This window comes from Nerophis ophidion, linkage group LG02, assembly GCF_033978795.1.
Source record: "Nerophis ophidion isolate RoL-2023_Sa linkage group LG02, RoL_Noph_v1.0, whole genome shotgun sequence".
In the NCBI taxonomy this organism is placed as follows: Eukaryota; Metazoa; Chordata; class Actinopteri; order Syngnathiformes; family Syngnathidae; genus Nerophis; species Nerophis ophidion.
In genome coordinates this window covers 24,904,872-25,049,050 of record NC_084612.1, presented here as the reverse complement: position 1 = coordinate 25,049,050, position 144,179 = coordinate 24,904,872, and the positions used below count along the sequence as shown (strand labels likewise).

Sequence of the window (144,179 nt, the reverse complement as noted above, 5' to 3'; positions counted from 1 at the left end):
CTTTTATTTTTTCTTTTTTTCTTTTTTCTTGTACCAATTGGTCCTTGGACCGGTAGTGGGCCGAGGCCTGGTGTTTGTGGAACACTGCTATAGAGAGCCTACTGACCAACTTTATCTCTGTATGGACTGGAGCCTGCAGTGCCTCAGACTAGAGGTCTCTGCAGAGAGTGGTGAGGACGGCGGAAAAGATCATCAGGACTCCTCTTCCTCTTACCCAGGAGATAGCAAAAAGCCGCTCCCTTACCAGAGATCAGAAAATCTGCAGAGACTCCTCCCACCCCCACCAAGGACTGTTTTCTCTAGAAAGAGGTTCTGCAGCCTCCGTAGCAGAGCCTCCTGGTTCTGTAAGTTTCTTCCCTCTGGCCGTAAGACTCTTGAACACAGCGTAATAATCCCCTCAATTCCCCCCAAAAACGGATTAACTCGCTGGAATAGAAAGACAATATTCCATACATGCATAAACGTGGATGCATAAGCAAAAGTGCAATATATTTATCTGTACAGTAATCTATTTATTTATATCTGCACCTTATTGATTTTTTATCTTGCACTACCATGAGCTAATGAAACAACATTTTTTCTTATCTGTACTGTAAAGTTCAAATGTGAATGACAATAAAAAAAAGGGAAGTCTAAGTCTGTTCACTATCAACATATTGCATTTGAGAACCGACACAGACAATACATGTGCACTACAATGCATTAGCTTTTAGGATATGTTCATATTTGTTTCCTAAAAACTAGTGCTATCAAACAATACGTTGATAATCAGATTAATCACACTTTTGAGTTTTGATTAGTTGTGATTAATTGCAGTTGCTACAAAAGCAGTGCTTAACATATCTCTGGTACTTGCATGTTTGAAATAAACTAATACTCATACTCACTTTTGTTGACAACATTGCTTCGTTAGCCTTGTTTGTCGTGAACTGCTTGTTGTCGTTGTTCTTGTAGCGATCTTGCCTCAAAAATGTGTCCTGTATTTAAAACGTGTTGTACTTCAAATTAATGATTAAAATATATACATATTACCTTGGTTTTACCTAAAGTCCCATTGGGGCATCTTTTAGAGCAAAAGTCGGAGTCTCCTCACTCATCTTTGCACCTAATCAAATCCTTCTCAAATAGTAAATGGTAAATAGGTTATACTTGTATAGCGCTTTTCTACCTTCAAGGTACTCAAAGCGCTCTGACAATATTTCCACATTCACCCATTCACACACATATTCACACACTGATGCTGGGAGCTGCCATACAAGGCGCTAACCGCAACCCATCAGGAGCAAGGGTGAAGTGTCTTGCTCAGGACACAACGGACGTGACTCTGTTGGTAGAAGCTGGGGATCGAACCAGCAACCCACGCAACCCAACAACCCAACAAATAGTGATTTGTTTGGTCAAGCCTGAATGCGGTCATCAAAACCATTCATTTCATTCATTGCCAATCAATATAAAGCTTCTCGCCAAAATGTACTGAGCCCATCAACAGAAAATTAAAAATTATGTATATTTGTCAATGTCATGATCTGTGGTGTAGATCATGTTTTGTTTAGTTATGTTATGTTAGTTTTGGACTCCATTAGTTCCTGTTTTTGTGCACTCTTGTTTGTTTTAGTTTCCATGACGACTCATTAGTTTCACATGCCTCATGTGTTCGGATCACGCACCTGCTTTAATCAGAGTCTATTATTTAAATGATAAATGATAAATGGGTTGTACTTGTATAGCGCTTTTCTACCTTCAAGGTACTCAAAGCGCTTTGACACTACCAAATTTACCCATTCACACACACATTCACACACTGATGGAGGGACCTGCCATGCAAGGCGCTAACCACCACCCATCAGGAGCAAGGGTGAAGTGTCTTGCTCAGGACACAACGGACATGACGAGGTTGGTACTAGGTGGGGATTGAACCAGCGACCCTCGAGTTGCGCACGGCCACTCTCCCACTGCGCCACGCCTGTTTTGCCAGTTAGTCATCCTGGCGACATTGCTCTTTCCATGCTCTGTACTGATTGTTTCATGCTCGTTCCATGCCACAGATTCGTGCGATTGTTCGCTTCAAGCTATGCCAAGTAAGTTTTGTTTATTCATGCCACAGTTAGCAAGTTTTTGTTTCTTGTCCATAGTTATGTCTCAGTGTTAGTTTATTTTGTATCTTTGGGTCTAGTTTAATAAATATTTTCCTACCTTCACGCCTGATCCGGAATAGTCCGTTTGCATCCCGGGAGAACAAACCCCGCAGCAAGCTGCGAAAATCCCGTCATGGTAAATGGTAAATGGGTTGTACTTGTATAGCGCTTTTCTACCCCTTTTTAAGGAACTCAAAGCGCTTTGACACTATTTCCACATTCACCCATTAACACACACATTTACACACTGACAGCTGGAGCTGCCATGCAAGGCGCTCACCAGGACCCATCAGGAGTAAGGGTGAAGTGTTGGATCCGCTTTGGACTGGACTCTTGCGACCTTATGTGGGCCTACCGAGGATGTCGTAGTGGTTTGTGCAGCCCTTTGAGACACTAGTTATTTAGGGCTATATAAGTAAACATTTATTGATTGATTGATTGCCCAAGGACACCATGGACGTGACTAGGATGCTCACTAGGACCCATGAGGAGCAAGGGTGAAGTGTTTTGCCCAATGACACAATGGATGTGACTCGGATGGTAGAAGGTGGGGATTGAACCTGTAACCCTCAGATTGCTGGCACAGCCTCTCTACCAACTTCGCCACGCCGTCATGACAATCTATACCGTATTTTCCTTTAAATTGAAGGACCTCTCTAATTCTGCCAATATTGGCACCTATTTTATAGTTGTGAACTGAAAAATTATGTTTACATGTAAAATTCCACCCAAAAATAGACACAATAGTGATTTTAACTACAGTATCTACAAAATGTGGGCGGCCCTGCATCAGTCTGCTGATGTCACCTCCAGAAGACTGGAGGTAATTTCATATTGCGAAGTATGAGCCTGGTTTACTAAGATCCAAATATTGCGCACTAAACCAGGGGTTGCTCAAATGTTTTGCCTCCAAGGATCAAAGTGAAAATGGGGCGATGGCCCACGGGCCAAACAGCGATTTTCACCATGTAGCACTACTAGTAAAGAATTTAGCCACATAAAGTTGTATATTACCAAAATCATTAGTCATGTGCCTAATTAAGTTAAAATGCAACTCTGCGTCCTTTATGTGCATTTTTAACCTCATAAAATTCAAAAAGGTAATTTTTTGCAGATTTTTGCCATTTCCATGTGTTGTTTTGTAACAAGCTCCTCCTGGATATTTCATCTGATCGCTTTCAAACTTTGCACACACAGGTTGGACACATGGAAGATGTTTATTTATAGGATGTGGGCGAAGCGTGGCGACCAAGATTATCCATTTTCAATAGAGCGTCAACAATTCACAACTTTACTGTAGAGCATGGGTCGTAAATTCAAATTCAACTCGTTAGTCTGTAAAAAAAAAGAAAAAAGAATTGATGTATTTTACAACGAAAAAAAACTGGCAGCTCAGTCACCAGAATTTTACGGGAACATATACAGTGTTTATTTTGCACCAATAACTGAAATGAAAATTGTAGCACTGTTGTCTTTATGTTAAAATTCTGATGACTGAGCTGCTATTTTTTTTAACCCTAAAATCTATAGCCATATTTCACAGTGCCTTACTGTAAATGAAAAAACGGTATTACTGATGGTTTTACGGAAAATTTCTGGCAACTGAGTGCCCAGTTTTTTTACAGTAAAATCTATTGACTTTTTCACAATGCGATCATGCAACCAATGGTTGTGCAGCATGAAAGAGGTCAGTATGAATATGTACAAAAAACGTTTCCATATGAGTTGGGAAATTGTGTTAGATGTAAATATAAACGGAATGCAATGATTTGCAAATCATTTTCAACCCATATTCAGTTGAATATGCTACAAAGACAACATATTTGATGTTCAAACTGATAAAAAAAATGTTTTTTGCAAATAATCATTAACTTTGGAATTTGATGCCATTAACACGTGACAAAGAAGTTGGGAAAGGTGGCAATAAATACTGGTAAAGTTGAGGAATCCTGATTAAACACTTGTTTGGAACATCCCACAGGTGTGCAGGCTAATTGGGAACAGTTGGGTGCCATGATTAAGTATATAAACAGCTTCCCGAAAAATGCTCAGTCTTTCACAAGAAAGGGGTCGTATTTTAGGCTTCATAATGCGCCACACGTTTTCAATGGGGGACAGGTCTGGACTACAGGCAGGCCAGTCTAGTACCCGGACTCTTTTACTATGAAGCCACGCTGTTGTAACACGTGGTTTGGCATTGTCTTGTTGAAATACGCAGGGGCGTCCATGATAACATTGCTTGGATGGCAACATATGTTGCTCCAAAACCTGTATGTACCTTTCAGCATTAATGGTGCCTTCACAGATGTGTAAGTTACCCATGCCTTGGGCACTAATACACCCCCATACCATCACAGATGCTGGCTTTTGAACTTTGCGCCTATAACAATCCGGATGGTTCTTTTCCTCTTTGTTCAGGAGGACACAGTTTCCAAAAACAATTTGAAATGTGGACTCAGAACACTTTTCCACTCTGCATGAGTCCATCTTAGATGATCTCGGACCCAGAGAAGCCGACGGCGTTTCTGGATGTTGTTGATAAATGGCTTTCACTTTGCATTGTAGAGCTTTAACTTGCACTTACAGATGTAGCGACCAACAGCATTTAGTGACAGTGGTTTTATGAAGTATTCCTGAGCCCATGTGGTGATATCCTTTAGAGATTGATGTCGTTTTTTGATACAGTGCCGTCTGAGGGATCGAAGGTCACGGTCATTCAATGTTGGTTTCCGGCCATGCCGCTAACGTGGAGGGATTTCTCCAGATTCTCTGAACCTTTTGATGATATTATGGACTGTAGATGTTGAAATCCCTAAATTTCTTGCAATTGCACTTTGAGAAACGTTGTTCTTAAACTGTTTGACTATTTGCTCATGCAGTTGTGGACAAAGGGGTGTACTTTGCCCCATCCTTTCTTGTGAAAGACTGAGCATTTTTTGGGAAGCTGCTTTTATACACAATCATGGCACCCACCTGTTTCAAATTAGCCTGAATACTTGTGGGATGTTCCAAATAAGTCTTTGATGAGTATTCCTCAACTTTATCAGTATTTATTGCCACCTTTCCCAACATCTTTGTCATTTGTTGCTGGCATCAAATTCTAAAGTTAATGATTATTTGCAAAAAAAAAAAAAGTTTATCAGTTTAAACATCAAAAATGTTGTCTTTGTAGCATATTCAACTGAATATGGGTTGAAAATGATTTGCAAATCATTGCATTCCGTTTATATTCACATCTATCACAATTTCCCAACTTATATGTAAACAGGGTTTGTATTACATTTGCCCGCCACCTTTGGCGGGCCAAACAAAATTTGGCCTGCGGGCCCCATTACGGGCATACCTGCACTAAACAGCTTGTGCAAACAATAAAACAGTGTGTACTATGAGTGGGTGTGTTGTGTGTGATCTACCAAAACAGTGTGTGCAATTGAAATTAAGATTTTGTGCGCATACAGGGATTTTGTTTCCATAGAGATGATCATTTCCTGCACATTCATGTTATGCTCCTATCTGTGTGCGATGTCTTGAATCAGCAGCAACCATCCATAATCTTAAAACCGTTTTTGAATTGCAATCGAGACAACAGAAATATATGCACACTGACACTTATGCTGTGGATTGCATCACCAGCGCGTTTGTGGGTCTGGAATAACTCAAACGCAAGAAAATGCACAATTAAAGACATGTTTTCATGTAGAAGATATATTATAGTAATATACTTCCTAAAAAAACATCAACACACATTTAAAACAAAACTGCAGACAAACACCAAAACACATCAATTGAATGTGTTTTAATTAACCATTCAAGCCATTCACCAGTTATAACATTATAAAATGATATTCCTAAATAGACAATATAGTTTTTTTTGTTTTTTTCTGTCCTTCCAAATATTTTGAAACACACACATAGGACAGAGGATTTTCTGTCCACATTTTTCTCACAGCCGTGTGTGTCTGTGTCGGCTAGCATGTCCTTTGATGAGTGTTAATAAATCACATTGCACGTGCTTTATAATATATTTAAAAAGTCCCAATGATTGTCACACACACACTACGTGTGGCAAAATTATTCTCTGCATTTGACCCATCACCTTTGATCACCCCCTGGGAGGTGAGGGGAGCAGTGAGCAGCAGCAGTGGCCGCAACCCGGGAATTATTTTGGTGATTCAACCCCCAATTCCAACCCTTGATGCCGAGTGCCAAGCAGGGAGGTAATGGGTCCCATTTTTTGTGGGGATCTTCTCCTTCCAGTATTGTGGCCGTTTTGAGGATCAGCATATATTTTGCACAACAATGGATGGATGAACACAGAGACGCAAAATGGATTACACACCTTATTCTGCTCACATACACACCCACTTTGCACATGTTCAGTAGATCAACTTTGCGTGTGCGATCAAGTTTGCACATGTTTTAGTACACACAAACCTTTAGTAAATCAAATCTTATGTGTTTTGGTAGCATCCTCATTCCAAATCATGATATTTGCATGCAGAATTTGAAGGAATTATCAATTATTGTTGTTGTATTGTTGCTGATTGCAATACAACTAAAGTGAAGTGAATTATATTTATATAGCGCTTTTCTCTAGTGACTCAAAGTGCTTTACATAGTGAAACCCAATATCTAAGTTACATTTAAACCAGTGTGGGTGGCACTGGGAGCATTTGGGTAAAGTGTCTTGCCCAAGGACACAACGGCAGTGACTAGGATGGCGGAAGCGGGAATCGAACCTGCAACCCTCACGTTGCTGGCACAGCCGCTCTACCAACCGAGCTATGCCACCCCCAAAGAATGGGTCACCCTGCGTACATTTCCAAATGATCGGACTATGAAGAAAGTTTGGACAGTGATTACCTCAATGATTCCGACGTCAAAGAAGAAGGCTTTTGGTTGTACTTTCAATGAGAAGACTCAAACCAAATGCAATCCAGAAAAATCAGAAGCACCCACAAGGGGAGAAGTCAGAAACAAGAGCAGACCTGGCGCTCAAAAACGAGAAAATGAAGGTAACCCAGCAGGCACAAGACATTAAATCACCGTTGAGAAAATGTTGATTAGGTCCTGGCATTGAGCAACTCAAACATAACGTTAGGACAACATGCTTTTTGACGAAGTTTATTCAATGTCAGGTTGTGATGTTGATTTGACAATTGAAACTTGGTAATTTCCCAAACAACGTGTATCCAAAGTTAGACATTAAGATTGTCTTAATTTACAAATACAACTATTTTGCAACATTGTTTCAAAGTCAGTTTTAAAGGACATGTATGTATAATCCACGTGTATTGTGACTTTTGGGTAAACCGCTGTGTTTCATCCTCTTCTACTGATGCTTTCCTCAAGATGTTTGAGGAAATGCTGAAAGAGCACAAGGAAACACAGGCCAAGGTGTCTATGGAAGAGAAGGGAAGTCCAGAAATTGCACTTCTTTTAGATTTATTTTGTTGCTTATAAAGTTTACCATATCAGTTTTGAAGTAATGATGTACCACAGCCACAAAAACATACAAGTAAGTGATGAAAATTGTCTATCAAAAAAATGGGCTCCAATTGTGTAGATCACGTCGCATCAAGAAGGAGTGATGAAAAGGGGGCATTCCAAGTACGGTTAGTTATCTACAAATTACTCAAAAATGTAATTGATATAATTGGAAATAACTGGCAAATTAATTTACAGTAGCAAAAAATACATTAAGAAAACGTGTTTGTGAAATTTTAGTCATCTAAATGCTACGAGTCCTTTAATCAGTGATGATAATTGTGTGGCGATTCTGCATTTATTTCTTATGCCATTCAATTCAAATAAAGTCGTATGCACATATTAAATCACACCTACAATGCTTACACAATGTAACTATCATAACTGGAACAAACTAGATTTACAAGAGCACTTGAATTGCAAGCGCTATGACGTACGCATTGGAGGAATGGGGAGAGATAGTATGCGGACAATTAGCATTTGGAGAGGACTTAAAATGTGACACTTGACAATGGCTCGCTTACCATGCATACTTGTGTCATGTAAAGAATAAATATAGTGTATAGAATGAAGATAACACAGGATGGAATGCATCAAAATGCTTATATTTTTATTACATTTTAGAACATAAAAATACAGAAATTTACAGAACAACCATTTTTATATATTTGCTTGCATCTGTGGCTTGGAAATAGCAATTACTTTTTGTAACCAATTTTTGTGATTATGTTTTGGTCTATTTCTCAAAACTAGATTGCATCTTTCTGTGCCAACTAAAGAAGGAAATACTGTCCAGTGAGCTACAGTGGAAAGAAAACATGGAATGGTGTGTATTTTTAAGGTTTGACCAAAGTTAATTACAGCCACAAGTCATTGAGACTGCATTTGTAATTAATACATGCATTTTTTTGTTATGTTTTTAATGTTGATTTATGTGAGATGTCTTATTTTATAAATGAGTTGTCACTATTTTTCACACATCTAAAACAAATCCTTCATGTTGCACTGCAACATTGTCATTGTGTTTGCACGTTTGCTGTTTTGTACTCTTGTTAATGAAATGTCTGGGGGGGGTTTCATCTCTATTGTAGCATTGCCGTATTGGGAGGTTATCATGAGTTATGTATATGGTACTGTACTTTTATAATACCAACAACACTGTACTACTCTGTATAGTTTCAAGTAAAATCATATTTCGATAACTTTGTTGCTTGTGACGTGACATCCAGTTACAGACTCGGCCAACACAAGGGGGATTCAGTCGGCCTGCCTCTTGGTAATGTTAAAAAAATGTATGCCAACAAAAAAAGTATGCCCAATAGAAAACACTTGAATGTACAGAAAGGCTCTATGTTTTCAAAATGGGCTCGCTTTAATCTAATTTGCCATAGACAGTAAGAAATCATGCTAAATTAGCAATTTTACATTGCGATTTCAAAACTCCCTAATTTGCTAATTAAAACTACAACGAAGATGCACATAACATCAATCAACATTGTGAATAACAAGTGCAGTAGTAACATTAAACCCATTTAAGGGACAATTAAAGACTACATTCAGCTTAATTGACAAAGACGTGCCTTACTATACTATACTGCTATCTAGTGTCTTGAAATTGCAACTGCATGTAAAGTCTACAAAGCATACTTGCAAATGAGACTCAGAAGCGTACAAAATCAGAATAAAACACCCGGGGAGCACAGTTATCATTTTCAGCTCACTGTTTAAGGTGTAATAAAAATACGTTATTATTAACAAAATGTAAACAAATTAATATTTTGTAACAAATGAACACGGACAAAAGTATTAAAAATTGGTACTGTTGAGTAGGGATCAATATTGATACTTTGGTTTTTGACGTATATTGATATTGGTCTTCTTTTATCCGTATTATATATTAATTTTATATACATGTATTTTACAACTAAAACAAAAACAGACAACATAACAGATAAGACACATGTGATAGCAGTATTTTGTATTAAAAAATGTGATAAGTAAAAAGTAAGTTAGTAGTGATAAACTGTGCTCAATTCTCTTAAGCTGCGCTGCCGCGATTTGACGGCTAACCACCACACTCCGTTGCACACACTTTCCCTTTCTTTCTCTCCTTGGAATGCTTATTGCCGACGGTCTCTTCTTCTACAGAACTTCATTTTTTTGCCACGAATTCCAGTTTTCTTCCTTCTTTCCTGACATCCCTTCTTTCCTTCTTCCACCAGGTTTGTGTGTTTTTGCTAACGCCGCTATTGCACAATAAGCCTCTGGTCCCAACACTCCCAGCGTGCATGGGCTCATTAAAGGGCGTGGTACGTAATTCAATCAAATTAAAATGCGACAGGGATGGACGAACATGAAGAAAATACAAAATATATCTCACACTTTGTGTAAATTGACAATTAGGAGACTTTTATAACATGCAAAGAAGAGCAAGCAGCTGATGATTTCTGTAACATTGAAATTTTCAGCAAGCTTGAAAAAATGTAAGTATACATGAATGATCCCAGAATTAGTTGTGTTTAAATGTTTGCCATATTTATAAATAATATATTTCATATCAATCATACCATTTAGAAAACATTTACCGTATTTCCTTGAATTGCCAGAGGGCATATAGTATGCACCTGCCTTGAATTACTGCCGGGTCAAACTCGCTTCGCAAAATAATTAGCGCATGCTTAGTATTACCGCCTGGTCAAACTTGTGACGTCAAGAGTGACACTTCCCCTGTCATCATTTTCAAAATGGAGGAGGCTGATTTCAATACCGGTAATTTGAAATCGCATAAAGGGAAGAAGATTAAGAGCTTTTCAGTAGGAGTTAAGGTCCAAGCTTACATCACACTCAAAGTTTTACTGCATGCCTTTGGTAAGTGCTGGAGTGAGAAGAGGTTTTAAAATAATCAGTGCATGCTTACTTTTACCGCATGCTTTTGGCAAGCGCAGGAGTGAGAAGAGATTTTAAATTTATTAGCGCCCCGGCGGCAATTCAATGAAATACGGTATATAAATTGTGTTACAAATTGAGACATTGACGTGAATATTCATCCATCCATCCATCCATTTTCTATCGCCTATCCCCTTTGGGGTTGCGGGGGGCGCTGGTGCCCATCTCAGCTACAATCGGGGGAAGGCGGGCTACACCCTGGACAAGTCGCCACCTCATCACAAATGACGTGAACATATGTGTCAGTAATTGCTATGAAGTGGAAAATGGGTAGGATTGAATAATCTTTGTTTTTTCCTGCTCCTTAAAAATATGTATAAAACGTGAAACTATATACTGTACATGTTTGAAATAAACATCAACCTACCAACCATCCATCCATTTTCTACCGCTTGTCCCTTTCGGGCTCGTTGTGGTTCGCTGGAGCCTATCTCAGCTGCGTTTCGGGCGGAAGGAAGTGTACACCCTGGACAAGTCGCCACTTCATCACAGTGCCAACACAGATAGACAGACAACATTCACACACTAGGGCCAATTTAGTGTTGCCAATCAACCTATCCCCAGGTGCATGTTTTTGGCAGTGGGACGAAGCCGTAGTACCCACGCAGTCATGGGGAGAACATGCAAATGCTGCACAGAAAGATCCCAAGCCCGGGATTGAAGTCAGGACCTTCGTACTGTGAGGCAGAGGCACTAACCCCTCTTACACCGTGCTACCAACCAACCAATAAAGGCTCCTCATGAGGAATGCTAACAATGTATTAATGAAATCCATAAACTGCTTTAAAATTGATTAGCTTGCTAGTTATTGCAATGAAGGAACATTTTTACTGTAAAAGGAATATTGGCTCCAAATACCGGTTATCAGCCTCCTTGATTACTAATAATCGGTATAGACTACAAAAAAAACATGTCAGTCGAATATTATCAGTATCGACTCCCAGTTATCGCAAATTGGTACCACATCAATTTAAATGGGAAAGGTACCCATTTCTAGCAATGCATTGCAAATTGTATCGTACTTAGATCCCAAGACCAAATTTAAAGAACCATCAATACATCCCATCCCGGGAGTTTTAATTTAAAATTGCACTGGCATCTTTTCTGTAAATATACAGCTGTAGTTATTCTTAACTTATGAGTCCATAAGGTCCTAATTATTGCTGAGCACAGAACAATTCAGTGAGCCTGAAACCGAAGCAGACAGAGCTACCTTGTTACTGACTTTCCTGTGGATATGGGCTGTGTAAGAACCACGCCATCAGTGGCATTGCCTTTGTGATGTGAACATTCCACAGACTGTCAAAGTGACCCCAAATTGTGGTCAACTCTTGTCAGACACTTTGAGTATTCATTAGCAATTATCTTTCAAATCTTCCTACAACAAATTATGGATGGGTCTATCTGAATTTAATTAGATATGTTATATAATTACTATAATTATAATATAACATTTTACTCCCCTGAAGCAAGAAATTCAGTTGCCAGCAACACAATTGAAGTTATGCAATACTTCTATGGATTTTATTAAAAAAATCTTTAAGCACAAATCATGAAATACCACTTGAATTGGTCACCTGACCCAGCAGCACCTTAACTTTCTTCTGAAGGACTTATAAATGCAGTGTACAATGAAATACAGTGGTCCCACAACTGAAGAGTGCCCCAACTAGAGTGCTTTGAGATCAGAGTTGTCTCTAAACTAATTGTTGTGCTTTAAGTTACAAGCAAAGATTTGAGTTACAAGCATCCCCGCCAAATGTCACGGTGAAACTTGTAAGATCCAACCAAAACATCTGGTCTTATTGACTAGCATTAGCTTTTAGCTAAAGACTGACATGATTTTGTTTTTCCAACCATGGGAAAGAAAATAATGAGAATAATATATTGACAAAATAAATGAAAGGAATCAAAAACATGACCTAGCGTATAGCTAGTCAACTTAGCGAATCAGTTGGAGTACATCACTGCTAGTCTGCATTTGCACCATACTGAGGCAATCCTAAGGATGTTAAAATAATATCTAAATGGCGGACAGGTATCCATAAAAATATCGAAAAGCTGCTGATGGTGTGTTTAATGGAGAAGCAGCTGGAAGGACATACTTTAGAACAGTGATTTTCAAATGGGGGTAAGCGTACCCCTGGGGGTACTTGAAGCTATGCCAAGGAGTACGTGAGATTTTTTAAATATTAAAAATTGCTTCAATTAAAAAATCCTTTATAAATATATTTTTTGAATAATACTTCAATACAATATGAATATAAGTTTATAAACTGTGAAAAGAAATGCAACATTGCATTATTCAGTGTTGACAGCTAGATTTTTTGTGGACATGTTCCATAAAATATTTCTTCAAAATCTTTTGTGAAGAAATGTTAAAATTAAGTTCATGGATCCAGATGGATCTCTATTACAATCCAAAAGAGAGCACTTTTTGTTGATGATTACTTCTATGTGTAGAAATCTTTATTTATAATTGAATCATTTGTTTATTTTTCAACAAGTTTTTAGTTATTTTTATATTATTTTCTCCAAATAGTTCAAGAAAGACCACTACAAATGAGCATTATTTTACACTGTTATACAATTTTATAAATCAGAAACTGATGACATAGTGCTGTATTTGACTTCTTTATCTTTTTTTTTCAACCAAAAATTTTTTGCTCTGATTAGGGGGTACTTGAATTAAAAAAAATGTTCACAGGGGGTACATCACTGAAAAAAGGTTGCGAACTACTGCTTTAGAAATCCACTATCCAAGTTAAATGTTGTATATTATTATTACATTACTTCATAAAACTACTGTATGTTTTACTACAAACCCCGTTTCCATATGAGTTGGGAAATTGTGTTAGATGTAAATATAAATGGAATACAATGATTTGCAAATCCTTTTCAACCCAAATGCAATTGAATGCACTACAAAGACAAGATATTTGATGTTCGTACTCATAAACTTTTCTTTTTTTTTTTTGCAAATAATAATTAACTTAGAATTTCATGGCTGCAACACGTTCCAAAGTATTTGGGAAAGGGCATGTTCACCACTGTGTTACATCACCTTTTCTTTTTAACAACACTCAATAAACGTTTGGGAACTGAGGAAACTAATTGTTGAAGCTTTGAAAGTGGAATTCTTTCCCATTCTTGTTTTATGTAGAGCTTCAGTCGTTCAACAAACCGGGGTCTCCGCTGTCGTATTTTACGCTTCGTAATGCGCCACACATTTCCGATGGGAGACAGGTCTGGACTGCAGGCCAGGAAAGTACCCACACTCTTTTTTTACGAAGCCATGCTGTTGTAACACTTGTCTTGCTGAAATAAGCAGCGGCGTCCATGATAACGTTGCTTGGATGACAACATACTGTATGTTGCTCCGAAACCTGTATGGACCTTTCAGCATTAACGGTGCCTTCACAGATGTGTAACTTATCCATGCCTTGGGCACTAATGCACCCCCATACCATCACAGATGCTGGCTTTTGAACTTTGCGCCTATAACAATCCGAATGGTTATTTTCCTCTTTGTTCTGGAGGACGCCACGTCCTCTGATTCCAAATATAATTTGAAATGTGGACTCGTCAGACCACAGAACACCTTTCCACTTTGCATCAGTCCATCTTAGGTGAGCTCGGGCCCAGCCAAGCCGGCGGCGTTTCAGGATATTGTTGATAAATGGGTTTGGCTTTGCGTAGTAGAGTTTTAACTTGCACTTACAGATGTAGTGACCAACTGTAGTTACTGACAGTGGTTTTATGAAGTGTTCCTGAGCCCATGTGGTGATATCCTTTACACACTGATGTCGGTTTTTGATGCAGTACTGCCTGAGGGATCAAAAGTCCGTAATATCATCGCTTACGTGCAGTTATTTCTCCAGATTCTCTGAACTTTTACATTTACTTTTACGGACCGTAGATGGTAAAATCCCTAAATTCCTTGCAATAGCTCGTTGAGAAATGTTGTTTTAAAACTGTTCGACAATTTGCTTACAAAGTGGTGACCCACACCCCATCCTTTATTGTGAATTGTTTAGCATTTCATGGAAGCTGCTTTTATACCCAATCATGGCACCCAACTGTTAAAAAATTAGCCAGCAGACCTGTGGGATGTTCCATGTAAGTGTTTGATGAGCATTCCTTAACTTTATCAGTATTTATTGCCACCTTTCCCAACTTCTTTGTCACGTGTTGCTGGCATCAAATTCTAAAGTTAATGATTATTTGCAACAAAAATAAAAATGTTTATCAGTTTGAACATCAAATATGTTGTCTTTGTAGATTATTCAACTGAATATGGGTTGAAAATGATTTGCAAATCATTAAATTCCATTTATATTTACATCCAACACAATTTCCCAACTCATATGGAAACGGGGTTTGTATTACATTCTATTGTATTGTTTCTTATCTAAAAGTTTGTTTATCTTTTTAAATGGTATGTTGTATGTTAAAATTTGTCTGTCTTGGCGGGCTAAGCAAACATTTTAATGATTTATATTCATATTTGAGATACAAGTTTTGCGTTAAGAGCTCTGTCCAGGAAACCAATTAAACTTGTAAGTTGAGTTGCTACTGTAGTGTTAAGAGAGTTTTTATTGGTACTTTATTCATTAATAAAGAATAAACAAATAAATGTGTAAAAAAAAAAAGGACAAAATCATTGAACAGTATAGAATAAGCATAGGATATATTAAACAACAAGGTAATAATAACAATAGTTTTAAAAAGTACTGGGGTTAAAACTGACAGAAGCAGTGAAGCAATACATACAGAATTAATATAATAACAAATAACAAAAACAGTAACGAAAAGGTAAATACATAACAGATAATGCCTTGTTAGTAATAAATGATGAATTCAGAATAAATAATAACAGACGTTGTGGTTTTCAGAATTACAAGTACAGATTTCATGTTTTAAGCTAATGATGGCAAAAACAGTGGTATTTACACAGCTAAATATTTCAGAGGTAGTACTTGGAGTAAAAACTAGAAGCACATGAACCAACGGTATAGGTAGTTTATTATCTAAGTTAAGGGCAAGATACCACCACTATGCCGACCATATGGCCGACTGATTATCATGCACCAGCTGTGCAACCTAATGAGGGTCCACATCTGACAGAGACATTATTTTTGGTCCACACTGACAGACGTGCACTGCAGAATGAATACTTCTAGTGCACCTATGGCTTCATGCATTCAATCAAATGCACACTACTTGACTAGAAGCACCAAAGTTACATTTACAACCACACATTTTGCAGAAAGTTCAACACACTTATCAGTGAAAAACAAAGTGTAAAACAGCTGCAGCCACAGCTCGGTACTGACACCTAGTGGTAACACAATAACTCTAAACATGGTTTACAAGGTCTCGGCTTGGGAACATTTTATCCTCCTTGGACCTTGGTTCAGGTTCCTTTGATACAAAGCCAAAGCGTTCTGTTTACAGAATTGAGTTCAAATGGTAAGGGTAAAATCTGTCAAATGATAACATCAGAAAGCAAACAAGCAACCTGGGATCAAAGCTGCCATTTGTCACAAGCTTGCCCCCCCAAAAAATCACATTTTTGTTCAACCAACATATAAGAACACCACCATACAAGTAACAAATAATGAGTTGAAAAAACAAATTGTGCAAAAAATATATATATTTATCATAGATATGGAACAAACATTGTTGTAAAAAATTAATTAGTGACTTAATTTGGTTAAAACAACCTTTAAAAAAAAATGCAGCATGCAGCTTGTAATGAATGTCTCCAAGATTGTGTATGCAATACACTTAATTAAGGTTCTTGAATTTTTAAATATGGAATTTTTAATGCACCAGAATTTTAATGCACAGAATAGGACACATAACAAGTACACTATCTGGAGTACAGGGCAGGCGAGTGGGGGATCTTATGTTCGTGGATAACTCCTCTGGCAGGGGGCTCCCCTCGTCTCTTTTAATGCACAGCATAGGACACATAGCAAGAGTGGTCCTCAGGTCCTGTTGATCAGGGGCAGTAGCTCCACAGCCACAGATCCACTTTTAACCACTAATATCACAGTCGAAATGAAAGCTTGTTCCCATAGGCACCAAAAACTGTTAATAATGTTTAGACAAAAGTGTATATTATTTATACTATTATATATATATAGGGATGTATGTGTGTGTGTGTGTGTGTGTGTGTGTGTGTGTGTGTGTGTGTGTGTGTGTGTGTGTGTGTGTGTGTGTGTGTGTGTGTGTGTGTGTGTGCGTGCGTGTGTGTGTATGATGGATATGTGTGTATTTTGGGTATATGCATGTGTGTATGTATGTGATTATGTGTGTATATGTATGTATTGTATGTATGTATATGTATGTATATATATATAAATTGTATATATGTGTGTGTATATATGTATATATGTAAGTGTGTGTGAATTTAAATGTATTATATATAGATAATATATAGCATCTATGCAGCAACCACCGAATTTAATTATATTATATATATTATTGTATTATATATTGTGTATGTATATATTGTATATGTATAGGGGTGGGACCTAATAAGTTTACTTCTTCCCACTCCCTTTTGAGCCAATCTTGACATCTACAAAAGATTAGTCACATGTAATGTTTTCAATGTAGGTTTAAAAATAATGTATACATATATATCTCTTTTGTATTTCATGTCATTCTTTTGTTTTGTTTGCATGGCTCAAAATAAACCATTCATTCATTCAATTAACATATTAGAATCTACAAAACCAAAAACCAGTGAAGTTGGCACGTTGTGTAATTCATAGATAAAAACAGAATACAATGATTTGCAAATCCTTTTCAACTTATATTCAATTGAATAGACTGCAAAGACACTATATTTTTTTGCAAATAATCATTGGCTTAGAATTTAATTGCAGCAACACATTGCAAAAAAGGTAACACGGGGGCATTTTTACCACTGTGTTACATGGCCTTTCCTTTGAACAACACTCAGTAAATGTTTTTGAAGCAATTATTTCCCATTCTTGCTTGATGTACAGCTTAAGTTATTCAACAGTCTGGGGTCTCAATTGTCGTATTTTAGGCAACATATTGCGCCACACATTTTCAACGGGAGACAGGTTTGGACTACAGGCAGGCCAGTCTAGTACCCGCACTCCTTTACTAAGAAGCCACGCTGTTGTAACACGTGTAGAATGTGGCTTGGCATTGTCTTGCTGAAATAAGCAGGCGCGTCCATGATAACGTTACACACCCCGCCTCGCTGCAGGTCCGCAGGCCACGCCCCCTCACAGTGGCGAACTGTAGTTACTGACAGTGTTTTTCTGAAGTGTTCCTTAGCCCATGTGGTGATATCCTTTACACAGTGATGTTGGTTTTTGATGCAGTACCGCCTGAGGGATTGAAGGTCCATAATATCATCGCATATGTGCAGGGATTTCTCCAGATTCTCTGAAACTTTTAATAATATTACACACCATAGATGGTGAAATCCCCAAATTCCTTCCAATAGCTCATTGAGAAATGTTGTTCTTAAACTGTTCAACAATTTGCTCACGCATTTGTTCAAAAAGTGGTGACCCTCGCCCCATCCTTGAGCATTTCATTGAAGCTGCTTTTATACCCAATTATGGCACCCACGTGTTCCCAATCAGCCTGTTGACCTGTGGGATGTTCCAAATAAGTGTTTGAGGAGCATTCCCCTACTTTCTCATTCTTTTTTGCCACTTGTGCCAGCTTTTTTGAAACCTGTTGCAGGCATCAAATTCCAAATGAGCAAATATTTGCAAAATATAACAACGTTTTCCAATTCGAACGTTAAGTATCTTGTCTTTGCCGTCTATTCAGTGCAATATAAGTTGAAAAGGATTTGCAAATCATTGTATTCAGTTTTTATTTACGATTTACACAACGTGCCAACTTTACTGGTTTTGGGTTTGGTACATTAACGTCTGGTTGTACGGTGCTAATAAAGTGTAGGGGAACAAATCAATTGAAAACGGTACTATACTACTTTTGAAAAATACCAGTACCGTTTATGCTGCTGTGTTGCGGTGACTATAAAGCCAAGGCACATGATGTTGAGTGCGCCATAACGCACACACAAAGTTCATACAAGCAATAACATCGTGGAGTGGAATGGCAAAAAACGGAAATTCTGATGGTTAATAAAGAGGGTGGTGAAGCGCAATATAGAGGCATTTGGGCTTCAAATCTAATAATGAAGGTGACGCTTTAAACAGGGAAGCGCCGCGCTGCAAGTGTTGCTTTAAAACACGCCTCGCCAAATGTGACCATTAGAATTACCACATTTTCTTCAAACTTCGGTAAACATTTCAATAACAAGTATTGAGATCTGAGAGACAGGTAACACCCATTACTTTGGATCTGCTAAGCTGACAATGACAATTGTTTCATTATTAGTTATGCAGGACAAAACCAGACCTGTTCATCACTCTAGTGTGCAGAACACACGCTACTGCTCTCTCTCTTTACTCGCCCATTCACTCACTGACATCACTCAGTCAATATTTTACCATATGCTACTTTCATAACATAGTTAACCAGCTCCCTTGCTGTGCACATGTAGATACGTAGACACGCACACAGCTGCTTGGCTTGATGCAAATTATTAACGGAGTTAAAACCGCCCAATTAGTGCCAACTAATGCAAATAAAATGACTGAATTTCATGAAACACAAATTCCTACAATTTGCGTTTTATGTTTGCTAATGTGTGTTTTATCCATCTACATGGCTTACACTGGGGCAAAAAAGTTTTAAGTCAGCCACCGATTGTGCAAGTTCTCCCACTTAAAATGATGACAGAGGTCTGTAATTTTCATCAAAGGTACTCTTCAACTGTGAGAGACAGAATGTGATTAAAAAAAATCCAGGAATTCACATTGTAGGAATTGTAAATAATTTATTTGTAAATTATGGCGGAAAATAAGTATTTGGTCAACCATTCAAAGCCCTCACTGATGGAAGGAGGTTTTGGCTCAAAATCTCACGATACATGGCCCCATTCATTCTTTCCTTAACATGGATCAATCGTCCTGTTCCCATAGCGGGAAAAAAGCCCCAAAGCATGATGTTTCAATCCCCATGCTTCACAGTAGGTTTGATGTTCTTGGGATGCAACTCAGTATTCTTTTTCTTCCAAACACGGCGAGTTGAGTTTATACCAAAATGGATACATGGATGATACAGCAGAGGATTGGAAGAATGTCATGTGGTCAGATGAAACCAAAATAGAACTTTTTGGTATAAACTCAACTCGTCGTGTTTGGAGGAAGAGTGCTGCCGACGTAAGCTGACGGATGTTTTGGATCGGTGGAAGGAATACTCCGGAGACCTCTTCAATCCCACCTACACGTCTTCCAATGAGGAAGGACTGCCTGGGAACTCTGCGGTGGGCTCTCCTATTTCTGGGGCTGAGGTTGCCAATGTAGTTAAGAAGCTCCTCGTCGGTTGGGCCCTGGAGGTGAATTAGATCATCCCCGAGTTCTTTAAGACTGTGGATGCTGTGGGGCTGTCGTAGCTGACAATGCTCTACAGCATTTCGTGGACATTGGGGGCAATGCCTCTGGATTGTCAGACTGGGGTAGTGGTTCCTCTCTAAAAAAAGGACGTGTTCCAACTATCGTGGGATCACACTCCTCAGCCTTCCCGGTAAAGTCCGTTTAGGTTTACTGGAAAGGAGGCTATGCCGGATAGTTAAACCTCGGATTCAGGAGGAGCAGTGTGGTTTTTGTCCTTGTCGTGGAACAGTGGACCAACTCATTACTCTTGGCAGGATCCTTGAGCGTGCACTGGAGTTTGCCCAACCAGTCTACATGTGTTTTGTGGACTTGGAGAAGGCATTCGACCGTGTCCCTTGGGAAGTCCTGTGGAGAGTGCTCAAAGAGTATAAGCTATCGGACCGCCTGATCGTGGCAGAGCTTGGTCCACCTTGCCGGCAGTTGGTTGGGCCCGTTTCCAGTGAGGGTTGGACTCCGCCAGAGCTGCCCTTTGTCACTGATTATGTTTGGAACTTTTATGGACAGAATTCCTAAGCGCAGTCGGGGTGTATAGGGGATTCGGTTTGGTAGCTGCAGTATTAGGTCACTGCATTTTGCGTATTATTATTATAAATATTATATTGTTTTGCGGATTATGCGGATTAAATTTGGCTTCATCTGACCAGGATTTTCAGCTCTGACTGGATCGGTTGAGTGTGAAGCGATTGGGATAGATATCAGCACTTCCAAGTCCGAGTCAAAAAAACTGTATTGAATTTGCCTTAATCAGCCCCTTAAGTCCTCTTGCAGCTATAACATAAAAATAATGTTGCTGAATAGAAAATATGTCTAATATTTTATTTCTGAGCATAGGACGGAGGATTGTGAAGCAGTGTCAAATTGCACGTCCTTTCCAGACGTACTAAATAAAACAGAAAGGTCTAGCTGCAGCCGCAGATTTTTTAAGTTGCACGCACCCTAAGTCGCGCCCACTCTAAGTTCTGCCCGCAGGGGTGACGACAACAGAAGTAAACTGTGTCTTAAAGAAATGACCACAGTTGCTCTGACAACCTGAGAGCGCACATTTAATTTGTAACGTGATCCAAGATGGTTAATACAATGCATCATGTTTGTTATTATTCCGGGTGTTGAATGTTGAACGTTGAACCCTAACTTATTTTCAGCACTATTTTCTTATTCATATCTGATTTCAATCTTACGCATTGTCTCTTCAGCTTCACTTTTGTATAAGACACACTTCCGTTGTCGTCACTCATGTGGGCAAGTCTTTAAGGGGGCAGGGCTTAGAGCTGAGCCTTGAAGTAGGCGTGACTTGAACTTAAAGTGGGAGAAACTCTGAGTGTCTGCGGCCGCAGCTTGTTGTACTTGAAATTAAACGCAAAATAGTGTTCGCAAAACAGTAATGAGTGTTGATAAATCACATTGCGTGTGCTAAATAATTAGCATCTTCTCCTCCCAGTATTGAGGCCGTTTTGATGATCAGCATATATTTTGCATGTTAATGAAGACAGAGACGCAAAATGAATTGAGGTGGTACTTGTTGAAAAAAGTTTGAGAACCACTGCCTTAAAGCTCAATTGAATGAATATCAAATTTAAAGGTATGAAAAGTTCTCCACAAATGAAGTTTTGATTGATAGTAGCTAAACTTGGCCAAATTGCTATCATAAGCTAACAATAAAAATAAGTAATGTTTGTGTGTATTACATACATAGTTACATGTTCCTAGCAGGATAAGGGGTGGGATATACATCCATCCATCCATCCATTTCCTACCGCTTATTCCATTTGGGGTCACGCGGGGCGCTGTTGCCTATCTCAGCTACAATCGGGCGGAAGGCGGTGTACACCCTGGACAAGTCGCCACCTCATCACAGAGCCAACACAGATAGACAGACAACATTCACACTCACATTCACACACTAGGGCCAACTTACTGTTGCCAATCAACCTATCCCCAGGTGCATGTCTTTGGAAGTGGGAGGAAGCTGGAGTACCCGGAGGGAACCCATGCATTCACGGGGAGGACATGCAAACTCCACACAGAAAGATCCCGAGCCCGGGATTGAACCCTGACTACTCAGGACCTTCGTATTGTTAGGCAGACGCACTAACCCCTCTTCCACCGTGAAGCCGGGATATACATACATTATAATTAAACTTAGTGACATCTAGACAGCCCTTTATCCATGACATGTACCAGCCTTACATGTGAGAGAATAACATGAGTTAACCAAACATCCTGTTTTCACATCCTGTCATGGCCGGTTTTTGATGAAATTGTCCTGGTTTTCAACAAAAATGAACATAACTTGAATGTATGAATAGGTTTTTGTTCGGATCACACCTGTCACTAATCATCCATCCATCCATCCATCCATCCATCATCTTCCGCTTATCTGAAGTTGGGTCGCGGGGGCAGCAGCCTAAGCAGGGAAGCCCAGACTTCCCTCTCCCCAGCCACTTCGTCTAGCTCTTCCCGGGGGATCCCGAGGCGTTCCCAGGCCAGCCGGGAGACATAGTCTTCCCAACGTGTCCTGGGTCTTCCCCGTGGCCTCCTACCGGTTGGACGTGCCCTAAACACCTCCCTAGGGAGGCGTTCGGGTGGCATCCTGACCAGATGCCCGAGCCACCTCATCAGGCTCCTCTCGATGTGGAGGAGCAGCGGCTTTACTTTGAGCTCCTCCCGGATAGCAGAGCTTCTCACCCTATCTCTAAGGGAGAGCCCCGCCACCCGGTGGAGGAAACTCATTTCGGCCGCTTGTATTGTACCCGTGATCTTTCGATCTTTCGGTCATGACCCAAAGCTCAGAACCATAGGTGAGGATGGGAGCGTAGATCGACCGGTAAATTGAGAGCTTTGCCTTCCGGCTCAGCTCCTTCTTCACCACAACGGATCGATACAACATCCGCATTACTGAAGACGCCGCACCGATCCGCCTGTCGATCTCACGATCCACTCTTCCCCCACTCGTGAACAAGACTCCTAGGTACTTGAACTCCTCTACTTGGGGCAGGGTCTCCTCCCCAACCCGGAGATGGCACTCCACCCTTTTCCGGGCGAGAACCATGGACTCGGACTTGGAGGTGCTGATTCTCATTCCGGTCGCTTCACACTCGGCTGCGAACCGATCCAGTGAGAGCTGAAGATCCCGGCCAGATGAAGCCATCAGGACCACATCATCCGCAAAAAGCAGAGACCTAATACCACTGCCACCAAACCGGAACCCCTCAACGCATTGACTGCGCCTAGAAATTCTGTCCATAAAAGTTATGAACAGAATCGGTGACAAAGGACAGCCTTGGCGGGGTCCAACCCTCACTGGATACGTGTCCGACTTACTGCCAGCAATGCGGACCAAGCTCTGACACTGATCATACAGGGAGCGGACCGCCACAATAAGACAGTCCGGTACCCCATAATCTCGGAGCACTCCCCACAGGACTTCCCGAGGGACACGGTCGAATGCCTTCTCCAAGTCCACAAAGCACATGTAGACTGGTTGGGCAAACTCCCATGCACCCTCAAGAACCGTGCCGAGAGTATGGAGCTGGTCCACAGTTCCACGACCAGGACGAAAACCACACCATTCCTCCTGAATCCGAGGTTCGACTATCCGGCGTAGCCTCCTCTCCAGTACACCTGAATAAACCTTACCGGGAAGGCTGAGGAGTCTGATCCCACGATAGTTGCCTCCGCGACCGCTAAAGCTACACACCGCTTGGTCCGTCGGTACCCGTCCACTGCCTCCGGAGTCCTATGAGCCAAAAGAACCCGATAGGGCTCCTTTTTCAGCTTGACGGCATCCCTCACTGCTGGTGTCCACCAACAGGTTCTGGGATTACCGCCACGACAGGCACCAACAACCTTGCGGCCACAGCTCCAATCAGCCGCCTCGACAATAGAGGTTCGGAACATGGTCCACTCGGACTCAATGTCCAGCACCTCCCTCGTGACATGTTCGAAGTTCTTCCGGAGGTGGGAATTGAAACTCTCTCTGACAAGAGACTCTGCCAGACGTTCCCAGCAGACCCTCACAATGCGCTTGGGCCTGCCAGGTCTGTCCGGCATCCTCCCCCACCATCGCAGCCAACTTATCACCAGATGGTGATCGGTAGAAAGCTCCGCCCCTCTCTTCACCCGAGTGTCCAAAACATGAGGCCGCAAATCCGATGACACAACTATAAAGTCGATCATGGAACTGCGGCCTAAGGTGTCCTGGTGCCAAGTGCACATATAAATAAATGATAAATGGGTTGTACTTGTATAGCGCTTTTCTACCTTCAAGGTACTCAAAGCGCTTTGACACTACTTCCACATTTACCCATTCACACACACATTCACACACTGATGGAGGGAGCTGCCATGCAAGGCGCCAACCAGCACCCATCAGGAGCAAGGGTGAAGTGTCTTGCTCAGGACACAACGGACGTGACGAGGTTGGTACTAGGTGGGATTTGAACCAGGGACCTTCGGGTTGCGCACGGCCACCCCCTCACCGCGCCACGCCGTCCCTATGGAAACCCTTATGTTTGAACATGGTGTTTGTTATGGACAATCCGTGACGAGCACAAAAGTTCAATAACAAAACACCACTCGGGTTTAGATCCGGGCGGCCATTCTTCCCAATCACACCTCTCCAGGTTTCACTGTCGTTGCCAACATGAGCGTTGAAGGCCCCCCCAGTAGGACAAGGGAATCACCTGGGGGAGCACTTTCCAGTACTCCCTCGAGTGTACCCAAAAAGGGTGGGTACTCTGAACTGATGTTTGGTGCGTAAGCACAAACAACAGTCAGGACCCGTCCCCCCACCCGAAGGCGGAGGGAAACTACCCTCTCGTCCACTGGGTTGAACTCTAACGTGCAGTCTTTCAGCCGGGGGGCAACGAGAATTGTCACCCCAGCACGTCGCCTCTCACTGCCCTTAAACGCCAGAGTGGTAGAGAGTCCAGAACTGGTTCCAGAGCCCTTGCTGTGCGTCGAGGTGAGTCCGACTATATCCAGCCAGAACTTCTCTACCTCGCGCACTAGCTCAGGCTCCTTCCCCCCCAGTGAGGTGACATTCCACGTCCCAAGAGCTAGCTTCTGTAGCCGAGGATCGGACCGCCAAGTGCCCTGCCTTCGGCTGCCGCCCAGTTCACATTGCACCCGACCTCTATGGCCCCTCCTATGAGTGGTGAGCCCATTGGAGGGATGACCCACGTTGCCTCTTCGGGCTGTGCCCGGTCGGGCCCCATGGGGACAGGCCCGGCCACCAGGCGCTCGCAATCGTGCCCCAACTCCGGGCCTGGCTCCAGAGCGGAGCCCCGGTGACCCGCGTCCGAGCAAGGGAAATCTGAGTCCATTTTGTTGTAATTCCATAGAAGTCTTTGAGCTGCTCTTTGTCTGATCACTCACCTAGGACCTGTTTGTCTAGGGAGACCCTACCAGGGGGCATGAAAGCCCCAAGACAACATAGCTCCTAGGATCATTGGGACACGCAAACTCCTCTACCACGGTAAGGTAGCAGCTCAGAGAGGAGCTGAGATTATTATTTAAGCCTGTCTTTGTCAGTTAGTCTGCCAGGTGACATTGTTATTTTCTTGCTGCGTTCATGCTAGTATTCTTGCTATTGCTCTTCTCATACTTGGTGCCATGCAAAGTAAGTTTTTGTTTATTCATGCCCCAGTTAGCAACTTTTTGTTTCATGTCCATAGTTCAGTCTAAGAGTTAGTTTTTGTTTCCTGCGTTAAGTTGTGCTTTCGCCTTGTGCGCCTTTTTGTTTTCACATTTGAGATTCAAGATTGAATCATGTTTTTACCTGCACGCCATGTCCGGAGTTGTCCATTTGCTTCCTGGGAAAACAATCCTCGCAGTAAGCTGCGAAAACCCCCAGGTCATGACAATAGCACTGATTTCAATAAAGATATATATATTTTTTTTCTGGCAAATTGTTACACTTTAAATAGTTTCTGTTCCAATGTTAATAAAGTTATTGTTTGTTGTAAGTTGAGCTGTAGTTTTCTGTTTTTTCTTAAATGTTGTTAAGGATACAATGTAGTAGAGGTGTGCTTATAGATAAATCATACTATTTATAGTCGCGGTATAGAGTGAGGGGGCACAAAATATTTTCTTCTTCCTGGTGGGGTGTAATAGAAAATAATTCAGATGCACTCACTGCCTTACAATGACATGGCTATTAAATAAATTCATAACAGTATGATTCCATGGTGCTTGTGGGAATTAAGGTGTGCCTTTTGCTTTATAGCCACACTGCTAGATAAAGAATGAATGAAACTATGACACAGCATATTCCTTAAGACATAAACCTTAACATGTCCAAAATATCCTTTTTTGTTTACAGTTTGAAACAATTGTTCTTTGAGAAAAATGTAAAACTTTGATATTGTAGAACGTTTGTCAACATTTTAAAATCTTGCAACAAGTGTAAAATGAAGTTGACAGGATACAAACATGGCAAAATAAAACTAAAACCAAACGATAAAAGATTTCATTCATACGGTGTCTTTTAGAATTCTTGGCTGTCATAGCATGAAAATAAGTCAACTGCTATCTAGTAAAACTTTAAAACAACATTACCACATAATGCATAAAAAAAAAAACATAAAAATGAGAGAAGTCACAAACACTCAAAACCTGTTCTATAGTCATCACAAACATACCAAAACAGATATTCCTACAGGGGTATTAAGATCGGAGGTCAATGCGACCCTATACTGCATGGGCTGTTGGGACATTATTGTTTAATACCTTTTTTTTTATCAATCATTTTATGGTCCCTTGGCATTTTTTCACATGTTTAAATACCAATAAACCTTGATTCAAATACTGTAGTGCAGTGTTTCTTAACCATAGGGCCTCGGCCCATTTGGCCAGCGATGGCCCTCTAAAGGGCCACCAAAAAACTTCTATATCCAAGCTGTGGTCTGTATGGGCCGCAACGACTCAGTTTTAATACACTTTTCCACCACTTGTGGCAGTAATGACATTATCGTACAAACAGAAGAGGTCAGCAGCTAAAGTCCTAGAGAAGTTTCTTGAGGGCATAAATTATGATTAAATTGGTGAAGGTGTAATTTAACATGCACAATTTTATTCAAGAACATATTCCTTGTTAAATTAATGTATTTATTTTAGCACAATATACTATGTACATTTTTTTGTCAGTTATTTATGAGTCTCTTTTTATGCAGCATATTTGTTTAGTATTTATTTTTGTAATCAGCCTTACCCAAGCCTAAGATGTATGTGTTTGATAAAGAATAATCATCATATCATTTGACAAGGGTGTAAAGTGTAAGTAAGTTCAAAAAAATCATTGAGTAGCATTAACATTAAGTGTTAATATTTGAGTGGGTCCTGGGCCCCTTTGCACTGGAAAAGTTGTGTCTCCAAGACAAAAAGGTTAAGGACTTCTGCTGTAGTGAACAGATAACACCGCTATTTCCTGGAAGTTACTCATGTCTCTGAACACGTCCACCCATTGTAAATGAGGCAAAAAAAAAAAAGGCGTGCTCATTGCTAATGAGGCGGACTTTGCTCTGTCACCTTTTTTTCTTGGTTGTGGGAAAATTGTGGAACACAGAGTTTTACTAACGCTCCATGAAATCCATGAAAAAGACAACACTTCAATCCAGGAAGTGCTTGTTATATAAATGTTTGTTGCCATGGTGATTTAGTGTGTGTGTATACATGCTACAACAGCTACTTCTTCCTGGCTGGATGTGTAAAATAATCCGTGGCTCAAACTTCCTTTACTTGTTGTTATATACACCCTGATGTTATTTCTGATGTTCTAAGGGAACTGCACTTTTAATTTTTTAGAATTCATCAGTCACAATACCTATGTGAGACAAGAACACAGGTTTTTCTTTTTTTTTCATGCATTTGATATAAATACAATTAAAAATCCGCTTACAATAGAGCCAGATTAAGTCACTTTATTTTATATTCTGCCAATAAAAACCCTTAAAAAATACATCCAAACACCTCCATTAAGGTTGTATAGACACATTGTATATACAATATATATTTGTAATTTAGTAACAGGCACATTTATTATAAGATGGAATATTTACGTATTTAACTCGTTTTAAGCATACACATTAGCAATGATAACAAAAAAAACGTATCACATTGTTTTCAGTGATTACTACTCACTGCAAACATTATGAGAGCCAACATGTTGCGATCCGCTGCTCGGATCTACACAAATTATTTATTTTTCCATTTTGTATATCTCTCCATCTGACTCCTTATTTCCTGTTTGCTTTGTCACCATGGTCACTCATCAGTCCACCTGCTAGTCTCGCCCCGCACACCTGCTACTAATTATCACCCTCCTATTTAAGCCAGCCTTTTCTGTTCATTCGGTCTGGGTCCATAATTTGCTCTCATGCAACAGGTGACGACTGCTACTTTTCTACGTTTATTCTCGCTAGCTCATATGCTAAGCCACCTGCCTTTTCTTAGCTCACATGCTAATTGTTTTTGTTTTTACATTTTTGTGCTTTCATGCTAAGTCTAGTTTTCTGTTTGTATTTCCTAGTTTTCATACTAGCGTTTTTAGTTTGCCTTTTTATTAGCTCCAGTATTTCTGTTCAGAGCTCTCTTTTTGGTAAATAAATCTTTTAAGATCTTACCTTTGTTGTGTTCACGTCAACGCATCCTCGAGGGAATTGAACCCGGCACCTCGATGCCCACCAGTCATTACACAACAAACATAATAAAACATCACTTATTGTACAAGGTCTGCTGTCATTACGATGCCGACTAATAGAATGGTTATTTCCTGTTTCGATGAAGAATGCCACCTAATCCTTGCGAAGAAAAGAGGGGTGGAACCAAGCGCCTTTTCCTGCCTTTTTGCCATTTTCGGGCTTAGATTGGCTGTCAAAGTGTACCAACTTGTCAGATTATGGATTCATCCTTCGACTATCAAGGTGAGAGGCATATAGCCATCCATTTTCTACCGCAGTGGCAGGGGGTGCTGTGGAGCCTATCTCAGCTGGATTTGGGCGGAAGGCGGGATACACCCTGGACAAGTTGCTACCTCATCAGAGTGCCAACACAGATAGGCAGACAACATTCACACTCACATTCACACACTAGGGCCAATTTAGTGTTGCCAATCAACCTATCCCCAGGTGCATGTCTTTGGAAGTGGGAGGAAGCCGTAGTACCCGGAGGGAACCCACGCATTCACGGGGAAGACATGCAAACTCAACACAGAAAGATCTTGAGCCCGGGATTGAACCCAGGACTACTCAGGACCTTATTATGAGACACATGCACTAACTCCTGTCCCACCGTGCTGCCCGGCACTATTTATGATCTGGAATAAACTTCCACGAGTTCCGATGCGAGAAAGCTGTTAGCGCTTATAATAACGATTTCACTAGGACTTAAAGGCCTACTGAAATGAGATTTTCTTATTCAAACTGGGATAGCAGGTCCATTCTATGTGTCATACTTGATCATTTCGCGATATTGCCATATTTTTGCTGAAAGGATTTCGTAGAGAACATCCACGATAAAGTTCACAACTTTCGGTGCTAAGACAAAAGCCCCGCCTCTACCGGAAGTCGCAGACGATGAGGTCACACGTGTGGGGGCTCCTCACATATTCACATTGTTTATAATGGGAGCCTCCAACAAAAAGTGCTATTCGGACCGAGAGAACGATAATTTCTCAATTAATTTGAGCGAGGATGAAAGATTTGTGTTTTAGGATATTGACTAGAAAAAGAAAAAACAAACGCGATTGCATTGGGACGGATTCCAATGTTTTTAGACACATTTAGTAGGATAATTCTGGGAAATCCCTTATCTTTCTATTGTGTTGCTAGTGTTTTAGTGAGTTAAATAATACCTGATACTCGGAGGTGTACGTCCACGGGTGTCTTGACGCGCAGTGTCTCAGGGGAGTCGACGGCAGCTATGGACGGGGCAAGCTGAGCTTTTCTCCGCTAAGAAGCGACTTTTTAACCACAATTTTCTCACCAATAACTGCTGGTTGACATGTGGTCGTGTTTCATGTTGGCTTGACCGCGCTCTGATCCATAGTAAATTTTCACCTCAAGGAATTTTAAACAAGGAATCACCGTGTGTTTGTGTGGCTAAATGCTAAAGCTTCCCAACTAAATCTTTCTACTGTGACTTCTTCAATATTAATTGAAAAAATTGCAAAAGATTCAGCAACACAGATCTCCAAAATACTGTATATTTAAACCGTTAAAGCAGAGAACATTTAGCTGTGTGTGTGTGCAGCGCTCATATTTCCTAAAAACCCATGACGTCTTGCGTACACGTCATCATTACACAACGTTTTCAAGACGAAACTCCCGGGAAATGTAAAATTGCATTTAGTAAACTAAAAAGGCCGTATTGGCATGTGTTGCAATGCTAATATTTCATCATTGATATATAAACTATCAGACTGCGTGGTGGGTAGTAGTGGGTTTCAGGAGGCCTTTAACTAAAATACATATTGCAAAAAGTAAATTGAGTATTGATGGCTGTTTTTGAATGGTTACTTATTGGGCGGAATAGAGGACCTCCTATTGCCTCCATGGGAAGCAGACTTTTATTTACGTTAATTTTATGAGCTAGTATGCTTCTTTTTTTTAAATACAACCCTTGTGACATGTCTTTTATAATGATTGTGAATGATAGCCAAAATTACCCAAAAAAAGAGCAGTTGTCTTTTAAAAGTTCTGTTTAGTACAATTGTTTGTGAAGCCGTGATGCATCAGAGGGGTTTGATAGATGCTGTTTGTGTGTTTGATTATGTGGTGGAGTGTGACGGTTTGATATTAAATTTCAAAAAAATGAATGGAGTTAACTTTCTATTAAATAGTCACATCACTTCAATGACCATTGTCCATGTGTGTTGAAAGTTAGTTAGCCAGGTCCACGTTGTGCATTCATATCTTTCATAGTTATTACAAAGTGGCACCATTGTGCTTTTTCCTCATCTCATCTCGACGGATGTTTTCATGTCTTTCAGTTGAGGCAATCAGAATAGATTTGATAGTTTTCTGGAAGTTTATTTTCTCATTTTATTTTGTGTGATGCACATTGTATTCAAATTTTTAATGCAGTATAATGTTTCACCTTCTTGGAGCTCTGGAGTTATAATCGCCTCAGAGGTGCGTAAGAACAAAAGTACTTTTAGGTTTTGCTCCACCCGCAGTGTGCATCTTAGATGAAGGTGCGTATTGGTATACTTAAGTTGAGTGTTGAGAAGTCTGCACAACCAGAACCCACGCAGTTGTGCACCTTTTTTCACATGAGCATGTTGGCGAATGGGGCCCTATGTTTGTAAGGCAGCCAGCTGATGCTTACAGACTTAATTTTGTCTCCCATGCTGTAGTGTGACATTGAAGTGAAAATGAACACCATAAAAAGCTCAGAGCGGATAAAGCGGCCACCAATATAAGATCCGCATTGGTCCTTATTTTTTGACTGTTGAAATCACCCCTTTGTTGAAACTGAAGCATATTAAAGGCCTACTGAAATGAGATGTTCTTATTTAAACGGGAATAGCAGGTCCATTCTATGTGTCATACTTGATCATTTCGCTATATTGCCATATTTTTGCTGAAAGGATTTAGTAGAGAACATCCACGATAAAGTTCGCAACTTTTGAGCACTAATAGAAAAGCCCTGCCTTTACCGGAAGTATGTGCGCGTGACGTCACAAGTTGCAGGTGTCCACACATATTCACATTGTTTATAATGGGAGCCACCAGCAGTAAGCGACAATTTTCCCATTAATTTGAGCGAGGATGAAAGATTTGTGAATTATGATATTGATAGTAAAGGACGAGAAAAAAAGAAAAGAAAAAAAAAGCGACGGCTCCGAGCGGCGGCAAAGTGAGCCTTTCAGATGTAATTAGACACATTTACTAGGATAATTCTGGAAAATCCCTTATCTGCTTATTGTTTTAATAGTGTTTTAGTGAGATTTTAAAGATAGTAAAGACATACCTCTAGCTCGGACGGCTGCTGTGAACACGCAGTGTCTCAGAGAGAAGCCGAGGAGCCGAGGAGCCAAGCTCACAGCTGCCTTTTTTAACAGCTGCTGCAGGACGACGAATAATCCACTGATGTTTCCGGTATAATACATATCACAATTTCCCCATCCAAAAACATGCTCGTTGACGTAGAGAAACATTTTCTCTTGACCGCTCCGCTTCACAACAAACAAAGAAACACCGGCTGTGTCTCGTTGCTAAAGACAGCTGCAATCCATCGCTTTCCACCAACAGCATTGTTTTTTATAGTCTCCATTATTAAATGAACAAATTGCAAAAGATTCAGAAACACAGATGTCCAAAATACTGTGTAATTATGCAGTTAAAGCAGACGACTTTTAGCTGCGAGTGGTGCAGCGCTAGTATTTCCTAACAGTCCGTGACGTCACGCGTACGCGTCATCATTCCGGAACGTTTTCAACAAAAAAACTCGCGGGAAATTTAAAATTGCAATTTAGCAAACTAAAAAGGCCGTATTGGCATGTTTTGCAATGTTAATATTTCATCATTGATATATAAACTATCAGACTGCGTGGTCGGTAGTAGTGGGTTTCAGTAGGCCTTTAATGCTCATAATATATTACAAGATCTTGGAGGAAAGAGGATGGTAACTTTCTGTCTAGCCTGGGACAATATTTTAAGAAGGTAGAAACACCTAAAGACAAGCCAAAGGGCTGCAAGACAATTACGGGGATAAAAGTAAGTGTAACCGAGGGTACTCTCATTTCTTTACTATATCTGTACATCTTTATACAAAAGGGTTGTACAGTATACCAGTATTAGTATAGTACCGCGATACTAGTGAATCATATTCGGTACTATACCGCCTCTGAAAAGTAACTGGAACCATTGGTGGATCTACACCTAACATCCACTGTAATTATACCAAGTACAGTAGCGTATCTAGTTGATACTACTATGATTATGTCGATATTTTTTGGCATCACAACATTTTTAGGATTTTTTAAATGTATATTATGTTTATAAACTCAGGAAACACTGGACTTTAAATATGACCAATGTATCACCCTGTAACTACTTGGTATCAGATTGATGCCCAAATTTGTGGTATCATCCAAAACTAATATGAAGTATCCAAACAACAGAAGAATATGTGATTATTACATTTTTCCAGAAGTGTAGGTAGAGCATGTTAAAGCAGATATTAACAGTAAATGAACAAGTAGATTAATAATTAATTTTGTACCTCTTTTCCCTAATAATGTTGGCAAAATAATAGAATGGAAAATGACACAACACATTACTGCATACATCAGCAGCTAAAATAGGAGCCTTTGTTTGCTTACTTACCACTAAAAGACAAGTTGTCTTGTTTGTTCACTGTGTTATTTAAGGACAAACTTGCAAAAAGAAACATTTGCTTAATGTACCCTAAGATTTTTTGTTAAAAAGAAGCCAATAGTGGAATTATTTGTGGTCCCCTTTATGTAGAAAAATACCGAAAAGTATCAAAATAATATTATCGGGACAACACTGTTATACAATAATATTATTATTGAGTTCAATGCAGTCAGGCAGGATGCTTCGTCCAGCGTATTTATTGTGAAACTTGTGTGGTTGGTTTTGGAGCGCTTGACAAATGTAATGTGTGACGCGATGGAGAGACACAAAGTTGGATGTAAACAATTATCTCAGAAAAGTAGTTCACATAAGGAGTTATTCTCTTTTATTATTGCTCCATTTAATTTTTGTATCCTATTGTGTATCTGGATATTCTAGATGTATTTCATGTGTTCTGTGTGGACTGTGAGTAACTTAGCAGTTAATTTGTGCATATTTTGGGCATTAATCCAATTTACACTAAAACACAACTTACATTGCTGTCTAGGAACGGAACCCTTTCATAACCCAAAGACCACCTGTATTTGCTTTAACAAAGTGAGTTGCACAATTATTTTTTTATTAATTGTTTAAATAATTATCAATTAATTTGCACTTTTAGAACCTGTTTAATTCAAAACCAACAACAATTACCACATTAATTATGTATAGATGCAGATTAATCACGCAATTTATTATGACCGCACATGCTCCTTTACCTTAAGCATAGATGGTTAGCTGCAAGCAGTGGACGACAAACAACACTAGGGAAGCATACCCTCAGAAATGTTGTCAACAAAAAAGCCAGAGATAAGTTGAACACTTTTATCAAAGTTTGAGTGTGATTAATTATTTGACAGCATTAATTTTAACTAGGGATGTGCCAACTAATCGGCCACTAATCAGTATCGGACGATTTTCGTGAAAAAGTAGGTGTTTGCTGTTACCTTTAAATGCGGTTTGCAAACATTGTGGTTAATTCCTTGTGGCTAACATTGTGTTTATTTTAATGGTGTGTTCCAGGTGTACTGGGAAGTCCGAATTTCTGAATCCTCACCACACCTGAGTTGGCTTTAAAGATGACTGCTCCGAATGTAAACAATAATCAAAGAATCTGTAATATCCGTTATTTTCACTTAAATTTTTTGTCGCACTAACTTAGCCATATGAATGTATTGTTTAACACTTGTACTGTATAAAGTTGTGTTACTCTATGGTGAATTACTTTTTTAAGTGTTTAATATGTTCTACAAACCCCGTTTCCATATGAGTTGTAAAATTGTGTTAGATGTAAATATAAACGGAATACAATGATTTGCTAATCCTTTTCAACCCATATTCAATTGAATGCACTACAAAGACAAGATATTTGATGTTCAAACTCATAAACTTTATTTATTTTTTTTGCAAATAATAATTAACTTAGATTTCATAGCTGCAACACGTGTCATAGTAGTTGGGAAAGGGCATCTTCACCACTGTGTTGCATCACCTTTTCTTTTAACAACACTCAATAAATGTTTGGGAACTGAGGAAACTAATATTTGAAGCTTTGAAAGTGGAATTCTTTCTCATTCTTGTTTTATGTAGAGCTTCAGCCGTTCAACAGTCCAGGGTCTCCGCTGTCGTATTTTACGCTTCATAATGCGCCACACATTTTCGATGGGAGACAGGTCTGGACTGCAGGCGGGCCAGGAATGTACCCGCACTCTTTTACTACGAAGCTACGCTGTTGTAATACGTGGCTTTGCATTTTCTTGCTGAAATAAGCAGGGGCGTCCATGATAACATTGCTTGGATGACAACATATATTGCTCCAAAACCTGTATGGACCATTCACCATTGATGGTGCCTTCACAGATGTGTGCCCATGCCTTGAGCACTAATACACCCCCATACCATCACAGATGCAGGCTTTTGAACTTTGCGCCTATAACAATCCGAATGGTTATTTTCCTCTTTGTTCTGGAGGACACCACGTCCTCCGTTTCCAAATATAATTTGAAATGTGGACTGATCAGACCACAGAACACTTTTCCACTTTGCACCAGTCCATCTTAGGTGAGCTCGGGCCCAGCCAAGCCGGTTGCGTTTCAGGGTGTTGTTGATAAATGGGTTTGGCTTTCCATAGTATAGTTTTAACTTGCACTTACAGATGTAGCGACCAACTGTAGTTACTGACAGTGGTTTTATGAAGTGTTCCTGAGCCCATGTGGTGATATCCTTTACACACTGATGTCGGTTTTTGATGCAGCAGGGCCTGAGGGATCAAAGGTCCGTAATATCATCGATTACGTGCAGTGATTTCTCCAGATTTTCTGAACCTTTTGATGATTTTACGGACCGTAGATGGTAAAATCCCTAAATTCCTTGCAATAGCTGGTTGAGAAATGTTGTTCTAAAACTGTTCGACAATTTTCTAACAAAGTGGTGACCCTCGCCCCATCCTTTCTTGTGAATTACTTAGCATTTCATGGAAAATGCTTTTATACCCAATCACGGCATCCAACTGTTCCCAATTAGCCTGCACACCTGTGGGATATTCCATATAAGTGTTTGATGAGCATTCCTCAACTTTATCAGTATTTATTGCCACTTTTCCCAACTTCTTTGTCACGTGTTGCTGGCATCAAATTCTAAAGTTAATGATTATTTGCAAAAAAAAATGTTTATCAGTTTGAATACCAAATATGTTGTCTTTGTAGCATATTCAACTGAATATGGGTTGAAAATGATTTGCAAATCATTGTATTCCGTTTATATTTACATCCAACACAAGTTCCCAACTCATATGGAAACAGGGTTTGTACATCGCTATCAATGTCAATCTTCATCTATTGTGTTCAAAGGTTGCAGAAACAGTGCATATACTGTGTTTCCATAAGTCGTTTGTTCTCAGGTAAGGCATGAATTGCCTCCATGGATGTGGCCATCTACTTTTTCAACCTCATAACTGGTACGCTTATAACTCCGGCTTTGACTTCATTCCTCGCTCTGACTTCCAATTTCCGATATCAATGGAACACACCATCCGTCCTGACAAGCTGGCAGCTAAGTGTGTGTCTCCATACACAGTGTGGAGCCACATCTCTGAGTTTTTAATAATCAAGTATCATTATCATGTAGCAGTATCACTGGAGGCCGAGGCTAAACATGTTACACCCGAGTAAGCCAGGACCAGGAATGCCAAGAGCTAAACAAACCGCTAAGATAGCTTCAAACAACACCAATAAATAAGTGCCCTGTCAACTTTAAGAAGTTTTTTAAAGGGAATTATAAATAAAGTTGGCAGGGTATATAGATGGAAGGACATTACAGCAGATGGTAAATGGCAAGTAAATAAATAAATGATAAATGGGTTGTACTTGTATAGCGCTTTTCTACCTTCAAGGTACTCAAAGCGCTTTGACATTACTTCCACATTTACCCATTCACACACACATTCACACACTGATGGAGGGAGCTGCCATGCAAGGCGCCAACCAGCACTCATCAGGAGCAAGGGTGAAGTGTCTTGCTCAGGACACAACGGACGTGACGAGGTTGGTACTAGGTGGGATTTGAACCAGGGACCCTCGGGTTGCGCACGGCCACTCTCCCACTGCGCCACGCCGTCCCTGTAACAAATAACAAGTAGATTAAGAGTCTACAGACAGGATAATATAACAACAGCATTGTCACAGTCAGTACTAGGTACTAACTCAGTTTTTTGGACGGCAGATCAATTCATAAATTAGTGATGTTGATATCAAGGGTTGTATCAGTGTATGACACAAGGGTGATTATGTCCATGTTTTTCTTTTCCCCAAATCCTTTTTTTTAATTTTGTTTATCCTTACAAACTCAGAGAATCATTTCCTAGACACAGGAGGACTTTGAGATAAAGTTCACAGTAGGGCCGGGCGATATGACATTTTATTACTATCTCAATATGTTTAGGCCATCTCGCGATACACGATATGTATCTGGATATTTTGCATTAGCCTTGAATTAACACTTGATGTATATAATCACAGCAGTATGATGATTCTGTGTGTCTACATTAAAACATTAGTGTTCATACTGTACGTGTAGAAACACTATAGACGGCTAGAAGAAAAAATGGCACTTGTACTTATGGTTGAAAGCTCATCCTAAAAAAATAAAGTTAAAATTAAAGTTAAAGTACCAATGATTGTCACACACACAACCCTCGCTACTCTACCCGGCCAAGCTCCGCATCACAAAGACGGACGGCATCCGCGTTTGGCTCGGATCAGTAGCCGAAGCTGACAGCTACATCCAGGCGTATAAAGACTCTCCATAACAATCCCATCAACAAACTGTGTTTGTGAGTAACAGTGAGTTTAAGACCTGAAGTATATGATCATATTATGTGTGTGTGTTTGTATGCACATGTTTCACTGGAGGCGGATACAAATGTGCCATTTGTACAAAGAAAAATAAACTAGAATAAAATGGAATGTGAATTGAAAAATATCTTTACCAATATTGGTAATAAGGAAATTGAACGTAGAAGTACTGATAATATTTATAGTAGTGAATTGTGTAATAATTATAATTTTACCCAACTAGACTTTTATGACAATATCATTTATAACTGTAATTTAAATGAGTTTGGCAGTGATATAGATCCCGATTGCAATCTTTACAATAATATTACCAGAAATTGTGAGTACTACACAGATGAACAATTTAAATGTGTGAATACGGACAAATCATTTACTGTAATACACTTCAATAGCCGAAGCTTGTTTAAAAATCTTGACAATAGTACTGAATATTTGAGCCAGTTCAAAAAATGTAGTGTTGTTGCATTCTCAGAGACTTGGCTTGACGATAACAAGTGCTGTGAAATGAGATTGGATGGTTATGAATTATTCACCACAAACAGAGTTGAAAAAAGGGGAGGAGGAGTTGCACTTTTTGTAAATCAAGATTTAAAATGTTGGAAGATTGACAGCAAATCTACTGCTATTGCTGGACTATTTGAATGTATATCTGTAGAAATCGAAGTAGAAAAAAAATAAATAAATAAACGTCAGTTGTGTCTATAGAACACCTGGATCATGTCTGGATACATTCAATGAAAAACTTGATTATTTATTTAGTAAGTCAAATAAAATCCATATTGTGTGCGGTGATTTTAATATTAATCTTATGAATCCCATGGACAGTACCAAAACAACAGATTTTATAACAGGATAGTACAGTAATAATTTTTTTCCCCTTATAACAAAACCAACCCGAATAACCGTAGACTTTGCCACACTGATCGATAACATTTTCACCAATCAACCGGAGAATCAAATAACAGCAGGATTATTATTTAATGACATAAGTGATCATCTACCTGTATTCAGTATTTTCCAATATAGATTTATTAGACATCAAACACACAAAACTATGGCAGCATTCAAGTCTGAGTTATGTGCCCAAGACTGGAGGGAGGTTTATACCTCCACAGAACCGGATGAGGCACATGAAACTTTTCTTAATATTTTCATAAAACTGTACGATAAGCACTGTCCAATTAAAAAACATGTCATTAAAGACAGCACCGTTAAAGACAAACCGTGGATCACAAGAGGAATACTGAAGTCTTGCAAAAAGAAAAAATATCTTTACAGAAGACATTTAAAGTACAGAACCAAAGAAACTGAACACAAATATAAAACGTACAAAAATAAGTTAACACAAATAATAAAGCACTGCAAGCGAACATATTACTGTAACCTATTAGAACAACATAAAAATAGCATCCAGGGTACGTGGAGAGTTTTAAATGGTATCATTAAAAAAAAAAAACATGACACATAAGGAACATCCTAGCTTTTTTATAGAAAATAATCTAACTATAAATGACCCTACAGGGATAACTGATGCTTTTAACAACTTTTTTGTAAATGTTGGACCTAATCTAGCAAATGAAATTGTACAACCTGAAAACAGTGCAAAATTTAATGAACAAACCATTCAAAACAATTTAGAATCGTTTTTTATTCCCCCCGTTAATGAAAGTGAAATCAAAACAATTGTAAATTCTCAGGAAAACAATAAGTCAACAGACTGCTGTGACTTGGACTTTTCTCTGATTAAGGAAGTGGTTGATTTTATAGCTGTTCCCTTCACTTATATTTGCAATGTTTATTTTATAAAAGGTGTCTTCCCGAAGAAAATGAAAACGGCAAAAGTCATTCCCATCTTCAAAAGTGGAGATAAGCATCAGTTGACAAACTATAGGCCTATTTCTTTACTCTCACAATTTTCGAAAGTCCTTGAAAAATTATTTGTGTCAAGACTTGACAGTTTTACTGATAAGCATCACTTTCTAAGTGAACACCAATACGGTTTTCGATCTAACAGGTCCACTTCCATGGCAGTGATGGAACTAGTTGAGGAGGTAACCACCGCAATTGATAAGAGGGAGTTTGCTGTTGGTGTTTTTATTGACCTGAGCAAGGCCTTTGACACCATTGATCACATATTACTTTTAAACAAAATGCAGAGGTATGGTGTCAGAGGTCTTGCTCATGATTGGTTGAAAAGTTATCTTGGTGGCAGAGAGCAGTATGTGCATATGAACAATGTAGATTCAGACAAAAAGATCGTAACACATGGAGTACCCCAAGGTTCTGTACTGGGACCCATCCATCCATCCATTTTCTGCCGCTTATTCCCGTTCGGGGTCGCGGAGGGCGCTGGCGCCTATCTCAGCTACAATCGGGCGGAAGGCGGGGTACACCCTGGACAAGTCGCCACCTCATCGCAGGGCCAACACAGATAGACAGACAACATTCACACTCACATTCACACACTAGGGCCAATTTTAGTGTTGCCAATCAACCTATCCCCAGGTGCATGTCTTTGGAAGTGGGAGGAAGCCGGAGTACCCGGAGGGAACCCACGCATTCACGGGGAGAACATGCAAACTCCACACAGAAAGATCCCGAGCCTGGATTTGAACCCAGGACTGCAGGACCTTCGTATTGTGAGGCAGACGGACTAACCCCTCTGCCACCGTGAAGCCCTGTACTGGGACCAAAATTGTTTTTACTGTATATTAATGATATTTCTAAAATCCTTAAAAAACTCAACTGTATTCTTTTTGCTGATGATACAAGTCTGTACTGTTCCGGGCAAGACCTTGACCAACTCCTAGAGAGTGTAGAGATCGAACTCCACATACTAAAGCAATGGTTTGATGCCAATAAACTATCAATCAACCTAAATAAAACTAAATATATACTTTTTGGAAATAGGAAAAATAACATACAGCGTCATATAAGAATTGATGATATGGAGATAGAAAGGCTGTATTCAATAACATTTTTGGGAATCTATTTCGATGATAAATTAAATTGGAAACTGTACATAAATATACTTAAGACAAAGATGGCAAAAAATATTGCTATGTTACATAAAATTAAAAACTCTGTGAATCAAAAGGCTCTTATCATGTTATATAATTCTTTCATACTCCCATATCTTAATTATTGTGTTGAAATCTGGGGAAACAATTACAAATCAAACATCAACTCTATATTTTTACTTCAAAAGAAAGCGATTACAATTTTAACTTATGCAAATTATCATGACCATACCAATGCTCTGTTCATTAAATTAAAAACATTAAAATTGCACGATCTTGTTGATCTCAATACTACTATTGTGGCTTTCAAAGCTCATAACCACATGCTGCGTGGGTGTTTACAAGTGAGATTTAAACCCAGGGAGAATCCCTATGACCTCAGAGGTTCAGCTTTCTTTCAGAAAGCAAAAATAAGAACAAGCTTAAAAAGTAGATGTGTTTCTGTTAGAGGAGTTCAACTATGGAACAGCTTGGATGATTCCTTAAAATGTTCCAGTTCCATTCACACATTTAAAAAACACTTTAAGACCAATGTCTTGAAAAAATATATCATTCTTGAATTAACATTGTAGTTAATACTATGATTAATGTTAATTAAAAATTAAACATGAGATATAAATAATAATAGAAGTACAATTGTTTGTATATATTGTATATATAATTAGTGCAAAGGTCTATATGTACACAGGGATATTTCACATGCCTGTACTGTGTATAAAATTGAACTACGTTCATGTTGTTTATAATGTTGTTTATAATGTGTATTTATAATAAGTTGTGCAAAGGACATTTTATAATTTTCGGAAGTTTATTTTGTACTTGAAATTGTTTATAGGGTTAGGCGCAATAAGTGTTTAACTTCAGCCTAAACCCTTTCGGTCTGTAACATTTTTTATTTTCAATCTATGAATGTACAACTTTTCAATCTATGAATGTACAACTTTTTATTTTCAATCTATGAATGTCCAACTGTTTGTTTTGCTTTGTTGACCATTGACCGAAGAACAATAAACTTGTATAAACTTGTAAACTTGTATTAGATGTGGCGAAATTATTCTCTGCATTTGACCCATCACCCTAGATCACCCCCTGGGAGGTGAAGGGAGCAGTGGGCAGCAGCAATTCCAACCCTTAATGCAGAGAGCCAAGCAGGGAGATAATGTGTCCCATTTTTATAGTCTCTGGTATGACTCGGCCGGGATTTGAACTCACAACCTACCGATCTCAGGGCGGACACTCTAACCACTAGGCCTCTTAATAGGTCAATAACACACATTTTCAGTGTTTTTGACTGTTTTTGGGTTTATTTTTTAGTATTTGCATTACGGCCGTCAGCAAGGCAAAATCCGTAAATTAGCCACACCGTTCTATCAGCATGGCAACATCCATAAATTAGCCACACCGTTCTATAAGCCGCATGGTCTATAGCGTAGGAAAAAAGTCAATTGATGGTACTTGTTAAATAAAACCTCTGCCTTGTTTTTAATGTATATTCAGGCCTACAATACTACTATATTTTAATGTTGTCCATTTGGTGGTACTTGGAGATGTTTTCCGAGGTGGTACTTGGTGAAAAAAGTTTGGGAACCATTGGAGTAGGAGATACAGTAATAATTAGAGTTTAGTTATTGTTCACTATTGACATAGTATCGATCAAACACTTGCATGTAATTAAAGAGAATTAAAGAACAAGTCAAAATATTTTGTTAATAATGATAAACTTTCAACATCTATTGATTAAATATTTAACCACAGTGTTACTGTGTGTAATAAATTGAAACATTTAAAGTTAATACATGTGATTGGTATTAGGCCAGTAATGGATAAGAAAAAATGTCATTTATCCAGATCTGGGGTTGAGAGCACTTCAGTAGGCGTTGGCTCAGTTGATTAAAAACCCCAGTCAGAAAAAGGACACGTGTCGCCATGAATATGACCCTTGTACCTCTTTATGGTAAGGAGAGATTACAGTAACACTGAGATTTTGTTTGTTTATTAGTCATTCAAAGTTAAGTCATGTTGGGTGGTTACAGAACAACCTTTTACAACAACCCTCACCTGCTTATCTTACAGTATCTGTCCAAGACACATGCATACTTCCTTGTGTATTCAGGGAGAGCTTGCACACATTGCTGGCAGCTATAAGGAAATATATGTGTTTTTTTTTCGTTGCTGTTGTTTTTTTTCTTTTTCAAAAAGTAGTGACAACCAATATTATATTGGAAGTGAATTAGAATTCCGTGTACACATCTGCAGATCAAGCTCAAATTAGTTTTAGTTTTAGTTCACATTGGCTAAGGACAACAAAAAAACAACAAGCAGAAGAACCAACAAAAGAAGGTAAGCTTTTTTTCCCACCCCCTACTCCACTAATTGCTTGTGTCGCTGTAATAAATATATTACGATTTCATTCCACAGCTAAATTCCTTTTACCACTGGATGCAGGGTCTTCATATATACTGTTTGTCCATGGCCAGACAAGACTAGACAAGCATAATGGAGGACATTAAAACCAGAGGAAAACTCAGAGAGGAACGACACAAGTAAGAAATAACATGGAGTACCCGTGTTTAATTCCTTTAGTGAGCCAACAAATTAACATGTTTAATTTACACACAAGTTCAGCAATTTTGGGGACGGGATCATTCAAGTTTAATTAAAAAACTCAATTAAATTCATACAAAAGGAGGAAGAAAATTGGTCGAGCTGACATTTTCCTCTTGGCAGCAGAAATCCATCTTTTTCTCATGGGCTTGATTCTTGTTACCCGCTAGTCTTTTCGCCGTGCAATTTATTTAACAAATTGGCTCCATGGATGGAGAAGGAATATCTTCTTCAAATCTGCTTTTTGTGTACAGTCATCTGTCATTTACAGTTGCACTGGACATTATTCAACAACCTATTGTAAATGACATCTGTTGGCAAAATGTACAAACTATTCAAAAGAAAAATAGAGATCGTAATATTGTAATATTAATAACCTGAGCTTTGTTAAATATTTAGTTTAGTTTTTTAATGAAACCTTAACAGAATTTAAATTGAGGGCAGAATAATTTTGAGTGCATCTATCCTATATTATACTTTAAAATACCAACATCATTTATTATTAAGTTAGAAATTCTAAATTCTGAAATATTTTTTTAATCATTTTACATGTATTTAAAATAAATATATAAATACCTATGTTTTTCTTAATCAATCCTTCCATGATTTTGCAGGCTTTTTTTGTGATTTTTGCGGTCTTAAAACCCTGAATTTGTGGCAGTTTTTTACAAAAGTTACAGCATTCAATGTTTTAAGCTGCTTTTTCTTTTAATATTATTAAATCAACGTGTGATTTTTTCTTTTTTTTCTTCTTTTAAATGTGTGTTTCTTGTAACCTTAACATTAAAAAGGACAGCATTTCAGCAAAAAGTTGAAAGCACATACTGTATTGATGTTTTACTTATTTTGTACTATGCAGACTTTAAAGTAGACACTAGTCAAATTAATTTACTGTTTTAGTTAATTATTACTAATAATCATATTAAATTATTTGATTACTTGCTTCTTTCTGTAATGATAAGTAATGCAGTTTGCAGACAGCTCTGTTGTCTATGAATTGCAGGCATTCTCCATGTTTATTTTACACTTGAAATGTGTTTGTCTATCATTAAGCCCCATTTCAGAACTTTCAGTTTTGGTTGATTCTGGCGGCACCAGTGGACCAAAGCAGCAGTGTTTTGCCTGAAGGAAGACCATAGCATAGTGATCTAAATCGTCAGAAACTAGTTTTACATACAAACACAAACTGAAACAATAATACCTCAGTGTTTCAGTATGACTTATATTTCCAATGTAGGAACCTACATATTTTACTCAAACTTCGAATTTGCGGTTTGCAGTTATTACTTTGTTTTTTTCTTCATACAATCCTTTTGAGTTTGTTCCGTGGCTTATCAGGGAACTGCAAACCTCAAGCTAGTGGCTATTTATTGCTATCACGCACATTTCAGATTGCTAACAGTAGCATTATCATTTTGATTTGAGCATCAAAAATCACTTAGCGGGCAGCATCCCTCTTTCTTATTGAGCTCACGCCAGCGAGTGAAAACCAAGACAATGTTGATCCATGACTGTCCTTTTATGCGGGTAGGCTCTCTTTAACTTTTTTTTTTGTCTCCTCGGGCAAAACTTTTCATTTCTTCAGTTGTTTTGTAGCGTCTACCATGTTGCATTACATTTACCTACCTACTCAGTGGCCTTGTGGTTAGAGTGTCCGCCCTGAGATGGGTAGATGGTGAGTTCAAACCCCGGCCGAGTCATACCAAAGACTATGAAAATGGGACCCATTGCCTCCCTGCTTGGCACTCAGCATCAAGGGTTGGAATTGGGGGTTAAATCACCGCTGCTGCTCACTGCTCCCCTCACCTCCCAGGGCCCAGGGGGTGATTAAGGGTGATGGGTCAAATGCAGAGGACAAATTTCACCACACCTTGTGTGTGTGTGACAATCATTGGTACTTTGAATTTAACTTAACTGCGTTCCATTTACCTTGGAAGTGGGAAGTCGAAGATGGGAATGACGTCACAGTTGAGTTAAGAACGTTCCAGTTGCGATGTCTGAAATCAAGATTGCCACATCCACAAAAGTTATTTTTGCGCTTGCTTTGTCTGAATAAAACTTATGGGAAAATATGCACTCGTACAACGTATACACCACATGAATTAAATGTAGTTTGCACTTCAGTGACGTGACCATATGTAAACGTACAACAATACATTGTTTATGGCTGATTCACTGCGACAAAAGCTTAACAGAAGTGCAAATAACAAATATTACTGAAGCGAATGTAGTTTTTTACATCCATAGCAGCAATCTTTGAAACAAATTCGGGGGAGGTGAGAATGCTCTGACTTTCTGAGTCGTAAATCCAACCAAGAGGGGAGTTTCAGTTGAAATTCAAAATGGAAATGGAACGTTTGCAGGTCGGTTTTCGCATCGACTTCCTTCTTATTTGTAGTTTTTTGTGTGGTAGGATGGATTCCTGCCACCCTTCTTAATGTGGCTAGGTGCTAAAATGATACAGACCCACTCAGATCATGACAGAGGTGCCATTCAACTAGTTGTAAGTCCTTGTATCACCCCAAACGCTATGAAAATATTTTATAAAAGTTGTCACGTGAGGGTCGCATCTTTATGCGGGGTCGTTCTCCCGGGATGCAGACAGACAACTCCGGAAAAAGCTTGAAGGTAAGAGATGATTTATTCTCTATAAATCATACATAGTCAATGCAAATAGGAACCAAACAAAGGAAATGCGTGCCTATCGCACAAGAGGCTTAGAGAAAGTGCACAGGAATCAGCCAGGAAACAAGACATGAATTGACTAACGTGGACCCCGACTTAAAGAAGTTGAAAAACTTATTCGGGTGTTACCATTTAGTGGTCAATTGTACGCAATGTGTACTGTACTGTGCAATCTACTAATAAGAGTTTCATTCAATCAATCAAAAACATGAACCTACGGGAATGTTGCATATAGCAAACAACGAAGCCAGACAGAGTGTAGCGAGCAACGTGAACAAATAGCTCTCTGATTTGTGCCCGGCAGCAGGTGAACATGCCGAACACTAACCAGAGGCAGGTGAAACCATGGTGACCAAAACAAAGCCATGAGTGCACAAAACAGGAACTGAGAGAGTCTAAAAATAACAGAACATGACTAAACAAAACATGATCCGGGTCACGGCTCATGACAGTACCCCCCCTCCCCCCACCCCCCCTACCTAGTGCTGCTTTAAACATTCGTTTATGTTACTACACAGTTATCCCCACCTTTTAGGAGCATTTGTGAACTGTTGAGAACAATCTGTTATGGTCATTTGCAGAGGTGGGACCAAGTCATTGTTTTGCAAGTCACAAGTAAGTCCCAAGTCTTTGCCCTCAAGTCTCGAGTCAAGTCCCGAGTCAAGACAGGCAAGTCCGAGTCAAGTCCAAAGTCAATACTGGAAAGTCTCAAGTCAAGTCCCAAGTCCTGCATTTTGGGTTTCGAGTCATTTCAAGTCTTTTCAACCACAGACTAATATATGTACACAGATTGTGTATGCTTTTAAAACGCTGTATGTATTTATTATTAAAAAAAACAGTGCTGATATTGCACTTCATAATAGCACTATTAACCAGTTATTCTAAACATTTAACTCATTCCTTTACAGTATAAAAACATTTGAAAAAACAAGTGCAACTGTACTTATTTGCACAAAAGTGTTAACATTCTATTTCCATGGAATATTGCATTGTAACTAGTTCATCAGCAGTTTATGTCATGTTGTTACCTTATCTCATTGATCTCATCTCATACTGTATGTGCTTATGTGTGCGTACACATGAAAAACAACAAATACATGAACATAACAATGAACAGTGCTGTACTTGTTAGATGTCAGGGCTCTATGGAATATGTACACATATTCTTAATATAGTATACATTTTAACTGAACTTTATTTGACTATGTTTGTCTTTTTGTAGGTGGCTAAAATACACGGTGCTGCTGACCGCCGTCTAACGTTACGATACTGTGTGTGATACATTCATTAACGTATCGTTATCTGTAGGTACCTCATGCAACCCTGCTTAAAAAAAAAATCACTTGACAATAAGTATGAATAAGGTAGCATCTGCAGTGGACGCAACAGATTGCCATGTTTGCAATGACGTTATAACCACAGACATCTTATAAGTAGACGCAGAATTGGCTGCTGTGACGCAAGCAATTTGGTTGCCATCTTGAAGTGGTGATGAGGAGCCGGCAAGCAGCCTAAACTAACATTTGACAGGTAGAAAACAAAGATGCTGGGCTGGTATTCAGCGTTTTCCTGCTCAATTGAGCGGACTGTTGAAAATAGGAATTGGAGGATTACTTTTCACAAGTAAGAATTTACATTAACATACTATTGGTTGTATTTTGTGAAAAGAATATTACCACAGAGTTAAGCAGGAGCAAAGAACTACAATATTTGTATGTGAAAATCACAAAGAAATCTTCTGGGGGAGGATGACCCCCCTACAGGTATTTGGTTTACAAACTTTCAGGCCCACCTAAAACAAAATTCACCAGCCGCCGCTGACTATGATGCATTTTCATTTTATTGTAACCACAGATAAGTCTTCAAGTAACAATATTCAAATACTAACTTTGTTGAGAAAGACAGAATTTGGTTTTATTCTGAATCCAGTGAAACAGATTGGTGGTTTTAGCTGAGATAAAGACTTTCAGGTGTTTATATATGTTTAAGTATTTGGCAGACATTTTTATCCAAAGCAACATACATGAAAAATACATATAAAACAATCACTGTAAACATGATCAATTAAAGGAAGAATGTAATAGAAAATATCAACACAAAGTGTCAAGACAGAATAAACTCTCTGCTGTTGCAGCAACAGAGATAAAGTCTATAACAGTGGTTCTCAACCTTTTTTCAGTGATGTACCCACTGTGAACATGTTTTTAATTCAAGTACCCCCTAATCAGAGCAAAGTATTTTTGGTTGAAAAAAGAGATAAAGAAGTAAAATACAGCACTATGTCATCAGTTTCTGATTTATTAAAATGTATAACAGTGCAAAATATTGCACAATTGTAGTGGTCTTTCTTTAACTATTTATTAAAAAAAAGATGTAAATATAACTAAAAACTTGTTGAAAAATAAACAAGTGATTCAATTATAAATAAAGATTTCTACACATAGAAGTGATCATCAACTTAAAGTGCCCTCTTTGGGGATTGTAATAGAGATCCATCTGGATTCATCAACTTCATTCTAAACATTTCTTCACAAAAAAGAAATCTTTAACATCAATATTTATGGAACATGTCCACAAAAAAATCTAGCTGTCAACACTGAATATTGCATTGTTGCATTTGTTTTCACAGTTAATGAATTTACATTCATATTTTGTTGAAGTATTTTTCAATAAATATATTTATAAAGGATTTTGAATTGGGAGTTTGCATGTTCTCCCCGTGAATGTGTGGGTTCCCTCCGGGGACTCCGGCTTCCTCCCACCTCCAAAGACATGCACCTGGGGATAGGTTGATTGGCAACACTAAATTGGCCCTATTGTGTGAATGTGAGTGTGAAAGCTGTCTGTCTATCTGTGTTGGCCCTGTGATGAGGTGCCGACTTGTCCAGGGTGTACCCCGCCTTCCGCCCGATTGTAGCTGAGATAGGCGCCAGCTCCCCCCACGACCCCAAAAGGGAATAAGCGGTAGAAAATGGATGGATGGAAGGATTTTGAATTGTTGCTATTTTTCCAATATTAAAAAAAATATCATGTACCCCTTGGCATACCTTCAAGTACCCCCATTTGAGAACATCTGGTCTATAGGTCCGTAAGATATATATATATCTAATGTATTCATACATTGTTTATGTAGGATATATGCATGTATATATAACCTAATCATATTGTTTCTTCAACTTCAAAATAGCTGACTGTTTTTTTCCCCTTCTCTGGGATTATATTCACAGTTTTGATCTCAGACGTCTGGTCACTTATAGCATATAAGAATATTTTATTTCTGTTAAGCAAATTATGAACACGCCAAGACATGTGTCTTTTATCATAGTTACACGTATGACAAAAAAGCGCGTGAATATAAGTGGTATTCAGTGAGTTAATATGAATTAAATGCACTGACAGTTCATCGCACCTGCCAAATGAATTGCACTGAGTGGAGCGGATCACCACTCCAAGATGGCGGCCCCGCGTCTCGTCTGCGGCAATAGGCAGTAGCGCTCCATGCTGCCTCCCCTTAGAAGATATCATGGTTATAACGTTAGCAGTGAGTTTACAGCCTCACTGATTTAACTACACAGCAAATAAAAGTCACGTTACTCAGCCAATAAACGCTAGCTTACATTCAAAACTTACCCTTCTTTGTGCGACTTCAAATGTCGAACGAAGTTGTAAATTGATGCGTCTCCGTCTGTAATCTTCCAACCGCATGTTTTGCTTACGGCAATTCCTGTTTTGTTGACCAAGTCGTACTTTTAATCCCCGAACGAAACACTTTATGGCATAATTTTCTTCACTTATTCTTCTGTTGTTTGAAAGCTCTTCTTCATTGGTTTTCCTGCAATTTGATTGGATGAATGCGGTGTGACGAAAACAACGTGGATGTAATTTGATTGGCTGTTGTGCTGACAGGTAGCGCACACGCTGTCATCGCACACATGTTGACAAACACGCGTACAAAATGAAAGATAGGGAGCGCTCCTGAATAACTTTATAATGGTTGGGTTTCGGAGAAAGTAGCAAGTCATGTCAAGTCAAAAGGCTCAAGTCCAAGTCAAGTCACAAGTCATTGATGTTAAAGTCTAAGTCGAGTTGCAAGTCTTTTTACATTTTGTCAAGTCGAGTCTAAAGTCATCAAATTCATGACTCGAGTCTGACTCGAGTCCAAGTCATGTGACTCGAGTCCACACCTCTGGTCATTTGTGTCAGTAAATGAGAGATCATCATCACACTTCAACATCTCTGGTATTGCAAATGACAATCTGTTCTTCATTGCCTTACTGAGATAAATAATGGTTAAATAAATATATAAGTACATGTAAACTAAGAAATCAGGACACCAGTGTGTTGCTAAATATTTATACACTACATTACACAGAAGGCTCAGTGCCATAGACAGAGGAAGAAGTACTGTAAGTCCAAAGTACGCGGAAGGTCAGCAATTATTTGCGCAATAAAAGCTTATATATTTTTACATGTTGTCGTTCCTGCTTGGTCTACACAAGATAAGAAAATATGTTTTGTGTAGACAATAGACGTACGTATCATATGGATGGGAGCACTTAAAACAAGGAAACAGAACATAACAATTATAGCCAACATGAAAGCCTAGAAACCACAGTGCTTATCGGTAAATTCATAAAACTATATGAAACTTTTTTTTTTTTAAAGATAAGTGACACACGGTTCACATCATTTATATCAGGTGTGTCAAACAAATTTTCATTGTTCACTGATACAAATAAAGTGCTTAAACTACTTAAGAAGAGTAAGGCAGCTTTTTGCATAATTTTATCCTGTAGATCAAACAATAGTAGTCTTTGTATGTGCAACATTCATTTTGCAGTCAACTAGGGCTGGGCGATATATTGATATACGAGATATATCGCGGGTTTGTCTCTTTGCGATATAGAAAAGATATTCGAGTATATGTTCGCACGCAGTTGCTTTTAGCTGCGGGAATTACACTACAGGCTCTTCCCATTCCTTCTCGTGTCTCCTTCTCACAGACAGCAAGCGCACAAACTTACACACATCATAAACTGTCACGTCATACGTCACATACGTATGCGCCCTCACGGAGCAGAGAGATAGCAGCATGGGTAACGTTAGCTGTGATGCTAGCAAAGCCGTGCGACTGCTAATACGAGAGAAAGATGGTGCTAATGAAGGAAATATTAATTCCCAAGAAAAACAGCAGGAGGTCTATCGTCTGGCGGTGGTTTGGCTTCAAGCGGGCAGATATCGAATAGACAACTTTAATTTGTCAAGTGTGGGGCACAAGCGTTGCTACCGAAAGTAGCATTACTCCTAATATGTAGCATCATTTGAAAAGTCACCTGCAAATAACGTTAATAAATACAGTTTTGGTCAATTGACTAAGTTGTGATTTTCTTCTTTGCATGAAAGTATAAAATGAGCATATATTATTGCAGAATGAACAAGAAAGTTTTAATGTAGACACATAGAATCATCATACTGCTGTGATTGTATGTGTCAAGTGTTAATTCAAGGCTGAGGCAAAATACCAAGATATATATCGTGTATCGCGATATGGCCTAAAAATATCGAGATATTAAAAAAAGGCCATATCGCCCAGCCCTACGGTCAACTTACTTTTGCAGGTGATGTCAACGCAATACCATTAAGTTGATTTTATTTGCAAAAGTAAGTAGACATAACCTGCAAAAAGTAAGTTGACTGTACTTGCAAAATGAATGTTGCACATACAAAGATTAATATTGTTTGATATACAGGATAAAATGATGCAAAAAGTTGCTTTACTTTCTTTAGGTTGGTCAGGCACTTTATTTTTATAATAGTTGGATAGTAGCCAAGTGATTCTACGAATTAGTCAAGTAACACCAAATTAGTAACTGTGCAAAAATAGATGCAAAAAAGGTGAACCTAGGCAGTTTTACAGATGTTTTAACACAGACGACCCCAAACAAGCAATAGAAAATGGATGGATGTCCAGGTGGAATTTGACCTTTTTCCAGGTACCAGACTGGAAAACTAACTATAAAACATTTCAGACCAACTAGCTAGCTAGATAACTAGCAGTGTGTGGAGAGACGAAGCCGACAGGCCGACAACGGGACGTGACGCTCTTTTGCCAGCTCAAGCTTGAGTCAAGGAAGCGGAAGATGTGGCGGAACGGAGAGGCGGGGCGTGCCTGGTGCAATGCCACCGTAATCAGAGTCAGGTGCGTAATACACACACGGGGTCTCAATCTGTCCATCTCTTGACAGCATTTAAGAGAGGAGAAGGAGGAAGGAGTGAGAGAGAGAGTTGGAGTATCCACAGCGGAGTGGAAGCAAGACAACACGACCGCGAACGAGCGAACGATGAGCCCCCGAGGAAGACGGCGTCACCGGCTGCCGAAAGGCCAGCTGAGAGGAGCAGAAGAGAAGGAGGCGCTGGGAAGCGGTGCGATCGACTCTGACGCGGATGCGATATTTGAAAAAATAAAAGAGTCAAACCTGCTCGACGTGATGTCCTCCTTGAGTGATCCATGTAACCCACTCGGGGACGGCTGGAGTCGTTCACATTTGGCGCCCAGCACAGGTGGATCTTGGGAGACGGGGGAGGAGGACTTCCTCTGGACGCTCATCGCGAAGTTCAGAAGACTGACGGAGGAAAAGCGTCAGTATAACCAGCTTCTGCAGACAATGGTGGACCAAATGGGGGAAGGCGGTGAGGGCCCCACTAAAGACGGAATCGAGGAGAATGCCAGGGAAGTCTGGGCTGAATCCTCCTACCTGCAGACCAGCAGGGCGAGTTGTCGGCCAAGGAGAGGGAGGATGAGTTCGCCTGGCTAAATGATGATGACGATGATGAAGACTGCGGTGCAGAGAAGGCGCCCTCTGCTAAAGACACAGATGCACAACCAGTGGAGCGGGCAGCTGGAAAAGTTGAAGAGTAAGAAGATGAATTAAATGAGGAAAAAGATGAATCGGATGATGAAGAAGGCGGTGCTGAGGAGGCGTCCTCTGCTTAAGAGACAGATGCACAGCCAGGGGAGTGTGAAGCTGAAAAAGGTAAAGAAGAAAAAGTGGAGGAAACTCAAGAAATTGAGAAAGAGGAAGAAATACAGGTAATTGAAGGAATTCTGGAAGAAGATGATGAAGATGAAGAAGAAATCGAGGATGAAGACAAAGTTGAAGAAACTCAAGAAATTGAGAAAGAAGAAGAAATAATTGAAGAAATTCTGGAAGATTATGAAGATGAAGAAGAAGTTAAAGATAAAGAAGGAGGTAAAGATGAAAAAGTTAAAACTCAAGAAATTGAGGAAAAAGAAGAAATACTTGAAGAAATTCAGGAAAATGATGAGGATAAAGAAGTTGAAGATGAAAAAGAAATTGAAGAAACTCAAAAAATTGAGAAAGAAGAGAGCAAGAAAGTCAAAGAAGAAGTCAAAGAGGACAAAGAATAAGGTAAAGAGGACAAAGAAGAAGCCAAAGAAATTGGGGCTTGAAAGGACAAAGAAAAAGGAAAAAACAAAGAAGGAAAAGGCAAAGACAAAGAATAAAAAGGAAAAGACAAAGAAAAAAGAAGAGACAAAGGAAAAGACAAAAAAGGCAAGGAGAAGGCAGGTGGCCGGGGCAGTTTTTTCCCCCCGCTCCTTCAGAAAAGGGAGGGGGGAGTAAGCTCAGCCGGACTGAAGCCCAGCTTCGAACTGGCGGTGGAGGACTGTGGAGGGACGAAGCCGACGGGCCGACAACGAGACGTGACGCTTTTTTGCCGGCTCAAGATGGAGGCCAGGAGGCTGAGGATGTGGCGGAATGGTGAGGCGGGGCGTGCCTGGGGCAACGCCACCGTAATCAGAGTCAGGTGCGTAATACACACACCGGGTTTCAATATGTCCATCTCTTGACAGCATTTAAGAGAGGAGAAGGAGGAAGGCGAGAGAGAGAGAGTTGGAGTATCCACAGCAGAGCGGAAGCAAGACAACACGACCACGAACAAGCGAACGATGAGCCCCCGAGGAAGACGGCGTCACCGGCTGCCGAAAGGCCAGCTGAGAGGAACAGAAGAGAAGGAGGCGCTGGGAAGCGGCGCGATCGACTCTAACGCAGATGCGATATTTGAAAAAATAAAAGAGTCAAACCTGCTCGACGTGATGTCCTCCTTGAGTGATCCATGTAACCCACACGGGGACGGCTGGAGTCGTTCACACAGTGTTTTTCGATTTTGAATGTATTCTTTGTGTTTCGTTAGGGTGGCACTGCTTGGTAAAGGTATTTAGCTGAGGTTGTCCTCGTCATTTTGGTATGCTCGGCTACATGTTATGACTGGTGAGGGGGGCTTGGCGCCACCTGCGGCTGTGCCCGCTGCGTTTCAGCGGCTGACAAGCAGTGCTAACTGCCTACAGCCACCGCTGCGGCCAAAAACTTCCACAACTCACACACAGACACAAAGAGGTGTCTATTTGCGGTCGACTTGCATCCTAAACCCCTCGCTAATGGCTAACTCAACACAGGTATATTCTAACTTTATTCTTACCGTAAACGTCAGTCTCCAGTCTCACGTTCTGTAACTTCTCCTATGCGGTCCTGATGGTTTGAACGAGTTTGCTACCCAGAATGCACCACACAGGGCGAAGTCGGAGGCTTGTAAACACCACAACCAGCATTTTTTTTTCTTTTGTGAGTCTGCATAACAAGACTTGTTGAGACACATACATAAATCTTTTTAAGAACAAAAATCAAATTGACTCGTCTTTTGAACAAATTTAGAGTAATTCACAACTTCATACTAACTTTGTTTTTTTTGTTAATATAACAGACTTAATGATGTTACAATTACATACTCCCAGATTTACTTTCATCAGTGTTGTCTACATCCTAGTCACTTCATGATATTAGGTCCTTTCCAGGATTTTGGGATGTTGCGATCGTGCCAATTATGCACAGCCTCGCATTTGTCCAACCCCTGCAATTTCCCGGCACAATTTGTCCAGCCATCGACATCTTTGGCAATCAAATTTGTCCTAGCAGCACCCCTGTCAGACCAATCAAATGTCTCCCTGTATAACTTTGATTGATTGATTGGAACTTTTATTAGTAGATTGCACAGTATAGTACATATTCTGTACAATTTTCCACTAAATTGTGAAACTTTTAATTTTCCTGAGGGAACAGTCCTGAAGGACTCAATAAAGTACTATCTATCTATCTATCTGTCTATCTATCTACCGTATTTTTCGGAGTATTAGTCGCTCCGCACTTGCCGAAAATGCATAATAAACAAGGAAAAAAACATATATAAGTCACACTGGAGTATAAGTCGCATTTTTGGGGGGAAATTTATTTGATAAAATCCAACAACAAGAATAGACATTTGAAAGGCAATTTAAAATAAAAAAAGAATAGTGAACAACAGGCTGAATAAGTGTACATTATATGACGCATAAATAACCAACTGAGAAGGTGCCTGGTATGTTAACGTAACATATTATGGTAAGAGTCATTCAAATAACTATAACATATAGAACATGCTATACGTTTACCAAACAATCTGTCACTCCTAATCTGTCTATCTATCTATCTATCTATCTATCTATCTATCTATCTATCTATCTATCTATCTATCTATCTATCTATCTATCTATCTATCTATCTATCTATCTATCTATCTATCTATCTATCTATCTATCTAAATGGTAACACCCAAATAAGTTTTTCAACCACGTCCACGTCCAACTGGGGTCTGCAGCAATATCTGGCATTTTAGGCCCCAATAATAAAAAAATAAGGGACAGATTATTGCATTACTGCCCCTTCATTTTATTATTATTGTTGTTTACCAACACACTCATGGAAAACTTGCTTTGTCAAACTCAAAGTAATAAACCCATATTTTGGTTGTGTAGAAAATGGATTGATGGATAGTATAGAATTTAATTTGAAAAGTGTTTTAATGACAAAAAAATTAATATAGCCTGTTTGTTCAGTTCAGTTCAGTTCAGTTTCAGTTTATTTCGGACATGCATACGACACAATTTAATTCAGCACATATTCCCAGTTGTTTCATTACAGCACGTCCGAAAATGAGTAGGAAGAAGCTGAGCTTATTTAATTCTACCCCTTTTCATACCATAGCATTTTTTTCCTATTTCCTTGTTCTCTGTAACAGAATAGTGAACAAATAAATAATAAACAAATAATATACCATAGTAAGTAAACATACATACATAAATAATCTTTGTCTCAATAAAAAAAAAAATCTAATTCTAATTTAAAAAATAAATCAAAAAAGGGATCAAGAGGTTCATTATAATTCTTGTTCTGTGTACTTTGTGAACACTTGTAATTTGAACAGTTTCATAAACTGAATCATATCGGTGCTTTGTTTGATTTCTTTGGTTAATCCATTCCATAATTGAATTCCACATACATATATACTTAAGGTATTAAGTGTTGTACGAGCATACAAATGTTTTAAATTAGATTATCCTCCAAGGTTAAATTTATCCTCTTTAGTTGAGAAGAATTGTCTTGGGTAGCAGGTAATAGTTTGCTTTGTACATAATTTTAGATGTCTCCAAATGCACCAAATTGCTGAATTTCAATATTTGTCATTCAATAAATAAAGGGTTTGTATGTTTACTATATCCAACATCATGTATTATTCTAGTGCAGTGGTTCTCAAATGGGGGTACGCGTACCCCTGGGGGTACTTGAAGGTATGCCAAGGGGTACGTGAGATTTTTTAAAAATATTCTAAAAAATAACAACAATTCAAAAATCCCTTATAAATATATTTATTGAATAATATTTCAACAAAATATGAATGTAAGTTCATAAAATGCAAAAATGCAATATTCAGTGGTGACGGATAGATTTTTTGTGGAAATGTTCCATAAATATTGATATTTTTTTGTGAAGAAATGTTTAGAATTAACTTCATGAATCCAGATGGATCTCTATTACAATCCCCAAAGAGGGCACTTTAAGTTGATGATTACTTCTATGTCTAGAAATGTTTATTTATAATTGAATTACAAGTTTGTTTTTCAACAACTTTTTAGATATTTTTATATCTTTTTTTCCAAATAGTTCAAGAAAGACCACTAGAAATGAGCAATATTTTGCACTGTTATCCAATTTAATAAATCAGAAACTGATGAGATAGTGCTGTATTTTACTTCTTTATCTCTTTTATTTCAACCAAAAATGCTTTGCTCTGATTAAGGTACTTGAATAAAAAAAATACTCACAGGAGAGAGGTACATCACTGAAAAAAGGTTGAGAACCACTGTTATAATGCATCTTTTTTGTAACACCGTTAGTAAATGAAACGCACATTTGTAGTTGTTTCCCCATAACTCAGATATGGTAACACTAGCGAGCAGTAAAGAATGTGACGTGATTTTTGTTCCAGAACATGTTTTGCAATATTCATTATTGATGTGTTTCTTGCTACTTTATGTTGTATAGTTTTTACATCATGAGATTTCCAATACATTTCATCATTTGTGACCCAGGGAAAGATGGGATCCATTTCAGCTCAACCCAATAGGAGCCGAGAAGGAACAAAAAAGAAGATGCTTCCATCTGGCCCAGTACCTAGTGGCTATTATTGTAGGATTATGCGTCCTGACCAGTGCTATCATTGCCAAGGTATGATTCATAATTTACATACAATCATCCGTGGAGCATGTTAGGTTCCTCTTTAAATTAAAAATATATTTTGCTGTGCACTATCAGGGCTCTCTCTTGGTGCTGTCAACGTTGTCCAGTCCGACCTCCATGCGCAGCCCCAAGGAAAAACAGTTCTACATGCTGATGTTGGTGTTCTGTCTCGTTTGGCCAAATTTCCTGGTGTTTATCAAATCACTGTGGAGATGTGCGTTCAAGAACATCTTCGTGCAACCCAACTTCAAGATCATGGCATTTGTACGTGACATGTATTACATGACCCAGGCTTAAGTCTATTTATCCAAAATCTCTTCCTGACAAAATGCCGGTTTCTTTCTTTTGCAGATCTGCGCCATTGAGTGCACCGTGTCGCTTGGTACCGCAGTGCTTGTGCTTGTGGTCATGCCTCAGTTTGACGTCCTGACAAATCTGTTCATCAGCGGCGGTGTATGCGTCACACATGCTTTGCTTCAGATTTGTTTCACGCTGCAGACACACACTTGGAAAATTTTATTTCCAATCTGCTCCATCATTCTAACAAGCGCTGGTAAGTGGAATATCTACTGGTCTGTGTATGTTTGGGTCATTCAATTTTTATTTCATTAGAAAAAAAAAGATTGGTATTTTAGAAACAAAAAGTGAAATTAAAAAACAAACTGTCTTTTTCAGTGTCAGAGACCAATAACTTGATCTAAACAGTGGTTTTATGTTATTTTTATATATATTATATAAATATATAATATAAATACTTTTTTTTATATTACAACACCGGAACTGAAATCTGCTATATAAAGGCAAGACAGTAAATCGGCCTGTAGGGCGGAAAAAATAACTATTACATGTAAATAAAGGGGTTTTTTGGATGTCGTTTCAGTCGTCCCTCGCCAGATAGTTCAGTTTCCCAACATTGTTGTTTATTTTATTTTTGTATTATTTAAGTCTAATCTACAACAATTTTACCCTAAACTGAGCATTTTCAAGCATAAAAATGGCTAAATTAACTGAAAATTATCAGTAATACAGTACTATTGGCCAATACATGAGACCAAACCAATCTGCTCCGTATTGTAGACACTGATTGGCTCAGCCTGAGGCAGAATACCATCCATCCATCCATTTTCTACCGCTTATTCCCTTTCGGGATCACGGGGGGCGCTGGCGCCTATCTCAGCTACAGGCAGAATTATTAGATTTTAAAAAAGTATAAAAGTGACTGAAGGTTGTTAATTCATGTCTTTAAGGGTCTCATAATGTTGAAAATGTATTTAGAAGGTAGGAAATAGTTTGCTTGAACTATGAATATATTTGATTGATAATTATTGATTCCTACTTTGCGGAAATTTATTATTTGCTACTTCACAACAAAAGATTTATGTATTGCTTTTCGACACAACTTCCGACAAAAGGAAATTTCCAAGTAAAATTCAAATAAATCAGAGTTTTTACATTTCCATTCATTAAACTAAAATTCAATGACCAAAAGATACACTGACATATATATATGTACTGTATATCACTTGAGTCAATCATAAAAACATATAGATGTATCACAGACTATTACCATCAACAAAGAAATACAATTCAATGATTACGTTTTGGAAACAATACATATAAAGAGAGGTGTGTGATATATCCCCCAACTCTGTTCAATATTTATTTATTTTCTTAAGGGAGACAAAACTTGATAACACAAGAAAAATATCCAGAATGAAAATTAATATACAAAAAAAAAAAATCATCAAGACCGTCGCTTGATACAAGGAAACATCAATACAGGGAAAAGGAAAAACAGTATACAAATAGACCGCTAATTGTCTTTGTGGCGCATATCAGCTGATGGCGTGACCCCAGGTTGCAGAGACAGCTTGCAGGTCAAAAAATAGAATTTTTTACATCGGCAGCCCGTAGCGGCAGCAAAATAACTCATGCACATGGACAAAAGGCAATAATCCAGCAGTGCCAAGTAGAAATCCATCCATCCATCCATCCATCCATTTTCTACCGCTTATTCCCTTTCGGGGTCGCGGGGGGCGCTGGCGCCTATCTCAGCTCCAATCGGGCGGAAGGCAGGGTACACCCTGGACAAGTCGCCACCTCATCGCAGGGCCAACACAGATAGACAGACAACATTCACACTCATATTCACACACTAGGGCCAATTTAAGTAGAAATCCGTAAACCTAAATAGACTCGATTAACCAATAGAAAACAAGTGCACTGGCAGGAAATAAAGCAGAAGGTGAAGGTGCAGAAAAACAAAGAGTCCAACAGAGAGTACTACTAAAACAAGAGTAGTAATACAAAACAGGAAAATAAAGAACCTAATCCCCATTGTCATGTGGGATCATGACAGGTTACATCACCACTAAAAATCTATCAGGACTGCAAAAGCATGTGCCACTGGCAAACCATGAACTCCGACAATTAGTGAGTAGATGGAACAAAATGATAATGGCTTTATATTTGTTTTTAAATAAACTTACACTGTTCTAGAAACCTATTAGTTGTACAAACCCCGTTTCCATATGAGTTGGAAAATTGTGTTAGATGTAATTATAAAGGGAATACAATGATTTGTAAATCCTTTTCAACAGATATTCAATTGAATATGCTACAAAGACATATTTAATGTTCATACTCATAAACTTTATTATTATTTTGCAAATAATAATTAACTTACAATTTCATGGCTGCAACACGTGCCAAAGTAGTTGGGAAAGGGCATGTTCACCACTGTGTTACATCACCTTTTATTTTGACAACACTCAATAAACGTTTGGGAACTGAGGAAACTAATTGTTGGAGCTTTGAAATTAGAATTCGTTCCCATTCTTGTTTTATGTAGAGCTTCAGTCGTTCAACAGTCCGGGGTCTCCGCTGTCGTATTTTACCCTTCATAATGCGCTACACATTTTCGATGGGAGACAGGTCTGGACTGCAGGCGGGCCAGGAAAGTACCGGCACTCTTTTTTTACGAAGCCACGCTGTTGTAACACGTGCTAAATGTGGCTTGGCATTGTCTTGCTGAAATAAGCAGGGGCGTCCATGAAAAAGACGGCGCTTAGATGGCAGCATATGTTGTTCCAAAACCTGTATGTACCTTTCAGCATTAATGGTGCCTTCACAGATGTGTAAGTTACCCATGCCTTGGGCACAAATACACCCCCATACCATCACAGATCCTGGCTTATGAACTTTGCGTCAATAACAGTCTGGATGGTTCGCTTCCCCTTTGGTCCGGATGACACGATGTCGAATATTTCCAAAAACAATTTGAAATGTGGACTCGTCAGACCACAGAACATTTTTCCACTTTGCATCAGTCCATCTTAGATGATCTTGGACCCAAAAGAAGCCGGCGGCGTTTCTGGATGTTGTTGGTAAATGGCTTTCGCTTTGCATAGTAGAGCTTTAACTTGCACTTACAGATGTAGCGACGAACTGTATTTAGTGACAGTGGTTATCTGAAGTGTTCATGACCCCATGTGGTGATATCCTTTAGAGATTAATATTGTTTTTTTTATACAGTGCCATCTGAGGGATCGAAAGTCACGGCCATTCAATGCCGCTCATGTGGAGTGATTTCTCCAGATTTTTTTAACCTTTTGATGATATTATGGACCGTAGATGTTGAATTCCCTAAATTTCTTATAATTGCACTTTGACAAATGTTTTTCTCAAACTGTTTGACTATTTGCTCACGCAGTTGTGGACAAAGGGGTGTACCTCGCCCCATCCTTTCGTGTGAAAGACTGAGCATATTTTGGGAAGCTGTTTTTATACCCAATCATGGCACCCACCTGTTCCCAATTAGCCTGCACCCCTGTAGGATGTTCCAAATAAGTGTTTGATGAGCATTCCTCACCTTCATCAGTATTTATTTCCTAACGACTTTGTCACGTGTTGCTGGCATCAAATTCTAAAGTTAATGATTATTTGCAAAAAATATATATATATATATTTATGAGTTTGAACATCAAATATGTTGTCTTTGTAGCATATTCAACTGAATATGGGTTGAAAAAGATTTGCAAATCATTGTATTCCGTTTATAATTACATCTAACACAATTTCCCAACTCATATGGAAACGGGGTTTGTACATTCCAAGGCCATAGATATATTGTGCACAGTTTATAAAATATGTTTGAATACTGAACAACAAGATTGTTTTTCACTTTCATTCAGGATACTGCCTGCTTGGAGTTGACTATTACGTCCGGGTATCGTCATTTGTGGATGGACAAAGCTCCGATTGCTTTCTCTTTGTAGCGGTCGGAATTGTCTCCTCAGTCCTCATTTCCTTCTGCTGGTGGGAGAATCCAATGCAAGCGACAACTCACTTCCAGGTAAAATCTGTTTCCAAGTCTATTTACAACTAGCAGTTTATTTGCAATTATTACAGCGATTTGTGGGAATGTTTTGGCCATGTTCATTTGTTTTGTGAAAATATAAACTGAGACTGTTTTGCATCTCTTCACAGGGCAAGTTGGCAGAACTAGACAGTTTCAGGGACTTTGTGTTTGTCATCAGCAGCATTCTGAGGATAATTGTCATAGGTAATTGTCTGTCTGGATCCATAATGTAAAAATACAATTAATTTGAACCCTTGTGCACTCCTACAGTAGGGCCAAAAACCGGTTACTTATGTGATAAGTTTGTTCAGTTTGATGGTTCGCAATCTGAATTTTTGCCAAGAAGCTTTTCATAAGTTAATTGTATTCTTTTTTTTTTTTTATCCTGCCCAGCTACTCAGGCAAATCATATAGTTGATGTAAATGCCCATTTCGGCTGTTCAGATTTACTTTACAAAAGAGAAGTGTAGGAAGTTAATTTTATTCAATTGCAAAGTGTTTTTGATTGATAGTTGTTAGACTAGGATACAAACATTAAGTTCAAACATATTCTCTTAAGAACTATTTCGGTTCCATTGAATGCAGCTGAGATAGGCTCCAGCACCCCCCGCGACCTACATGGGACTAGCGGTAGAAAATGGATGGATGGATGGATGGATGGATGGATGGATGACTCCCATTATAACTGATGTGTTTTAAAAGAGAGTAATCCTGGCATATCACTTGGATTTTTCCCTGAATACCAAATGAATATCATTCTTGCCATTTGAGAGACAAGAAAATGTAGTTTAAGAGTAATTGTGAAAGCACAATTTTAAGAGCTTTGATGAGCATAAATTAGTTAGACTGCCATTAACCCGCTAAAATGCATCGAAAAGGATTTTGGGCAATTATATGTGTATATCACAGCAGATATATATAAAATGCTTCTGTTAACTCAATAAATTTAACCAAGTCCTGCCTGTTTCTCTCTGCACTGCAAAAAATATAGTTTTTGTCTACTTATCTACTGTATAAAATTCAATGTTTTAACGAATAATTGACCTAATCAAGGACAAATATTCCATTCTGCAACTTATTTTTAAAAATATTCTATATTTTGCATTGTCCCTTCATTAAAAAAAACGGTTGCTATATATGACAAAAAGGCCATTAAAATAAGTTGTTGGAGTTGTTCAAATATTGCAAGTGTTGAAAATATAAAAAAAGATATTGAGCAGTCCTGGGTTCAATCCCGGGCTTGGGATCTTTCTGTGTGGAGTTTGCATGTTCTCCCCGTGACTGCGTGGGTTCCCTCTGGGTACTCCGGCTTACTCCCACCTCCAAAGACATGCACCTGGGGATAGGTTGATTGGCAACACTGTATTGGCTCTAGTGTGTGAATGTGAGTGTGAATGTTGTCGGTCTATTTCTGTTGGCCCTGTGATGAGGTTGCGACTTGTCCAGGGTATACGCCGCCTTGCGACCCCCCGCGAGCCCAAAAGTGACAAACAGTAGAAGATGGATGGATGGATACATATATATATATATATATATATATATATATATATATATATCAATTTTGGCATTTTTGTGAGCTTATCTCTTTTGTATCCTAAGAGTAAGTGTGTGTAGTGAGTCCTAAGGGTGCACAAGGGTTAACATGTGTGTCATGCCACACTTTGTGCTTGAGATCAAATATCTGAATGAAGTGAACTGTGAAGTGGCATTTTAGAGGTTACAAAATAGCTGTGTACTGTGGTATACAATGAGGGATTCTGTCATGTTTAAAAATGTATAAATCTGTTTTCATTTGTAGGGGCTGTGTACTTGATCTACTACGTCCTCATTGAAAACTCCATCGTCTGGACGGACTTCAATTTACAGAGTTTTGACTGGGAATTATTGCAAATAGGACTGGTGCTGTTTTTCTTACAGGTAGGCAGACATTGAAAATTGGCAGACATTCATACTTGGTTGTCAAAGTATTGACTGACTATACTCGATTGACGATTCTGCTACGTTTTATTATTGACATGGGTATTGTCTCCTGCTTTAAGGCATTTTGCTCAGCAGCGTGCCACTGGTTTGGGGTGGTGGCCTGTAAGATTCATGCGGTCAGGATGAGTTTTGCCCTGCCCTTGTGTAGCACGGGGCCTTTTGTGCTACTACTGGGACTGATCCTTTTCATTACCCAAGCACAAGAACTGAATGGCGCGCACCAGGGCAGCATCACAGGTGAGTTTTTTATTACAGCGCACAACTTCTTGGGAATTTTGCCCATCATCCACAATCCCGATGTCAGACAAGAACACACGTCTTTCCCTTTTCTGTGCATTCTAAATAATGAAAAACTGCAAGTACGAGGTGGACAACAATGAAGGTAAATTGTGAATTGTGACGTGAATTATATTTATATAGCGCTTTTCTCTAGTGACTCAAAGCGCTTTACATAGTGAAACCCAATATCTAAGTTACATTTAAACCAGTGTGGGTGGCACTGGGAGCAGGTGGGTAAAGTGTCTTGCCCAAGGACACAACGGCAGTGACTAGGATGGCGGAAGCGGGAATCGAACCTGCAACCCTCAAGTTGCTGGCACGGCCACTCTACCAATCGAGCTATACCGCCCCACTAGATTTGGAATATGATTTATTCTGCGTAGAAAGCACACCCATCCAAAAATCTCCAACACAGTTTTATACACATGCTGTAAGTATGTATGTAATGTAATAACAGGCACATTCATGTTTACTTAGACGTAGACTTAGACCTTCTTTTATTGTCATTCAAATTTGAACTTTACAACACAGATAAGAACAAAATTTAGTTGCATTAGCTCGTTGTAGTGCAGGATAAAAGAGCAATAAATTGCAGATATAAATGAACATATTACTGTACAGATAAATATATTGCACTTTTGCATACACATCCACGTTTATGGATGTCTGTTGTATTGTCTTTTTTTTTTCCAGCGAGTTAATCCGTTTTGGGCGGATTATGATGCTTAATATGTATTACTTAGAGTATTTTGCTAATTTTAAGATCACATTTTCTTACCTGGGTACATTGATTTTACAGAGGTCTGTGAAATCAAACGGCCTTTTTCCACGTCAGGAACCTTTACAGGAACAATCGGTGAAAATACCAGGGGTTACTTTATTTTCCCAGGTAGATTATCCGGGTAAATAAACCCCCCACCCCTGTGTGGGCACCAAAAACTACCGGGGTAGATTCAGTTCTAGCAAGGTGGAGCTTTTCAAAGATCTCCAAGAACTTTTTTGGGGCAGGCTGTGCTGTCGACTGCTGATTGGTTAAACACGGATGGGGCATCATAAAAACTTTGTATTCGAACACAAACACCACTCTTACACTATTGTTTATCTCTTATTTCTTGCGTATTTCAATTACAACAACCTTGACGATGGAGAGAAAGCAAAACAAAATAAAATGTTGACTTGTAGAAACTTTTGTGGGGCATCTTTGTGCTGAAGAACGCCGAGTAGTGGAACAATCTCGCAGTGTTTTTACTCAGCCGAATTATTTAAACGGGTATGCAGTTTAATGTTGTTTATAAATTTTTGCAAACTTTATTTCGATACGCCAATCTACGAGAGGTGGATGGGCTCTTTTAAACGTATTTACAGAGGAATAAGCCGGACTTTGAAGCAGTGAGGCAAGCTGCTCACTGGGACTCCGACTTTGTTGTTTTGGGCTAAATATGAAATAAAGGAAGAGTGGAACGAAGACAAATCACATCAAATATTAACTTTTTACTTTGTTGCATGCTGTAAAAGTAATCGGTGACACGCCATTTGTGTAGTTATTTGTTACAAACCGAAGAAACCAAATGCTAATGCTAACAGGTTAACACTAAAATCGGATGCGCGTATGTTGTCACCATGAGATAAACAATAAAAAGTATTCTTTGTTCATTGTTTTTTTTTTACAGCTGAAATGGAACATAGGAAATCGTATGACCCTCATGAATTTATAACTTACTGAGGGGACAACTTTTTGATTGTTGGACACTTTGGGCAAAAGCCTGAATTTCTACGTAAAATTTGGTTCACTTTCTTTTTAAATCATATCAATTTGTATGTTATTGTCTTGTATTTCCTGCAATAAGGTGGCGACTTGTCCAGGGTGTACGCCGCCTTCCACCCGATTGTAGCTGAGATAGGCACCAGCGCCCCCCACGGCCCCAAAAGGGAATAACTGGTAGAAAATAGATGACTGGATGGATGGATGTCTTGTATTTCATTCACTTAAACTTTAGTAAAAGAAATATGACTTAATATTGTCTGTTTATTTACATGGTAGCGGAGGGGGTGAGGGGGGGGGGGGTGTTGAATATTGAAGCTTCCCGGAAGAGCTAGTGCTGCAAGGGGTTCTATGTATTTGTTCTGTTGTGTTTATGTTGTGCTACGGTGCAGATCTTTTCCCGAAATGTGTTTGTCATTCTTGTTTGGCGTGGGTTCACAGTGTGGCGCATATTTGTAACAGTGTTAAAGTTGTTGACACGGCCACCCTCAGTGTGACCTGTTTGGCTGTTGACCAAGTATGCTTTGCATTCACTTGAGTGTGCGAAAAGCCGGAGATATTATGTGATTACTCTCTGAAGGCACTGCCTTTACGTCCGTGTACACAGCAGCGTTTTAACAAGTTATAAATGTTGTCTTTTGAAACCGATACCAATAATTCTGAAACCGATACCGATAATTTCTGATTTTACATTTTAAAGCATTTCTCGGCCGATAATATCAGCAGTCTGATATTATTGGACATCTCTAGTCATAATGCCAGAAAAGTATTTGCTTGTACAATGACAATGCAGGGGCGTCACTAGACCTAATACTGTACTGGGGCACACCTGGGGCACAAATAATTCATGTGAGCGTGCAAAGCGCGCAAGCAAAAACATTTTTAGCACTTATTTATCATAAAAAAATACATAAATAGTGCTTTAAACTATGAAATCGTATCAGATTATGTTGTATGGATCTTTGATTAACCACCTGAAATTAACTAATGCATTCGACCTACTTGTGCACTTTTTTAGTCCAGACTTCTAAACTGCTACTGGTAAAAGCAAAAAGGAAGAGCAATGAATATTTTTGAAATATATATTGCAGTAATCATCTGCAAATTTAACATCTACAAAAGTAAAACAAAAAATAAAGCACCCCTACATCTCTGGGTTCTTTTATATTATTTAATTTCCATTTATGGCAATGTGGCTAATCCTATTTCAGATACACAAAACTATAAAATATACACAAAACAATAAAGCCACAGTAGTAGAATAAATGAACAACTGTTGTGTGTCTGTTCAGGGAATCATTTTCTGAGAAGTAAACTGTAACGTCTCGTTTTCATTTTTGCAAAGTGGTCAATCACTCTGGACAGACATGGAAATATTACAGTAACTGTTATACAGTTGACCTGTGGTTCCCAACTGCTGGGTCGTGACATAAAAGTGGATTGTGTGTCATTTTCAGTGAGTCGCAGTCAAATGTGTGCATGAAAAAAAAAAAGTTTAGGGAGAAAAAAATCAAATTGTGGCAACAAACCAGATTATTTTAGCCTTTTTTCTAGTGACTATTAGTGAGTATTTTAGCAAAAGGCAAACCGACTAACAAGTTGGAGGAGGACTCAGGACAGACATGGAAATATATTTAAAAAAAATCTAAATGGGGCAACAAAACCCGATATTTTCAGCCATCTTTCTGAAAACAAATACAGAAATGTTACTATTTTTTCTGGAAACAAAACCAGATGCTTTAGCCGTAGCCATTTTTCTGCTGACAAAACAAGATTATTTTAGTCAAAGTCACACCGATTAACAAGACAAGTCTACTGTGCTATTTTTCTGTGAAATAAACTTGAACGATTTAAAAATTTGGCTCACGACTTGATGATATGGAAAAATGTTTTTCTTCCTGAAGATAAACCATTTGAGAAGCACTCAACTCACACATGCTTACTCCAAATCATCATTGATGCAGAACCAGCAGACAATAACCAACATTATGTTTCATGTTCATTGGAAATTCCCCCGACAGCTCGTACAGCAAATGAATATGTTTGTCTTGATACAAGGAATAACGTTAGCTAACTTAGCATCAACTTAAGACAATGATGTTGCCTAGCTAGCTAGGACTTCACTTACATCTCTCATTCCTCGCTTCTTCTCTGCTGCGGGCGAATAACTTTCTTAAATCCATCTAGGAGTTACAGTTTGAGTCAAATCAAAATATTGTAATTAACAAATTGTTGTTGGCTAACGTAACCTACCTCACGCAGTGATTCGAACCCCCCCACCCCGCCTCTCTCTCTCTCTCTCTCTCTCTCTCTCTCTCTCTTTCAGCCAAAGTCTCGATCCACACGTGAATAAATCACCACATTAAGTAGCCATGTGCTCACTGTTTCGTGGAGTGAATACAGTAGCAATCAATTACCATACTAAGTAGTATGTGCGCTGTTGTCTATGTTATGTAGACTTAAAACTCTGAAGCGTTTTTTTTTATTGGTGAAATTTTTACTGGGGCACTGCAGATCAACAGTGGGGCACGTGCCCCAGTGAAATATGTCTGGCGACGCCCCTGTGACAATGTTGCTGTACCTTGGTTGTAAAGTAAGTGTTTTTGGAAGTTTTGGGGTGCTTTTAGAGGTATTTATAGGGGGAATAGATCGCTCCCCATTAACCACATTTTTAGCCGCCTTGTACAAGCGTACAAGCAGAGTTTTGCCATGTAGAACGCATGTAAAAGAGAAACACCTTTGTTCTTCTTTCACACCGTGCATAAGGATGACATTTAAAACAAAAGTGCAGTTCTCCTTTAAGTTCACAGGTTCAGTTCGATTAAAATCCACTCATGTAATTGCGCCCACAACTTGAACAATATTTTTTTCATTTCAGAGTTTTGTGAAAGCTTGGTCTTCTTGAGCCACAAGAACACAACTCCTGTGGTGTTACTAGAAATCACCAGGAGCATTTGCCGGACGTCACTTAACAGGTATCAAGACGTTAACTACTGTCTGTATTATCATCAAGTAGGCATCTCAAGTAGTAAATATTGTACGGTGAATATCAATTTGATTGACAGCTACTACTTACAATGGCCTTTTTCAATGCTGGCACTCGAGGGAGTATGCATGTGGTCGGGTTTTGTCGCCTGCACATACTACGTATGGAAGATCAAGGTAGATACAGCGACACACACATTGCGATTGATATGTAAATCGAAATAAATGATACATGGTGTTTACTTCCACATAGGTCCAGCGAATAGAAAGGACCTCTCAGCTATTTGTTCGGCGTTTGTACGAATCTGCTTTCATTGACTTGTCTTTGTTACTCAACACCAAGATGAAGGTAGCTAAGACCCAAAACCAAGAAAGGTAAGATAGGTTTCATAACAATGTTTTTTTTTTTCTTTGTTGGCTGGACGGGAGAAAGACAGCCAAGAGAGACTAATACTGATAACAAGGAAAAGCCTTGTCAATCAGTTGCAAATGATAACCTAACAGTTATTTCCCTCAATGCTTCAGCCAAGAAAACATCCAGAAATGTGTCATCTACCTATGTGCCACCATGTGGCATGAAACCTACGACGAAATGCTAAAGATTCTCACCTCCATGTTCAGGTTTGCATAACAACAACACACATGAAACCACTAACAACATCAAATTATGATTTTCAGTCAGCCGAAGAGGGACTGTATGTAATGCCGTTAGTTTGTCCCTCCAGGAATTTGCAATGTCGCAATCCCGCAAATTCAGCGGGTCCCCTCGACTTAACTTTTTCCAATGCCTGCAACTTCTCCGCACATTTTTGCCAATCAAAGTCATTTTTGCTCAAACGCATGCGTCAGCTCTCTAATCAAAATGTATGTTTATCTTTTGTGTGGATGAGGCAAGAACAGAAAAAGTGCAACAGTATATCAACTGTATATTTTAATTGTATATTGTTGTCCTGCATAGCTCAGACTTACTTCCTGTTACTGTATAAAGCGCTAAGCCTTTTGGTTAAAGCCGTACATAAACATTAGCAGCCCACCGAGGTCCTCACTTCCTAATTTGATGTAACCTTTATTTATCCAATGTAAGACACTTAGTAATACATTTTCCTTGGAAATGCTGACCTTGCAAAGAGGCAGCATTTACATGTTAGAGATGTTTAAGTGTGATGATATTCTTTCATCGTCTCTCATTTACCAACAAAAATGGTCGCCGTAGAAACATCTCAACAGTTCATAAATATTCTTAAAGTTGGGTGTAAATGTGAAATATAACATGAATTGATCAATAAATATAAATGTGCGTAAAACATACTCGGAGAATCTCTGCAACTTGTGGATGACAGGGCAGACAGTGACTGACAACAAAGCATTTGCTGGTGGTTATTTTGTATAATTATTAATAAATATAACGATTGTTAGTTAAGATTAATGAAAACACTACAGTCATTTTTGTGTACTGTCTTCTAGCGTCTACTTTTAAGTCGGTCTGGTATAAAACTAGTAAAACATCGATACCGTATTTGTTTAATTATTTTTCTTTGAAATCCTGTGCTTTTTGAGGTTAAGAGCACACGTAACACTGAAATCATTTGATAACATATTCATAAAATACAAAGCTGATTCAATGTTAAGGAAAAAAATAATAATCTGAAAAAGCAACTACAAATTCATCCATTTTAGGCCACAAGAGTCATTAAAAAAAGCCTGCAAAATCCTGGTAGGACTTTATGGCTACTGTGTATTGCTATGACTAAATTGGAATGCAAAACATAAGAATTGAGAATAATCTTTTTGGATTTATTGGTGGCACACAGCCTATGCAACAATTATCTTCCATGATTGTTTACTCTCCAAGAAAATGCTGTGCCTTTAAAAAGCCATATGATATCTTCTGAGATGACTATAGAGATGTCTGAATCTATTTAGTGTTCATGGTCACCAGATAAGACAGGGATATTACAGAATTTATATTAAAAGGTGTAACTTTTGTGGGTTCTTCCGAGGATGTTGTAGTCGTAATGATTTGTGCAGTCCTTTGAGACATTTGTGATTTAGGGCTATATAAATAAACATTGATTGATTGAACTGTTTTTTTTTGTTTGCTTTTTTAGGCTTGACCGTTATCGAGGTGACCCCAATGAAAACCATAAGGACTGTTTTGATTTTGAGTGCCACATTTATGTGGATGACGCCTTTATGACTGAAAAAGGCACAGAAAAAAAGCTGGTTAACTCATACGTTAATGACTTGACTCAAGTTGTCATCGAGGTTTACAGGTAAGTTCTCGCCTTTAATTTAAAAATTGCATAAAACTTTCGCCATCTAAGCCTTCCGTCCAAATATTTAGGGTTTTTACCAACAAAGAGCCGGACGATGTGTCGATTGTGGAAACTCCATATGGTGGCAGAATCATGATTGTTATGCCGGAAGGCAACATGCTCTACGTTCATCTTAAAGACAAAGCTCGTATCAGGAACAAGAAAAGATGGTCGCAGGTATGAGCTGCCAACCTGACCCAAATAAATATGAGTTTGCTCTTTTCTGACTTATAAATGTTCTTACAATGTTGGATACTTGCGTTAAACAATGTCAAAGCGTCAAATCATAAGGTTCAAGCATTTAGGTGTAAGCTTCCACATAGTTTTGGATGCCTCTGAATGCTGTTTTGCAGTTTGTTTGTGATGTCACAGATTGACCGACGTATCTATGTGGGAATTGGTAGTACATGCTCTTGGTCAGCCTCCTCTAATTCTGCTGTACTGACACTGCTAACTGCAGCCTCCCGAGTCAATCCGTGTCCTCTCATGCCCTCCCATCGGCTCTGATTAATATAAAATAAATACCCCAATGTTTATTTGTCCACGACATTTTACGCCAGACTGTTTTGTCAACATGGACCAATACGAAGTTGAATTAGTCGCTGAACCCTGATTAAAAAGTTGGCACCATTGTGACCTTACTAATTGTTCTTTGGGGGAGAAACAAGGGAGAAGGAAGGATAAAGTATTTTTCTCTAAACGTGTCTTGAGCACAATAACACTGACATGCAACATGTAGTGACACAATCGCTGTTAAATGTTGATTTATATATATTTTTTTGAGGCCTTATGCATTCACAAAATATTAACATGTACTGTTAATAAAAAGTTTTTCCGACCGTGTCAGGAAAAAACTAACAGTGGTGTTCGTTTAAGATTAATTCTGATACTTTTGGAGAGGGTGGGACGTTTTTTTTGTTAAACATTTCTTTTTTTCAATATTTTGTTTAAAAAACAATGTTTTGGGGATGTAAATTTACTACATTTGTTTTCATATCTTTATTTGTTTGCACTGGTTTGTTCCAAACAAAAAAAGATTTACAACCCCCAAAAATATCCATCCACCCAAAATATTATTTGTAAATTAAAAAAAAAAAAAAAGATGTATTTCAAAGAAATGAAAAATGTGTTCGTCTGGAAATAAATAAATTGAAAAAAAAAAAATATATATATATATATATGTATACACATATACATATATATATATATATATATGTTTTGGTGTACATTTTGCTCACATTTAGCTCAACAGTTGCATTTATAACCCACTGTGTGAGTCTGTCTGCAAAAGACTCATGTGTCTTAGAGAGACGTGTGTCTTTTTATGCAACCAAAACAAAAAAAAACAACCAAGATTTGCAATCAAAAAAAGATTTAGCAAAAAAACTTATATTTGTAAACAAAAATAATGGCTTTAAGCAAATAACTATTATATATATATATATATATATATATATATATATATATATATATATATACATATATATATATATATATAAATTTTTGCAAAATGTACACCAAAACATAGCTAATTTACAAAACCTGTTTCCATATGAGTTGAGAAATTGCGTTATATGTAAATATAAATGGAATACAATGATTTGCAAATCCTTTTCAAACCATATTCAATTGAATGCACGACAAAGACAAGATATTTGATGTTCAAACTCATAAACAATATATATTTTTTGCAAATAATAATTAACTTACAATTTCATGGCTGCAACACTTGCCAAAGTAGTTGGGAAAGGGCATGTTCACCACTGTTACATCACCTTTTATTTTAACAACACTCAATAAACGTTTGGGAACTGAGGAAACTAATTGTTGAAGCTTTGAAATTGGAATTCTTTCCCATTCTTGTTTTATGTAGAGCTTCAGTCCTTCAACAGTCCGGGGTCTCCGCTGTCGTATTTTACGCTTCATAATGCGCCACACAATTTTAACGGGAGACAGGTCTGGTCTGCAGGCGGGCCAGGAAAGTACCGGCACTCTTTTTTTACGAAGTCACGCTGTTGTAACACGTGCTGAATGTAGCTTGGCATTGTCTTGCTGAAATAAGCAGGGGCGTTCATGAAAAAAACGGCGCTTAGATGGCAGCATATGTTGTTCCAAAACCTGTATGCACCTTTCAGCTTTAACTTGCACTTACAGATGTAGCAACGAACTGTATTTAGTGACAGTGGTTTTCTGAAGTGTGCCCATATGGTGATATCCTTAAGAGATTGATGTCGGTGTTTGATACAGTGGCGCAGTGGGAGAGTGGCCGTGCGCAACCCGGGGGTCACTGGTTCAGATCCCACCTGGAACCAACCTCGTCACGTCCGTTGTGTCCTGAGCAAGACACTTCACCCTTGCTCCTGATGGGTGCTGGTTGGCCTTGCATGGCAGCTCCCTCCATCAGTGTGTGAATGTGTGTGTGAATGGGTAAATGTGGAAGTAGTGTCAAAGCGCTTTGAGTACCTTGAAGGTAGAAAAGCGCTATACAAGTACAACCCATTTATCATTATGTGGAGTGATTTCTCCAGATTATAATAATAATAATAATGGATTAGATTTATATCGCGCTTTTCTATTGTTAGATACTCAAAGCGCTCACAGAGAAGTGGGAAGCCATCCTTCATTCACACCTGGTGGTGGTAAGCTACATCTGTAGCCACAGCTGCCCTGGGGTAGACTGACGGAAGCGTGGCTGCCAGTTTGCGCCTACGGCCCCTCCGACCACCACCAATCATTCATTCATCATTAATTCACCAGTGTGAGCGGCACCGGGGGCAAAGGGTGAAGTGTCCTGCCCAAGGACACAACGGCAGCGATTTGGATGTTAATAGGTGGAAAGCGAACCTGCAACCCTCAGGTTTCTGGCACGGCCGCTCTAACCACTACGCCAAGCCGCCCCAAAAGATTCTCTGAACCTTTTGATGATATTATGTATGATGTATTATTATGATGTTGAAATACCTAAATTTCTTGCAATTGCACTTTGAGAAACGTTGTTCTTAAACTGTTTGACTATTTGCTCACGCAGTTGTGGACAAAGGGGTGTACCTTGCCCCATCCTTTCTTGTGAAAGACTGAGCATTTTTTGGGAAGCTGTTTTTAGACCCAATCATGGCACCCACCTGTTTTCAAATAGCCTGCACACCTGTTGGATGTTCCAAATAAGTGTTTGATGAGCATTTCTCAACTTTATCAGTATTTATTGCCACCTCTCCCAACTTCTTTGTCACGTGTTGCCGGCATCAAATTCTAAAGTTTAATGATTATTTGCACAAAAAAAAATGTTGATCAGTTTGAAAATTAAATATGTTTTCTTTGTAGCATATTCAACTGAATATGGGTTGAAAATGATTTGCAAATCATTGTATTTCGTTTACATTTAAATCTAACACAATTTCCCACCTCATATGGAAACGGGGTTTGTATATATCGGTAGTCTAGACCAGTGGTTCCCAACCTTTTTTTCAGTGATGTAGCCAAGGGAGTAGGTTTGATTTTGAGATTGGTGGGGACACAAAAGTGCTCCAAGGCAGCACTCTGAAAGTATACTTTTTTTTTTTTTACATTAGCAATCATAATTTCACGTCATGCAGATGTTATAGGGTAAAGCAACTAAAATGAAAGCAAAGGAGACAACTTCGAAGAGTTCTCATCTTTACTCTTTAGTGTAGGGCTGTAGTGCAACTGTGCATCATACTGTCAATTAACATAGCCTACTGTCCATCAACAACATCAGAAATACCATCCATCCATCCATTTTCTACCGCTTATTCCCTTTCGGGGTCGCGGGGGGCGCTGGCGCCTATACATTCATGCAATATAACATTGTAAATAAACATAAATGAGCTGTAATAATCTTTTCCCCAACTTGTGTTTAAATCACTCACAATTTTTCCCTTCATCTACTTCTTTCTATTGCTGCTTTTGTACTGTAAATATGTTTGTCACTAATACTCAAATACAAGCAGATTAGTTTCCACTGGTTGTTCCTATTTGAAAGAGCCAAACACATGCCTCCGCCGGTCTGTAACAGAAATGAACTGCTGGCAAAAAATATGTTGATGCATGACCGATACATTAAGGACAATGACCATAGAGCTTGATGGTACAGTTACTGTCTGAGCAAAAAGGCTTTTACTAAATAAGAATATTACTTAATATTAATTAATTATATTTTATAATTATAAAATCACATGATCATCTAGTGAGGTTTTATTGTATTTCCACCACAAAGTTTTGTTCATTGGTATTTTCAAACCGTTGCTCACTTCTACACAAATACATGAAACTAAAGAATAATTTCAAAAATAAAACGGAAAGGTGAAATCTGGCGATCTGATTGGCTGTTAACCGTGGTTTAAATATTGAGCACGGCTACTATTCTAAAGCCTTATCACAGCGTAGGCTATCACTCCACCTCAGGCACGTAGGACTGGTATGAATGGAAGTTGTTGTCATGTATCCATGACAACGGACTGTTGCAGTCCGTAGTAAAAGACAGCTGATGTTTTTACGATGTTAAAAAACGGACTAAATAGTTGAATTCACATGTTTAAGGTTAACTTTCACCTCCAGGAAGGGTTAACAATGGTAAAGGGGATTGAGCATTGACTTTCACCTGACGAAAAGCGGAGGAAAAAATGAGATGCAGTGCTAATTTGGAGCTAACGTCTGGATAGGTGGGACAATTTTTTCCACAGTGAGGATATTTTATTGGATAATATGTATTTCTGGTTGAATAAAACTACATTAAATTGATTGAGTATACATATTTCATATTGCCTTTATTGGTAACCGTTTTATAAAAGCAATATATCACTCCAGTCCATGGTATATGCTCATTATAGCACTCTAAGGGGCGTAACTGGAGTGATATATTGCTTAATTATTCAATATTGTTGAGCCTCTATACACCCTTGAAGTAACACACAGTTTGACTCCTAAAGAAGTGTCTTATATCTAGTTTTCTTTTCATTGACATCCTTCAAAACCTACAGCACACACGCACGCAAACAGACACAAACACAATGTAAATCACAGCACTGATATTAAAATCCATCTAGCTACCGTGTGCCAGGAACAACAAATGCCGAACATGTTGACAACTTACACTTACTTACAACTTACAACTTACACTTACTTACAACTTACAACTTACACTTACTTACAAGTTAGAACTTACAACTCACACCGAGTTGCACTGCCTCTCGTCCGCTCGCTAGCAACTAGCATGTAGGCTAGCTTTTACAAGCAGAAGGAGTGACAGCGGGGACAGCCAATCACACGTAGGTTAGCATGAAACCGGCAACCAATCAGGGAGCGATATTTAGGTTAGAGGCGGGACTTCTATCAGAGACCGACATTTAACCATTCTGTGCCATATTCATTGACTGAACATTACGGACAGCGCTTGTACTGATAGTGACTACACAGTAGCGGCTGGATATTGGTAGGGACGTGTCCCTAGCGTCCTTACCCAATTCTACGCCCTTGGATGTACCCCCTGTGAACATTTTTTTAATTCAAGTACCCTTTAATCAGAGCAAAGCATATGTGGTTGAAAAAAAGAGATAAAGAAGTAAAATACAGCACTATGTCATCAGTTTCTGATTTATCAAATTGCTCATTTGTAGTGGTCATTCTTGAAATATTTGGAAAAAGATATACAAATAACTAAAAATTTGTTGAAAAATAAACAAGTGATTCAATTATAAATGAAGATTTCTACACATAAAAGTAATCATCAACTTAAAGTGCCCTCTTTGGGGATTGTAATAGAGATCCATCTGGATTCATGAACTTCATTCTAAACATTTCTTCACAAAAAAAAAAAAAAATCTTTAACATCAATATTTATGGAACATTTCCACCAAAAATCTAGTTGTAAACACTGAATATTGCATTGTTGCATTTCTTGTCACAGTTTATGAACCTGCATTCATATTTTGTTGAAGTATTATCCAATAAATATATTTATAAATGATTTTTGAAATGTTGCTATTTTTTACAATATTTTAAAAAAATCTCATGTACCCTTTGGCATACCTTCAAGTACCCCAGGGGTACGCGTACCCCCATTTGAGAACCACTGGTCTAGCCCATAAAGAAGTGAGTTGAATATAGATTAGAATAATCAAATTGGCCCTAGAGTGTGAATGTGAGTGTGAATGTTGTCTGTCCATCTGTGTTGGCCCTGCGATGAGGTGGCGACTTGTCCAGGGTGTACCCTGCCTTCCGCCCGATTGTAGCTGACATAGGCGCCAGCGCCCCCGCGACCCCGAAAGGGAATAAGCGGTAGAAAATGGATGGATGGATGGATGTATCTTTAACTAGCTGGTGTTAAGGAAAATATTGTTTTGAAAGTGCAAAACATGTAATTTAATTGAATAAAAGCCACAAAATAGTAATTCAGCCAGCAAGTGACTACCAAATGTATACTTGGACTTAATAGTCATAATTTGTCCCTTTATAATTTCTTTTGTCTTTTAGATCATGTACATGTATTATCTTCTCGGCTGGAAGGGGTACATTTCCAAAATCATTAAGCACAACCATGTAAGACTTGTCCTAATATTAGATAATAGTTGGCAGAGATATTGTGAAAATTAAATGAATGCTTTTGTTTTTCTTTGTATGGCCAGGATAGCATATCTAGAGAATCTTTAATCTCTCATAACGGTGAGGTATTCCTCATGCCTCAGGACGAAAATGACAAAAACAGAAAGTTAATCTCAGATGACAACGTTTACATCCTGGCTCTGGACGGAGACACTGACTTCCAGCCTAAAGCTGTCATACTGCTTGTCGACAGGTCAGTATTAGACAATTGTATTCTATAATAGATTTCTCTGATATTTTATTTCTGTAATCACCAAAAATATTCAATCCATTTTGTTGAACCTGTTATAATTGCATGTACACTTATTTTCATTTTCATCCAATGAAACTTTGATTGACAGACTGAGGATGTATGAAAACGTAGGAGCAGCCTGTGGGCGAATCCATCCAACTGGAATGGGTAAACAAACATTTGTACTCCACTATTCTGTAGGAGAAGATATTAATCATCCAACAAGCCGCTTTTGGAAAAAGTGATAACGCCAGAGTCGACATACTAATCATTGAATAACTGAGGAAAAACAGCAGAACTTTAACAAGTCACCTCTTCCTACATGGTTGTCCCAGGGATCTTTAGGGTGACACCAATAAATATGTCCCCTTCTTGTTGGAGGACAAATAGTTGGGGCTTTGGCACAAGCATCTGGACTAGATCTGACCAATCTAAGTCTACGAGCATGATCTGGTGAAGCCGACATGGATGAGAGGCAAAACTTCTTCTAAGACTAACTAAACAGTCCAGTTTCGATCGATTTAATGCCCAGACAATACAATGACATAAATCAGTGGTCCTCAAACTTTTTTCACCTTGTACCATTTCAGAAAATACTTGCCTCTCAAAGTAGCACTATAATAACCAACATTACAGTAGCATTGTAGGCCTATTTAGTCAATATAAACAAGGCATAGGCATAGTATATTTTTTGGGCTACTATAACATTAATACAATTTGAACTGTAACACTGTCTTTGAAAATAGGAAAATAAAACATTACAAGTTCAGAATCAAGTGATTCTTAGGCGTACCACTTGATGGAGACCGTGTTCCGTACCAAAATTTAAGAAGCACTGACCCAGATGAATGACGAAATCCATTCATGTGTTCCTCCAAAGCTCCATGTTTAGCTCTGTCTCTGACCATCAGGTCCTATGGTGTGGTACCAGAAGTTTGAGTATGCAGTTGGTCACTGGCTTCAGAAAACCGCAGAACACGTGTTTGGGTCAGTGCTGTGCAGTCCGGGATGTTTCAGTCTGTTTCGAGCATCCGCCTTAATGGATGACAACGTACTGAAGAGATACACGACGACTGCAACAAGGGCGGCAGAATATGTGCAATATGACCAAGGTAGAGACAGTAGAGTTGTCTTTTCTCTCTCTTTCTCTCTCTATCTCTCTCTCTCTCCCTCTCAGCTCCTTGTGATATTCAAGTTATTTTCTTGTCTTTTCCAGGGGAGGATCGTTGGTTGTGTACTTTGTTACTGCAGCAGGGGTGGCGTGTGGAATACAACGCTGCATCTGACGCTTTCACTAACTCTCCACAAGAATTCAAAGAGTTTTACAACCAGAGGAGACGGTGGGGACCGTCTACGCTGGCAAATACATTGGACCTGCTGCACAGGTCAGTGCTTTTTATGACTTCATTTGACTCCAGCCTGTCACATCACATATAGGGGGCATGTTAAAAACCCACCTTTCTGGCTGGTTGACACAGTAATTTGTGTATTTGGATTCCCATAAGTCATGCAACGGTAGCGTTGAGGAGATATCTATTACACAATTAAGCCTTTTTCATAACAAGCCATTGAGATTTGCCCCAACTTGTGACATTCACCAATTGGTGACATCAGCGGACAGCTCCATACATGGTAGATGTTTTCTGGGAAACTTCTGCGCGAGTCTGACATTTTTAAAATCTTCCCTAGTGGCAGTTTTAGGCCAAACAAAAATACGTCTGCGGTGCGACATGATGACCAAAAATGCCGTTATTGGGTACATTAACCAGCACAGGTCCCTTCACAAACTTCCAGCTTCATCTGAAGAAGGAAGAAGTGCCTGGTTAAATTTTGTGTTTTTGTAATTACTCGGCCGTGGAGCATGGAGGGCTGAGGACAAAATATACAGAAGGATTTACCCAAGACTACATTTAATCGTTCCACATCCCAAGAGCTAGCTTATGTAGCCAAGGATCGGACCGGCAAGTGCACTGCCTTCGGCTGCCGCCCAGCTCACATCGCACCTGACCTCTATGACCCCTGGTGAGCCCATTGGAGGGGGGACCCATGTTGCCTCTTCGGGCTGTATCCGGCCGGGCCCCATGGGTACAGGCCCGGCCACCAGGCACTCGCCATCGTGCCCCACCTCTGGGCCTGGCTCCAGAGGGGCCTGGCTCCAGAGGGGGGCCCCGGTGACCCGTGTCTGGGCGAGGGAAATCTAGGTCCTTTGTTTGTGTTCTTCATAGAGGTCTTCGAGCTGCTCTTTGTCAGAACCCTCACCTAGGACCAGTTTACCTTGGGAGACCCTACCAGGGGGCATAGAAGCCCCCGGACAACATAGCTCCTAGGATCATTGGGACACGCAAACTCCTCTACCACGTTAAGGTGGCAGCTCAGAGAGGAGATCACGTGTACAAGCGGCCTTAATTAGTTTCCTCCGCCGGTTGGCTGGGCTCTCCCTTACAGATATAAGATCTGTCATCCGGGAGGGGCTGAAAGTAAAGCCGCTGCTCCTCGACATGGAGAGGAGCCAAATGAGGTGGTTCGGGCATCTGTGCAGGATGCCACCCGAAGGCCTCCCTAGGGAGGGGTTTTGGGTAGGAGGCCACAGGGAAGACCCAGGACATGTTGGGAAGACTATCTCTCCCGGCTGGCCTGGGAACGCCTCGGGATCCCCAGGGAGGAGCTGGACGAAGTGGCTGGGGAGAGGGAAGGCATATATACATATAAGTCTGGGCTTCCCTGCTTAGGCTGCTACCCCCGCGACACGACCTCGGATAAGCAGAAGAAGATGGATGGATGGATGGATACATTTAATCGCAGAGTCAGTTCCAAACAACTCATAGAAACGATGGATACAATGAAGAAGTAAGTCCAACAACAGTATATATATATATATATATATATATATATATATATATATATATATATATATATATATATATATATATATATATATATATATATATATATATATATGTATATATATATATATATATATATGACAATTTGAAATTATAGGGTAGCATGTAGTATCCTCCTCACTATTGATTTTAGCAAGTAGGACACTGGTACATGATGTTACAGAGTTACGGTTGAGCCTACATTACCAGCATTCTATATTTCATTAAAACGGTCTTTTTTGTATGCTCTGTAATAGAAAACTCAAATGTGATATGGCATTAGCTACATGTAGATAAGCTATGAACAGGCTATGTATAATGCAAAATTCATGCCGGTATGTACATTAGTCATTTCCAATTAGGAGAGGAACATTTCAAAAACATGTAGCCTGTATTCTTTTAGCTTTTTAGCACTGTAAGGTGTGAAAAACAAAGCAAAAAATGTAATCTTTGGGAGGCTTTAAATCTCGGTTCTGAAGTGTCTTCTTCTTGGCATTCCTGTCACTATTGGTCAGACTCTGGCTTGTACATAAAATAGAATAGAGTAGAATAGAAAGTACTTTATTGATCCCTAGGGGAAATTCAGCACCACAGTTCGCTCACAATAGACAATAATAATAATAAATCATATATAACATACAGTATATTATATATATAATATATAACATATTAATAGTATCAATATATTCTACATATATTCTACATTTAAGTCCAGTCAAGAAGGAACATATCCATTATACAGCCTGATGGCTGTCGGTATGAAGGACCTCCTGTGTCGTTCCGTGTTACATTTTGGGAGTCTGAGCCTCCCACTGAACGTGCTCATTCTCTCCGCAAGGTCCGAGTGTAGTGGGTCGGAGGTGTTGTCCATAATGGCTCTGAGTTTTGCTAGACTTCTCCTCTCTGACACCACCCCCAGAGAGTCCAGCTCCACTCCCACCACGTTACTGGCCTTCTATTGTATGGTTAGATGCTAAAATCCTCTGCTGTTGCCATTTCTAATAAAATAAAAAAAAGTGGTGTTTAGTTTTAACCATTGGCGATTGCACTAATAATGGCTTTATCTAAAATATATGATAAAATAAACTTAGATCAAATACGTATTTTTGTGTTTACAATTCTATGATTAAAATTGAAGTTGAGCATCCATTGACTTAAATGCAGAAGCATAGAATGGGTTGATCCACTGCAGCCAACACTAGACAATCATTGGACAAATGCTGGTCTTTGTCCCGCCGCCCCTTGGACATTCTCCATCTCTAGATGTATATGGAAAGTGGGCTTGGCTTCAGCTAACATAGACACTGATCTTCCATGTGATAATTGAATCATCTGTCTGAGGCTGAATCCCTTTTATCAACAAATATAAAACCACTGCCAGAGTATTTTTCAAGTTTCATTACACAGTTGTGAGTTGGTCTAGAGAATTTAAAAATTGTAAGTGACGTTCTCTTAGCATTTTTATATCTTTTATCTGTTATTGGAGACTGCACTCAGGTTTAGAGGGTATAGCTGAAAACGAGATACCCCTTCTTGAAAGACCAGCAGCCGCCACTTTTTTTAAGTTATAACACTTTTTTGGTACCAAAGTTAAAGGCTAAAACTGCAACATGGCTGACGAGGGCGGTGGTGAGGCATGTAGGAGGTCTTTAGCACGTAAAAAAGAAGACTACCCACAAAATGTCTTGTTCTGAGGAGACAGCCAGAAAGTGGCTTGAATATGGTCTGTAAAACATAATCTATGCCGACCAAATTTTGACCAAAGCACCATAATTCCATTTCATGTAGACCACATCAAAGTGTTTTAGATGTAGACTAAAAATCATAATATGAACCCTTTAAGAAGTTGTCATTCAGATGAATATGAACTATTTTGTACTGCAGCGGCTCAGAGACGGTGAAGAGAAACTCCTCCATATCCAGACTTTACATTTTCTACCAGATGTTTACAGTTGGTTCTTCTATTCTTGGACCAGCCTCAGTGACTCTGATGGTGGCAGGTGGGTTGCCTATGAGGTTTTATCACCCTATTGGCATAACACACTTGTCTTTATCGAATCCTATTTGCTTTGTCCTTCAGGAGCTTTCCAGTTTGTCTTTGATCTCGCTGGTACAATTTCCATCATCATTTCGAGCATTCCTCCCGTGTTCTACATCATCGTCTGTTTTGTCGCCAAGGCAAACACCCAGATAACAATTGCTGGAATTATGAGTGTTCTGTACGCTTTTCTTATGACAGCGTCCTTGTTTTCCATCATCGGTGAGTTCATCTCTGTTAGGTTTATTAGGATTCTGTGGAGAAGGTTTTTTTAAAGTAGAAAAAACAACACCATTCTGGCCCAACCAGGTGATATGGTGGTTGAGGGCACGTTCCTGACTCCAACCGGAGTCTTTCTGGTTTCAATGACGATCATGTACCTGGTGACTGCCCTCTTGCACCCTGAGGAGTTTGGTACGTGCACTCGGTTATCCTCAGTGCTCTCATATTAATGTGAAATGATGCCATATTAGTCATTGTGATGATATTCTTGTTCCATCTAGGGATGATTATCTACGGCCTGATGTATTTCATCTGTATTCCCAGTGGCTACCTTCTACTTACCATTTACTCACTGGTCAACATGAACATTGTGACCTGGGGCACCAGAGAATCTAATAAGTAATGCAACATTTTTTTATAATCATTTTAAAGTAATCATTTAATTATGGCTTATCTCATACTAGCAAGCATTGTCTACTCTTGACTATTTTAGGTATTGGGCGTGTTCACACAATTTTTTTTTCTGACATTTCTTCATAGGGGAGCTACAGAGGTGAAAAAGAACCAGAACGTTCTGTGTGATAGAAACTGCAAAATCTGCTGTTGGGACATGAAGTTGCAGGTAACATAAACACCTGCCAAAATGGTGTGTGATCTACTATGGTCCAAATAACAAGTGATAAAAAGCGTCTGCAAACTATAAAATTGTGTGTAGTATTAGTGCGTGCCTCGGGTGAACTACTAAGACTGCGTGGAAAAATTGGAATCTATTCGAATTAGCCTTTTTGTGTGTATATCGGTTATCACCGTGGAGATACTCATTTACTACATATTTATTGCTTTATACGGTCCAACCCTTGGTGTCATGTTGTTCACATGCAGCACACAAATATAATATGAACCACCTTGAAGCGCAATCTGGACAACAAAACCCTGCAAGTGCTGCGGTGTTGTTATGGTGTGTCTGGAAAAACGTAGGTGCAAGAACATGCATATTGCGAAAAATAATTTCCAATAGGGCCCTGCGATGAGGTGGCGACTTGTCCAGGGTGTACGCCGCTTTCCGCCCGATTGTAGCTGAGATAGGCGCCAGCGCCCCCCGCCACCCCAAAAGGGGATAAGCGGTAGAAAATGGATGGATGGATGGAATTTCCAATAGGGTATATATAATCTCTATGAAAAACAAACAGCACTAAAAAAATGTCACCCCTTTAAGTTTAATGTAAATTTAAAACACTTGTGGTCTGCATATAATGTAATGGTGGTTCTTCGGTCCAAATTCTGCATAGATTATGTTTTACAGACATTTTTCATGCCTTTTTCTGGCTGTTTCTTCTGGATGCGCCATTGTGGGGTTTTATTTACGCGCCTCCACTTTGACAGCGTGTTTCCTCGTCTTACATGTTGTAGTTTCAGCGCTTTTAGCGTCTACTGACAGATATAAATTTGAAATATACGCTACTTTTTATTAATAATGGCAACAGCAGAGAATGCATGTGCAAGTGCAAGATAGTTTGCCCCACAAAAAAAGGATAGAAAAACGAAGGATTTTTTTCACTATATACAATGTGAAGTGAATGATATAGCGCTTTTCTCTAGTGACTCAGAGCGCTTTACATAGTGAAATCCAATATATAAGTTACATTTAAACCCGTGTGGGTGGCCCTGGGAGTAGGTGGGTAAAGTGTTTTGCCCAAGGACACAACCGCAGTGACTAGGATGGCGTAAGCCGGAATTGAACCTGCAACCCTCAAGTTGATGGCTCTGCCACACTAACAATCGAGCTATGCCGCCTCACTAACGGCAGACTTGCGCAAAGCATATCGTGTATATTTCTATCATAAAAGGCGATATCTGCTGATGTCACAATTGAGAAGACATACACGATATGTCCAATATTTTTCTTGCAGTTTAAATATTGTGACACTGTAATCGTCTGTCTTTGCAGCACAGTTTATCCTTCTTTGTCTCAGCCATTTGTGCATAACTGTGCCAGATGTGCCAAAAATAGATGCAAAACAGCGGCAATAGAAGAATACGCGCCTTCATCATTTACATTGCGAGTGCTAAAAGATTACATTTTCATTGTCTCCTACCAGTATTGCAGGTGTTTCTAATAATCAGCACATTTGCTGCATAAACATGAAGACTGACACGCTGAATGGATTGCACTCTCTATTTTGCTCATTTAAGAGATGCACGAGTGCACATGCTTAGTCCATCAGATTTGCATACAACCCAAACCTTCAGGCGGTTTTGCTCGGTTGGTAGAGTGGCCGTGCCAGCAACTTGAGGGTTCCAGGTTCAATCCCCGCTTTTGCCATCCTAGTAGCTGTCGTTGTGTCCTTGGGCAAGACACTTTACCCACCTCCTCCCAGTGCCACCCACACGGGTTTAAATGTAACTTAGATATTGGGTTTCACTATTTAAAAGCGCTTTAAGTCACCAGAGAATCAGAATCTGAAATACTTTATTCATCTCTAAGGGGGAATTTAAAAAAATAGGTCGAAGCCTGGGCTCCTGAAGGGGGGGTCCAGACTGAGGCCAAGGTAAAAACAACTCATAGCCATTGCACACATCCCTCTTACTTGTGTGTAAGAGGAACATCAAACATCAAAGAACACAAAGGACATTAAAGACATTAAAAGAGCAGAGCTGACTTCTTCATACAGCTATGAATAAAAAGTAAAAGAAACATATACACTGTGTTTGCCTCTGCCGTATTCCACGCCATCATCTGCTGGGGTGGAGAGAGTATGGTCAGAGACAGGAGCAGACCCAACAAAGCAACCAAGAGAGCTGACTTCCCTCTCGGCCGCCCACTAACTCGGCCAGTGTCCAGTCTGCATGGATGAGCGAGGATGCGTCTAAGAAGACTTGGGTGTCCGATACCTGCTCATTCAGCCAAGACACTGTGAAGCTCAGTGCTACCTCCACAGCCCTGTCTCTTCATCTGCATCCTCTCCGGTTTCTCCGAACGGACTCTGGCGTGGCAGAGACCCAGCAGCTGGTCTCCATGACCAAAAGGCTCCCAGGAGGCAGATCCAGAAGTCCACAAAAAAGCACAGCAGAAGTAATGAAAGTGCCGCCCCTTGTCACACAGTCCCAAAGGGTCCCGAACAAAAAGGCAAAAAAAAACGTTTTTTAAAGAAATTTAAAAATATATATATATATATATATATATATTTATAATAACACATGAAATGAAAACAAGAAGGAAACACAAAAGGATGACACAAGACCACAGAGTTCCTGCCAACAGCAGCCACTACAGCGGCACCATTTGGGAAAAAAAAAAAAAAAAAAAATCTAAAAGTGCTATATAAATATATTTTTCACTTCACTTCCGTAGATCAGACCCATACTGTATCGCAGTGTAATTGTGGATGGGTCAATTCACAGCTCTTCATTATTTGCAATCTACAGGTAACCCAGGAAACGGAGAATTTGATGATACAACAAATCACAGGACAAATTGGACAGCAAGCCCCTCCCCTTGCTATCACAAACCATGAAACAACTCAACCTGGCGCATCAAATGTGGAGCCACAAGCTCAATTTGATACCAGCAACGGGCCTGTTGAGCAAAAAGGACAGAGAGACATGATTGAGCTGAACGAATTTGACACCATGTCAAGTTACAGGTAACTTAAGGAAAAATGTTCTTCTCGACAAATACATAGTACCCTAAAATCCCTACACAACTGTGATTTAAATGTGTGTGTGTGTTCCTGCGTGTGTGCGTGCGTGTGTGTGTGTGTGTGTGTGTGCGTACGTTTGTGTGTGTAGTGATGACAGTCTTGAAAAAAAATCAACTGCATCTTACAACGACGACGACGACGACGACGACGAGGACGATGACGACGAAAAAGACAAAAACACAACAGATCTTCCCATGAGTGGTGAGAAACCCTTTACCTGACATTTTAAACTGACATTATTTGGTGGTGGTCGGAGAGGTGCAAATTGCCAGTCGCGTTTCTGTTGGTCACCCCGGTGTGAAACTGTTCCTCCTTGTCAGTGGACATGTTGGAATACCACCGCCGTCCCTTTGTACTGGTCTGTTTGGACTTTGAAGTATTAAAAAAAATATATATTCTCTGACCAGTAAAGTCTTTCCATTCCCTACTGAGATGTTGCCACTGCAAACCTGACTGATGTAGATGGAAGACAAAAGATGCATGGATTTTCTTTTTTTTATTGTTTTTGCTTTAATCAGAATTTCTTTCAAGTGAATTGGCTGTGGGGCTGCAGAGTCCCGACGGTGTGACATGTTGTGTGTAAAGTGTTGCTGCGCATGCATGTGATTGAATCAGTTGACGTAAACAGTGTTGTGTAAGCACAAAGTCGTGATCTGTGCATACTTGGATATGACACAAGTACCAGCACTTTAATAAATAAGGTGAAGAAACACAAAAAGAAGAAGTAGCAAAGTATGGAGGTGGTGTCCAGGGGTCTCTTCTGTTGGATTTTTATTGTTTCTTATGAAAAAAAAAACAGTTTTGATTACTTTATGTTTTATGTTTCTGTTACATACGGCAGGCGAAGGAGACAGCACAACACAGGAAGTATTAATCAACAGGAATCTATTGAGCTTAATGAGGTGTTGGAGTGTGTATGCTACAATGCATGTGCATGCAATACTATGTGAAGGAATTTACAGGGTAATGCTACCAGGAGGTTGTTGTCAGTGCGCGTTGGTTGGAAAGGCAAACAAGTTCAGAAGGGTTGGGCAGAAGAAGGTCCGTGATCCAAGAGGCAGGTCCGTGAGGCTGGAGATGGGCGTCCTGAGTAGGGGTCGAGGATCGAGGGAAGCAGTCAGAGTCCAGAGGGGGATCCAGGGAAGTGAGGCGCACTGCTCACTTCCAAGGCGACGGAGGATAAACTGCAGGAACAAGGGAAACGAAAAGGACAAGTGAGCACAAGGGGCAGAGGTACACTCAGAGCAAACACAGGAGAGGAGTTAGAGGCGCGAAGCTTACTGTCAGATATAGAACTACGTTCCACCACTGGATCGTCGGCTGCGTAGGTCTTTATGCTGTCGAGCCTGATTTGATGGTAGATTGCCCGCGGTCTTAGCGGAACGAGCAGGGGCGTGTCTGAAGGCGCTCTCAGCGGAGCTTATAGCCGCGGAGGAAATGATGGCACGTGCATGTGCCATAACAGTTACCAGACGAAAATTGTGAGTGTGTGTGTTCCACGCCTTCACCCACGGAGACAAAGAGAGTGGACGACTTACAAGAGGGTTTACTTGGTTATTTAATTCCGCTAGATAGATAGATAGATAGATAGATAGATAGATAGATAGATAGATAGATAGATAGATAGATAGATAGATAGATAGATAGATAGATAGATAGATAGATAGATAGATAGATAGATAGATAGATAGATAGATAGATAGATAGATAGATAGATAGATGGATAGTACTTTATTGATTCTTTCAGGAGAGTTCCTTCAGGAAAATTTAAAAAACACTATAACACAAAAAACCGCTATAACACAATAACAAGATAGCTAAAAACGTAGAGGGCTGATTTTGATGACACATTCAGAAAATGTAAAAAAAATGAGTAAGGAATAAGTGATTCGATTTTGGGGGTAAGTCGGATCACTTTATGATATCAGGATTTTTTCTAAGAATCCTTAACACATTTTATTTTTATTACACAATAATCATGAATAAAATAACATCAATAAGATCATGAATATTATTTTTTTTTAAATACAAATATTTTAGTAGCTCTGTCAAATAGCAAATATTTATTTCTGATTTCAACATGGCCACCTGGATGAAAGATAACACCAGCTGTTTGTATTCGTGTGCATGTGTTCTTAGACTGGGTGGGTCCGGTGAAAGAAGAGTTTTTGAAGAAGCTGACCTTACCCAACCTGAAGAGGAACTTACAAGAACACATTCGGTATTGTGCAATGCAGAAGATGTCTGCACTATTTATTGTGCTGTAAAAAAAAACACACTTAACACAATGTGTGCAGTACTTTAGTCTTGTGCTGTTCTTTTCTCTGAACTCAGGTGCTCTCTCCGCAACAAAAATCTGGTTGAAATGTGTGAAGAGTTGGTCTCCGAGTTAACGCAGACTCTTACTGATGGACTAAGTGGAGTGGGACCAGAGGATGTTCTGACAGAAAGCCAGCTGAATGAACTGCAACAGGCACTGACGGAGCAGGTAGTCTTTACAACAGTTAGAACAATCAAAGTGATGTCACTGTCTTGATTTATGTTTAATAGCTTTTTTCCTTTGTTCAAGTCTGTTTCTGTCCTCAACACTCTTTCATTTTGTTTACTTTTGGTTGCCGTGAACACTAAATGATCACACCTGTTTTACGTTTAGAGATTAGTCTCCTCACCTGTTTGTGCCCCTAATCACTCCCCGTTATATTGCTCAAAAATGTTCATTATGTCTTGTTATTCATATACTTCTCAAATGTTCTTGTAGTCGGACAATAATTTTGGTACACACAGCGACCAATATCTACTCTGGACTTCTGAACATCATGTCAGTCGTGAGGACACTCTATGAAAGGGCCAACATCATAACAGAAGAAAAAGTCAGACAAAAGGAAGAGAAACAGATTTAAATTGTACTCAAAAACTGCCAATGCCCAGCCTGGGTTATCAAAAAAAGAGGAGAACAACAGGTAAAAAAAACAATGGAAAGAGAATAAAGACGAAAAACTGAAGAAAAAACATACGTTAGGCCGAATAACAGAACCAACGGGTCGTGAAAAAAACACAAAATAAACACAACAGTTAAACCTGACATAAAAACAAGACACTAACTTGTACAAACCCCGTTTCCATATGAGTTGGGAAATTGTGTTAGATGTAAATATAAACGGAATACAATGATTTGAAAATCCTTTTATTCAATTGAATGCACTACAAAGACAAGATATTTGACTTTCAAACTCATAAACTTTATTTTTTATTTTTTGCAAATAATAATTAACTTACAATTTCATGGCTGCAACACGTGACAAAGTAGTTGGGAAAGGGCATGTTCACCACAGTGTTACATCACCTTTTCTTTTAACAACACTCAATAAATGTTTGGGAGTTGAGGAAACTAATTGTTGAAGCTTTGAAAGTGGAATTCTTTCCCATTCTTGTTTTATGTAGAGCTTCAGTCGTTCAACAGTCCGGGGTCTCCGCTGTCGTATTTTACGCTTCATAATGAGCCACACATTTTCGATGGGAGACAGGTCTGGACTGCAGGCGAGCCAGGAAAGTGCCCGCACTCTTTTTTTACGAAGCCACGCTGTTGCAACATGTGCTAAATGTGGCTTGGCATTGTCTTGCTGAAATAAGCAGGGGCGTCCATGAAGAAGATGGCGCTTAGATGGCAGCATATGTTGTTCCAAAACCTGTATGTACCTTTCAGCATTAATGGTGCCTTCGCAGATGTATAAGTTACCCATGCCTTGGGCACTAATGCACTCCCATACCATCACAGATGCTGGCTTTTGAACTTTGTTTCGATAACAGTCTGGATGGTTAGCTTCCTCTTTGGTCTGGATGACACGATGTCAAATATTTCCAAAATCAATTTGAAATGTGGACTCATCAGACTACATAACACTTTTCCACTTTGCATTACTCCATCTTAGATTATGTTGTTGATGAATGGCTTTCGCGTTGCATAGCATAGTAAAGCTTTAACTTGCACTTACAGATGTAGCAACAAACTGTATTTAGTGACAGTATTTTTTTTTATGTGTTCCTGAGCTCATGTGGTGATATCCTTTAGAGATTGATGTCCTTTTTTTGATACAGTGCCGTCTGAGGGATTGAAGGTCACGGTCATTCAATGTTGGTTTCCGGCCATGCCGCTTATGTGGAGTGATTTCTCCAGATTCTCTGAACCTTTTGATGATATTATGGACCGTAGATGTTGAAATCCCTAAATTTCTTGCAATCGCACTTTGAGAAACGTTGTTCTTAAACTGTTTGACTATTTGCTCATGCAGTTGTGGACAAAGGGGTGTAGCTCGCTCCATCCTTTCCTGTGAAAGACTGAGCATTTTTTGGGAAGCTTTTTTTATACCCAGTCATGGCACCCACCTGTTCCCAATTAGCCTGCACACCTGTGGGATGTTCCAAATAAATATTTGATGAGCATTCCTCAACTTTATCAGTATTTATTGCCACCTTTCCCAACTTCTTTGTCACGTGTTGCTGGCATCAATTTCTAAAGTTAATGATTATTTGTCCAAAAAAAAATCAATGCATTGATTGTATCATACCAAATTTATCTAATTCTGTGCCCACCTAGGCTCGGCGCAGCCTCAAGGACAGTCAAATGGAACAGTACCAGCAGAAAGTCAAGAGAGGCATCCAGAAAACTCTGACTGCCCCTCAAGTACCAAAAATAGATGAGGTAAGAGAATGATTCTACAATTTTTTTAATCGTTGTTATTGCATGTCGAGAGGCATTTTTTAATGTTAAAAACAGTATTTTAAGAAGACGTAAATAGTTTTTTGATGCTTAACTTCTTAAGGCCCAAGCTGTTTCACTGCAAAAACTGAAATCTATGTAAGATTGAATATCTCAAATTAGGGTGATATTTGCTTATTTTCTGTCTGATGAGATAATTATTCTCACTAAGCAGATTTTATGTTAGAGTGTTTTACTTGTTTCAAGGGTTTTAGTCCTAAATTATCTCAGTAAGATATTCCAGCTTGTTGTTGAGATTTTAATGACCTGTATTGAGTAAAACATGCTTGAAACTAGAATATCAACTGTTGCAAAGCTGTGTCATTAAAACTGACAAACTTAAAACTATTTGTAATAATTTCTTACTTCAAGCATGAAAAAAATCATGATGCCGAGCGCATATCATTATGTCAAGATAATGGCACTAGCATTTACTTAATTTAAAAATATTTTTCAACACACTGAGCAAAAAGCTTTCATTTTTTTCCACCAAGAAAAGTGCACTTGTTATTAGTGAGAATATACTTATTTTGAGGTATTTTTGGCTTCATTGATGTTAGCTAATTTTACTTGTCTTGACAAGCCAAATTTGCTTGTTTTATTGGCAGATTATTTTGCTTAGTTCAAATAAAATACCCCTAATTTATGTTTTTGATTTTTCTTGTTTTTGAAAAAAATGACTTTGCAGTGTTGTTTATACATGCTTTTTTTTAAAAATTCTCTTTGCTATTTGGGCTTATTGGACCCTAATTAGAATTTTAAAAAAAATAAGAATCATCTTTTTATATGATGTACTTAGTCCATAAGTAACAAACGTGTACTTCATGTTTAGTGACACGCTAATTCTTATTTTTACACTTTTTTTTTTCCAAATTCCATTGTATGTTATACTCTTCTGACACCACCAGATGGCAGTATAAGTGTCCACATAAGGGCCATAAGACCCCAATTCAATAGTGTACACAATTTTGGAAATAAGCGCTAAATGGTGCTGTCCATGCATGTGGCCACTAAGGCCTTTAATTAGTTAAGCTATGAAAATATTATATTTATAATTAAAACGGCCAGGCCCGGAAACAATTGACGGCAATAAACGAGAGTTTATTGTATTAGTATTGGCCATCAGAAGTAGATGTTGCTATTGGAGCCTGAGGACCTGATTTACAAAGATCCAAAAGCCATGTGCTGATCAGCATGTACTCTCTATAAAATAGCGTGTACTATTAGTAGGGCTGTTTGGTGCGATCTACTAACATTGCACGTGCTATTCATAACTGGTGCAGACCACCTTGCTTAAATGATGTTTTTTGCGTGCACTACGCCGCTTTCACCATGGAGACACTCTCGTTTACTGTGCATTCATGTTATCGTATGCAGTAAATGCTATCAAACAAACAACCGACATGCACCACTTTTTATGGGCATTTTAGAAGCATTCTCAATGAAAACACACTTTTTTGTGCGCCGCAGATGCGCTCAAAGAGGCTGCCCTTACTGTGCTGAAGACGCAAAATATGTATTCTTCAAGGAATTGTTTTCCTAGGAGATATGTTGATATATATTCTTAATATATAACTCCCTCTTAATATATAACTCCTTGATAACTTTTCATTAATATGCATATATTTATGTTGAATGCAGGAAACGAACGAAAGTATTAGTGATAATACAATTTAAAAATGGTAGTATCGCATAAGCTCGGCTTCTTACAGCTCCCTTCTGGGCATGGCGTGACACTGGAAATATGTGCTTTGTGTATTGTTGTATAATCGTGTTTCCATCTTCTAAAGAAAAGATGAATGTATGCATGCAGGACGAACACGACTTCTGGAGCAAGTTGATCGACCGCTACTTGACGCCCATCGTAGAGGATAAAGCACATTTAGAGGAGGTCAAAAGAGAACTTAAGTCGCTGCGCAACAAGGTGAGCACTTTCTCTTGTTCATCAAAACCACTTTGCTTTCAGAAAAGCATATAGACATACAGTTTATTCGTGGATTCAGTCAAGCCAACGACAAAGAAACAGGAAACCACGTACAGAGATTACGAAATGCTGGGGGACGGCGTGGCGGGATTTGGGAAAGTGGTTGTTCCAGCAACCTGAGGGTACCTGGTTCGATCCCCAGCTTCTACCAACATAGTCACGTCCGTTTTGTCCTTGAGCAAGACACTTCACCCTTGCTCCTGATGAGTCGTGGTTAGGACCTTGCATTGCAGCTCCCGCTTTCAGTGTGTGAATGTGTGTGTGAATGTGGAAATAGTGTGAAAGTGCTTTGAGTACCTCGAAAGTAGAAAAGCGCTATACATGTATAACCCTTTTCATTTTTTTTCCTCCCAACACTCCACAGTCAGTATTCCTGTATTTTATCGTCAATGTGCTATGGGTTGTGGCTACCTTCTTCCTGCAAGCCATCGGAACCGACCTCATCAGCATTAAGATTCCGAAATACTATCCCAATGGAACAGCATCTGCAGAAGTCCTCAGGGTCAGCACACACACACACACCAGAGTGACATGTTTTAAAGATCAAATTCTGATGCAAAAACTAATTTCCTTGTATGTCTCTTTTGTGTTGCCAGGTGGAGCCTCTCAGTTTGATGTTTTTGCTGTCTTTTGCAGTCCTGCTCCTCGTCCAGTTCCTTGCTATGTTATATCACAGGTGCACACAACACCCTTGGTTATCCCGTTGTATTATTTCCAGCTGGAAAAGGCGCAGCAGGTACTGATCTACTTTCAATCTTTATCTACAGGGTCTACACTCTGATCCACGTGGTGTCATACCGCAGCATGGAGAAAGACTACAAATCGAGAGACAATGTAAGTAAAAGAAAACACTAATGAGGGCATACTTACTCACTGAGAGCTTCCATGTGCTCGTCCCACCACTTATGTTTTGCTGAATCAACGCAATTTCCCTGCCCTTATGGATTATTTCCAGTCATTATTTAGAGCAGTGGTTCTCAAATGGGGGTACTTGAAGGTATGCCAAGGGGTACGTGAGATTTTTTTTAAATATTCTAAAAATAGCAACAATTCAAAAATCCTTTATAAATATATTTATTGAATAATACTTCAACAAAATATGAATGTAAGTTCATAAACTGTGAAAAGAAATGCAACCATGCAATATTCAGTGTTGACAGCTGGATTTTTTGTGGACGTGTTCCATAAATATTGATGTTAAAGATTTCTTTTTTTTGTGAAGAAATGTTAAGAATTAAGTACATGATTCCAGATGGATCTCTATTACAATCCCCAAAGAGGGCACTTTAAGTTGATGATTACTTCTATGTGTAGAAATATTTATTTATAATTGAATCACTTGTTTATTTTTCAACAAGTTTTTAGTTATTTTTATATATTTTTTTCCAAATAGTTCAAGAAAGACCACTACTAATGAGCAATATTTTTGCACTGTTATACAATGTAATGAATCAGAAACTGATGACATAGTGCTGTATTTTACTTCTCTATCTCTTTTTTTCAACCAAAAATTATATTCTCTGATTAGGGAGTACTTGAATTAAAAAAAATGTTCACAGGGGGTACATGACTGAAAAAAGGTTGAGAACCACTGGTGTAGAGCAGTGGTTCTTAACCTTGTTGGCAGTACTGAACCCCACCAGTTTCATAAGCGCATTCACCGAACCCTTCTTTAGTAAAAAATAAAAGGTTTGTTTTTTTTCAAAGTTGTATGTTTTTGGTGACACTTTAGTAGGGGGAACATATTCTAAGTAACAAAGACTTCATTTAGAGTTATTTGGACCCTAGGGGAACATATTCTAAGTAATAAAGACTATATTTTGTCAGGTTTGTCCCTGACAGTTTGGTTATGTTTTAGTTTTTTCCTCTGCATTTGTCTTTTTTTCCTCTGGGTGTGTAGTATTTCCTGTCAGCGCTCTTATTTTGTCTGTCTCCCCTTAGCTATATTCAGTAGCTGTTTGTAGCTTACTGTTTTTTGTTCCCTACTTCCAGTTTGTTTTGTTCATAGCCAAGTTTGTTTTCCGCCAGCGTGCGCACTTTCTGTTCGGTTTTGTCTTAGTGTTTTATTAAATCATCTTTTCTTATTCAATGCCTGCCTCCTTCTCTGCATCTTAGGGTTCGTCACAAACTAACTCTGACAAATTTAGAGTTATTTGGTTAGGGTCAGGGTTAGAGGGTTAGGGTTACTATAAGGCCATGCCGAATAATAAGTCATTAATAATGACTAGTTAAGAGCCAATATGTTACTAATTTGCATGTTAATACGCAACAAATTAATGGTGAATGTGTTCCCCATACTAAAGTGTTACCAGGTTTTTCGTTTACTGGTGCAAAAAAATGAAACGTGCATGACTATAATGTTGTTCAAAAAACAAAACCAACACAGTGCATAAACTCACAACAAATTACACACCTGCAAATCAGTCAGCTAATAGGGAGAAGTTTGTATTGAGACGATGAGTCGGGTGTGTTTTGACCTCCGCCGAACCCCTGAGGCCAACTCACCGAACCCCTAGGGTACGATCGAACCCAGGTTAAGAACCACTGGTGTAAAGCAACTTCCTAAAATGCAACTATTTTTTTGGACAACTGGAGTTTCCATCCATCCATCCATCCATTTTCTACCGCTTATTCCCTTTCGGGGTCGCGGGGGGCGCTGGCGCCTATCTCAGCTACAATCGGGCGGAAGGCAGGGTACACCCTGGACAAGTCGCCACCTGATCGCAGGGCCAACACAGATAGACATACAACATTCACACTCACATTCACACACTAGGGCCAATTTAGTGTTGCCAATCAACCTATCCCCAGGTGCATGTCTTTGGAAGTGGGAGGAAGCCAGAGTACCTGGAGGGAACCCACGCAGTCACGGGGAGAACATGCAAACTCCAAACAGAAAGATCCCGAGCCTGGATTTGAACCCAGGACTGCAGGAACTTCGTATTGTGAGGCAGACGCACTAACCCCTCTGCCACCGTAAAACCCCATCTGGAGTTTCGTAACTGTTAAATAAAATGTTACACGTTTCATTTTTACACAGGCAGCTTCACCTGGCTAACTACAATGCCAATACATCACAGCCAATCACCTGGACCGATTAATGAGCTAGATCGATAATTACAGTGGCTATATACAACAAAAAATAGGAATGATTCATTTCAAACCTAAACAAAATTGGGACCCTAACATGCACAAATGAATTAAAGAGGCAATTTAGCGGAAAATGTTGTAAAGGTACACGCATGTAAGAAAACTTTTATTTGCTTTTTGGGACAGAACTCCTGATTTCACATATTTTTTGTCACACCAGACATTTTATTAAATTTAGGTCTGGGCTCAGGTTAATATTGGTAACACTTTAGTATGGGGAACATATTCTAAGTAACAAAGACTTAATTTAGAGTTATTTGGTTAGGGTTAGTTGTATAATATGGCCATGCAGAATAAGGCATTAATAAGTACTTAATAATGACTAATTAAGAGTCAATGTTACCAATTTGCATTTTAATAAGCAACTAATTAATGGTGAATCTGTTACCCATGCTTAAGTGTTACCAATACATTCAATTGTAATATCCCTCCACTTTTTTCAGCATATCATGTGAAGTACTTGCTCTGTGCAGTGGATAACCATTCATGTTTCTTTGTTCCCAGGATGATGATGATGATGATGATGGATTGACTCTGAAGAACGATACCGCCACTGGACTTTGCTTCACAAGTGATGACTTTTAGTTTTGTCATAACATGATTGGAATTATTCTGCTTGTTTTACTTATCATAGTGTGGTGTTAGCAAAGGGCCAAGGTTGAAGGTGTTGTAAAGCCCAGAGATATAGTTAATGAATCTATGACGTAGAGCAGATAACACACTCCCAACCAGACAATTACTGAAATCCTGCCTGAAAGCAGAAAGATAAATCTGTAACTTCATGGGTGAGTTTGTTTCAAGATGTTTCTTTGTGGCCCCGTATGCAGTTACTTACATAAATCCCATCAATGCTTTCCTGAAAACTGGTTTAAAATGCAACATTTGCACATACTGTAATGACTTTGTACAGTTAAATGTAGTCTATAATTGTTTTAACCATGTTCTCTCAGTGTAATTGTGTATTGTATTAATAAGTGCAAAATAAAGAAGCCTCTATATACCGTATATGCACTTTGATGTCAGATGGGATTAAGCCTTTATTCTTGTTCCTAATTCAAGTGTATTTGACAAAAAGTATTAAAAAATAACTATGTAAATGTAGTAACGTTAACTACATAAAGAAAGACACACAACCTTTGTTCACCAGCTTTTAATGGACACACTCCGTTCAAATGAAGGAAGGTAGTCAAACAAGCAGTAAAAAGAGGCAATTGCAAAGCAATCATCCAATATATTTTGGGGAGAATGTTCGGCTGAGGTAAGGCAGCAAAACAGACTCCAGCACAATAAAGGTTGACGACCATGATCACGCCCCTCTCCATAGAGGCACACACACACACAAATGGTCACCTCCTACAGGAGTGTCTTGCTGCCCACGTTTCCCCAAATGCAAAGTAATAAAAACGTTACCCACAACTCAATGAGATCTTTGACTTTCACTTTGGATTTCAGTATGTACCGATTTGAAAAGTGAAAACTCGGGTTGTCACGTTCAGAAGTCTGTCATTACAAAATGGCTGCTATTGGTCTTCTACTTACTGTGTAAAGGTTTCTCACAAATCAGCCTTTCAAAATCTTGCTCCTCTGATAATGCTGAATATAAGTTTTAAATACTATTCATGAACAGCTGACGTTGTGAATTGTAAAGAAGAATGCCTGCCTGTACATAGGCATGAGAGTCATCCTATCAGTCCACAGTTTGGCGTCTCATTACTTAAACGCCTCGCTGAAAAAGCGTTTGTGTCCACCACCACTATTGTTTCCGTAACCGCGGCCGCCACCGCCACCGCCACCACCACCACCACCGCCTCTGCGGAAGCCATTACCGCGCCCACCACTTCCCCCAAAACTATGTCCCCTTCCGCCTCTGAATCCTCCTCGTCGATCGCCAAAGCTTCTGTCGCCATAATTGCTGTAGTGCTTCTCTTCCAGCTCAGGCAGCTCTGTGGCCACGGTCAGCTGCCAACGGCGTCCATCACTCCAGGCATCCTGTTGACCAATCAAACGGTAAGAGGAGGTCAGTTTGAAGGACAGCATTGACTTAAGCTGGAAACAAATACTTAGGACCTGATTTACTAAGATCCAAATACCACGCGCTAAACAGCATGTGCAATCTATAACGTGTACTCTCTGTGGGTATCTTGCTTGTGATCTACTAACACTGCGTCTACAATTGTAAAGTGGTGCAGACCGCCTTAATTAAATGACGATATTAGATGTACTATACAGAGCATCACCACAGAGACACTCATTTACTTCACATCCATGGAATCATGCTCCTACTTGCGACAATTTTGCTATGTTTTCAAACATAGAGGAGACATGTACCACTTATTATGGGCCTTTTAAAAGCAGTTCTGCAGTACATCTACACTAAAACCCTAAAAGGTGTGCTCATTGGAGAGAGGCTGCACTTACTCCACGCAAGATGCAAAAAATGCATAATTTTTTTCTGTCATATATACAAAACATTTTAATAATATACCTTCTATTTGGAAAAAAACAAACGTCATTTAAAAGACAAAAGAGGACACCAAATCGCATCAATTGAAATTGTTTTCAAATCAGCAACTTTAGTCCTGTAGCTGCTATAAAAAGGGATTTGCTGAATAGATAGATGTGTGTTACATTTTTTATTTGACCGCGAACAATGTTGACACACACACCTAGGACGGAGAATTCTCGTCTCTGTGCCGCATGAGCACTAATCCTGCAGCCGTGTGTGGAACTGATGGTTTCCTTCCCACACGTGCTGAATAGCGCTTGCAAAATGGTGGTGAGTGTTGATAAATCAATCTCCTCACGGTATTGTGGACGTTTTAATCAGGGTCAGGTCAGGGTAAACTTTATTGTCCTGGTAAAGAAATCTGTCTTGGGCATTTTGCACATTATTGCTTCACAAGGCATACAAGATAATCAAAGAAACACAGACATTAAAACAAACATTAACAACGCGAGGCAGGAAATATAGTATATTAAATGGCAGCACAGAGACATACGGCGACATTAGACAAAAAGTGGCAGAATAGTGCTTGGGTTCATTGCACATTGTTCAATTGCACTATTTTTTGCAATATTCAACAGCTTGACAGAAGCTGGAACAAATGATCATTTGAGATGTGTTTTTTTGCACTTTGGTATACGGTGTCTTCTTCCTGATGGGAGAAGTTAATATTCTGAGGACAGTGGGTGAGTGGAATATAAAGAGATGTTTTTTACCTGTGTCAGAACTGACTGGTTATACAAAGGATCTATAGACTCATAATGTTTCATGGCAATTATCTTCATTGCTGTTTTGTACATGTTCGCCAATTGTTTTTTTAATTATATGGTTGGGTTGCCAAACCACCCTGTAATTCCCTATCTGATTAGGCTCTGTAAAATAGATTTGTAGAAAATTAGCATGATCTGATTACTAACTCCATACAGCCTCAGTCATCTCAAAAACTATAGTCTCTGTTGCAGTTTGTTGCACAAGTTATCAATATGGGATGTACAGTACAGCAAAGCAGGTTATCAACATGGACCCCAAGATACTTATATGTTGTCACCTGAATGATAGTTTGGTCTTTAATGACCACTGACTCATGTGTAGTCACTTGCCTTGGGTCAAAAAATGATCTCTTGTGTTTTTGCCACATTTAAAATGAGATGTTTCTTATTACACCACTTAATAAAGGTGTCAATCGCATTGTGGCATGTAAAAGAGAAAGAGACTCAAAATGACTGTGTCATCTGCAAATATAAACATATGATTATTAGAATGTACTTTCCTGCAGTCAGTGTAAGGTGTAAAAAGGATGGCTCAAAGTACACAGCCTTGTGGAACACCTGTATGACCCACAATGTATTTTTGCATAATAACGAAGACAGACGCAAAATGGATTGCACGCCTTTTTCTGCTCACTTAACAGACGGAATCCACTTTAGTAGATCAGGCTTACATGATTACTTGTACACGCAAACCTTTAGTAAATCAGGCGCTTAGTATAGGAAATGTAACATATTATCCATCCTGCACAATCCTTATGGGAGACCAAAACACACATCTTTTATTTTTCTGTGCATTATAAATTAAACTGTTATCACAAGGCGGATAACAATGTGATACCCCAAAAACCAGTTTAGATACATGCTGTGTGTATGTATGTAATCTTCCAAAGGCGCATTAATTTCAGAGTAAAAAATGTCAACATAGAGAGCACTTCCTGTTCGGGATGGGAATCAAGAACCAGCTCCCAGTGTTTCGATTCCCAAGAATCAATTGACAGTTTAGTTGACGATTCCCTCATCAATGCCTGTGGGCACACATGACGCCACTGCACGGTGCCGATCAGCAGCACAAATGTTTGCGTTATTCACAAGAAAGGATGACAAGTTGCAATACTTCCAAAGCGGATTTGACATCTAATTGACAAAATTTAGATAGATACGTTTAATGAATGATGCGCTTTCACCGGCGGCAGCAGCGGCAATGTCAGCACGGCATCTGCTGTTTAATATGCAGGTCTCTAACACTGCCTGTCATGTTAAAACAAACTTATATAACAAACTTATGTTAACTTTTAGTATGAAAAATGTTTCTGATGCATTACATTATGAGAAGGCATCAGACCAGCACTTGGCACACATTCTTCCGAGGAGATGTTCGCCACAGCTGTAGACACTGTGATTAATCAAAAATATTGCGCATGCGTCCTAAATAGGCAAGTAATAGAGGATTTTCTCCAAAATAAAGATTAATTTTCATAGTTGATGGTTGAAAAATTGTACAACTTACAGTTCTACTTGACTTTACCATGAATTGATTAACGTGGACCCCGACTTAAACAAGTTGAAAAACTTATTCGGGTGTTACCGTTTAGTGGTCAATTGTACGGAATATGTACTGTACTGTACAATCTACTAATAAAAGTATCAATCAATCAATCAATCAATCAATCAATCAATCAAACTTGTATTTGGCTTGGACATACATTTTTTAAATAATACTTTTCCTTTCCATTTGAAAAATGTTAAACATGTTACATAAAATGTTTGTGTAATCTGTTATTGTCACAGAATAATATATGTTGTATTTGGTTTATTACAACATTACAACAAAATATTTTTATCATCTGGTACCCCATTGTGGCTATGGGTCTCTTCAGACCTACTGTTGTGTTTAAAATACTCTTGTTTTTTATAAATTCAAAGTTGATCAACTTGTTTGCTATCACTTAATCAAAATGAGAATTTATAAAGAACTGAACCGAAAGTGGAATCAGAATCATATAAATCTTATCAATTCTCATCCTAACTTCCTGTGTTTGCTACCACTAATGATGGCAGACTTCATGAGAACCTTGGAGCGTTATCATGTAACACTTCTGTGAATCGTCTAATCTATCCTATCCCAGCTACACTCGGGCGGAAGGCAGGGTACACCATGGATTAGTCGCTAACTCATGACAGGACCATCCGAGGTAGACAACATTCACAGTCACATTCACACACTCGGGCCAATTTTGTTTTGCCAATCAGCCTATCCCCAGGTGCATGTCTTTGGAGGTGGGAGGAAACCCGAGTACCCGGAGGGAATCCACGCAGTCACAGGGAGAATATGCAACAAGCATCAAATACCCTACTTTAAGCGCTCACAGACAGCTTTGTGTTTGTGATAGTGAAAAAAAACAGAATAACCGTTATTAAGGCCAATCATGCAAACTGGACGGATACGTCCTACCACGCCCCACAAATAGATAGCGGTCTTGTGGGAAACTTTGACATGACAGGGCAGCCTTTAAAGTCCCACAATTAGATGTTCTTACCTGAATCTCTTTGACTTTGTTGGCTGGCACGTCAAAACAAACTCCCTATTGGAAACACAATCAGGTTAAAATTAGGACTTTTTATGTAAAAAATAACAGTTATTATAAGTCAGATATAAAGGGGTAGAACGATAACACGGTTGTTATGACAGTATTGTAAAAAATATATACTATTTTATATTTCTAATGCTTTAATTTTCTGTTTAAAATTAAAAAAATACAAAGAACCTGCAATATACTTTTTTGTCAGAAGAAACATCAGACTTCTGGCTTCTTTAATCAATCAAGTTTACTTACATAGCCCTTAAACACAGATGACTCAAAGGGGATCCTCAGATCTTAAGTCATTATTTTTAGTTCAGTGTTTAAATATTTTTTTTTCTTTTGTTTTGATTTGTAAAGGTTTTAGTGGCTTTTTTTTTTTTTTAGATGACCGGAAAGATAGGTGTTCACTTCCTGTTCTTTGTGTTACATTTCTATGAGTGTATATTGACTACTCTGTGCTAAGAGCTAAGAGAGCCCAAGCTGTTGGTTCAATGTTCACAACTGAACACCTTAGTTAATCAAAGTAATGTGTTTATACACGTAATATCTGCTAGTATATGATAATGTCTACTTGTTACTTTGTATTGTGATGTCAAAACAGGTTTCATACCAGTTTGTTGGTAAACAATGATAAACAAAATGAAGGGTGCATTTTTTTTCAATATCGTGAGGTGATTATATTCTGCATTTACCAGTATACGATTGTATACTGTTACACGGTTTGCAAACCCTTTATATAATGGCCAAACATACCATTTTCCCTTTCAGGAAGTTCATTCTGTGAATGTGGTTTTCAATCTCCTCTCCAAGTTGTTCTTTGATGCTTCGCCAAACATAACCCATATTATCCAACTCCTGAGAACATGTCAACTTCAGAGTGCTGAAACCCTGGAAAAACAAACAGCGGCAACATATCAAAATGTGAAATACATTTCAATGATAATAAACAAAGAACTTCTAAGAGCTGCAGTAAATATGAAAGCAAAATTATTGCCAAGCTCTGGTAAACAAGGTGGCAGAAACGAGCAATACTTGATTGAAAAGCAACAGATTAACTTACAGCATCAGAATTGAGAAGTGACCTTTGCTCTAGACTGGTAGCGCCAGAAATGTGTGCCAATGCAGCAGCCAGCGCGTTTGGAGCTCCTCTTGCCTCTATGAGCTTCTCTGCAGCCTCTCTGAAGTACTCAACAGCAGCAGCTGGAACCGAGTCCAGATATCTGGATGAAAAAAAAAAAAAATCTGACGATTCCACACCAACCAGCATCGGATTCCAAACAACTTTTGTGGGTCAATAGTAGGGCTGGGCGATAAAACGGTATCAATATCTCGCAACAGACATAGGATAGGATAGTTTATTGTCATTGCACAAGTACAACGAAATTTCATTTTCGGCACAGTCACGAGACCGCCAACGGATCAGCCACGTACGGCTGATCAATATCAATATCAATAACAAATGCGTTCCGAAACATTTTTTTTTCTTTATCATAAGAAACAGGAAGTTGCAAAGCAAGGTTGGTTGCATGAACTAATGCACACACTAATGATCAGTGGGTGTGACAAAGAAACAGCTAATAAGGTAACAGTATGAACTATCAAGTTTGGTTGTGCCATCTTGTTGTCTTGCGGTTGAGTCTTTGGACGGAATGAGAAGACAAAGTAAAAAGGAATGCTGCAGACAGCAAATAAATTGTCGATAAAACAGTAAAAGTCACCTTGACACTATGGCAGTTTATAGGTTTTTTTTTTCTTTTATTAATGGATTGTTGTCAGATCAAGGTGTTCGTAATCAGTAATACCACACTACCTTAAACGCTCACCATATTTCAAACATTTGCCTCCAAAAAAAAGCCGTTGCCTCGTGTACAAGCAACTAGGGATTTTAAATTATTTTTCTTTCATTGTATCTTTCGACCAGTAAGCATGCAGAAAATTACAGTGTGAGAAAATTCACATTGTATATTGTAGACAATTACATCCTGAGAAAGCTATTGGTAGTTTTTATTTTCAAGGAAACAGTCAAAATTGACAGAACACCGGCACTAAACATGCAGAAAATAATACCTCTCAGTTTTCTTTTAGTTTACATGTTCATACTTAGTACTATCACTACACTTCAAGCATTTCATCCCATTCCTTACTTTTGCAACTTAATTTTAAAGACACTATATTATGTGTTCAATGTGATATTAGAAATGTGTTTACATTGAATGTTTTCCAGGGTTTTGTTGCCATTTCCTTTCAGCCTTGATAGCTGAGGGGAATATGATTAGAAGAAGGTTACATTTCAAATAAATTTAAAGTACCACTGATAGTCACACAAACACTAGGTGTGGTGAAATTATAAATAAATAAATAAATGGGTTGTACTTGTATAGCGCTTTTCTACCTTCAAGGTACTCAAAGCGCTTTGACACTACTTCCACATTTACCCATTCACACACACATTCACACACTGATGGAGGGAGCTGCCATGCAAGGCGCCAACCAGCACTCATCAGGAGCAAGGGTGAAGTGTCTTACTCAGGACACAACGGACGTGACAAGGTTGGCTCTAGGTGGGATTTGAACCAGTGACCCTCGGGTTGCGCACGGCCACTCTCCCACTGCGCCACGCCGTCCCACTGTTATCCCATTGTTCCACTCCCTGGGAGGTGACGGGAGCAGTGAACAGCAGCAGTGGCCGGGTTCGAGAATCATTTTGGTGATTTAACCCCCAATTCTGAACATTGATGCTAAGTGCCAAGCAAGGAGGTAAAGGGTCCCATTTTTATAGTCTTTGGTATGACTCGGCTGGGGTTTGAAATTATGAACTACCGATCTCAGGTCGGACACTTTAACCACAAGGCCACTGAGCATGCTAAAAAAGTTTTATTTTTCTACTGGTCCTTGTTTTTGATAGGTCATACAAAATATGAATAAACATCAATATTAGGAATATACAATTTATATTGTGATACACGTTTCAGCCACATCACCCAGCCCTATCTTAGTAGTGGGAGTTTATGCCCCATAATTCTAGCATGCTCAGTTACATTGTGCCTCAAACGCACCTTAGAGCATCCTTGCTTGATGACTTGATGATGTCATTGGCTGTGGGAACGCCAACTCGTCTGAATGAGAGGCCCTGTATCAATACAAAATACATTAATATTTCCTTGATGAAATCAGCAATGGCTTTACTTCAGATACACTTCCAGCATTGCTTCTGCCAAAAGTTGTTTTAATATTTTGGCTTAAAGTACCAGTAGAGTGGAAAAATAAGTTGACTTTATAAGCTTAATTGTGTTCATTGTATCTATTAAACCAATTGTATTTACAATCTGCAAAGTATGTGAAAATACCGTCCAAACTTCACAAAATGCCACAATGTTAGTCAGCTATTTTGAATACTCCGCTTCGAATACCTTCGGCTATTTCCGGAGCGTGACGTCACTATTGCAACGCTTCTGCACTATGACCATGTTATCAGATCAGTTGTACTGGAAATATGCCACAATTACAAAGACATGGAGAAAGAGATGTGCTGTCTATAATTCACAAGCCTTATATATATAAAATAATATTTGAAAAAAAGTAAATAAAATATAATCAAAATCTCTGTGAGATTGATACTATTTTGGTCATATCTATTTACTCGCAAACTTTGTAAGTCTTTCAGTGTCATAGATCAGATACACCTGTATATGAAAATAGCTTCAATATAGCAGCAACTTGTTTTTCCACTCTACCGGTACTTTAAAGATAGGACACCTACAGCTTTGTTTTCTACGTAGCGCAGCAGGTTCTCTTCTTTCTTCTGGTACATACAAATGCAAACTCCGGTCCTTCCAGCCCTGCCAGTTCGACCTGAGCGATGAATGTATGAATCCACATCCTGACGAGTGTAGATGACACACAATCTCAATTATGACAATATAACCTGACAATAACGCTTATAAAACAAATGCAGTAGAAAATACCTTAGGTGGAGAACACTGGATCACCAAGTCAACTTCAGGGATATCTAACCCACGAGCGGCCACGTTTGTGGCCACCAAAACCTGAAACACTCCGTTCCTGAAGTCTTTCAATGTAGTCTCTCTCTGTTTTTGAAGGATGTCTCCATGGAGGGACTGGGCACTCTGGAAAGATGTCAGAAGTGTGACAACAAAGCAAATGATGTGACACATGCAGACACGACAGCTTCTCAAAGTCAATGGCTCCTAAAACTCTACATGAGTTCTGTTGCGCAAAAATGGCTTACCTGCTTGATGGATGCACTCAATGAAAGTTCATTGACCTCTTTCTTGGTCTCACAGAAGAGAATGGTTTTGCCGTGGCTGCCGCTGTACACCTGTATCACATCTCCAATCACCGCTGCACGCTGTGACCAGTGGCATGCTATGGCCAGATGCTATAAAATGTGAAAAAGAAGAGACTGTTACTGTTGTCATAGAGATAACTCAAAATTGACGAATAATTGACTATCATAATAATAATAACAACAACAACAGTGATGGAAGAATCCCTCCATGAATGTTCTAAACTCTTGTTTCAATGTACTGGTCCAAGGGCCTTCAAAATAGCGGCCCGCTGGCCCAAATTTTATCACCCTCTACTAGGAATTTAACGACATAAAAATTACATATCACGGTTATCATTATTATTGCGCAGTTGTTAAATGTGCTCAAAAGGTACTTATACTCAGTGAAATATTTTGACCAGGATACTAATAATAAAATAAAATAAAAAAATAGACACTGTTAGAAAACCCACTTTTTTTCTTATGCCTCATTGATTGACTTTAGTCTTAGTATTTTATCTGTTTTAATAGCTAGGCCTTTCTTGATTTAAATTTTGGTTTCTAACGCAGCACTTCAAGATTTATTTACCGGCAACGGAAAAGCACATAACAAAATTTATCATTACTATTGATCATTTTTGGCAGGCATTGTGGCCTCCTCTGTTCAGCGGTCCATAAACACAGCGTTAAACCAGCCCCGTCTCATAATCCTTTCAGTATAGAACAACCACTGTTAAGAGATCACAGCTTGTAGGTTCTATGTGCATAATTCATTATCTTAATCGGAGTATGTTTTCTAATGGGAAAACACGTTAATGTCTCTTCTTTTCATTTTAGCATTTAAGCTAGCAAGCTGGCGCCAGTAAATTCATGAGTTTGTCAAAGAGTAGATATCATGATTGTTGCCGCCGTTATCAGTATTAATTGTACGATGAACCCTCTTTAAAACTTCATAGTTTTGTGGAATTGCGGCCTGTGCACAGTGTAAATAATTTCTGACAATCTCTGGTGAACTCAACAGTTTAAATGTATACAATTTTGAGATTCAATTTTACATAAGGCATAATATAACTTAGAGCCGCTGTAGTTGCTGGTAGAAGTAGCCATGTGGTTAAAACGTGATTCTTAAAAGGGGAACGGCACTTTTTCTTGGAATTTTGCATATTGTTCACAATCATTATGACAGACAAGAACACACTTCTGTTTTTTGGAAGAATTCTAAAGAGAATAAACGCTTGAAGGATGCAGCTAATGATAGTCACTATTGTAGCCGTCAAAGCCCTATAAAACTTCAAAAACCTCCATCAATATTTTGTATTCACACTACAAGTCTATAAATAATGTAGTAACAGACACGTTCACAATAATAAGTATAATGTATATGTGCAAGACTTACCGTGTTTTGGTAATTTTTATTATTGCCGGAACTAATTCTTTGGCGCATTTATTTCCGTTTCCATAGCAGCGCAGGTCTCTCTTCTGGCAAAAGACCCTCCCAGAAACAAGCACACAAGTGTGTTCTAATCATGGCACATTCGGTATCAAACAACAAAGACGACTATTTTTGTACAGATGAGGATTCGCAACCTTATCTTTTATAATCTGAATTTATGGATGACTAACTACGCTGCTAGAAGTTAGCACGAAGGAAGAGTGAGACGTTGGAGAGAGTGAGGTGAAAGTAAATCAAAACTTTATATGTGGAACTTGAAGCAAAGCTATTTTGACATAAATGGCGTGATTACCCATAATTACCCGGAGAATGATTGGTTTTAACTTCATTTTCCCTTGCTTAATTTCCATGGAGCCTTGGCGTGCGTTTAAGAGCGCACTGTTGTTTTTCGATGGCTTCATGTGTGGACAATATTAGAGACAGACGCTTTTGTCTCATACTAAAAGTATACAGCAAAGGACAAAATTTGATGTTACTTTTATTTTGTTAATACAGTGTCTGTCAGCTGCTGTGACAGAGATAATAATGTGAGGAAACATGCAGCAGGCGATGTGTCGAGAACGTTGCAACAACTTGTGTACAAAATATTTGTTTACTGAGACGCTCACTTGTCCTTTAACTGCAAATGGTATCAGTGTTCAGATAACAAATACTAGCTATGTTTTGTCATCTCATCAAATTGAACGTAGACTGTGAATATTGTGTATTTGATGTGAGAGGTATCATTCGGTTTTTTTTGTTGGCCAAACTGTTGGTGTTGTTAGAGAGAACAAAGTTTTTTTATTAGACTTAATTTTCATTAGCCGAACTGCTTTGTTTTATTTTGTTATCAAAAAGTAAACAGCAAGTTAATTTTTTTACATTACTTGTGTTTTTTTTTCATTTCATCAAGTTATTTTAAAAACCATTCATGTGACATAACATGTTGTGAAAATTGATGGTTAATAGTTATTTCTGCTCAAACTCTTAATGGATGCGTCCAAAAAAAAATAAATTTCACGTACAAATGAATGTACATAACTTAAAAAAAAATATTTCTACCAAAATGTAAAAATATAAATAAAGGCATCATGTACAGAGAAAAAGCTGACATTACATTAATGAACAAAAAAAAATTAATATCTGTGTAGCTATAGCCTTTTTATTCGACATTACAAATTATATGATAGCGTCACATTCACACCTCAACACTGTTTTACCTAACATAATGAATAATCATGATTTCAATATTGATAAAAAAAATAATCGTAATTATTATGTTGACCATAAGTGGCCGCCTTTGTGTAAGACTATATTTCATACACGAACACTATTTCTGTCCAAGTGCAGTTATGTCTTTTTGTGGGTTCTTCCGAGGACGTTGTAGTCGTAATGATTTGTGCAGTCCTTTGAGACATTTGTGATTAGGGGCTATATAAATAAACATTGATTGATTGATTGATGGCCATCAGGTGCCACCTTGCAAAATTATTTAATTTGTTTTTATTTCTTATGTCCATAAAGTGCTATCTTGAATATTCTTCACATTTATTTATTATTTTCATACCGTGACATCCCTAATAGAAGACCCCTGTACTTTTCTGTGTAGATTTAGCCTAAAGTAACATAGCTGACATTTTATTTTTTGATTAAACCAGTTTTTCTAACCTTCATTTAACCAAGGCACATCATGAACTATCAGCAAGTATATTATTGTTATATAAAAGTCAACAGGTGCTACGCATAATAACTATATACTGCCATCTAGTGGGAAACATTTAATTGTTCTGCCGGTCACTATATGCCACAGGCATAGATAGGTGTACAAAGACACATTTGCAGTAATTAAAGATTTTTCAGACCAAATCCATAAATTTGGATGATACACCACAGGGCACAGTGTGGCCGAGAGTCATTACTGGCCCTAAGACATTTTTTTTTGTTGGCCCTCCACATGTTCTCAAAATTATATGAATTAATTAATAATGATGTATATTAAATATAACAACTATTGGTGTTGACACCTCTTTTGGCCCATTTTGAGGATGCAGCCCTTAGTGGACAAAGTTTAGACACTTCTGCGTTGAACACAGACAATGGTGCCTGTGCTGGTTGCAGCTAAGTAGTGCAATTAATCTTTTCCTCAAAAGCTTCATCAACAACCAACACCAAGTGACGAAAAGTGAAATTGTTCAGCATTATCTAGGCCCATTCTCAGCTCCAATTCAAGCCCACACTTACTTCCACAGTTGTTGCAGCTCTCTGTGATTTCTTGCCAATCAGGTCGACACGTTTGCACTCTGGTCTCATGTATTTCTTGGCCACATCATAGACCCACGGGGGGCATGTGGCCGAAAAGAGCAAAGTCTGGGGGTTGGAGTCGCCATCTGGAGGGGAACATGGCCATAGCACACAAAGGCACGGTTGTCATTGAGAAAGAGGAATGAAATCAGTCGTTTTGATGGGACAAAATGCTACGGTGCCTCTTAAGGAACAATTCTAAATTTGAGAAATTAATAAATTGGTCACACATTAAGGAAGATATTCATAATTTTAAAAAAATAAAATGCAAACCACTTTACCCTCCGCCACAGTCAACATTTGTGATACCTTTTTTGTAGGAGGCGGCTAGAATTTCTTCCACTTGCTCAGCAAATCCCATGTCCAGCATTTGGTCTACTTCATCCAGAACCACGTGCTTCAGTTTAGTCAGGTCCAGTTTATAATTCTGTATGAGGTCTCTGATCCGACCAGGTGTTCCAACCAAAATATCGATCCCATTTCGGATAGCATCGACTGCAGACAGAGTACAAGCATGCGTATTTTATTAAATTATACTTTTAAAAGTTTACATGTATATGACTTTACTATTTTAAAATTGTGGTAGTCAGGTAAGGCCAATACAGACTTTTTGTTTCAGTTTTGTTAACATTGTGAGAATAATTGTATTCATTATTTTCTCTGTGAATAATACATGAATCGCAACTATTAAGAACCTATGTAGGTGTATAATTTGGTGCTAATAAAAACTAAAAGTTGGGTACACACAAGAACAATCTGGCTGTTTTTGTCATGACTTTCCCCCTTCATACCACAGACAGCCCAAACAGCTTATGTCATGTAAGACTAAGGTGTATTACTAGTGTCCCGATAATTGGCTTCAAAACTGGTAAGGGCCGACAATTGTACATTTGTGGTTTAAGTTTATATAAACTTGTAAAGAACATGTCATTGCTGTCTTGAGTTTTTAATAATTTCTAAAACTTTTTTTGTGATAGAGTGATTGGAGCACATAGTTGTTTGTCACATTAATACATTTTGGTCCTTTTATGAATGTATTAGGAGTCTACTGAAAAGGTGACCAAATTTGTTGGGTCAAAAGTATGCATACAGCAATGTTAATATTTGGTTACATGTCCCTTGGCAAGTTTCACTGCAATGGCAGCCATGCACAAGCTTACGGTTGAATTTTTGACCACTCCTCTTGACAAAATTGGTGCGGTTCAGCTAAATCTGTTGGTTTTCTGGCATGGACTTGTATCTTCAGCATTGTCCACACGGTTAAGTCAGGACTTTGGGAAGGGCATTCAAAAAATGTAATTCTCGCCTGATTTAGCCATTCCTTTACCACTTTTGACGTGTGTTTGGGGTCATTGTCCTGTTGGTACGCCAAACTGCGCTCAAGACCCAACCTCCTGGCTAATGATTTTAGGTTATCCTGAAGAATTTGAGGGTAATCCTCCTTTTTCGTTGTCTCATTTACTCTCTGTAAAGCACAAGTTCCATTGGCAGCAAAACAGGTCCGGAGCATAATACTACCACCACCATGCTTGATGGTAAGATGGTGTTCCTGGGATGAAAGACCTCACCTTTTCTCCCCAAAACATATCGCTGGGTATTGTGGCCAAACAGCTCAATTTTGTTTTCATCCACTAAAATGGTACATAGATATTTGTGAAAAAAACACTTCACTGACAAAAACGCTGCAGTCACAAACTGTGAGGTAATTGAGTAATTTGGCTGACGTATAAAAGAGCAACTACAAAATAGTACCGATTCCACCACAAAAGTATCAATCTGATACAAATAGGAAATACATGACCTCGAGAGAGACAAGCGATAAAAAAGGGGTGAATAGAAGGACTGGAGTCTTGCTCCTTGGTGAGATAGAATCTTCATGTGTGTGCGGTGTTGACATTGTTGTAGCACACAACACACAAGATCAAAACTGCTCAATGCCGGTTTTTTATCTTTATGAGTGCGGTCTGTAACAAATTTAAAAATATCTTGGGATTTTGAAAATCTTTTGATGTATCTGCCTTGACCAATTTCTGTACTGGACTTAGGGCCATTGCTGTCAATTGAATCTAATTAAACCCCAGGTAGACTTATAATATACAGTACTTAGATATATGCAAACAACATACTCTGTGAGTTGTATGGGCTGCCTCCATAGAAACAACAGATGTATAGTTTCTTGTTGATGTCTTTAAAGTCCTTAGCGACCTGAATGGCCAACTCTCTGGTGGGAGCCAACACTAAGACCTGCAGAGAAAGAATAGTCAATAGCGGACAGAGGTTACAGTCTAACACAGTTATATAAAAATTATGTGTTTAATGACTGTGCAGACCTTGGGAGGACGGCCTCTTGCCCGCGCCGCTGAATCCATCTGGAGTTTCTCCACCAGTGGGATGGCAAAGGAGAAAGTCTTTCCTGTTCCTGTACGGGCTTGGGCCAGTACATCTTCACCATCATAAACACAATCAAATGTTTTGACTTGAATGTCAAATAGGTAGGAGACACCACGAGCTGAAATGAGAATTTGCAATGTGAGAAAGAAGACGGGACGGCATATGTAGACAAATGAATAACATGAGCAGTAATGTGTCCTTCGACAGCCTTTCCACAATAAATCAGCAAAGCTCTTGAATTAGCACACCGTTATACAAACCTAAAGTTAGTTTTTTTATTAAGGGTGTGAACACCAGATGGTCACTTCAAATTAAAATGTTTTCACATCTCGGAGTAGGATGCCAAAGATTTTTGTTTACCAAATGAATTTCAACAAATATATTTTTTTAAACTATACAGTTCTAATTGTTAACATGTTTCTCCATATACTGGGTTAATGCATGCGCAGTGTTAATGGGCGGAAGGAAAAAGTGTTTCCATTTTTTCCTCTGTTCAGCAGTTCATTAAAAGTTGTGAACCGGAATAGACGTTGTGTTTATTAACCTGTATTTAACATTGGTAGCAGAAGATGGTTGAGGATGGCTGCAAACAAAAAAATACCGCCGAGGTTTGACGAGTCCAAGCCATACGAGTGCTAGAAAAAGGAAGTTGCCGCCCGCACTCACACAGTGTATGGAGAAAAGTGGCTTGAAAGTTGTGTAGATAATCTCAATGAAAAGCAGGTAAATAAGCTCAGAAGTTCAGAAAGGTCTAGCAACAGACCGTTTAGTTTTGGAAATGGAAATCTAATTCATTCAACCAGAAAAGTGCATCTACCTGCTAAAATAGGATGGACAAAGTGTAACATTGAGACACAAGGTGTCAAAGTCGACATTCCACTCCTGCTGAGTAAAACATCATTAAAAAAGGCAGGAACTACATTAGTCATAGAAAACGACAGGGCAGTGATGTTTAAGCAGCAGATACCTCTTCAATTTATCAGCTCAGGACACTGCTGTGTTGACATAAGAGACAAAGATGACATGGAATGTCAGATTCAAGATTTATTTGCTGAAGATGAAGTCCTGATTGTAACAGAAAATATGTCCACAATCAATAAGAACAAGGTCCTCCTCAAACTTCACAAACGATTTGGCCATGCATCAGCAGATCGCCTAAATAGGCTAATTCAAAGTTCAGGGAACAAAGACAGGGACTGTCTCAATATTTTGCAACAAATAGTGGATGCATGTGACACGTGCCAAAGATATAGCCAGACAAAGCCAAAGCCAGCTGTTGGTTTGCCTCTTGCTTCGCAATACAATGAAACTGTGGCAGTGGACCTGCACGAGCTTGAGTCAGGCATTTGGTATTTACATATAATGGACAATTTCACACGTTTCAGCGCTGGAAATATTGTGAAAACCAACAAATCTTCTGTAATTGTCAACTCTTTCATCCACATATGGATAAGTGTCCATGGTCCTCCCAAAAGGTTCTTCAGTGACAACGGGGGAGAATTTAACAATGAAGAGTTCAGGGACATGGCAGAAAACTTCAATTTCGAGTTCAAGACAACCGCAGGATACAGCCCATGGAACGTCATAATCAGACACTCACAAACATCGTCCAGAAAGTTAAAGAGGAAAAAGATTGTGACAGGTGCACTGCCTTGGACTGGGCCTCGATGGCTAAGAACTGCATGCACAGTGTACATGGTAATAGTCCACATCAACTGGTATTTGGTCAAAATCCTAACCTTCTCAATGTATTGGTAAATGAGCTACCTGCACTAGAGGAAATTACAGCGAGCACAAGAGTAGGAAAACACATATCAGCTTTGCATGCCTCAAGGAAGGCTTTCACTGAAGTTGAATGTTCAGAGAGGATAAGAAGGGCATTAAGAAAACAGCTTAGATACACAAATGAAAAATATGAGACAGGAAAAAAGGTTTACTATAAACAAGGAGATAGTGCAGAGTGGAAGGTACCAGGAGTGATGATTGATCAAGATGGAGCTGTTGTGTTTGTAAGACATGGAGGTATTCTAGTTAGAGTTCATCACTCACGACTTAATAAGGTGCACACACAGATTAAAGACAGGGAAGTTACACAAAGTAATGTTCACACTGTAACAGGATATGAAAAGAACATAACCATTGATAGTGACACAGACGCTTTTTACGGACCATCATGTAGCTCAGATAATGAAAAAAACAGACAGTGAAAGTGAACATGACAGTGATGGAGAGGGAAACACAAGTGAAGGTGTAATTCAAAGTGATGCACCTCAAATGAATCACAGTGCCTGTGGTAATCTTGTCCTAGCTTCTAATGTGAAGTAAAAACAGGACAGATTGTAACTTTTGTGAAAAGAGATACAAGTGTAACATGTAAGGCTAAAGTACTCAGTAGACCAGGTAAAGCAACGGGAACCTAGAAAAACTGGTATAATGTGCAGCATATTGAGCCTGATGGCAGTACAGGACTAAAAGAGGCTGTTGACATGTCATGTGTACAGCATCTTAACACTGAGTCAGCTGTCAGGGAGGCTGATGTACTCATAACAAAAGACATATCATTTGATGCAGCCAAACAGGCAGAGATAGAAAGCTGGAAAAGCAATAATGTTTTTGAAGAGACTGAAAATACAGGACAAGGTGGGTCTGTAGTCTCAAAGAAAGTGACACTGGTATTGTACCCAAAGCCAGACTTGTAGCAAGGGGGTTTGAAGAACTTAATTTAAAAAATCTACAAAAAGATGCACCAACCTGTGCTTCTGAATCTCTAAGGCTATTGCCAAGTGTAATTTGTCAAAATCATTGGAAAGTCCATTAATGGACATCAAGTCTGCCTTTTTACAGGGTATGGAGTTGTCGAGAGACATTTATGTCAACCCTCCTCCAGGAGCTGACTGTAAGGGGGTTATTTGGAAACTAAAGAAGTGTGTGTATGGGCTTGCTGATGCATCTCTCTATTGGTAGAGCAAGGTGAAGGAAATCATGCTGAGTATCACAGGTAGACCCAGCAGTATTTTATTGGCTGGATGATGAAAACACAGTGACGGGTGTACTCGCATTTCATGTAGATGATTTTCTGTGGGCAGGCTCATCAAACTTTTCAGAAAATGTAATCCCTAAACTGAAGTCTGGGTTCCAAGTGGGATGTGAGGAACATGACAATTTCTGCTATTTGGGAATGGATATTGAAATTGTTAATGATTCTGTACAGTTGCATCAGCACAGCTACATTGAAAGTCTGCACCCCATTCACTTACAGCCTGTCCGTGCTCTAAAAAGAGATGCTCCTCTTAATGAAACAGAAAAAGAACTCAGATCAAAAATAGGACAGATACTCTGGGTTGCAAAAAAGACAAGACCTGATGTAATGTTTCATTCTTGTGGTTTGGCATCTAGTCTAAAGAATGACACTGTGCAATCAATTCACAATGCTAATAAGCTAGTTCGTAAACTGAAAGCTGAAAAAGTGACTTTAAAATTTCAACATTTGGGAAATGATAATGCTTTAAACCTAACTGTATTCAGCGAGGCTTCATAAGGAAATCTTCCTGATGGATGTACACAAGGGGGCATATTGATCACCCTAATGGAAAAAGGAGGTAAATTCTCCCCCCTTCTCTGGCAGTCCAAGAGAATTTGGCAGTTCCCTCCATCAGTGTGTGAATGTGTGTGTGTGAATGGGTAAATGTGGAAGTAGTGACAAAGCGCTTTGAGTACCTTGAAGGTAGAAAAGCGCTATACAATTACAACCCATTTACCTCTTGAAGCTCATCGACAGAATGTCAAGAATGTGCAAAACAGTAATCAAAGCAAAGGGTGGCTATTCTGAAGAAACTAGAAGATTAAAAATATTTTCAATTATTTCACCTTTTTTTGTTAAAGTTAAAAGTTAAGTAAATAACTCCACATGTGATCATTCATAGTTTTGATGCCTTCAGTGACAATCTACAATGTAAATAGTTATGAAAATAAAGAAAAACCATTGAATGAGAATAAGATGGGTGGCCATATACTTTTAAAAATGTAGTGTATCTTGTCTTTGCAGTGCATTCAATTGAATATAGGTTGAAAAGGATTTGCAAATCATTGTATTCTGTTTTTATTTATGAATTACACGACGTGCTAACTTCACTAGTTTTGGACATGTTACAATAAGCTGCAACACTTCAAAAATATAGCAAAACCATATTATGTAAAGAAATATATGTTATTACTAATTATTAACACAGATTTTGGTGTTGCCTTTTTAAATCAAATATCTGCATCATAAAAAATTACACACAAAGATAATATTGACCACACGCCAGCAAGTTATGCTTCTAGTTAAAATATTGGAACACTAAGTCATACAACAGCTTAAACAAATTGTTGATGAGGTATAGAAAAGTCAACATGATTAATACCTTTTAGCTTCTCAATGGTGTCTTGAGAGATTCGGAAGTTGGAGAAGGCCCCTTCTTTTTGTTCTGGTGTCTCCTCCTAAACAATTAGAATCAATGAGTTAAATGGGAGAGCTTTTAAATTGGGAAATGCACTTCTTATGAATTTTGCATCATTCACAATCCTAATGCAAGACAAGCACAAATGTTTTTCTTTTTTTATGCAATCTAACTTAAATAAGTGGGTTTTGCTCTATTCTGCCTATCAAGTACTCTAAAAAAAAACACATCCAAAAACCTCCATCATTAATATTTCTACTGTGTGTTGAGCTGCACAATTTGGCAGCTACAATTACAGGCTCCGCTGCACAGTGGCTTAGTGGTTAGAGTGTCCGCCCTGAGATCGGTAGGATAGGAGTTCAAACCCCGGCCGAGTCATACCAAAGACTATAAAAATGGGACCCATTACCTCCCTGCTTGGCACTCAGCATCAAGGGTTGGAATTGGGGGTTAAATCACCACAAATGATTCCCGGGTGCTTATAATTAGGATTTTGCTAATACTTTGTTAATATTGACTTTGTTAAGACAGTTCACCTTTTAGAAGACTAAATGTAAAGGCAGACGACATGACAGTTAAATTCATTTCAGTTCAGTATTTGTCACATGTCAAAAGCTATGAAATAAGATGACAAATCTTACAATTTCTTTATCAATGTCACTGGTTGAGTCATCGCTTGATTGAGATGGGGTCGGGTTGGGGGTCTCAACTGGTGTCTCTGGCATGGAATGTCCGTTGATAGCTTCAGCAATTGTTCTCTTTTTTTTGGTCTAAAAACAAGAAAGTAAAGCCATAATTTAACGAGTTGCAAATAAGCTTTCTCACAGTGTCACAGCAAGAAATCATGCTGGTATTATTTTTAGCACACATCTGTTTGAAAGGTAAACCAGTTATAACCTCCTTATCTGCTTTTGTGCTCTTCTTTTTCTTCTTTTTGGGTGGTTCAACATCCTCAATGTTGTCATTCACATCTGTGGCCTCATCGATGTGCTTATGTGTTTGGTCCTCTGCAAGCTTGCCTTTCTTCTTTTTCTTTTTAGGTGCAGGAGGTTCACACTCTACATCTTCCTCCACCTCCTCCTGTGTTACCACCTGCTTCTTCTTCTTCTGTTTCTTGCCATCCTTAGATTTGCTCTGCATGTTTAGGAAAAAAAGACAATTTAATATATTACAAAATGTTTTGATACATTTATAAAAGCCTTAGTCTGCAGGTAATATTTTGATACCTTATATAGTAGGGGTGCCACAATTTGTCAATGTCGTGGACAAATATCAACACTAAAATTTGTCACCGACAAATACATTTGGCTACAATGGTCGTGGCGTGATCACTTGTGTTTTTTTGTAAAGAATGCAAATCAACGCAGCCACTCGAAAACATGTAAAATGTGGGAACACTTTCTCTTATTGTTGTTAAAACACGAATACCTTGGTAAGTTTGGAAAAACAGATCTTGTTTTTATGACAAGAATCAAAGCGGGGAAATGTCGTAGGTCCGAAGGATAAAATCTTGAGAAGGTAAAATAGTTAGCTTGTTACTTTGTTTATGAGTTAGCAAGTGTGAGACAAAGTTGTGTAAAAAATTGCTAATTTAGGCCAAAGTCAGCCAACTAAACTTTGTCTAAATCAATTCAAGTACTTTCAAAAGCAGTGTCAATTTGCAATGCAATGAAGAAAGGCACAATAACTTTAACCTCACACACACACAAAAAAGATTAGGCACCAATGCACCAGTATTGTAAGATTAAACATAGAATATATTAATATATATAAATTGTTAAGAATTAATCATTAATATAATTATAAACATTGAAGCTATTAGATTGCAAAGGAAAGCCGTGAGACATTCAATAATCAATAACATACTAGTGTGCATCCTATCAAACATAAAATGCTTGTCCTTTTTTGAGCAAATTAGTTTTGGTATTTTACCGTGTGTTGTTATTGCTGTTATTTTAACTGTCCCCTTTTCCTTTGAAAAAATACTAATTATACATTTTTCCAGTCCTCTTTTATAAAGGGGAACTGCACTTTTTGGAATGTTGCCTATTGTTCACAATCATTATGAAAGACATGAAAACGGACGGATAAAAAAAAAAAAAAGCATTTTAAGTAAGTGTGCAAATAAGCGGAGTCCATGAAATCCAATTAATAGCCATTCAAAAAGTGCCAACAATACTCCATTCACATTTTTTGATTTGAAAATTAAACTATTAGTGATAATGTTATAAGGCTTAACGCAGACAAACTATAGCGTCGCTGTGATCACAGTGTAACATTTCGACATGATAGATGGCATGGTGTTTGTTCACCTCCTTGCTCCGTTGAAGTTTATTTTAGATCATAAATTATGCATATCACAAGGACAGAAAGAGTTTGGGGACACATTTTGATAAGTTGGCACACTTTAACAGTCATTTAAGACCCAGAAATGGCGAGAACGACACGAATAAGGACAATATTGGAGACAGACGCACTTGTCCCCACACTAAAAGTATACAGCGAAGGACAAAACTATCTGATGTTTTGCAGGAGGTGATATGTCGTGAACGTTGTCACAACTTGTTTATAAAGTCTTTAGTTTGCTGACAGGATGCTCATTTGTCCTTTATTTAACTGCTTTTTGTTGGTTAAACTGTTGTACAGAAACACTAGGGAGGCACATAACTTAACCAAAATACGTCCCTGTATCAAAAAGTAAAAATAGAGATAAAAAAAGTAACAGACACATTCATAACAAAATTTAATATGTACAATAGTTACCATTTTTTGCTCATTTTAATCAACAGCTGGACTTCCTACTCTGGCACATTTATTTCCATTTTCAGAGCAGCATATATCCAACTTCTGGCATCTACTGTTTGTTCCTACTTCCGCAAACAAATACTAGAGTGTGTTGTAATGATGGCAGACTTGGTAACAGACACTAATACGACTATTTATGGACAAATGAGGAATCACAACTATTTTTCTGAAGCTGAATATACGAACGGAGAATGAACTGCTGTTTATAGAAGCGAGCACAACGAACAGGGTGAATCGTTGTCGCAGACGGAAGCACAGAAAGTGAGGTTGGTACGATTTGGTCATGCTGCTAATCTGGAATTTTTGAACGCCTACTATGCTGAATTATTGGAGTACCATAATAAACTGGAAACTTCACTAGCCAGTTTAATAACCAAAAATTATTCCCGGACGCAGCCACCGCTGGCTGCCGCCCACTGCTCCCTTCACCACCCAGGGGGTGATCAAGGTTGATGGGTCAAATGCAGAGAATTATTTCACCACACCTAGTGTGAGTGCAACAATCATTGGTACTTTAAATTCAACTTAACCAAACGGACTACTGTCCATTGCTCCCATTAGTTGCATTGCTAGCCACCTACAACGAGCCTATTGTTATATGGTAGAAAATTAACTAAACAAAAACGTTTTGTGTTTTTGTCTCTCATAATTGATTGTGAACAATGGACAAAAAAAAAGTGCAATTCCCCTTTAAAGTCCCTAGAGTGAATCTTATTTACCAATGGTCATTTGAAAATAACAATTGTACTTGTTAAACATTTACCTTAAATATTTTTATATAGGTTAGTGAAACAATCCGAATTGCATGTTAAAGAAGCAGATACAATAATTGTGAGAATAAGAAACAGAAACTAATAATTTGTACATGACTACAGTGATGCAGTTTATGCTGAGTTTGGAGGTACAGTGGGGCAAAAAAGTATTTAGTCAGCCACCGATTGTGCAAGTTCTCCCACTTGAAATGATGACAGAGGTCTGTAATTTTCATCATAGCTACTCTTCAAATGTGAGGGACAGAATGTGAAAAAAATCCAGGAATTCACATTGTAGGAATTTTAAAGAATTTATTTTCAAATAACAAAAAGTTCTATTTTGGTTTCATCTGACCACATGACATTCTCCCAATCCTCTGCTGTATTATCCATGTATCCATTTTGGTATAAACTCAACTCGTTGTGTTTGAAGGTAGAAGAATACTGAGTTGCATCTCAAGAACACTGTACCTACTGTGAAGCATGGGGGTAGGAACATCATGCTTTGGGACTGTTTTTCTGCTGAGCGGACAGGACGATTGTTCCGTGTTAAGGAAAGAATGAATGGGGCCATGTATCGTGAGATTTTGAGCCAAAACCTCCTTCCATCAGTGAGAGCTTTGAATGGTTGACCAAATACTTCTTTTCCACTATAAATTACAAATAAATTATTTAAAATTCCTACAATGTGAATTCCTGGATTTTTTTTCACATTCTGTCTCTCACAGTTGAAGTGTACCTATGATGAAAATTACAGATCTCTGTCATCATTTTACGTGGGAGAACTTGCACAATCGGTGGCTGACTAAATACTTTCTTGCCCCACTGTACCTCCAAACTCAGCATAAACTGCATCACTGTAGCCATGTACAAATTATTAGTTTCTGTTTCTTATTCTCACAATTATTGCATCTGCTTCTTTGACATGCAATTCGGAATTTTTCACTAACCTACACCATATTTTTCTTATATAATACGAGCTGGTTAAAAAGTAAAACAGATCCTACATAACATCCCATCCATCCATTCCTACCGCTTGTCCCTTTCTGGGGTGCATTCCCTGTGCGTTAAAAACGGCATCAAAAAGAACAAAAGGTAAGAACAGTGGACACAAAAGGCAAGTATAAAAGCTTTTAATATATATATGCTTTTAATTTTCCCGAGGGAATTTATAAAGTACTATCTATCCATCTCGAGTGCTATGAACCCAGAACTTAAACATGCTGATTTGTGTGCTTTGGCAAGGCGACCTGATGTGACGTCACATGAATGCGACAAAATAAACACCGGATCTCCAGCGTTGCAACGTTCTCCCAGAGTCTTTCATTTTGCTGTCAACTTCCGGTATCCATGTGGCTTACAGATCTGTTCTCAGGCACGTGGCTGTCCCACGTGACGATGTTCTAGCTAGGCTATGCTGAGAAAGTACAACCGCACCTCGGCCACATGTAATCAAATGACTGTCTTCTTTGACACTGTAGCGTAAAACGCGGTGTTCAAAGCCGTTATATTGTCACATTGTACCAGTTTAGAAAAGCGCGTCAGTGTTTCACACTCGCATGATATGCCACATGTTATGAAACAGGGACGCAGCTGAAACGAGGGGGATTTAAAAGTCAACCAGAGAGTCTATATCTGCTCACCTTTGAGGCCTTAAGATCCGCGGCGGCGTCCACCTCTTCTTCCATATATGTGTCAGTTTCTGGCATGACTTTTGATGGCATTTCCTCCCCTAGTTGGAATCACTCGATCTGAACACTCGCAAACACGCGGGCACGCGGATTGAAAAGAGAGAGCAGAGCGCGTGTGCCCGAGAACAGCTTTTCTTCTTCTTTTGTTTACGGCGGTGGCAGACTGACTTCGTGCATTACCGCCCTCTCTTGGATGTGAATGGTAACTTAATGGCTCGCAGCCTAAAGTTTGAAACTATCCATTCAACCTAGGGCTAGCCGATATTGCCTTTTTTTAATACTGCGTTATTTTTTAACCATATTGCGATATACTATATTTTGCCCTATTCTTGAATGAACACTAAATGCATATAATCACAGGTGTATGATGATTCTTTGTGTCTACATTAAAACATTCTTGTTCATACTGCACTAATATATGCTACTTTTAAACTTTCATGCAGAGAAGGAAATCACAACTAAGTCAATTGACCAAAACTGTATTTATTAAAGTTATTAGCAGGTGACTATTCAAATGATGCTACATATTAGCAGTAATGCTACTTTTGGTAGCAACGCTTGTGCCCCACACTTGACAAATAAAAGTTGTCTATTCGACATATTACCTCTTGAAGCCGAACCACCGCCAGACGATGGACCCCGTGCTGTTTTTTTTCGGGAATTAATTCTTCCATCATTTGTTACGAGATTCGCACCTTCTTTCTCTCGCAACAACCCGCTAGAATCACAGCTAACGTTAGCCACGCCGCTACCTCTCCGCTGGGCGAGGGCGTGTACGTATGACGTGACAGTAAGTGACGTATGAATGTGCGCCTGCTTGTCAGTGAGAAGACACAGGAAAGAGCAAGGAGAGTGTAATGCCCGCAGCTGGGTGAGAACGTCTACTCGAATATTACGACGTAGTAATTTTCTATATCGCACAGAGACAAACCCGCGATATATATCGTATATCGATATATCGCCCAGCACTAATTCAACCATCCCTTTCCTACCGCTTGTCCCTTCTTGGTTCACATAGGGGTGCTGGAGCCTATCTCAGCTGCATTCGAGCGGAAGGCGGGTACACTCTGGACAAGGTGCATGTTTTTGGAGGTGGGAGGAAGCCGGAGTACCCGGAGAAAACCCACGCAGTCACGGGGAGGACATGCAAAGTCCACATAGAAATATACATTGATTCAAATGTCATATTAATAAGTACATACTGTAGATAAATAGATGGATGGATAGATAGATATATAGTACTTTATTGATTCCTTAGGAGAGTTCCCTCAGGAAAATTACAAACCCCATTTCCATATGAGTTGGGAAATTGTGTTAGATGAAAATATAAACGGAATACAATGATTTGCACATCATTTTCAACCTATATCATACTTGCCAACCTTGAGACCTCCGGGAGGTGGCGGGCATGGTCGGGGGTGGGGCGGAGGGCGTGTTGTGGGGCGGGGCGGGGCTACCGCATATTCATAGATTCCCCAAGTCAAGTATTTCATATATATATATATATATATGTATATATATATATATATATATCCATATCTCTATATATATATATAGATATATATATATATATATACATATATATATATATATATCTATATATATATACATAGATATAGATATATATATATAGATGTATATATATGTCCATCCATCCATCCATCATCTTCCGCTTATCCGAGGTCGGGTCGCGGGGGCAGCAGCCTAAGCAGGGAAGCCCAGACTTCCCTATCTCCAGCCACTTCGTCTAGCTCTTCCCGGGGGATCCCGAGGCGTTCCCAGGCCAGCCGGGAGACATAGTCTTCCCAACGTGTCCTGGGTCTTCCCCGTGGCCTCCTACCAGCTGGACGTGCCCTAAACACATCCCTAGGGAGGCGTTCGGGTGGCATCCTGACCAGATGCCCGAACCACCTCATCTGGCTCCTCTCGATGTGGAGGAGCAGCGGCTTTACGTTGAGTTCCTCCCGGATGGCAGAGCTTCTCACCCTATCTCTAAGGGAGAGCCCCGCCACCCGGCGGAGGAAACTCATTTCGGCCGCTTGTACCCGTGATCTTATCCTTTCGGTCAGGACCCAAAGCTCATGACCATAGGTGAGGATGGGAACGTAGATCGACCGGTAAATTGAGAGCTTTGCCTTCCGGCTCAGCTCCTTCTTCACCACAACGGATCGATACAACGTCCGCATTACTGAAGACGCCGCACCGATCCGCCTGTCGATCTCACGATCCACTCTTCCCCCACTCGTGAACAAGACTCCTAGGTACTTGAACTCCTCCACTTGGGGCAGGGTCTCCTCCCCAACCCGGAGATGGCACTCCACCCTTTTCCGGGCGAGAACCATGGACTCGGACTTGGAGGTGCTGATTCTCATTCCGGTCGCTTCACACTCGGCTGTGAACCGATCCAGTGAGAGCTGAAGATCCCGGCCAGATGAAGCCATCAGGACTACATCATCTGCAAAAAGCAGAGACCTAATCCCGTGGCCACCAAACCGGAACCCCTCAACGCCTTGGCTGCGCCTAGAAATTCTGTCCATAAAAGTTATGAACAGAATCGGTGACAAAGGACAGCCTTGGCGGAGTCCAACCTTCACTGGAAACGTGTCCGACTTACTGCCAGCAATGCGGACCAAGCTCTGACACTGATCATACAGAGAGCGGACTGCCACAATAAGACATTCCGATACCCCATACTCTCTGAGCACTCCCCACAGGACTTCCCGAGGGACACGGTCGAATGCCTTCTCCAAGTCCACAAAGCACATGTATACTGGTTGGGCAAACTCCCATGCACCCTCAAGAACCCTGCCGAGAGTATAGAGCTGGTCCACAGTTCCACGACCAGGACGAAAACCACACTGTTCCTCCTGAATCCGAGGTTCGACTATCCGGCGAAGCCTCCTCTCCAGTACACCTGAATAAACCTTACCGGGAAGGCTGAGGAGTGTGATCCCACGATAGTTGGAACACACCCTCCGGTCCCCCTTCTTAAAGAGAGGGACCACCACCCCGGTCTGCCAATCCAGAGGTACCGCCCCCGATGTCCACGCGATGCTGCAGAGTCTTGTCAACCAAGACAGCCCCACAGCATCCAGAGCCTTAAGGAACTCCGGGCGGATCTCATCCACCCCCGGGGCCTTGCCGCCAAGGAGCTTTTTAACTACCTCAGCGACCTCAGCCCCAGAAATAGGAGAGTCCACTACAGATTCCCCAGGCACCGCTTCCTCAAAGAAAGACGTGTTGGTGGGATTGAGGAGGTCTTCGAAGTATTCCCTCCACCGATCCACAACATCCGCAGTCGAAGTCAGCAGAACACCATCCGCACCATACACGGTGTTGATAGTGCACTGCTTCCCCTTCCTGAGGCGCCGTATGGTGGTCCAGAATCGCTTCGAAGCCGTCCGGAAGTCGTTTTCCATGGCTTCCCCGAACTCTTCCCATGTCCGAGTTTTTGCCTCCGCGACCGCTAAAGCTGCACACCGCTTGGCCCGTCGGTACCCGTCCACTGCCTCCGGAGTCCTATGAGCCAAAAGAACCCGATAGGACTCCTTCTTCAGCTTGACGGCATCCCTCACTGCTGGTGTCCACCAACGGGTTCTGGGATTACCGCCACGACAGGCACCAACAACCTTGCGGCCACAGCTCCAATCAGCCGCCTCGACAATAGAGGTTCGGAACATGGTCCACTCGGACTCAATGTCCCGCACCTCCCTCGTGACATGTTCAAAGTTCTCCCGGAGGTGTGAATTGAAACTCTCTCTGACAGGAGACTCTACCAGACGTTCCCAGCAGACCCTCACAATGCGTTTGGGCCTGCCAGGTCTGTCCGGCATCCTCCCCCACCATCGCAGCCAACTCACCACCAGGTGGTGATCGGTAGAAAGCTCCCCCCCTCTCTTCACCCGAGTGTCCAAAACATAAGGCCGCAAATCCGATGACACAACTACAAAGTCGATCATGGAACTGCGGCCTAGGGTGTCCTGGTGCCAAGTGCACATATGGACACCCTTGTGTTTGAACATGGTGTTTGTTATCGACAAACTGTGACGAGCACAAAAGTCCAATAACAAAACACCACTCGGGTTTAGATCCGGGCGACCATTCTTCCCAATCACGCCTCTCCAGGTTTCACTGTCGTTGCCAACATGAGCGTTGAAGTCTCCCAGTAGGACAAGGGAATCACCCGGAGGAGCACTTTCCAGTACTCCCTCGAGTGTACCCAAAAAGGGTGGGTATTCTGAACTGCTGTTTGGTGCGTAAGCACAAACAACAGTCAGGACCCGTCCCCCCACCCGAAGGCGAAGGGAAGCTACCCTCTCGTCCACTGGGTTGAACTCAAACGTACAGGCTTTGAGCCGGGGGGCAACCAGAATTGCCACCCCAGCCCGTCGCCTCTCACTGCCGGCAACGCCAGAGTGGAAGAGGGTCCAGTCCCTCTCGAGAGAACTGGTTCCAGAGCCCTTGCTGTGCGTCGAGGTGAGTCCGACTATATCCAGCCGGAACTTCTCTACCTCGCGCACTAGCTCAGGCTCCTTCCCCCCCAGTGAGGTGACGTTCCACGTCCCAAGAGCTAGCTTCTGTAGCCGAGGATCGGACCGCCAAGTGCCCTGCCTTTGGCTGCCGCCCAGCTCACAATGCACCCGACCTCTATGGCCCCTCCTATGAGTGGTGAGCCCATTTGAGGGATGACCCACGTTGCCTCTTCGGGCTGTGCCCGGCCGGGCCCCATGGGAACAGGCCCGACCACCAGGCGCTCGCCATCGTGCCCCAACTCCGGGCCTGGCTCCAGAGCGGGGCCCCGGTGACCCACGTCCGGGCGAGGGAAATCTGGGTTCATTTCGTTGTAATTCCATAGAAGTCTTTGAGCTGCTCTTTGTCTGATCACTCACCTAGGACCTGTTTGTCTTGGGAGACCCTACCAGGGGGCATGAAAACCCCCAGACAACATAGCTCCTAGGATCATTGGGACACGCAAACTCCTCTACCACGGTAAGGTAGCAGCTCAGAGAGGAGTGTATATATATGTACTGTATATAAATATATAAATATATATATATATATCTATATATATATATATATGTACTGTATATATATATATATAAATATATATATATATATATATATATATGTACTGTATATATATATATATAAATATATATATATATATATATGCTAAATTGGCCCTAGTGTGTGAATGTTGTCTGTCTTTATGTGTTGGCCCTGCGATGAGGTGGCGACTTGTCCAGGGTGTACCCCGCCTTCCGCCCGATTGTAGCTGAGATAGGCGCCAGAGCCCCCCGCGACCCCAAAAGGGAATAAGCGGTAGAAAATGGATGGATGGATATATATACAGTACATATATATACATATATATATATGTACTGTATATATTTATATATATATATATATAAATATATATATATATATATATATATATATATATATATACATATATATATATATATATATATATATATATATATATAAGACATACTTGATTTTCAGTGCATTCTAGCTATATATATAAATATATATATATGTACTGTATATATATATATAAATATATATATATATATATAAGACATACTTGATTTTCAGTGCATTCTAGCTATATATATAAATATATATATATATATATATATATATATATATATATATATATATATATAAAAGAAATACTTGAATTTCAGTTTTTATTTATCTACACATTTACACACACATAACACTCATCTACTCATTGATGAGTTGAGGGTTGAATATTCCATCCTTGTTTTTCTTACCATATGCATGTACACTAGATGACAGTATTGTCCTGTTTAAGAGTGTCACAACACGAACTGCTTTAGGTAGACCAATTCGGACAGCTGTTGTTGTGTGTTGTTTTACCGCGCTGGTCGGACGATAATGAAACTGCCTAAGAATAAACATACATAAGAAACCAAGAACTCACCCTCGATCATTCTACAGTTATAACGTCATTAGGCAGACACGCTCTTTGTGCACGTCATTCAGGTCCGCATTGAGCTGGACGAGGCGTGGCCTCCAGCTTCGCCTGAATTTCGGGAGAAAATTTGTCCCGGGAGGTTTTCGGGAGAGGCGCTGAATTTCGGGAGTCTCCCAGAAAATCCGGGAGGGTTGGCAAGTATGACCCATATTCAGTTGAATATGCTACAAAGACAACATATTTGATGTTCAACTGATGAACCTTTTTTTTTTTGCAAATAATCATTAACTTTAGAATTTGATGCCACCAACACATGACAAAGAAGTTGGGAAAAGTGGCAATAAATACTGATAAAGTTGAGGAATGCTCATCAAACACTTATTTGGAACATCCCATAGGTGTGCAGGCACAACTGCGTGAGCAAATAGTCAAACAGTTTTGGAACAACGTTTCTCAAAGTGCAATTGCAAGAAATTATGAAATTTCAACATCTACGGTCCATAATATCATCAAAACGTTGAGAGAATCTGGAGAAACCACTCCACGTAAACGGCATGGCCGGAAACCAAAAATGAATGGGAGAGTGGCCGTGCGCAACCCGAGGGTCCCTGGTTCAATCCCCACCTAGTACCAACCTTGTCACGTCCGTTGTGTCCTGAGCAAGACACTTCACCCTTGCTCCTGATGGGTTCTGGTTAGCGCCTTGCATGGCAGCTCCCTCCATCAGTGTGTGAATGTATGTGTGAATGGGTGAATGTGGAAGTAGTGTCAAAGCGCTTTGAATACCTTGAAGGTAGAAAAGCGCTATACAAGTACTACCCATTTACCATTTGAATGACCGTGACCTTCGATCCCTCAGACGGCACTGTATCAAAAACCAACATCAATCTCTAAAGGATATAACCACAATGGCTCAGGAACACTTCAGAAAACCACTGTCACTAAATAACGTTTGTCACTTCATCTGTAAGTGCAAGTTAAAGCTCTACTATGCAAAGCGAAACATCCAGGAACGCCTCAGGCTTCTCTGGGCCCGAGATCATCTAAGATGGACTGATGCAAAGTGGAAAAGTGTTCTGTGGTCTGACGAGTCCAGATTTCAAATTGTTTTTAGAAATATTCCACGTTGTGTCATCCGGACCAAAGGGGGAAGTGAACCATCCAGACTGTTATCGACGCAAAGTTCAAAAGCCATATGCTGCCATCTAAGCGCCGTCATTTTCATGGACACCCCTGCTTATTTCAGCAAGACAATGCCAAGCCACATTCAGCACGTGTTACAACAGCGTGGCTTCGTAAAAAAAAGAGTGTGGGTACCTGCAGTTCAGACCTGTGTCCCATCGAAAATGTGTGGCAATGAAGCGTAAAATACGACAGCGGAGACCCCGGACTGTTGAACGACTGAAGCTCTACATAAAACAAGAATGGGAAATAATTCTACTTTCAAAGCTTCAACAATTAGTTTCCTTAGTTCCCAAACGTTAATTGAGTGTTGTTAAAAGAAAAGGTGATGTAACACAGTGGTGAACATGCCCTTTCCCAACTACTTTGGCACGTGTTGCAGCATGAAATTCCAAGTTAATTATTATTTGCAAAAAAAAAAAAAAAGTTTATTAGTTTGAACATCAAATATCTTGTATTTGTAGTGCATTCAATTGAATATGGGTTGAAAAGGATTTGCAAATCATTGTATTCTGTTTTTATTTACCTCTAACACAATTTCCCAACTCATATGGAAACGGGGTTTGTAGAATAAAATCAATCTTACCTGCAACGCTGCTCTTGCTACTTCCTGTACTTCTCCGCATGGTAAGAACTCCCACCCTCGCAGCAATGCAACCCGAACGTAACACACACTTTGTAGAACCTTGTCGGGAATCCAATTCACAACATCCCTCATGATAGATTTAATCAATGCATTAATTGTATCATACCAAATGTATCGAATTCTGTGCCTACATGGGCTCGGCGCAGGATTTGCAAATCATTGTATTCCATTTATATTTACATCAAACACAATTTCCCAACTCATTTGGAAATGGGGTTTGTATATGTACACACTCATTTTACATCAATCAATGAACCAATCAATAGCCCTAAATCACAAGTGTCTCAAAGGGCTGCAAAGCCACAACGACATCCTCGGTTCAAATACCACATCAGGGCAAGGGAAAAACTCAACCCAATGGGATGACAATGACAAACCTTGGAGAAGACCGCAGATGTGTGGACATCGGGGGCGGTACCTCTGGATTGGCAGACCGGGGTGGTGGTTCCTCTCTTTAAGAAGGGGGACCGGAGGGTGTGTTCCAACTATCGTGGGATCACACTCCTCAGCCTTCCCGGTAAGGTTTATTCAGGTGTACTGGAGAGGAGGCTTCGCCGGATAGTCGAACCTCGGATTCAGGAGGAACAGTGTGGTTTTCGTCCTGGTCGTGGAACTGTGGACCAGCTCTATACTCTCGGCAGGGTTCTTGAGGGTGCATGGGAGTTTGCCCAACCAGTCTATATGTGCTTTGTGGACTTGGAGAAGGCATTCGACCGTGTCCCTCGGGAAGTCCTGTGGGGAGTGCTCAGAGAGTATGGGGTATCGGAATGTCTTATTGTGGCAGTCCGCTCCCTGTATGATCAGTGTCAGAGCTTGGTCCGCATTGCTGGCAGTAAGTCGGACACGTTTCCAGTGAAGGTTGGACTCCGCCAAGGCTGTCCTTTGTCACCGATTCTGTTCATAACTTTTATGGACAGAATTTCTAGGCGCAGTCAAGGCGTTGAGGGGTTCCGGTTTGGTGGCCACGGGATTAGGTCTCTGCTTTTTGCAGATGATGTAGTCCTGATGGCTTCATCTGGCCGGGATCTTCAGCTCTCACTGGATCGGTTCGCAGCCGAGTGTGAAGCGACCGGAATGAGAATCAGCACCTCCAAGTCCGAGTCCATGGTTCTCGCCCGGAAAAGGGTGGAGTGCCATCTCCGGGTTGGGGAGGAGACCCTGCCCCAAGTGGAGGAGTTCAAGTACCTAGGAGTCTTGTTCACGAGTGGGGGAAGAGTGGATCGTGAGATCGACAGGCGGATCGGTGCGGCGTCTTCAGTAATGCGGACGTTGTATCGATCCGTTGTGGTGAAGAAGGAGCTGAGCCGGAAGGCAAAGCTCTCAATTTACCGGTCGATCTACGTTCCCATCCTCACCTATGGTCATGAGCTTTGGGTCATGACCGAAAGGATAAGATCACGGGTACAAGCGGCCGAAATGAGTTTCCTCCGCCGGGTGGCGGGGCTCTCCCTTAGAGATAGGGTGAGAAGCTCTGCCATCTGGGAGGAGCTCAACGTAAAGCCGCTGCTCCTCCACATCGAGAGGAGCCAGATGAGGTGGTTCGGGCATCTGGTCAGGATGCCACCCGAACGCCTCCCTAGGGATGTGTTTAGGGCACGTCCAGCTGGTAGGAGGCCACGGGGAAGACCCAGGACACGTTGGAAAGACTATGTCTCCCGGCTGGCCTGGGAACGCCTCGGGATCCCCCGGGAAGAGCTAGACGAAGTGGCTGGAGATAGGGAAGTCTGGGCTTCCCTGCTTAGGCTGCTGCCCCCGCGACCCGACCTCGGATAAGCGGAAGATGATGGATGGATGGATGTATTCCATTCATATTTACATCAAACACAATTTCCCAACTCATTTGGAAATGGGGTTTGTATATGTACACACTCATTTTACATCAATCAATGAACCAATCAATAGCCCTAAATCACAAGTGTCTCAAAGGGCTGCAAAGCCACAACGACATCCTCGGTTCAAATACCACATCAGGGCAAGGGAAAAACTCAACCCAATGGGATGACAATGACAAACCTTGGAGAAGACCGCAGATGTGGTGACCGCCACACCTAGGGCGACCGTAAAGTGGATCTAGCATAATATTGTGAGAGTCCATTCCATAGTGGATCTAACATTATAGTCCAGTCCATAGTGGGGCAAGCACGAGACCGTCCCGAGCGGAAACAGGTCAGCAGCGCAGGGATGTCCCCAACCGATGCACAGGCGAGCGTTCCACTCCCATCCCGACTTTGGACAGCCAGCACTTCAACCGTGGCCACCGAATTTGTGGCCCCATTACCCCCCCCCCCCGAAGGAGATGGGGGCATAGCAGAAAATAAAAGAAATGGCAGATCAACTGGTCTAAAAGGGGGTTCTATTTAAAGGCTAGATTATACAAATGAGTTTTAAGATGGGATTTAAATGCTTCCACTGAAGTAGCATATCGAATTCTTACTCGGAGGGCATTCCAGAGTACTGGAGCCCGAATAGAAAACGCTCTATAGCCCGCAGACTTTTTTGGGGCCCTGGGAATCACTAATAAGCTGGAGTACTTTGAACGCATATTTCTTGCCGGGACATATGGTACAATACAATCGGCAAGATAGGCTGAAACTAGACCGTGTAGTATTTTATACGTAAGTAGTAAAACCTTAAAGTCACTGTGACGGACTTCCTGCCGTCCATGTGTGGGTTGTCCTGACGATGGACACAGGACGCATCGTAGCAGGTCTGACTTGTTTTTATTATTTCAACAATCACTTTGTCCTCTTGCCTTTTTGTCGTGACACTTTGCAGTGCGCGGGCGTTTCCTGCTTCTGGCCGCGGGGCACCTTGCGGTGTCCAAGGTTTGTGTCTGTGGCGGGGGCTCATCGTCTCTTGGGTCTTGGTTGTCGTGCTCGTGGTCGGTGTCGTCAGCTGGTTCTTTCTCCTACTTTTCCTCCTTCATCGTGCCCCCTTCGCCTCTCTTATAATCTAGCCGCAGATGGAGAGATTGTGAGCCGGTGTGTGTTGTACGCACCTGATTGAAATTGCCGCTTTCGTGCTGCTCAGCGTGCGTCACACCTCTCTTCGCCGCCGCATGCCCCCCCTCCTTGCCTCCCTTTTGGCCAAGGCTGTCTCTCTCAGCCTGCTGTCAGCCCATTGGCTGCGTCTCTCCACAGTCCTCCACCGCCAGTTCGAAGCCGGGCTTCAGTCCAGCTGAGCGTACTCCCCCCTCCCTTTTCTGAAGGAGCGGGAAAAAAAAACTGCTCCTGCCACCTTCCTTCTCCTTGCCTTCTTTGTCTCTTCCTTTTTCTTCTTCGTCTTTGCCTTTTCCTTCTTTGTCTTTTCCTTTTTCTTTGTCCTCTCGAGCTCCAATTTCTTTGGCTTCTTCTTTGCCCTCTTTTTTGTCCTTTTTACTGTCTTCTTTCTCAATTTTTTGAGTTTCTTCAATTTCTTCTTCATCTTCAACTTCTTTATCCTCATCATTTTCCTGAATTTCTTCAAGTATTTCCTCTTCTTTCTCAATTTCTTGAGTTTCAAATTCCTCTTTAACTTATTTATCTTTAACTTCCTCTTCATCTTCAATTTCTTCATCTTTATCATCTTCATAATCTTCCAGAATTTCTTCAATTTCTTCTTCTTTCTCAATTTCATGAGTTTCTTCGGCTTCGTCTTCATCTTCGATTTCTTCTTCATCTTCATTGTCTTCAGCTTTATCGTCTTCTAGAATTTCAATTATTTTTTCTTCTTTCTCAATTTCTTGAGTTTCAAATTCTTCTTCTTTAACTTCATCTTTAATTACTTCATCTTTATCATCTTCATCTTCATAATATTCCAGAATTTCTTAAATTATTTCTTCCTCTTTCTCAATTTCATGGGTTTCTTCGGCTTCTTCTTCATCTTCGATTTCTTCTTCATCTTCATTGTCTTCATCTTCATCGTCTTCCAGAATTTCTTTAATTATTTCTTCTTCTTTCCCAATTTCTTCAATGTACATTTCTTCTTTTTCCTCGTCCTGCATTCCTCCAGGCCTTTTCTCTTCTTTATGTTTGGCCGACAGCTCCTCCTGGTGGCCTGCGGATGCCACTGCCGCCTGTCCAGCCCCGCTTCCGAGGTGGAGGTTTCTTGCTCCATTTTCACCTGCGTTTTCCTCGGCTTTTCCTTCGGGGTTGGGGGCCTCGCCTCCTCCCGCCATCCGGTCCACAAGCGACTGCAGCATTTGGGTCTCCTGACGCTTCTGTTTCAGCAGCGTGGTATAGCTGGCAATTAGAGCTCTAATGAAGTCATCGCCCTCCGCTTCCGCTCGTCTCTCCCACGTCGGCGCCACTGTGACGGACTTCCTGCCGCCCATGTGTGGGTTGTCGTGACGATGGACACAGGACGCATCGTAGCAGGTCTGACTTGTTTTTATTATTTCAACAATCACTTTGTCCTCTTGCCTTTTTGTCGCGGCCCTTTGCAGTGCGCGGGCGTTTCCTGCTTCTGGCCGCGGGGCACCTTGCGGTGTCCAAGGTTTGTGTCTGTGGCGGGGGCTCATCGTCTCTCGGGTCTTGGTTGTCGTGCTCGTGGTCGGTGTCGTCAGCTGGTTCTTTCTCCTACTTCTCCTCCTTCATCGTGCCCCCTTCGCCTCTCTTATAATCTAGCCGCAGATGAAGAGATTGTGAGCCGGTGTGTGTTGTACGCACCTGATTGAAATTGCCGCTCTCGTGCTGCTCAGCGTGCGTCACGCTTCTCCTCGCCGCCACATGCCCCGCCTCTTTGCCTCCCTCTTGGCCAAGACGGTCTCTCTCAGCCCGCTGTCGGCCCGTCGGCTGCGTCCCTCCACAGTCATATCTTAAGTGCACAGGAAGCCAGTGCAGGTGAGCCAGTATAGTCGCCTTGTTTAATTGGTTGGTTGTCAAATGTTAAAGTGGTATTAATAAGTAGGTGTGGGTGTCTAGCAGGACCCATAATCAGCATTTCCGTTTTCCTAGCATTGTGTTGCAAACAGTTACATCAATACTTCTTATAATAACCAACATTAAATACACTATATTCTACTAATGATCTTCGTTTCTATCAGGATCTCAACAGATACAGTCTGTTTGTTTGAGTTTCCAATAATTTGTACAACTCTATTTTTTTATGATAGAGTGATTGGAGCACATACTTGTTTGTCACAAAAAACATTTATAAAGATTTAATATGGATCTACTGAAAATGTGACCAGATCTGCTAAGTCAAAAGTATACAAACCGCAATGTTAATATTTGGTTACAGGTCCCTTGGCACAAGCTTCCATATTACGAATTCTTAACAGCGTTTCTAAAATCTCATACATCAAGCCATTTCGGTTACTCGTGTTACCTGATGTCAGCATTTCAACCGCAGATAATGAGACTGTGCATATCATTACTTTTAACGGTTTAACTTGTTCCGCCTACTGCAGTGCCATTTTAATTGCCATGAGTTCAGCGGAAAAGACAGAAAGACAGTCAGTTAATCTTGTTGCAAACTTTACATTCAATTCTAGTACTACAAACGCCACTGCCACTTTTCCAGTTTCTGTTTGTTTAGAACCATCCGTATAAATCTGTACGCATCCATAAAACCTGTCTGCATATATTATCGTTAATCGTCCACAATCACCCTTGTGCGTCTTGGTCTTTTCATACAATGTAGTGTCAGTCTCTGGGCTTGGTAACATCCATGGACCATGGTGGATGAGGTGGATGGATCACAGACAGACTGATAGAAAGATTTAAAAAATACATTTTTTTTAACTTGATCCTGCCTGTTTTTAACAAAATGATCCCTCTTCCTTTTGGTCTGTTCACACGTTTGAAAAACAACATTTTTGGTTGGGTGATCATCTCTTTGCCCCTGTAACTGTAAAAAGTATGACATTATGGTATGTTTTAGCGGCATGGCGTAGAGGGTAGAGCGGCCGTGCCAGAAACCTGAGGGTTGCAGGTTCACTTCCCACCTATTGACATCCAAAAAAACGCTGCTGTTGTGTCCTTGGGCAGGACACTTCACCGTTGCCCCCGGTGCCGCTCACACTGGTGAATGAATGATGAATGAATGACAGCTGGTGGTCGGAGGGGCAGTAGGTGCAAACTGGCAGCCACGCTTCCGTCAGTCTACCCCAGGGCAGCTGTGGCTACAGATGTAGCTTACCACCACCAGGTGTGAATGAATGATGGGTTCCCATTTCAATGTGAGCGCTTTGAGTATCTAACAATAGAAAAGCGCGATATAAATCTAATCCATTATTATTATTATTATTATAATTATTATTATTACATTGATATTTGGAGTCTTCACCAATATAAACCTGGAGTGCACACACTGTGGTGGTTCTCATGGACCCTGAATGATTCTTTAAAGGCCTACTGAAACCCACTACTACCGACCACGCAGTCTGATAGTTTATATATCAATGATGAAATATTAACATTGCCACAAATGCCAATACGGCCGTTTAAGTTTACTAAATTGCAATTTTAAATTTCCCGCGAAGTCTCGGTTGAAAACGTCGCAGAGTGAAGACGCTTATGTTGACGCGTGCTTGTGAAGTTATTGGTTGGAGCGAACATTTTATCCCAGCACCACTCACGGCTAAATGTCGTCTGCTTTAATCGCATAATTACACAGTATTTTGGATATCTGTGTTGCTGAATCTTTTGCAATTTGTTCAATTAATAATGGAGACTATAAAGAAGAATGCTGTTGTTGGAAAGCGGTGGATTGCAGCTGCCTTTAGCAACCAAAACACAGCCGGTGTTTCTTTGTTTGTTGTGAAGCTTTAATATGGAACAGAGTGGTCAAGCGAACATGTTTCTCTACCACATGTCAACCAGCAAGTTTTTGGATGAGAAAATTGTGATATTTAGTCGGCTCTTACCGTAGACTTCAGCGGAGTTTGCGTCCTCCTACAGCAGCTGTCAAAAAGGCAGCTGTGACTTTCTTGGCTCCTCCATATGGCTTCCCTCAGAGACACTGGCGGTCACCGCAGCCCTCCGACTTTCAGGCATGACTTTATAATCTCACTAAAACACTAGTAACACAATAAGCAGATATGGGATTTTCCAGAATTATCCTAGTAAATGTGTCTAATAACATCTGAATCGCTCCCACTGCTGTCGCCTTTTTCTTTTCTTTTTTTTTCTAGTGCTTCACTCTAACTTTCCTCATCCACAAATATTTCATCCTCGCTCAAATTAATTGGGAAATCGTCGCTTTCTTTGTCCGCATCGCTCTTGCTGCTGGTGGCTATGATTATAAACAATGTGAGGACGTGAGGAGCCCTACAACCCGTGACGTCACGCGCACATCGTCTGCTACTTTCAGCAAAAATATGGCAATATCGCGGAATGATCAAGTACGACACATAGAATGGACCATCTATCCCCGTTTAAATAAGAAAATCTCATTTCAGTATGCCTTTAATACTTAATTATGAACAACATCAAGCTTCTTTAACTGGGTTATGCCTGCTGATCCATGAGCTACACATCCATAACCAATTACTGATCTTATCGAGCCTATATACAGTCTTTTCATACACACCATGTTTGCTCCCCATTCCTTGCTACTCAAACATCTAATTACATTAATAACTTTATTACACTTACTAACCAGTTTTTCAATATGCCTTTGCCATGTCAGCTAGGTATCAAACCACATACCTAAAAAATGTTATACATTTGATATTCTCTAGCTCTTCGCCATACATTGTAAACTAATTTGTATCACATATTTTTCATACATATCATACTTTTTTCTTTTCAACTGAGAATTTGAATCCCCCTTTTCCAACCCATGTCTCCACGTTGTTGATAGCATTTTGTAAACTTTGTACGTACGGTATGTTAAATATTCCTGCCTCTTTTCCAGAGCGCACCGTCATCAGCAAATAAGGATTTACATATTATATAATCCATTGCCTCATATATATTGTTTAGCACAGTGGTTCTCAACCTTTTTTCAGTGATGAAAAAAGGTTGAGAACTCAAGGGGGTACTTGAGTTAAAAAAAAATTCTGTGAATTTTTTTTTTAACTCAAGTACCCCCTAATCAGAGCAAAACATTTTTGGTTGAAAAAAAGAGATAAAGAAGTAAAATACAGCACTATGTCATCAGTTTCTGATGTATTAAATTGTATAACAGTGCAAAATATTGCTCATTTGTAGTGGTCTTTCTTGTACTATTTGGAAAAAAAAGATATAAAAATAACTAAAAACTTGTTAAAAAAAAAACAAGTGATTCAATTATAAATAAAGATTTCTACACATAGAAGTAATCATCAACTTAAAGTGCCCTCTTTGGGGATTGTAATAGAGATCCATCTGGATTCATGAACTTATTCTAAAAATTTCTTCACATAAAAATAATTTTTTAACATCAATATTTATGGGACATGGTGACAAAAAATCCAGCTGTCAACATTGAATATTTTTGAATTTTTACTATTTTTAGAATATTTTAAAAAAATCTCACGTACCCCTTGGCATACCTCCAAGTACCCCCAGGGGTACGCGTACCCCCATTTAAGAACTACTGGTTTAGCACATTGCTAGATAAAACGGGACTAATCACACTTCCTCTAGGAAGCCCATTTTCCACAATCATACTTTCTGAAATAACTTTTGTTTATTTGCACTTGTATTTCCCTGTTACTGAGCAAGTTCTTGATCTACTCATAGATCCTTCCTTTCGTAATTTAATTAGTACGCCATCGCTCCATAACATATCTTAAGATTTTTTCACGTCAGAAAAGAAAGCTGCTTCAGTTTTGTCTATGAGTGTGCGCATTTCTTATGCCATTCTCTAACTTGACAATAAGAGCCATTGTCAATCTTCCTCTTCTAAAACCACTTTTCAAATGTTGATATTAAATTCCTTGATTCAACATAAAAGCTATTTCCCTTGACAATCATTATTTCCATAATTTTCCAGATATGAGAGTTTAGAGCGATTGGTCCACGATTAGTTGCTACTATAGGGTCCTTCCCTGGTTTCCTAATTGGCACATTAGTTGCCACCTTCCAATTTTTTTTAATTTTTCCTTGTTCCCAAAATTTTGTTGAACATCTCCAAAACTACTCTAAGAGCTTCTTTACTCAGATGTTTTAACTTCGCACAGCTTATTCTGTCTTTACCTGGTGAAGTTACTTTTGCTTTATTTATAGTCTTTATCATTTCATTCAATGTAAATTGAACATTTATTGAAACATTATTTTCTCCTCTGCTTTCTAATGAATGCTGATACTGCTGTCTTGTTTTCTCTATTTTCTTTCTCCCATCATCAGTCAAGTTTTCACAATTATGCACTTTAACTAATACCTTTACCGTCATATTTACCTTGTCTTCATCTTTAACTGCTATTATCTCTTCATTCTTTTGTACCCTACTCATATTTTTAACAACTCCCCATATTGTATGTATGGTAGTCTTTCTCCCAACACTTACAAACCCCGTTTCCATATGAGATGGGAAATTGTGTTAGATGTAAATATAAACGGAATACAACTATTTGCAAATCCTTTTCAACTCATATTCAATTGAATGCACTACAAAGACAATATATTTGATGTTCAAACTCATAAACTATATATTTTTTTGCAAATAATAATTAACTTACAATTTCATGGCTGCAACACTTGCCAAAGTAGTTGGGAAAGGGCATGTTCACCACTGTGTTACATCACCTTTTCTTTTAACAACACTCAATAAATGTTTGGGAACTGAGGAAACTAATTGTTAAAACTTTGAAAGTGGAATTCTTTCCCATTCTTGTTTTATGTAGTAAGTCAGTCTTCAATAGTACGGGGTCTCCGCTGTCGTATTTTACGCTTCATAATGCACAACACATTTTCGATGGGAGACAGGTCTGGACTGCAGGCGGGCCAAGAAAGTACCCGCACTCTTTTTTTACAAAGTCACGCTGTTGTAACACGTGCTGAATGTGGCTTGGCATTGTCTTGCTGAAATAAGCAGGGGTGTCCATGATAACGTTGCTAAGATGACAACATATGTGGCTCCAAAACCTGTATGGACCTTTCAGCATTAATGGTGCCTTCACAGATGTGTAAGTTCCCCTTGCCTTGAGCACTAATACACCCCAAGGGAGTAGGTATGATTTTGAGATTGGTGGGGATTACATTAGCAATCATAATTTCACGTCATGCAGATGTTGTATGGTAAAGCAACTAAAATGAAAGCAAAGGAGACAACTTTGAAGAGTTCTCATCTTTAATCTTTAGTGTAGGGCTGTAGTGCAACTGTGCATCATACTGTCAATTAACATAGCCTACTGTCCATCAACAACATCAGAAATACAATAATGCAATACAACATTGTAAATAAACACAAATTAACTGTAATAATCTTTTCCCCAACTTGTGTTTAAATCACTCACAATTTTTCCCTTCATCTACTTCTTTCTATTGCTGCTTTTGTACTGTAAATATGTTTGTCACTAATACTCAAATACAAGCAGATTAGTGTCCACTGGTTGTTCCTATTTGAAAGAGCCAAACACATGCCTCCGCCGGTCTGTAACAGAAATGAACTGCTGGCAGATTTCACTCAGGACCGTATTGTCCAGTTTTCCCTGATGGACATGACACACAGCAAGATTGTTCAGTCTTACTTGTGTCATGGTGGTTCCAAGCCATGTTTTAAGTCTCCTTAAAAATGATAATATAGGTAGGTTTTGTTGTATTTCCACCACAAAGTTTTGTTAATTGGTATTTTCAAACCGTTGCTCACTTCTACACAAATACATGAAACTAAAAAATTATTTTAAAAATAAAACGGAAAGGTGAAATCCGGTGATCTGATTGGCTGTTAACCGTGGTTTAAATATTCTAAAGCCTTATCACAGCGCAGGCTATCACTCCGCCTCAGGCACGTATGACAGGTATGAATGGAAGTTGTTGTCATGTATCCATGACAACGGACTCTTGCAGTCCGTAGTAAAAGACAGCTGATGTTTTTACGATGTTAAAAAACGGACTAAAGTAGTTGAATTCACATGTTCAAGGTTAATGTTCACCTCCGGGGAGGGTTAACAATGGTAGAGGGGACTGTGCATTGACTTTCACATGACAAAAAGTGGAGGAAAAGATGAGATGCAGTGCTAATTTGGAGCTAACGTCTGGATAGGTGGGACTATTTTTTCCACAGTGAGGCTATTTTATTGGATAGTATGTATTTCTGGTTGAATAAAACTACATTAAATTGATTGAGTATTCATATTTCATATTGCCTTTATTGGTAACAGTTTTATAAAAGCAATATATCACTCCAGTCCATGGTATATGCTCATTATAGCACTCTAAGGGGCGTGACTGGAGTGATATATTGTTGAATTATTCAATATTGTTGAGCTCTATACACCCTTTAAGTAACTTACAGTTTGACTCCTAAAGAAGTCTCTTATATCCAGTTTTCTTTTCATTGACATCCTTCAAAACCTACAGCACACACGCACGCTAACGGACACAAACACAATGTAAATCACAGCACTGATGTTAAAATCCATCTAGCTACCGTGTGCCAGGAACAACAAATGCCGTAAAGTCGCTAGCAACTAGCATGTAGGCTAGCTTTTACAAGCAGGAGTGACAGCGGGGACAGCCAATCACATGTAAGTTAGCATGAAACTTGCAACCAATCAGGGAGCGATATTTAGGTTATAGGCGGGACTAGCAGAGACCGACATTTCAATCAATCAATCAATCAATGTTTACTTATATAGCCCTAAATCACTAGTGTCTCAAAGGGCTGCACAAACCACAACACAAACCACTACAACATCCTCGGTAGGCCCACATAAGGGCAAGGAAAACTCACACCCAGTGGGACATCGGTGAGAATGATGACTATGAGACCTTGGAGAGGAGGAAAGCAATGGCTATCGAGCGGGTCTAACATGATTCTGTGAAAGTTCAATCCATAATGGATCCAACACAGTCGCGAGAGTCCAGTCCAAAGCGGATCCAACACAGCAGCGGGAGTCCCGTTCACAGCGGAGCCAGCAGGAAAACATCCCAAGCGGAGGCGGATCAGCAGCGCAGAGATGTCCCCAGCCGATACACAGGCAAGCAGTACATGGTCACCGGATCGGACTGGACCCCCTCCACAAGGGACAGTGGGACATAGGAGAAAAAGAAAAGAAACGGCAGATCAACTGGTCTAAAAAGGGAGTCTATTTAAAGGCTAGAGTATACAAATGAGATTTAAGGTGAGACTTAAATGCTTCTACTGAGGTGGCATCTCGAACTTTTACCGGGAGGGCATTCCAGAGTACTGGAGCCCGAAATGAAAACGCTCTATAGCCCGCAGACCTTTTTTGGGCTTTGGGAATCACTAATAAGCCGGAGTCCTTTGAACGCAGATTTCTTGCCGGGACATATGGTACAATACAATCGGCAAGATAGGATGGAGCTAGACCGTGTAGTATTTTATACGTAAGTAGTAAAACCTTAAAGTCACATCTTAAGTGCACAGGAAGCCAGTGCAGGTGAGCCAGTACAGGCGTAATGTGATCAAACTTTCTTGTTCTTGTCAAAAGTCTAGCAGCCGCATTTTGTACCAACTGTAATCTTTTAATGCTTGACATAGGGAGACCCGAAAATAATACGTTACAGTAATCGAGGCGAGACGTAACCAACGCCTGGATAATGATCTCAGCGTCTTTAGTGGACAGAATGGAGCGAATTTTAGCGATATTACGGAGATGAAAGAAAGCCGTTTTAGTAATGCTTTTAATGTGTGCCTCAAAGGAGAGAGTTGGGTCAGAGATAATACCCAGATTCTTTACCGAGTCGCCTTGTTTAATTGTTTGGTTGTCAAATGTTAGAGTTGTATTATTAAATAGAGGTCGGTGTCTAGCAGGACCGATAATCAGCATTTCCGTTTTTTTGGCGTTGAGTTGCAAAAAATTAGCGGACATCCATTGTTTAATTTCATTAAGACACACTTCCAGCTGACTACAATCCGGCGTGTTGGTCAGCTTTAGGGGCATGTAGAGATGGGTGTTATCAGCATAACAGTGAAAGCTAACACCGTATTTGCGTATGATGTCACCTAGCGGCAGTATGTAGATGCTGAAGAGTGCAGGGCCAAGGACCGAACCCTGGGGAACTCCACACGTTACCTTAATGTAGTCCGAGGTCACATTGTTATGGGAGACGCACTGCATCCTATCAGTAAGATAAGAGTTAAACCAAGACAGGGCTAAGCCTGACATACCAATTCGTGTTTTGATACGTTCTAATAAAATATTATGATCGACGGTATCGAAGGCAGCGCTAAGATCGAGAAGCAGCAACATAGATAACGCATCAGAATCCATCGTTAGCGATAGATCATTAGTCATTTTTGCGAGGGCTGTCTCCGTGGACCATTTAGCCCTTTCTGTGCCATAATCACAGGAAGCCATGGAAAACGACTTCCGGACGGCTTCGAAGCGATTCTGGACCACCATACGCCGC

At 39.7% G+C, this 144,179-nt stretch overlaps 2 protein-coding genes and 1 long non-coding RNA gene across 3 annotated transcripts; 1 reads left to right on the top strand and 2 right to left on the bottom strand.

The window, feature by feature from the left end:
• Positions 1-36,271: 36,271 nt before the first annotated feature.
• Positions 36,272-54,685, bottom strand: LOC133538609 (uncharacterized). Its single transcript, XR_009803055.1, has 3 exons — positions 54,614-54,685; positions 45,359-45,426; positions 36,272-37,070 (listed from the first exon to the last, which is right to left on the bottom strand). It is a non-coding gene; the product is annotated as an uncharacterized LOC133538609 (long non-coding RNA).
• chs1 (chitin synthase 1) lies at positions 42,900-98,727 on the top strand. The gene is made up of 35 exons (XM_061880247.1): positions 42,900-43,165; positions 43,244-43,368; positions 57,597-57,732; positions 57,820-58,008; positions 58,096-58,297; positions 61,938-62,098; positions 62,233-62,308; positions 63,903-64,021; positions 64,144-64,321; positions 69,004-69,100; positions 69,191-69,287; positions 69,364-69,485; positions 69,636-69,731; positions 71,219-71,383; positions 71,455-71,602; positions 77,915-77,980; positions 78,067-78,236; positions 78,385-78,443; positions 79,187-79,387; positions 79,492-79,660; positions 83,042-83,157; positions 83,238-83,417; positions 83,505-83,609; positions 83,699-83,816; positions 83,958-84,039; positions 86,844-87,061; positions 87,207-87,319; positions 89,258-89,339; positions 89,453-89,606; positions 91,713-91,817; positions 93,688-93,798; positions 94,223-94,360; positions 94,455-94,534; positions 94,626-94,692; positions 97,513-98,727. Exons 2-35 carry the CDS (start codon positions 43,322-43,324, stop codon positions 97,591-97,593), a joined length of 4,248 nt encoding a protein of 1,415 aa, XP_061736231.1. The 5' UTR covers positions 42,900-43,165; positions 43,244-43,321; the 3' UTR covers positions 97,594-98,727.
• ddx21 (DEAD (Asp-Glu-Ala-Asp) box helicase 21) lies at positions 98,144-123,080 on the bottom strand. The gene is made up of 16 exons (XM_061880256.1): positions 122,915-123,080; positions 118,612-118,848; positions 118,356-118,484; positions 117,679-117,754; positions 113,215-113,393; positions 113,011-113,128; positions 111,194-111,379; positions 110,825-110,970; positions 107,113-107,262; positions 106,829-106,990; positions 106,624-106,743; positions 105,920-105,993; positions 103,924-104,083; positions 103,617-103,751; positions 102,819-102,863; positions 98,144-98,997 (listed from the first exon to the last, which is right to left on the bottom strand). Exons 1-16 carry the CDS (start codon positions 122,993-122,995, stop codon positions 98,719-98,721), a joined length of 2,277 nt encoding a protein of 758 aa, XP_061736240.1. The 5' UTR covers positions 122,996-123,080; the 3' UTR covers positions 98,144-98,718.
• Between the last annotated feature and the right edge of the window lie 21,099 nt (positions 123,081-144,179).

What these genes read in the sequence shown, in the direction of transcription:
- chs1 (XM_061880247.1), top strand. Translation starts at nt 43,322, where the DNA reads ATGGAGGACATTAAAACCAGAGGAAAACTCAGAGAGGAACGACACAA. An exon ending in GTCCTTGTTTTCCATCATCG is followed by an intron (nt 83,418 to 83,504) that starts GTGAGTTCATCT and finishes TGGCCCAACCAG; the next exon opens with GTGATATGGTGGTTGAGGGC. An exon ending in GACACCATGTCAAGTTACAG is followed by an intron (nt 87,062 to 87,206) that starts GTAACTTAAGGA and finishes TTGTGTGTGTAG; the next exon opens with TGATGACAGTCTTGAAAAAA.
- ddx21 (XM_061880256.1), bottom strand. Translation starts at nt 122,995, where the DNA reads ATGCCATCAAAAGTCATGCCAGAAACTGACACATATATGGAAGAAGAG. An exon ending in CAGCCCATACAACTCACAGA is followed by an intron (nt 111,380 to 113,010) that starts GTATGTTGTTTG and finishes CTCTGTCTGCAG; the next exon opens with TCGATGCTATCCGAAATGGG. An exon ending in GAGCTGCAACAACTGTGGAA is followed by an intron (nt 107,263 to 110,824) that starts GTAAGTGTGGGC and finishes CACATTTTATAG; the next exon opens with CATCTGGCCATAGCATGCCA.